Source organism: Aquarana catesbeiana, linkage group LG01 (genome assembly GCF_042186555.1).
Source record: "Aquarana catesbeiana isolate 2022-GZ linkage group LG01, ASM4218655v1, whole genome shotgun sequence".
In the NCBI taxonomy this organism is placed as follows: Eukaryota; Metazoa; Chordata; class Amphibia; order Anura; family Ranidae; genus Aquarana; species Aquarana catesbeiana.
Genome location: NC_133324.1, coordinates 408,859,789 through 409,003,967, shown reverse-complemented (window position 1 = coordinate 409,003,967; position 144,179 = coordinate 408,859,789).

The following is a 144,179-nucleotide window of genomic DNA, read 5'->3' as shown; positions in this document are numbered from 1 at the left end:
TAGCAACCAATCAGTGAGCAATAATGATGTGTGTAGTGGGCAGTGTAGGAATCAGGTAGTGTAGTGGTCAGTATAGGAATCAGGTGGGTCAGTGTAGTGGTCAGGTAGGTTAGTGTAGAGGTCAGTGCATAAATCAGGTAGGTCAGTGTAGGAATCAGGTAGGTTAGTGGTCAGATTAGTCAGTATAGGAATCGGATAGGTTAGTGTAATGGTCAGGTAGGTTGGTGTAGAAATTAGGTTGGTCAGTACTACTGTACTAGTGGAAGGGACTCAGGGAATGTTAAAAGTCTGCGGGTTAGGGGGCGCAAATTTCTTACCTTGCCCCGGGCGCTGACAACCCATGCTACGCCACTGGGCAGCGCTGTCAAATTTAGATCTTATTCTATGTGGGAGCACTTTTACTGACAGCAGCAGCATTTTTGGATGTGTTTATTTACATTTTCTTGGCACTGCATAATAGCATGCAACTACTTTACTTTTAAATTAGTTTACAAGACCGACCGCTTCTGGCTCGTCCTTGCTTCCCAGCATGCTTGTTTGTACTTTGGACTTTTGTCCAACGGACTTGTGTACACATGTTCGGAAAATCCGACAACACACATTTGTTTGCAGAAAATTTGAAAACCTGTTATCCAACATTTGTCCGCGGAAAATCCGACAACAATTGTCCGATGGAGTGTACACACGGTCAGATTTTCCGCCAACAGCCTGTCATCGAAATTTCCCATCGGAAAGTCTGATCGTGTGTACGAAGCTTAAGTTTAGCACAAACGTGTGAGACAATTGGGATGATTTACTAAAAGAGTATGAGCTGTTTGCTTGGCAAAGTGTATTTCACTTAGTTTAGTTTAGTTTAGTGATTTATGTGGATCTTTGCTGACTTCAGTTATTAACAATCCTGTTTTTCTTTAAAAAACAAAGTGACATTTCAGCTTATTCACGAAGCTAAGTGAATGTCTACTATGCAAAGTAAACATGCTCTGCTCCCTTAATAAATCATTCCCACTAAGTGGAATAGAGAGCTGTAAGGCACCAGCATATCTTGTCTATTAAATCATTTCATTGTGTAAAAAAATTGTAAAATAATATTAACAATAAAAGCCTCATACACACGATGGGATTTTCCGATGGGAAATGTGTGATGACAGGCTGTTGGCGGAAAATCGGACCGTGTGTATGCTCCATCAGACAATTGTTGGCCAACTTTCCATGGACAAATGTTGGATGGCAGGTTTATAAATTTTCCGCGGACAAATGTCTGTTGTCGGATTTTCGAAGCGTGTGTACACAAGTCCATCAGACAAAAGTCCACAGTACAAACACTCATGCTCGGAAGCAAGGACGAGCCAGAAGCAGTCGGTCTTGTAAACTAGCGTTTGTAATGGAGAATTAACATTCACGACGTGGCAAATTATGAAATCTTAAAATGCAGCGCATATTCTCTTCTTCTTTAATGGGATAATAATGAAGCTGCTTTGCTGGTGATACTGATGGAGTTATTGCAAACAAATTTTCAAAGGCTTTTTTTTTTCTAGTGATATCAAGAATAATATTATTATGTTTTTTTTTTATTTTGGCAAGTTACCACAACGCCATTATCCCCTAGTTTATAAGATCAAACATACAACTATGTTGGTGTCCCTTGTTAATTTTACATTGTATTTTTTTAAATGTAACTGCCTACTCCCACAATGTCATTTGAAGTAAAACACAAAAATGATTCTACACAATTTTTTTATTGTGCATTAAAAAAAGAAAACAAATAAAATTAGACATGCTATCTGCCAATAGAACTTAACCAAAAAGTGCATTCTATGCATCCAAAAATATAGAAAATATACCAAATCAAATCATTATTCAACCAAAAAAATTAATGTCAAAGCAATAACTCCAACGCCAATAATAAATAACATAAACACGTTATCTCCTCCGATTCTGCAACATGGCTGGTTGATGAACGGCCGTTCAGAAACTAACTGAAAAGCACGAAATGAAAAAAGTGAACTGAAAAGCGCTAAATGAAAAGCGTGAAAAGAAAAGCGCGAATCAACACTCACCAAACTTCTACTAACACGAAATTAGCAGAAGGAGCCCAAAAGGATGGCGCTAAAGAGCTGAACCATGTAGTACATCACTATGGTCATGATTGTTGGCCAACAGTTGTGTGCCATGTGTATGCAAGACAAGTTTGGGCCAACGCCCTTCGGACAAAAGTCCACAGTTTTGTTGGCGGAAAATCTGATTGTGTGTATGAGGCTGGCTTTCCCTGCCAAATTGTTGGTTAGGGCATCAGTATTACTGAGGTAAATTGATCATTCTAATCAATAAATTAGGATATTGGTGATGTGTGACTCAAAAAATGGGTGTTTAAGTACGCTAGTAAACTTGGAGGCTTTATATTTTAGAATGCATTCTTGGCATTAACATGAAATAAGGAATTGGGAACTAATACTGTAGAACAAGTTGAATTAATGTCACTCTAAAAATATACTTTTTTCAAATTCAAACTCTACTAGTATTGAATAATGTTGCTAGAACATGCCACTTTTTGATTTGCAGGCACTTCGGTCTAATAAGCAAACAAATTGACTCCGGACATTAAAGTCAATGGGGAACGAATTCAGATGGGCTGTAAATGCCACAATCCTGCCACTACGTGACAGGTTCCTGGCTGCTGTAATTTTAATTTACCACCAGGAATCCTTGGTAAAGTCATTTGGTCAATGACTTAACATTCTAACCAGATCTTTGTTTAGCCATACAATTACTGTATCTGAGTTACAGTTCTATTTTGCCAAATTCTCCTTTAAAATCAATATTCTTTTTTCTGACTGTAATACTTCCTTAAGGCTGGGTTCACACTATTGCCGTTCAGGTCCGATTTCAGCCCAAATTTTTGGGCTGAATTCGGATCAAATGATGCACAGGACTCCTGTGCAAATTTGTGCAGGAGCCGCAGAGGAGATATGTGAACCGGCTCCACAGTTTGCCGGTCACACTCTCCTACCATGCAAATTGGATGCGGGGAAACCCGCTTCCAATTTGCATAGGTGTGAACCCAGCCTAAATCAAACAAAGGGGAAAAACCTTGCAATGATTAACACTGAAAACTGCATCTACAGTAATTCATCAAAGAGTTTTGCACATAAAAAAGGAACCTTTAATATTACAGCCGCACCTCCAGTGATATGGTGTACATTCAATGCAAAAAGTACAATCAAGGATGTTATATTGGTATTAGAGGTGATAAAAAGAAAAAAAAATACCCAGACACATCACTAGACACAGGACACAAGTAGGATAATTACTGCATGTCCATGGGACATCATTTATCACATGAGTGAATATTTTGGTTCTCAAAGGGAATAGGGGAATTTCAATACCATTCAGAAAAGGAAAACCTTTTAATTATGACCAGTCAATTTGATACAAGAGATAATGAACTTCAATGTTGTCCTTGGTTTTCTAGCTAGTTTTCAGATACTTTTTTGACCACCCCCCTCAAGCCATAGCCTGCTCCTCTATTGCTTGTGTACCCCACATCTTTTATTTGCATTAGGCAGCCCATACACAGTGCATATTTTTTTCCTGCAGCCACGTGTTGCAGGATAGAAATTTGCACCATTCCTCCATCAACACAGACAGTGCTGACAAGGGAATCCCTCCTACCGAGCAATTGTCTGCTCCCAGCGGGGGGTCAAGGGAAGCCCCACCTGTTGTGAGAGGACAGTGATTATTACTAGCAGCTATAGCAGCTGCTAGCGATAATCGTAAGAGAATCCAGCAGGCAGGTCAATCAATCAACTTGGTACATTCAGCCTGCCCATTAATCTTCGAACCGTGTATGGCCAGCCTTACTCTGTGTTAATTCTTTTTTCACACATATCCCTAGATTGTTATCATGATTGCTGATTTGTCTTGGCATTTTGTTTAACCTATTATTCCAGTAGCACTTGGCTGCTGGGGCATAGAACAAGGAGTAGTCCCAGAAAAGCTCGCCCTTATGTATAAAATGGCTGCCTTATAAGAATGTAATATATGCTTATTTCTCTTGGCATGTAGACTTGGCATCTTGGAATTTGATGATTGATGGAATTCATGATTTATGTTTGGACGGCTTGTAACAAGTTCCAGAAAAATGGTCTTTTGTGGTTATTTTTGATGGGCAGCATAAAGCCACAAGAACCCACATCCCATTTTGTAGACATTTTGATCACAAGACATTTAACCCTATGCTTTCTGTAAAACTTGTTATTCTTTAATTGATGAAGTGTATAATTCTGATAAAACCTATCTGACATACATTTGTATACAATTTTGCAAACAAATGACTGACATTTGTGTAGTTAACCTACAAAACACACCAAAATAAATAGAACGGCCTGCTCATCATGCTTAAGTCTGACTGGTCTGTATACAGCTGTAAAATATAAATTGAATTGAGCATTACTGACTAACTGATGTCCAGTATCTGTACCTGAATTAAAAAATCCCACATCACCCAACACAGTTGTAGCTTTTCGTACCCTAATGCAGGGCCCCCACTTTAAAGTGTATTGAAATTCTAACAATAATATTCTCTCATTTGCTCTTATTATGATCGGCTATATATACCTTTGTAAGCATTTGTTATATCTGTTCGACAAGTACATAAAAAAACAGCTGTTAAGCCAGCCAGAAATCTTGTGACCTGATAATTGTCCGCAAAGAAATACACAGGAATTATCAGTTAGTAGTGTTCCCAGCTATCTCCATTAACTATAACATCCCACTTACAGTATGTTATGGAGAAGGGAAGGGTTTATATAGCCGTAACACACTCCCTTCTAAGAGGGACAACCTTGCTTCTGCTAGCTATATTACAGTTTTTTTCCCTCTTCCTCCCTCTCTCTTTTGCACAGATGGGCGGTAGTTAGCCTGATTTTCTATATAACTATAGAGCCAGAGGAGAGAGTGCAGCAAAATATTTTACAGAATGGACTCTCTATATTTTGTTCCTGTGGGAAACATTTGTTTTTTATTTTTTGTGTTTTTTTCTTTTCTTCTTTTTTTGAGTAATATACATATTCAAGTGTTAATTTTTGAAAACTTTTAAAAATTATTTTCAATATTTGTTTCTAATTACTAGAAAAAATGCACTGTGTGTATTTTGTGATGCTCTCATATATAGGACCCTTTGGGGGCTATGTGAGATTTGCAGAAATTTGTTTTGTTTTTTTCCTGTTTCTTTTTTTATTATATTTTTTTTTTAATTCACACACCAGAAAAAGAAGAATGAATATAGAAATCTTCCTTTCACAGAGAACCTTAAAAAAAAAAAATAGATGCGATGCTGTTATTGAAATGGATAATAGACAGGATCTTTTTCCATTCTATATCCTTTATATAGCGATATGTCAATTTTAATGCAGGTTCTTGTATCTTGGAATATTATGGGGCTTAGTGACCCAGTAAAGAGACAAGCAACGTTCACTACATTGAAACAGTTTTCTCCATCTATTATCTGCCTGCAGGAGACTCACTTAAATACATATAAATTCAACTATTTGAAACGTGCACAATATAGTAGACAATATTATTCTATTTATACTACATATTCCAGAGGTGTATATTGATCGCAAATGATGTAGATTTCCTTTGCAGGCAGGTAAAAACAGATATTAAAGGTCGCTATATATTTTTGTATTGTACATTGTATAGAAAATCATATGTGTTAGCTAATATATATATATATATATATATATATATATATATATATATATATATATATATATATATATATATATATATATATATATACCACCTCAGAGGTACTTAAAGAACTTCTGAAGTTCACTTCAAATAAAGTGGATGTTCCTTGGTTAATAGTAGGAGACTTTAATAATTACCTAGACCCCTCTTTAGAAAAATTTAGTTTGACTGCAGTCTCAACGACTACGGTATCTACCTCCTTTGCTGGCTTTGTTGGGGAGATTGGTCTTATGGATGTCTGGAGAATGTTACACCCTAATGATAGTGTGTATTCTTGCTTCTCTAGCACCCATGGGACCTTGTCAAAAATAGACTTGGCACTAGTTACCCCTACGATGCTACCAGTGATATCTGAAGCAACTTATGCTAGAGAATAGATTTCGATGTTGGCTTAAAATTTAACTCAAAATTGTACTTTATGGAAAATCAACCCTTATTGGTTTGATCTTTTTCCTTAAAAACAGAAAGTAATGCTTGACATCTTGGCCTATAGAGATATAAACAAACCCTCCGTATCTTTGCAGATATATTGGGACTCTTTAAAAGCCTATATGAAAGGTTTGTTTATCTCTCAAATTCTAAGGATAAAAAAAAGATCTAGGGCCTGGGAATGTTTAGTGACCGAAGATGTTTTAAAGGCAGAACTTCTTTATATAGCAAATCCTACTATAGAAACACAACAGAAGTGGATAGAAAAACAACAGATATATGTTGATATGTCTCATAAAAAAGCAGAGCAGAAACATTTTTTTCAGCAACCTTATTTTGAGGATGGAGAAAATACAGGTTATCTTTTGGCAAAAATAGCGAATGCTCAGAAACCAATGACTCAGGTAGTAGAATTACAAATCTCTCTAACTGAAACTGCACAAACTACCTTGGAGATTTCATCAGTATTTGTTTTTTTTTAAAGAAATTGTATAGTAGTAAAGTATCCTATAATGAAGATGAACTGCAACTCTTTCTTAAATCTATTAAATTAACAGAATTATAAATAGATAAAAGGGAGATGTTGGATCAACTTTTGACATTAGAGGAACTTCAAACTGCTTCAGATAGCTTGACTAATAATAAAGTCCCAGGGGTAGATGGGTTACCGGGGGAAGTCTACAAAGTTTATGGAACGGATTTGTTGCCAGAATTACTAGAGGTATTTAACATAGCATTGGAAAGTGGTCACCTCCCACCCTCTATGAACAAAGCAATTATCATAGTTTTGTTAAAACCTGATAAAAATCCAAGTAATCCTGAATCATATCGCCCAATATCATTACTTACATCGGATGTGAAGCTATCGGCAAAAGTGTTAGCCATCAGATTAACGAAAGTGATATCTAAGTGCATATGGATCAATCTGGTTTTATCCAAAATAGATCTACTGCAGTGAATATAATACGCTTATTCCTTAATATGCAGGTCCCCTCTGAAAATCTGAGTAATAAAGCTATATTGTCGCTAGACCCGACAAAAGCTTTTGACAGTATAGAATGGAATTTTTTATGGCATTGCTTAGAAGAATTCGGTTTTGGTCCATACTTTATAAGCTGGATACATCACCTTTACGCTGCCCCGGTGGCACGGGTACAGGTAAATGGACATGTATCGGAGCCTTTTTCACTGCAATGTGGAACACGAAAGGAATGTCCACTATCACCTTTACTTTTTGCTTTAGCCCTTGAACCTTTGGCTGCTTCTGTCCGTCAATCATCAAATATTATCGGATTTTGTAGATCTCTGGGAGAGGACAAGATTGCATTATATGCTGACGATACACTTTTATTTTTGGGAGACACTTTGTCAATCTTCCAGGGGCTTCAGCCCCGGAAGATTTAACCCCCTTCCTGACCAGAGCACTTTTTGCGATTCGCCACTGCGTCACTTTAACTGACAATTGCGCAGTCGTGGGACGTTGCACCCAAACAAAATTGACGTCCTTTTTTCCCACAAATAGAGCTTTCTTTTGGTGGTATTTGATCACCTCTGCGTTTTTTATTTTGTGCGCTATAAACAACAACAAAAAAACGACAATTTTGAAAAAAAACACAATATTTTTTACTTTGTGCTATAATAAATATACCCCAAAAATATATAAAAAAAATTTTTTTTCTCCTCAGTTTAGGCTGATATGTATTCTTCTACATATTTTTGGCAAAAAAAAAAATCGCAATAAGCGTATATTGATTGGTTTGCGCAAAAGTTATAGTGTCTACAAAATAGGGGTTAGTTTAATGGCATTTCATGGCGTCACTTTAACTGACAATTGCGTGGTCGTGCGACGTTGCACCCAAACAAAATTGACGTCCTTTTTTCCCACAAATAGAGCTTTCTTTTGGTGGTATTTGATCACCTCTGCGGTTTTTATTTTTTGCGCTATAAACAAAAAAAAACGGCAATTTTGCAAAAAAATTCAATGATTTTTACTTTGTGCTATAATAAATATCCCCCCAAAATATATAAAAAAACTATTTTTTTCCTCAGTTTAGGCTGATATGTATTCTTCTACATATTTTTGGTAAAAAAAAACATCGCAATAAGCGTATATTGATTGGTTTGCGCAAAAGTTATAGTGTCTACAAAATAGGGGATAGTTTAATGGCATTCTTATTACTATTTTTTTTTTACCAGTAATGGCAGCGATCTGCGATTTTTATCAGGACTGCGACATTACGGCAGACACGTTGGACAATTTTGACACATTTTTGGGACCATTGGCATTTTTACAGCGATCAATGCTATAAAAATGCATTGATTACTGTAAAAATGTCACTGGCAGGGAAGGGGTTAACACTAGGGGGCGATCAAGGGGTTAAAGTTTTCCCTAGTTTGTGTTCTAACTGAAGGGAGGAGGGAACTGTGTAGGGGAAGAGATAGATCGCCGTTCATACTCTGTATGAACAGACGATCTCTCACTTCTCCCCTCAGAGAACCGGAAACTGTGTGTTTACACACACAGATGCCAGTTCTCCGTGTGCCTCGAGCAATCGCGGGAGCCCGGCGGTGATCGCTACCCCTGGGCACTCGCATTGGCTCCGTGGGCGAGCAGGGGGCCTAGTGGCCACAGGGCGAAGCAAGGTTACATAACGTTGTTTCTCCCAGCTGAGCCATTCTGCCGCAGTACAACTGCGGCGGCTGGTCGGAAAGTGGTTAAAAGCAGTAATGTCTTTAATAAATACATATGGTTCTTTCTCAGGTTTTATAATAAACTGGAATAAATCAGTTATTTTACCAGTGGACCCCCTAATGACTAACCTGCCAATTTCTGCCTCTCAAATAGCGGTAGTTTCTACAAGTAAGTGCATATGTGGAGAGAAATTTACACCCGTTGCCTTTAACAATAATAGGTAGAGCTAATTTGATAAATATGATATGGATGCCACAATTGTTATATTTGTTACATAATTGTCCCGTGTGGCTTCCTTGGAAATTCTTTAGACAAAAAGATACCTTGTTTAGAGATCTTATTTGGAAGAATAAACATCCCCGGATTAGATTGGAAATTCTGCAGCTGTCTAAGGATGAGGGAGGTCTGGCTGTTCCTAATGCCATTGGCATCCCAACTTCAGCAATTGTATGGTTAAAATATTATAGACTGTGAGGACCCCAAACAACAAATTATATTTTCTCAAGTACCGATAAATCCACCGGTACAGTTATTAGTAGCCCACCATTTTTATAGTATAGTAAACGTAACTATCCCATATTTTATTTATTTCATAAAATCTGGACTACTATTCAACGAGATACTCATTATGAAGGATATACTCACTATATGCCCATATGGAATAATCCACGACTGTCTGAGGTAGCAAAACTTGAAAATTTTGATTTATGGAAAAGAGTTGGTATTCTGCTTCTTTGTCAACTTTTTGATAATGAGGTTTTACAACCATTTGACAATCTGGCAGAGAAATATAATTTGCCTAATAAGACATTTTTTCAATATTTACAGCTGTGACATGCTCTGCAGAGTCAAGCAAAGAATTTTTTTATTAAAATATAACCCTTCATCAATTCTAGCTATGGCGGCAACTGTAAGACGATCTAAACATATATTCTTCTCTTCAAGAGAAAACATATGGATAGAGAAACATAAACATATAGGCATAGAGATCTGGAGACACTCAGTGGTGAGGAGTGGGCGCAAACTCTGAAGAACTTATTTGAGGTATCCATATCCTCCTTACAGTGTTTGACACAGCTGTTTATTTTTCATAGAGCTCATTATACTCCTTTAAAGTTGCACCCTTGGGGCAAAGCAATTACATTAAATTGTCCGAGATGTACTACTGATGTAGGTACACTCATACATATGTTGTGGTGTTGTCCCAAATTGCATTGTTACTGGGAAGGTGTATTTGACACTTTGAATTCCTTGTGTTCCACACAGGTTCATTTTGATCCAAAGATAGCATTGTTAGGGATTGTACCTGAGGATACTCTCCCAGCTTAAATGCACGTGATGTGGCTAAAATCTATGTATATGGCTCGTAAACTCATATTCCGAAAATGGATATCAAAGCACCCGTCAACAATAGATCAATGGATTAAAGCAATTAATCTTAATTTAAGACATGAGGAGCTGACATATAAACATAGGAGTTGCCCCCAAAAATTTCTTGAAAATCTGGTATTGGTGGCTAGTCTCTGATCTGTCTGAGCAGTCAATTGAGTATATTAATGATAATGAGGAAAAGTAATAATTAGATAGAATATCTGTTGAGGATAACTTCAAATGAATAAATACTGTTAAAACGTAATAATTTAAATGGAATATTTAAGTCAGGTTTATAATACTGCTATTTCTGTTAAGATGAAGGGGGATCAACGGTTCTGAAGTGATGGAGGGATTTGACTGATGACTTAAATATCCGATGTGCGTAAATAAATAAATATATATATATATATATATATATATATATATATATATATATATATATATATATACACCATATTTATCGGCGTATAACACACACTTTTTTTAAGCGCCAGCGATATACACATAGCCGAGTGTACTCGGCTATCCTGGGCTCTACTCACAGACAGGGGCGGGACTGTGAGAGGAGCCGAAACTAGCAGAGTACACTCGGCTATGTGTTTGTTGGCGCCGCTCGTTCCTCTCCTCTCGCAATTAGTGGAGATGGGCGGGACTGCGAGAGGAGCTGAAACTAGCCGAGTACACTCGGCTTTGTGTATCTCGCCGGCGCTCATTTCTCTCTGCTCACAGTCAGCGGAGATAGGCACCAATTTTAAATAATCAGCAGCTGGGCAAGGCTGCAGAGGCACTGGGCAAGGCTGCAGAGGCACTGGGCAAGGCTGCAAAGGCACTGGGCAAGGCTGCAGAGGCACTGGGCAATGCTGCAGAGGTACTGGGCAAGGCTGTAAAGGCACTGGGCAAGACTGCAGATGGACACTGGGCAAGGCTGCAATGATGGACAAGGCTGCAGATGGACACTGATAAGGCTACATTGATGGGCATTTAAATGTAAGTTTTTTTCCTTAAACTTCACTCCTAAAAGTTTTTTTCCTTAAAATTCCCTCCTAAACTTGGGGTGCGTGTTATATGCCGGCGCGTGTTATACGCCGATAAATACAGGTATATTTTTTTATTTTTGTTTTTGTTAAACTGGGGTATTTGATGGAAATGTTTTATGTTGCAATGTGTTTTTGTTGTATATGAGAAAAAATTCAATAACAATTATGTGATTAATGCCCCGTACACACGGTCAGATTTTCCGATGGACATTGTCCGATCGGAGCGTGTTGTCGGAAATTCTGACCGTGTGTGGGCTCCATTGGACATTTTCCATCGGATTTTCCGACACACAAAGTTGGACAGCAGGAGATAAAATTTTCCGACAACAAAATCCGATCGCGTCAATTCCGTGTGTGGCCTGTTCCGACGCACAAAGTGCCACGCATGCTCAGAAGAAATTCCGACACGGGACAGCTCGTTCTGGTAAACGTAGCGTTCGGAATGGATACAGCACTTTCGTCACGCTGCAATGTTCAAAATGGTTTAATACAGCGCACTCTCTTCTTCTTTATAATGTGACAAGAATTAAGTAGTTTTGATGCTCATATTCACACACACTTCTCACAAACTTATTTCGTTACTATTTATCGGGATTCCCTCAATATATTTAGATTTCTCACATCTGACAACAAAATTTTTTTTTATTTTTGGACTTTAATGTAGATTCTTTTTTTGTGTTTCTCTTTTTTATTTTTTTTTTTTTGGTGATTTTGATTTGTACTCCCGAAAATGTTTGTGTGTGTTTTTGGTGACAAGTTCCCACAACACCACTAATATGTTGTTCTATTTAATCTGTAGGAGATTGTTTGGTGTTGTTGTCCCTTGTTAATTTCACATTGTACTTTAGAAATGTACCTGAATCGTCACCAACAAACTGTCCTTTTTGGATGAAAACACACACAGGAGAGTAGAATTTCCCTAAAAAAATTTTATTAAGGGCTCACAACTAAACAAAGAGGGAGGCAACGCTGGAGAAACTGCAGAAGTGGGTGAAGCCTTGGACCCCCAGGGCACACATCAATTATTTAAAATCAAAATTGGTGGCCTGAGGAGTCCTTATCTAAGGGAGGGCAGTCTGGTCCAGAAGTCCCAGAGATCCGGAAAGCAGCAGATGACATCTGTGTCCCCAGGCTGTGGTCATACAAGAGACTGCATCTTCTGTCGGACCAGACTGAACCCAGGGTCATCACTCTTTGGTCTTCTTTCCACGCTTCCTTACAGGCTTTGGCTGTGGTGGTGGAGTTGTGGCAGCAGGAGGAGGAGGAGGAGGAGGATCGTCCCTCTCAATGACATCCGTCTTGTGTGTCAGTTCCCCACTCAACCCCTTACGAAAGACTTTATAAATCAGGTCCTCAGAGATCTTGCGTTGGCCCTCCTGCATGCCCTGCAATTTTGTGGCAGCCATGCAGGCAAAGGCCTCTTCAGGACTGGGGAAGGCTCTGAGGGACGCCGAAGCCTCCTGGATCAGCCTGTACGCTGAATCCTGCACGGGACTGGGAGTGGCCTTCCTGGCTCGTTTATATGGCAGGCGGAGGGGAGGGACCTGAGACTCAGTCAGGCTGCGACTTGTCCCAGGCTTCTCTTGGCTGACACTTAGCCCCACCTCCTCCTGGCTGCCACTAATCCCCGCCTCCTCCTGGCTGACACTAATAATCCCCGCCTCCTCCTGGTTGCCACATTCCACAGCCTCCTCCTGGCTGAGGTCTTCCTGTGTATGAAAAAGGGACATAGTTTTAGTTTTTTATTCATCAATCACACACAATTTTCACCTCCTGACTGCTGCAAATTGAATGTTAACAAATATAACAGACTATCCTTCTGAGCCCAGCAGTTTTCATTCTTGTCCCAATTTTGGGTGCCCACTACTTTCTATTGATATGTAAAGCACTTTTTTTAATCAGCAATTAGTGATCAATAATAACATCTAATAAACATCATTTATTTATTGACCAGAAATCTGTAGAAGAATGCTATACCTGACTCCAGCTGGGCTCCTCCACTTCTTCCTGGCTGGAAGGCCCAGGTTGGACATCGGAAGCCTCGGCTGGGGTGGAAGGAAGAGTGGAAGGAAGAGTGGAGAGGGATTCCCTGACTTCAGTGTGGTCTGACAGAAATCGCAGTCTCTCGTAGTACCACAGCCTGGGGACATAAATGTCATCTGCTGCAGCTCCGGACCTCTGGGAATCTGTGACCTTCTTGCGCTCCCTAAGATAAGTGCTCCTCAGGCCACCAATTTTAGCTTTTAAATAAGGGATGGTTGCTGTGGGGACCACCGGCTTCACCAACTCCAGCAGTTTCTCCAGCGCTGCCTGCCTCTTCTGTTTGTGATTATAGTGGGGGTGTCTCACTTGCCACAGACAGGGCAGCTCCCTGTACTTGTCTATGAACAGGGGCAGGAAATTGTGGTCGTTGAACCCATCCATTTTCTCTGCAAGACACAACACAAGACAAACCCTAATGTCAGGCCAAACTCTCCTAATCTTGTTACAATATAGGCTTCCATTTCGAAGCAGTATAGGCCCAAGTTTAGATCCTACCTTCGTTAGCACGATCGGCGTCTCCGATGCTCCTTCCTCCGCTCACAGATCGTACGTAAGACGCGCGCGTTACGATTTATACACACTGCGCATGCGTATAACTCCGCCCACCCCTGGCGTTCTTTCTAGTCTAGTCCCCGCCCCTTTTCGTTCGGCGCAGTGGAGGAAGAGCACATGGCGGAGAGACAGCAGGATAGTGCTAAGTACAGCAACGAGGAGGAGGAGGAGGAGGAAAGGCTGGAGCCTGAAACGTCCCGATCCAGAAGGAGATTAAAGGACTCAAATATGTCCTTTGGGGAGATGTTGGAGATGGTGGACATCCTGAAGAAGGCCGACTATGATGGAAAGTATGGGCCTTACCCCAACCCCAATGTCAGAAAGGCCAAGATCATGGCGAAAGTGGTCAGGAGTCTGCACCGGAAATTCGGGGTACGACGATCGAAAGATCAGCTCAGGAAGCGGTGGTCGGACCTGAAATTACGAGAACATGAGCAGTACAGAAAGATCCGGAGAGTGCTGCAAAAAAGTAAGTAGTTGTCCTGTGTTCCTATTCTTTTTGTGTTTATTACGTTCGTGCTGCTCCATGTGCTTTTAGGAACTGTTGTACAGTTTAAAATGGCAACTTTCATGTTCATGGGCACATTATTCGTTCGGATCACACATTGTTATTTCGGACGATAAAATACCATTGTTTAGGCCATATGCATTTGGCCACCATTTTGACGCCCTATACTTGTCTTCAAAGAATTGGGTTGTGTAGATGGCTTTGTTACTAGAATGAAATGCAAACTAGATTGTGTGTAAGGAGAGGACACTCAGCAGCTGTTTTCACATCTTGACACTGGAGCACTAGTGTGGGACCCCAGAACACCATTTTTATTAGGGGGGCCACACAGGTGCTCCAGTGTATACTATAGGGGGGGCTACATCTGTGAAGCTTTTACCAAACAGGTAAAGTATTGCAGCTTGACAAAGGACACTAAAAAAGCTACATCTTGGAACTCGGCTAAAATAGACAATTGTACCCCACTTCCAAGCAATGTTTACTATTTCTAGTTCTGCCATCAAATATCTGTGTGCTAATTATACCATTTTTGTTTTACATAGGGGAGAAAAGACTCGGAGGACACCCCTCATCCGAGGAGACCAGAGACCCCCCCCCCTCTGGAAGAAGGGGAAATCCACCCAACACAAGCTGAGCAGGAGGAAGAAGACGTGGTGGAACTAGTCACCACAACAGGTGAGTGTCTGCAACCACAGGCTCCGATAAGAGATGGATGGCGGCATTTTTTTGCAAACCTAATTTATTTTGGGTTTCCTCTCTTTTTAGGTGATCGTGATGTTGTGGATCCAGATCCTTTCACATCCGAAAGTGCCCAGATCCTGATCGGGGAGATCATGGGGTGTAATTTACAATTGGAAAACATCAAGCAAAACATCAATGATGTTATTCCAAAATATAAAAACATCATTAATGTTTTGGGGCGAGTTTAAAGCACCTCCAAATCACTTTCTTCTTTTGTCTGCTACAATGTGCGAAATGTTTTTGTGATTTTTCCCAAAGCCAAATTTGGAGGATGCACACAGTGTGTCAACATGTGCTATCTGCCATCACGGGAGATCAATGGACGTGTTTTGGGGGTGCAACCCCTTCCTCAATTATAAAGTAGCGGTGAGGAAGGGCTTTCTCCCCCAAAACACATCCCTTGATCCCCCGTGATGGCAGCTAGCACATGTTGACATTGTGAAATTTGTGTGCATCTTCCAAATTTGGCTTTTCCAGGGGTGATTTCCCCCCATCTGAACGCAATATCAAACACAGTTCCTAAATACTCATGTCTGATATTGCCTTCCAGTTCTACCAAATGTGAACTTTGTAAGATCAAGATTTGTGTCTTTCTTGTGGGTTTTACACAGGCCTGTTTTCTATAAAATGCACATTTTGATTTTGGATAATGACACCACAAAAATTGTTATACAACAAACATGTCGGTTTGTCAGAAAAACCTTTGGTAAATGCACATGTGATTGTGCAGGTATTAAAAAGATTGTTCATCAAGAATGTGTGGATTATTGTCTCAACACTACAACACTTTTGGGGTGATGTAATTGTTGTTTTATGAGAAAATGGGGGTTATTTCCTAAGGGGAAATCCACTTTGCACTACAAGTGCTGTTTCAGTGCAGTTGCAAGTGCACTTGTAGTGAAAAGTGTCTTTGCATTTAGTAAATAACAGCCAACAGTGCTTTGTATAAGGTTACACAATCACGACATTTTCTGCACTCCACACATTTCTGTCAGGGTCAGCTAAAACAAACACAAGCAGTAAATGTCCACAAAGAAGAGCCTGGGGGGAGATGCCTGTCGAGAACTTGAGGTCCTGCAGGCTTCTCCCTGTGGCCAAATACCGCAAGGTAGCGACCAGCCTCTGCTCCGGAGTGATGGCTTGCCTCATGCAGGTATCCTGCCTGCTGATATAGGGGGTCAGCGAAACCAACAAACGGTGAAATACGGGGTCCGTCATCCTGAGAAAGTTCCTGAAATCATCAGGATTATTCTCACGGAGCAAAGGCATATGAGAGAACAGGTCACGCTGAAGCAACCAATTCTTGGTCCATGAACTCCTCCCCACCCTGTTCATGGACTGGACTTGTGTCAAGGTCAGGACCCCAACACCAAGCCCCCGCACAGCACGAACTGTACGAGGAGTACGCATACGAAACATGGCTAGAAAACGGTCGGCTGCTCAGAACGAAGTAACAGAACGCACTGAAGAACAGCAAGGCCTGTGAAGAGCGACCTGAAAAACAGCAACGAGCAGGCAAGATCACACAGAAAACTCCGATACGAACTGACTGCACGCACTGAAGAGCAGATACAAACCCACAAGCACAAACTGAACGTCAGAAAACGATCTGAAAGCCACGAGTCTGAAAAAGCGCGAATCGTCTCTCACCAAACTTTTACTAACACGAGATTAGCAAAAGGAGCCCAAAGGGTGCCGCGCTTGGTTCTGAACCGGCCTTTTCTAGTCTCGTCGTACGTGGTGTACGTCACCGCGTTGTTGGCGATCGGAAATTCCGACAACTTTGTGCGACCGTGTGTAGGTAGGGATGAGCTTCGTGTTCGAGTCGAACCCATGTTCGACTCGAACATCGGCTGTTCGATCGTTCGCCGAATTGCGAACGATATGGGCCGTTCGCGCCAAATTCGTGTGGCGCGTCACGGCCCATAATTCACTGCGGCATTGCAGTGCATTGCTTGCTGATGATTGGCCAAGCATGCACTATGACCCGCATGCTTGGCCAATCACAGCGCCGCCTTAACAGAGAGCCATAATTGGCCAAAGCCAAGGAGGCTTTGGCCAATTATGGCTCAGGGGATTTAGTACACGCCCCACACTATATAAGGCCGCCTGCACGGCGGCCCTGTGCAGTGTGTTCCGGTGTGCTTAGAGAGAGAGAGAGACAGTGTCATTTCATTTGAGTTAGCTAGATTAGGCAGGACAGTCAGTCAGTTAGCTGCACTTAAAGTGTATTGTGTATATATATGCATCCCAGGTGTTGCATATATATATATATATATACACTGTATTCAGTTTAGCTAGATCCGTTCCTGTTATCTTCTAGACTATTTACATTTAGTGCAGTGCGTCCTGCTCACAGTGTTCAGCTAGATCCGTTCCTGTTATATTCCTACTGACAGGCAGGCTTGTCTTGTTACAGTATTTTGAAGAAAATTACTGGTGTTCTTTTGATCCTATTAGTACCACAGTCAGGCAGCTAGACTATTTACATTTAGTGCAGTGCGTCCTGCTCACAGTGTTCAGCTAGATCCGTTCCTGTTATCTTCTTACTGACAGGCAGGCTTGTCTTGTTACAGTAAATACAGCTACCTGAAGAAAATTGCTGGTGTTCTTTTGATCCTATTAGTACCACAGTCAGGCAGCTAAACTATTTACATTTAGTGCAGTGTGTCCTGCTCACAGTGTTCAGCTAGATCCGTTCCTGTTATCTTCTTACTAACAGGCAGGCTTGTCTTGTTACAGTAAATACAGCTACCTGAAGAAAATTGCTGGTGTTCTTTTGATCCTATTAGTACCACAGTCAGGCAGCTAGACTATTTACATTTAGTGCAGTGCGTCCTGCTCACAGTGTTCAGCTAGATCCGTTCCTGTTATCTTCTTACTAACAGGCAGGCTTGTCTTGTTACAGCAAATACAGCTACCTGAAGAAAATTGCTGGTGTTCTTTTGATCCTATTAGTACCACAGTCAGGCAGCTAGACTATTTACATTTAGTGCAGTGCGTCCTGCTCACAGTGTTCAGCTAGATCCGTTCCTGTTATCTTCTTACTAACAGGCAGGCTTGTCTTGTTACAGTAAATACAGCTACCTGAAGAAAATTGCTGGTGTTCTTTTGATCCTATTAGTACCACAGTCAGGCAGCTAGACTATTTACATTTAGTGCAGTGCGTCCTGCTCACAGTGTTCAGCTAGATCCGTTCCTGTTATCTTCTTACTAACAGGCAGGCTTGTCTTGTTACAGTAAATACAGCTACCTGAAGAAAATTGCTGGTGTTCTTTTGATCCTATTAGTACCACAGTCAGGCAGCTAGACTATTTACAGTTAGTGCAGTGCGTCCTGCTCACAGTGTTCTGCTAAACCTACAAGTTAGTGGGGTGCGTCCTGCTCACAGTGTTCAGCTAAACCTACAAGTTAGTGGGGTGCGTCCACCTCACAGTGTTCAGCTAAACCTACAAGCTAGTGGGGTGCATCCTGCTCACAGTGTTCAGCTAGATCCGTTTCTGTTATCTTCTTACTGACAGGCAGGCTTGTCTTGTTACAGTAAATACAGCTGCCTGAAGAAAATTGCTGTTGTTCTTTTGATCCTATTAGTACCACAGTCAGGCAGCTAGACTATTTACAGTTAGTGCAGTGCGTCCTGCTCACAGTGTTCTGCTAAACCTACAAGTTAGTGGGGTGCGTCCTGCTCACAGTGTTCAGCTAAACCTACAAGTTAGTGGGGTGCGTCCACCTCACAGTGTTCAGCTAAACCTACAAGCTAGTGGGGTGCGTCCTGCTCACAGTGTTCAGCTAGATCCGTTTCTGTTATCTTCTTACTGACAGGCAGGCTTGTCTTGTTACAGTAAATACAGCTACCTGAAGAAAATTGCTGGTGTTCTTTTGATCCTATTAGTACCACAGTCAGGCAGCTAGACTATTTACAGTTAGTGCAGTGCGTCCTGCTCACAGTGTTCTGCTAAACCTACAAGTTAGTGGGGTGCGTCCTGCTCACAGTGTTCAGCTAAACCTACAAGTTAGTGGGGTGTGTCCACCTCACAGTGTTCAGCTAAACCTACAAGCTAGTGGGGTGCGTCCTGCTCACAGTGTTCAGCTAGATCCGTTCCTGTTATCTTCTTACTGACAGGCAGGCTTGTCTTGTTACAGTAAATACAGCTACCTGAAGAAAATTGCTGGTGTTCTTTTGATCCTATTAGTACCACAGTCAGGCAGCTAGACTATTTACAGTTAGTGCAGTGCGTCCTGCTCACAGTGTTCTGCTAAACCTACAAGTTAGTGGGGTGCGTCCTGCTCACAGTGTTCAGCTAAACCTACAAGTTAGTGGGGTGCGTCCACCTCACAATGTTCAGCTAAACCTACAAGCTAGTGGGGTGCGTCCTGCTCACAGTGTTCAGCTAGATCCGTTCCTGTTATCTTCTTACTGACAGGCAGGCTTGTCTTGTTACAGTAAATACAGCTACCTGAAGAAAATTGCTGGTGTTCTTTTGATCCTATTAGTACCACAGTCAGGCAGCTAGACTATTTACAGTTAGTGCAGTGCGTCCTGCTCACAGTGTTCTGCTAAACCTACAAGTTAGTGGGGTGCGTCCTGCTCACAGTGTTCAGCTAAACCTACAAGTTAGTGGGGTGCGTCCACCTCACAGTGTTCAGCTAAACCTACAAGCTAGTGGGGTGCGTCCTGCTCACAGTGTTCAGCTAGATCCGTTCCTGTTATCTTCTTACTGACAGGCAGGCTTGTCTTGTTACAGTATTTTAAAGAAAATTGCTGGTGTTCTTTTGATCCTATTAGTACCACAGTCAGGCAGCTAGACTATTTACAGTTAGTGCAGTGCGTCCTGCTCACAGTGTTCTGCTAAACCTACAAGTTAGTGGGGTGCGCCCTGCTCACAGTGTTCAGCTAAACCTACAAGTTAGTGGGGTGCGTCCACCTCACAGTGTTCAGCTAAACCTACAAGCTAATGGGGTGCATCCTGCTCACAGTGTTCAGCTAGATCCGTTTCTGTTATCTTCTTACTGACAGGCAGGCTTGTCTTGTTACAGTAAATACAGCTGCCTGAAGAAAATTGCTGTTGTTCTTTTGATCCTATTAGTACCACAGTCAGGCAGCTAGACTATTTACAGTTAGTGCAGTGCGTCCTGCTCACAGTGTTCTGCTAAACCTACAAGTTAGTGGGGTGCGTCCTGCTCACAGTGTTCAGCTAAACCTACAAGTTAGTGGGGTGCGTCCACCTCACAGTGTTCAGCTAAACCTACAAGCTAGTGGGGTGCGTCCTGCTCACAGTGTTCAGCTAGATCCGTTTCTGTTATCTTCTTACTGACAGGCAGGCTTGTCTTGTTACAGTAAATACAGCTACCTGAAGAAAATTGCTGGTGTTCTTTTGATCCTATTAGTACCACAGTCAGGCAGCTAGACTATTTACAGTTAGTGCAGTGCGTCCTGCTCACAGTGTTCTGCTAAACCTACAAGTTAGTGGGGTGCGTCCTGCTCACAGTGTTCAGCTAAACCTACAAGTTAGTGGGGTGTGTCCACCTCACAGTGTTCAGCTAAACCTACAAGCTAGTGGGGTGCGTCCTGCTCACAGTGTTCAGCTAGATCCGTTCCTGTTATCTTCTTACTGACAGGCAGGCTTGTCTTGTTACAGTAAATACAGCTACCTGAAGAAAATTGCTGGTGTTCTTTTGATCCTATTAGTACCACAGTCAGGCAGCTAGACTATTTACAGTTAGTGCAGTGCGTCCTGCTCACAGTGTTCTGCTAAACCTACAAGTTAGTGGGGTGCGTCCTGCTCACAGTGTTCAGCTAAACCTACAAGTTAGTGGGGTGCGTCCACCTCACAGTGTTCAGCTAAACCTACAAGCTAGTGGGGTGCGTCCTGCTCACAGTGTTCAGCTAGATCCGTTCCTGTTATCTTCTTACTGACAGGCAGGCTTGTCTTGTTACAGTAAATACAGCTACCTGAAGAAAATTGCTGGTGTTCTTTTGATCCTATTAGTACCACAGTCAGGCAGCTAGACTATTTACAGTTAGTGCAGTGCGTCCTGCTCACAGTGTTCTGCTAAACCTACAAGTTAGTGGGGTGCGTCCTGCTCACAGTGTTCAGCTAAACCTACAAGTTAGTGGGGTGCGTCCACCTCACAATGTTCAGCTAAACCTACAAGCTAGTGGGGTGCGTCCTGCTCACAGTGTTCAGCTAGATCCGTTCCTGTTATCTTCTTACTGACAGGCAGGCTTGTCTTGTTACAGTAAATACAGCTACCTGAAGAAAATTGCTGGTGTTCTTTTGATCCTATTAGTACCACAGTCAGGCAGCTAGACTATTTACAGTTAGTGCAGTGCGTCCTGCTCACAGTGTTCTGCTAAACCTACAAGTTAGTGGGGTGCGTCCTGCTCACAGTGTTCAGCTAAACCTACAAGTTAGTGGGGTGCGTCCACCTCACAGTGTTCAGCTAAACCTACAAGCTAGTGGGGTGCGTCCTGCTCACAGTGTTCAGCTAGATCCGTTCCTGTTATCTTCTTACTGACAGGCAGGCTTGTCTTGTTACAGTATTTTAAAGAAAATTGCTGGTGTTCTTTTGATCCTATTAGTACCACAGTCAGGCAGCTAGACTATTTACAGTTAGTGCAGTGCGTCCTGCTCACAGTGTTCTGCTAAACCTACAAGTTAGTGGGGTGCGCCCTGCTCACAGTGTTCAGCTAAACCTACAAGTTAGTGGGGTGCGTCCACCTCACAGTGTTCAGCTAAAGCTACCTGTAGAAGGTTGGTGGTGTTCTCATACTACAGGCAGGCAGTTGATTTTGCTAGCTGCAGTATCAGTACATATATATATATATATATATATATATATATATATATATCCCAGCTTAGTGCAGCTACAGGCCATTAGTATGTCTGGAAGGCCAAGAAGGAGAGGCAGACAGTCACAAGCCAATAAGAGAGGGCAAGCAGGCTCTGTGTCTAGTGCTGGTCGTGGAGACGGTGCATCCTCATCAGCACGTGGCCATGGGACACGCTTGGCCTTTTTTTCGGCAGCTGGCCATGTTGAGCCGCAACATGCGGAAGACTTGGTCGAGTGGATGACCAAGCCGTCCTTCCTCATCCTCCTCATCCTCTCTCACCCATGCCCAGGGTACTTTGTCTGGCAAAGCAGCGACCTCTTCCCTTGGCTCAATGTCATCAGTGACTCCTTCCCTAGCCCCACCATGTCCTCCTGAGGAGTCCCTCGAACTGTTTGACCACAGTGTTGGGTACATGCTCCAGGAGGATGCCCAGCGTTTGGAAGGCTCTGATGATGATACAGAGCTCGATGAAGGCAGTAACACGAGCACGGACAGAGGGGGTGCCCAAGAAGGACAGCAATCTGGCAGTCATGCTCCCCCTGCTGCAGCATACTGCCAGGTTTGCTCCAGTGATGAGGAGGGAGGGGATGATGAGGTCACTGACTCAACGTGGTTGCCTGATAGGAGAGAGGAGGAGGAGGAGGAGGAGGAGGAGGAGGCGGCACATCACCAACGAGGCAGGATGCCCTCCAGGGGCCAGCCTAAGGGCAGCACATTGACTGCATCACACCCCAAAGCTCCACATGTGCAGGGCGCTGCAGTCTCTGTGCGTTATTCAAAAAGTTCTTTGGTGTGGGCCTTTTTTGAGACGAGTGCATCAGATCGCACCGCTGCTATTTGCAACATATGTCTCAAGCGTATCTCGCGTGGCCAAAACATCTCCCGCTTGGGTACCACATGCTTGACCAGACATATGTTGACCTGCCATGCAGTTCGTTGGCAAGCGTATCTAAAAGACCCACACCAAAGAACAAAGAGGACCTCTGCTTGCTCCTCATCAGCTGAGATTTCCAACCCCACTAGACCTTCAGTCCTCTCTGAGACCTGCACTGAGAGGAATGAAGGTGTAGAATTAGGTGTGTCACAGCCACGTACTTGTGGGCAATCTGATTTTGGTACACCGACGTCAGATTGTACCAGGCAAATTTCCCTGCCCCAGCTGCTGCACCGCCGAAAGAAGTTTGCTCCCAGCCATCCACATGCCCAACGGTTGAATGCTAGCTTGGCAAAATTGCTAGCACTTCAACTGCTGCCTTTTCAGTTGGTAGACTCTGCCCCCTTCCGTGAGTTTGTGGAATGTGTGGTTCCTCAGTGGCAGGTACCCAAACGCCACTTTTTCTCACGGAAGGCAATTCCGGCTCTCTACCAGCATGTGGAAGGCAATGTCCATGCCTCGCTGGACAGGGCGGTCAGCGGTAAGGTGCATATTACCGCTGACTCATGGTCCAGCAGGCATGGACAGGGACGTTACCTAAGTTTCACGGCGCATTGGGTGACTCTGCTGGCAGCTGGGAAGGATGCAGGACAAGGTGCAGTAGTGTTGGAGGTTGTTCCGCCACCACGCCTCCAAAATGCTAATGATTGTGACACACCTCTCTCCTCCACCCCCTCCTCTTCTTCTTCCTCCATGGCCTCTTCCTCGGAACCAGCGGTGCTCCGTAGTCGTTCAAGGGGCTACGCAAGTACGCAGGCCAAAAGATGCCATGCGGTGCTTGAGCTGGTGTGCTTGGGGGACAGGAGCCACACTGGGGCAGAGGTTCTGTCAGCTCTGCAGGGGCAGGTTCAGAGGTGGTTGACGCCATGCCAACTTAAGGCAGGAATGGTGGTTTGCGACAATGGCACCAACCTCCTCTCTGCCCTCCGACAGGGACAAATGACCCATGTGCCCTGTTTGGCTCACGTCCTTAACTTGGTGGTGCAGTGGTTCTTGGGCAGGTACCTGGGCTTACAGGATGTCCTGAGGCAGGCCAGGAAAGTCTGTGTGCATTTCCGCCGGTCATATAATGCCAGTGCTCGGCTGACGGACCTCCAAAAGGAGTTTAACCTGCCCAAGAACCGCCTAATCTGTGACATGCCCACCAGGTGGAACTCAACGTTGGCCATGCTGCAGCGGCTGCACACGCAGCAGAGGGCCATCAATGAGTACCTGTGCGACTATGGCACCAGGACAGGGTCAGGGGAGCTTGGTTTTTTTTCCCCACGCCAGTGGGCCATGATCAGGGATGCATGCACTGTCCTGTCACCATTTGAGGAGGCCACGAGGATGGTGAGCAGTGACAGTGCATGCATCAGTGACACTGTCCCCCTTGTCCACCTGTTGGAGCACACGCTGCGTGGAATAATGGACAGGGCACTTGAGGCAGAACAAAGGCAGGAAGAGGAGGACTTCCTTAGCTCTCAAGGCCCCCTTTATCCAGACAGTGTTCCTGCGTGCCCGCCGATCACACAGGAAGAGGACGAGGAGGAAGAGGAGGAGGAGGAGGAGGAAGATTGTGTCAGTATGGAGGTGGAGCCTGGCACTCAGCATCAGCAGCAGTCTTTAAGGGATCAGTCCCAAGAAACACATGGACTTGTACGTGGCTGGGAGGAGGTGGCTGCGGACCATGTCGTCCTTAGTGACCCAGAGGACTCCGGACCGAATGCCTCAGCAAACCTACGCTGCATGGCCTCCCTGATCCTGCAAAGCCTGCGTAAGGATCCTCGTATTCGTGGTATCAAGGAGAAGGACCAATACTGGCTGGCAACCCTCCTTGATCCACGTTACAAGGGTAAGGTTGCGGACCTTATCTTGCCATCGCAGAGGGAGCAGAGGATGAAACATCTTCGGGAGGCCTTGCAGAAAGGTCTGTGCAACGCGTTCCCAGAGACTGGGAGGTTACAAACTCCTGTTTCTGGACAACGTGTTGCTGAGGCTTCGGTCAGTCAAAGAAGGAGCGGTGGAGAAGGTGGCCGTCTGACCGATGCGTTCAGACAATTTTTTGGTCCGCAGCCCCAAGGTATGATCGGTTCCAGCAACCATCGCCAGCGTCTGTTTTACATGGTGCAGGAATACCTAGGGGCAAGATCAGACTTGGACACCTTTCCCACCGAAAATCCTCTGGGTTACTGGGTCTTGAGGATGGATCACTGGCCAGAGCTTGCACAGTATGCAATTGAGCTACTGGCCTGTCCTGCATCCAGCGTTCTTTCGGAACGCACATTCAGTGCTGCTGGAGGCGTGGTAACCGATCACAGGGTGCGTCTGTCCACTGACTCGGTCGATCGACTGACCTTCATAAAAATGAATGAGTCTTGGATCACCACCAGCTGCCAAGCACCTGATGCTGATGTAACCGAATAATTTTTTTTGAAATCTCAGATCCCTTCAAAGACTGCCTATGCTGATGCTGAGTGACTATCCCTGAGTAATTATCCTCTTCCTCCTCAATCATCACGCTGATAGCTTGTAAGAACATTTTTGGTTCTGGGTGCCACCACCAGTGCCTAAGGCACAATTTTTCAGCCCCTGTTTAACAGGGGCGTGTAATTACGATTTTTGATGTAATACTTTGCAGCAGGGCTCGTTCCTGCATTCCAACTAGAGTGTCTGTGAGGGGTTGCAGTGTTGCGGCACCAGCACCAGTGCCTAAGGCCCAATTTTTCAGCCCTTGTTTAACAGGGGCGTGTAATTACAATTTTTGATGCAATACTTTGCAGCAGGGCTCGTTCCTGCATTCCAACTAGAGTGTCTGTGAGGGGTTGCAGTGTTGTGGCACCAGCACCAGTGCCTAAGGCCTAATTTTTCAGCTCCTGTTCAACAGGGGCATGTAATTACAATTCTTGATCTAATATTTCACAGCAGAGCCCTGTGAGGGCTTACAGTGTTGTGGCCACAGCAACACCTAAGGCCCAAATTTCTGCTGAGTATATAGGGCAGGACCCTACTTTCAAACAACTAACTTACAAACGACTCCTACTTGCAAACGGAAGGAGATAACAGGAAGTGAAATCTACCCCTAGGAAGGGAAATTCTCTCCTGTAAGAGTTAATATGGGAAAAACATTTCTCCTTTCCACTGATGCTTTCCAATCCATTGGGACAAAAAGTGAGGTGAAATCTTCTGAAGAGGAGGAAAGACAGCAAAACAAATGTCACAGGGGTGATAACCCTTCCCTATGTTTTCCAAAAAGCTTAAAAAAGATTTTTTGGCTGGAGCTAAACACGTTAAAAATGTACCTGTTCAAAATTACAAAGAGATTCTACTTAACAACAAACCTACAGCCTGTATACTGCTGTTCAGAGTATATAGGGCCTGGTGGCCCCACACCTTTCCTTATTTTAATTTGGGTGCGGGGTTCCCCTTAATATCCATACAAGACCCAAAGGGCCTGGTAATGGACTGGGGGGTACCCATGCCGTTTGTCTCACTGATTTTCATCCATATTACCAGGTTCCAACATTACATTAAACCCGCAAGCAGTTTTAAATGAGATTTTTTCCTTTAAAAATGACATTTGGTGGAGGGACTGTTCTAAACACGGGAAACACGCGTCACTTTACAGGCATACTATAGACACCCCTCAGGTACGATATTTAAAGGAATATTTCACTTTTTTTTTTTTTACTTTAAGCATCATTAAAATCACTGCTCCCGAAAAAACGGCCGTTTTTAAAAGTTTTTTTTGCATTGATACATGTCCCCTGGGGTAGGACCCGGGTCCCCAAACCCTTTTTAGGACAATACCATGCAAATTAGCCTTTAAAATGAGCACTTTTGATTTCGAACGTTCGAGTCCCATAGACGTCAATGGGGTTCTAACATTCGTGCGAACTTTCGGTCCGTTCGCAGGTTCTGGTGCGAACCGAACCGGGGGGTGTTCGGCTCATCCCTATGTGTAGGCAAAACAAGTTTGAGCCAACATCCGTAGGAAAAAATCCTAGGATTTGGTTGTCGGAATGTCCGAACAAAGTCCGACCGTGTGTACGGGGCATAAAAGTTATATTACAGTTGCCACCCTAGGAAAGGGAGTTCAACAGGACAACTTGGTGAAAATAATTAATACACGCTTTAAGCACTGGAGTCTCTAGTTTCATTCTTTGTCTGCTTGAAACAGTAAGGCTGTAGTTAGCCTAAGTTTCTGTAACTTTGTGTGTGTTTTGCCTAGGTTTCTAAACCTAGTTTTTTAATTGCTTCTACAATTCACAGTGCTCTGTGCCTATTATATTACAATCTTCAGATCCCATTATTAGCAGCTGCACAAACTGTCACAGGAGATAAAAACACAGCAGAAAATATATATACAGTACTTACCCACCCTAACTGAATTAAGTAATTACCAGTTAGACAGAATGCTATGAAGTGCTGCATCTTAATACAGAACCCCTTAAAAATAGTTTAAAATTATACAGTCTGTCAGTTTATTATCAGTCTATATCTATATTCGACTTCAAGCCAGTACCATAGCTACGGCTATTATTCACCATAGGGTTATTGTTCCTTCTTCCTGGCTCAGTATTCGCAAAAAGAACACCAAATCAGATGAAGATCATCTGATGAAAACTAAATTGGGAAAATTCAGACGAGACCTTGATGACTTTAATCGCAACAGAATTTTCAATTGGAAGCCCAAACCTGTGTGTTCAACATCAGATCAGAGACCCACACGTCTCCCCCCTCCACATCCTTCCCCTACTTCTGATAATAGACCCTCAGTCCCCTCATCCTCTTGTTCCTTTCCTCCCCCTTCCCTTCCCCCATTGTCCTCACACCTCCATTCCCCTCAACCCCTCCCTTCCCTTATGGACATCATTCTCCCTCCACGCAAGAATTTTCCAGGCACTTTCACTCCCCATTCCAGTCTAGATCATCATAGGAACAAAACCACCAGGACTAAATGTTTGCTCCATGATCTCAACAAATTTTACAATAGACCATTCCATAAAGAAAGGGTCCCAGATCCCAATACTGGGACTAATACTTCCCAGAATAGTTCCACTAAAAATCCCTCGTCCAATCCTTATCTCTAATTAGAGGTCAAACCAATGACCCCAACACACATAAACCCAGTACCTTTAGGTCCATTAATATGAAACCTATAGATACTCAAAGTGTGACCCATAATCCGATTCACACTGCAGAACTACATATCCCCATCCAATCATCTGATTCTACCTCTGCTAACATTGTAGATGTTTCTTCTCTTCCCCCATCTTCTTCTTCCATCACCGCGGACCCTGGGGTTTTTTTAGCCTCAAGTCCTCCTCGAACCAACCGGAGAAAAAGAAAACTCACCGGAGAGGTTGCAGAGGAGGACGTAACAAGTCCAAGACCATACACACCAAAACTCCGCAAACTGTGAAAATTTACAATCTATCTTCCCTTCAGCTCTCCCCTACTGATATCAGCTTACTTAGTAAAGGACTCAATTTTGCTTCCATAAATAAGCCCAACCCTTTTCTTTTATTTAAAGATCTTAATAGGTATATTCGGAATGACATTAAAAAGATTTTTTCTTGCCAAACAGAACAAACCCAATACCAATACTATTGATCTTCCTTCCGTTATTCCTTCCCCAGATCTTTTTGAATATGATGGTGACATCATTGATGCTTTGGAATCTCTCACTGGAGAAGAAGACACACTCAGTCTTCTCACACAACATCTCGCCACCTCCCCACCCATTTCATACTCATCCCTCAAACCTAAATCGGTTTTCTATCCTGCTCAATCCAAAGGGCCTTATCTGGAAAGTTTCTATAGAGTAGTCTATGCCGACTTTGTTAAACTTTGCCAGTCTTCATCTCGTGTACCACCCCATATACACAATCTTTCCCCCTCAGAAATTCAGGCCTTAGATTCTTTAATCCACACGTCAGATGTCATTATCAAATCTGCGGACAAAGGGGGAGGTATAGTTTTGCTTAACAAAGCGGACTACATCAAAGAAGCCAATAGACTCTTTTCTGATAATACTACATATCGGAAGCTCAAAAAAGACCCCACCATAGATTTTACTATTGAGGTTAACGTGATAGTCAAGTCAGCTCTTGAACGCGGAGTGATTAACAAAACTGAAGCCTCTTTTTTCACTAAAAGTTTCTATCAGACCCCATATTTTTATTACTTGCCCAAAGTACATAAAAACCTTACCTCTCCTCCTGGCAGACCCATTGTGGCTGCCATGGACAGTGTCACTACTGGGTTCAGTCAGTATATTGACCAATTTCTTCAACCGATTGTCCAACAGTTACCTTCCTACATCAGAGACGGTACACACCTCCTAGAATTACTTACACCTTATAAGTGGGAGTCTTCCTACATATGGTTGTCATTAGACGTTACCTCACTCTATACCTCCATCCCCCATCAATTTGGCCTATTAGCTTTGGAATTCTACCTTGCAGAAGATCCCTTTATGAACCCCAGACAGGCCGCATTTATCTTGGAGGCTACCAATTTCTGTTTGACTCACAATTATTTCAATTTCGATGGCGAATTCTACCTGCAAATACAAGGGACTGCCATGGGAGCCAACTTCGCTCCCTCATACGCCAACTTAGCTATGGGATATTGGGAAGAACATTACATCTCACATAACAATCCGTATTCATCCTACATTGTATTTACGATTTAGTTGTAATCTGAGATGGTCCTATTGATTCTATTACTTCATTTGTAGACCACTGCAACCACAATCCCTACGGTTTATCTTTCACACACGTCTCTGATCCCAATTGCTTGGCCTTTTTGGACCTCGAATTGAGTCATGTAGATGAAAGTATCATTGCAAAGAATTACATCAAACCCACAGCTGGCAACTCTTTTTTACATTATAAGAGTTGCCACTACCCAAAATGGATCAATAACATACCCAGAGGCCAGTTTTGCCGCCTTAGACAAAATTGTACTCAAGATACTGACTATGACACCCAGAGTCTCCTACTAAAAAAGAAGTTTGCTGATAAAGAATATCCCCAAGAGTTAGTGGACCAAGCTTGTAATTACTATTCAAAAGGAAAACCCACCAAAAAAGCAAGGGAAGTCACATCAGACCACTCGATGAGATTTTTGACTACTTTTAATTTTCAATATAAAAAAATGGAAAATATTTTGCAAAAACATTGGAACATACTTCAACAAGACCCCCTCCTCAAAACTATTCTCCCAAACATACCTAGGATTACTTACCGGAAGGCCCCATCTTTGAAAAATAAAATTGCTCCGAGTAAATTTCCGTCAGATCATATCATTACTAACCCCACCCAGCTTATACCCCTAGTGGGCATGTTTTAGTGTAAAAAGATTCGCTGTAAAACTTGCTCATTTGTCCAGCATGGTAAAAAATCTTTTGTTTCTAAAGGTAAAACATACTTATTGGATCAATTTTACAACTGCTCATCTGAGTTCGTTGTATATGGCCTAAAGTGCCCTTGTGGGTTGATCTATGTTGGACGCACCATCTGCCCTCTGAGGCAACGGTTTGGACAACATCGACGACTCATTGAGGGTGGCAAAGACCTACATAGTGTTCCTCGTCACTTTGCTGAACATCACAAAAAATCCACCGTTGGTCTCGAAGTGTGGGTTATCGAGCAAATCTCTAAATCTATGAGTCAAGCTGAACGTTTTAAAAAACTGTGTGCGAGAGAGACGTTTTGGATATATTGCCTTGACGTCCTCTAGCCCGGTGGCCTCAATGAAGGTATAGAAATAGCCACAGTACTATAGTCTTTCTTGCCTTACATTTCCTTTACTGATTACTCTGATACTGTATTTTGGATATGTTTTATGTCTATATTTATAGGTATATATATTTCTGTCATTTTATCACAGGTTTTATCTTCCCACCTGTTTTATATAATATATTTATTGGGGGTGGCGGGTTCGTTCCAGTAAGTATTGGTAACCCAGGAGGTGAAGTGATGCCTCTTGTGTATGGGTGTGTATGTGCGTACTTGTGTATATGCGTGTGTGTATGTGTATATACATGCTTGCCTCCCTTCAAACCCCCCCTCCTTCCAAAACCCCCCTCCCTCCCCCCTTTTTCTTCTTTTCCCTTTGCCCCCCCCTTTCTCTTCCTCTCCCCCCCTTTCTCTTCCTCTTCTTTTCCTCCCTTTTTTCCCTCTCGCCATCAATCGTATGTATATGTGCACATATACTTCGTCTCTTTTTCTCCAATATGGCATCCAGCTTATATCCTTAATTTCATATATTATATAACTCTTCCGTTACATGATTTTTTATAATTTTTTGTTTTTTCCACATTCTCCAATCATACATTCATTTATATCTATCCATTATATTTACATCCATTTATATCCATTTATTATATTTATACATGTATATTTATTTCTATAGTTTTTTATTTTCTAGCATACTTTTTTTTTTTTCCCCATATTTATCACATAACTCTCTTGTCACATAGTGTCTGTTATTTAATTAATTAATTTTTTTTTTTTTTATTCCCTGACCATATATCTATTTTTATTATTTACATATTTATTTATATTATTTACAATATTCATATATTTATATCTACTTTTAGCTTGTCATTCTTTCATCATCATTTTTTATTTATTTATTTTTCAAAAAATATTTTCTCCATTATTCTTTACCATTTTTAAATTATACACACAGTTTTCTGTCCCATTTTCTGCCCCATTTCCTGTTTTCTGCCCCATTTCCTGTTTTCACAGTTTTCTGTCCCATTTTCTGCCCCATTTCCTGTTTTCTGCCCCATTTCCTGTTTTCACAGTTTTCTGCCCCATTTCCTGTTTTCTGCCCCATTTCCTGTTTTCTGCCCCATTTCCTGTCTTCCTTAGTTCCTCCCCTTCCCCTCTCCATTAGCCTGTGTCTCCATTCATGTTTTTGGTTCCGCCCCTCGGTCCGCCTATATTAAACCCCTCCATGTATTGTGTATCCATGCTTGAAAAAGGAATGCGGCTATTCCATCCATCTATAGCTAGCAATTTCAGAAACGCGTCGCATGTTGATGACGTCACGGCTCGGCGCCGGCCTGTGTCTGCTTTCCAAGCCTCGTTTCCATCTCACATACACGGCCGTGTCTCTTCCCTCACCACACAGGGACAGTACGATCGCTGGAGATACAGCGCAGCCCTGCCATCCAGCCAGACGTCTCTCTCCTCCTTTCCACAGATATTCATGCTATTATTGGACTGATTCCTTCCTTTTCCACTGGACTACTGATGCCATCCTCCAGGGACATTGCATTTCACCTATGTGTGTATGTGCTCAGTCATCTGCACCCCTGCTTGCCTGGATTGGATTGTGCTCCAGCTACACTGATACAGCTTCTACCTGCAGCTCTGTGTTTTTCAACCTTCCAGCCTTCACCACGCTCTTGTACATGCCTTCTCCTACTTTCATGTGAGTGGATATTTTATTTAAAATAAAGTGTTTATGATAATTTCTCAGAGGCGCCCCTATTCCTTGTCTTTTTTTAGCTATTGGAACTCGCTTTTGGTTTCTTGGTGGCTGCCCTGACTGAGACTGCGGTTTTATATTACCAGTGTACACATCTGTACACCCACATTCCTGGACTATTAGGTACTATATTGTAAGGTATCTGCATATTGCGCCTTGTTACTTGTTTAGTCTATATCTACGTGTTTGCTATCTGTGTAAGAAAATGCCGTAATCCAGGTGCCAACCATTTGTGCTCCAAACACATTCTCCAAAAAACTTTTGATTGTATGGGTAGGTCAAATTTGCTTGCTTTCCAACTTTCCAGCCTTTGCGGCTGTCGGCTTGTAGTTTTCAATGAATTACCTTGCCCATGTGAGTGCTGTGGTAGTTCATTGAGTCTTCCTGTCAGAATGTATCGGCTTGCTTGTACAAGGTACTAGCAAGCCGATGCACTGGCAGATCTACAGGAGACCTGCGTGGCATCAACAATCTGCTTTACAGGCTCCCAAAACAATAAATAATAAATACACATTTTTTTAACCTGCAAAAAAATGTGCATTGATTATTTTTCTTGAAAGGTGAACTCATCCTTTAATGCTTATATTGGAAAGTTCAACAGAATAAAGAGAGCAAATAAGAAAAGTTTATTTTAAATCACAATATTGACCATAGTAAAATATGGGAAACATATTGGGGTTTATTTACGAAAACTGGAAAGTGCAAAATTGGGTGCAGCTGTGCAATTAGCTTTGAACCTCAGCTTGTTCAGTTAAGCTTTGACAAAAAACCTGGAAGCTGGTCTTTTTTTATGTAGAGGTGCACCAGATTTTGCACTCTCTAGTTTTAGTAAATCAACGCTATATTGAGTTCAAGAAGACTTCAACTGATCATAAGTAAAGTAATATTTTCTTAAATACTTTAGCAACATTAGGTGCTTTAATTTATTTAAAAAGTATATGTCACTGCATTTATCTACACCTCTCCATAAAAAAGGCAAGCCAGACTATCCATAAATAATATCTCAAATATGTTATCACACTTCTCATCCCTTGCATCATAATTATGCTGTTTGTGGCCACAGGAAACACCATGATAGCCAAAGTCAGCTATAAACAGCCCATGCATATAGCCTGTCCCAAAATAAGGGTTGCATGTTAGCACTGCAATGGTTAACAGCAAAGAGATAAGGTTACCTGAGTGATTGAGAGAGCAAAATTTATCTAGTCTTAAAGCATAACTAAAGGCAATTTTTTTTTTTAAGTTTTGAACAGAGTGGAGATAGATTAGAACACCTGTTTATCAAAAGTAAAAATTGGGGTTGTCCCCAGAACATTAATAGAGGGGAAATCTGAGACCACACTGGTTCTAGTTACCAGGGGGAACCCAATGCAGCCCCTTAAAGCAGAGTTCCAGCCGAAATATGACTTTTAAGATAAAAATACCCCTAGAATGCTCATGCATCATGCAATGTAACAAAGGTATGCTGTAAGCTATGCCCAGTTTTCTATTTGTGTAGCATCATTTTCTTACTTTGTGAAGTTCCTGCACAGCGTGGCCACCTCCAGTGTGGGCATCTAAAGCCACAGTGTCCTTCTTCCTGGATTCTGTGCATGCTGGCTACCCAGCATGCACCTGTCGATCTCGCTCATGTGCAGTGCAGTGCAATCTTGGTCAGCTTGACATGGCACAGCCATGCCAAGCTGACCAAGATTTTTCATAGACGCCAATGTTAAATGTGACGGGAGCAGACCAAAATCTTCCAGGAGCCAACGCAAAGTTGGAAATGACGTACAGCACCTCGGCCCCTAAAGGAGGAAGTGAAATTAGATGTAGTCAGGTAAGTGAACAGAAAAAATGGGCTGTAAGTGAACAGAAAAGAAATAAATAAATTGCCAATTAATTTTAAGGATGCACATTAGTGCTGCATGGTGAGGAGTGAAAAATGTGGGTGGAACTCTGCTTTAATTTGCAGGGATTCTATCACTTCCTGTTTTGGCTATGAGACAAGAAGTGAAGGTTAATCTCTCCAATGGGACACAGATAGTTGACAGGGGTTATAGCCCTCCCTTACTATCTAAAATGAAAAAAAAAAAAGTTTTACTTATTATTGTACTTCATTCAGACTGTTTAGCATGAATAGAAAAATGTATTAGATTTATCTCATTCAGCCTGCATACTGAATGAGGGATATCAAAAATGTGTAAGGCTAGCTTTAGTTATCATTATCTGGTTTATTTATAAAGTACAGCATTTTCCCAGTTTAAAGGGTAATTTCACTTTTCGTAGGAAAAAAATTGCAAACAATAAAAAATATAGCTTATACAATTGCTACATAAACCATATTGTGATCAAATGTTATTAAAAATTGCCTTTCCTTTTAAGTCTGCAGTTTTCTGTAAAATGCAATCTAATATGTCACTCTGGATACATTCTGTACACTAAACTTCCCCAAAAAAATGTTATTTCCTCCTTGTGTAATTGGTTTACTGATTTTATTTTTGGTGAGATACTCCCAAATGGTTAATTACTTCTAAAGGGATGCACATCCTGCAACTTTCCTCATTTAAACACTACAAGTGCATCAACTGATTAATAATGAAAAAGTCACTCCCATTCAGATTTCCTTTGAACATAGATATAATCAAACAACCAGCTCTTTCTTGAGGGCTGGTTTGCACTTCAAAAACACACCCCAAATCCTTTCCAGATGCGTTTCTGCATGCGTGTTTTTAACACGCCTTTGACGCCTTCCAGTGTATTTTTTTATGCGTTTTTCCGGATGCATTCCAGATGCTTTTTTTCTTTTTTCCCCACTGTACTGGGGTCTGGTGCGTTTTTGATGCATTCCAGTGCACTTTTGATGCATTTTACCATGTTTCAGCACAGTCCAGTGCAGGAAAAATGCAGCATGTTTTACTTTTTTTTTCCTGGAACTGACCACATTGGTGTGAACTATGCCATTGGAAACTATATAACCTACTTTCCATGCATTTTTGATGCAGAAAAAAACGCACTGGACTGCATGTGGTGTGAACTGGCCCTCAGAGCAGAAGCAGGTAAAATTTGGCAACTACAATCATTGCAATGTACATTTATCACCCAAAGGGTATTGTTTTTTTTCTAAACAGTGGAGTTAATCTGTAACCTATTGCAATGCTGGGCTTCACGTGGTATAACATAGTATAACTGGAGTAGGAAGAAGCAGACCCAGAAAACAGTATCAACAATCTGTCCCAAAAGATCATCAAGATCAAGCTGGGAAGCAGGCAAATAATCTGAGGAATCGGGTTGGGCAGCAGGTAGAGAATTGCAAAGTCAGGATGTGGGGCAGCTGGTGAATCTGCAGAGTCAGGCTGGGCATCAAGCAAAGGGTCTGTAGAGTCAGGGTGCTGGCCCTCAAAAACATTGATGGGTGCATGATCTGTGTAGTGGGGTCAGCGTGCAAAGTCATTGTAGCAAATATGGACAGAAAATAAGTTGAGTCAAGGTGCAGAAAGGCTTGGAGAAGTGGTTGCGGGTGCTACTTTACCAGAGTAGGTCAGTTCCAGGGGTGGATGGTACTACTTAGGAAGATGTGGGGAGGTGTTATAGGTAAAGAAAGACAAGGGTGCTGAAAGTATCAAATGTGGAGTAGCAGTAGCCAGGGCAGAAGCCTGGGGACAGGCTGAACTGAAGCCATTGGCACAGAGACAGGCAGGACTGCAACAGCTGGCACAGGCTGGACCAGAACAGGTGGCACAGAAACAGGCTGGACCCAAGCGGCTGGCACAAAAGAAAGGCTGGACCAGAGCGGCTGGCATGGAGACAGGCTGGACCAGAACAGCTGGCACAGAAACAGGCTAGATCAGAGCAGTTGGCAGAGAGACAGGCTTGACCAGAGCACCTGACACAGAGACAGGTTGGACCCAAATGGCTGGAATGCAGATAGGCTGGACCCAAATGACTGGCATGGTGACAGGCTGAACCAGAGAAGCTAGCACAGAGAAAGGCTGGACCAAGGAATCTGGCATGAAGACAGGCTGAACTGTCGTAGCAGGTATGGAGACAAACTAAACTAGGACTGCTGGCACAGAGGCAGATTGAGTCCTTAATTTTACTTGCAGGTAATCACTTGCAGGTGCCCGGCCGGTTTCAGTTTCCCTTATTTTTTTGTATAATTTAATGCTTAATACTAATGATAGTATTTGTCAGGTGGATTAATGAGGTTGATTGAACAAGTGTATATCTGGTTACTTAATGCGTCAACGCGCTTGTGCTGCATATATGACATCATTGGAATAAATGTTTGTTACTGGATATCATTCCACTGTTGTGTGCAGCCATCCTTCTTTTTTCTTCTGAACCCCCTGGTAGTTAATGTGGCCCCCCCCCCCAGTGCAGAGTCTAAGTGATGACTGGTTTTCACCAGAGCACCCTGCAAGGAGTGATGGGCCAGAGACCTTAGTGGTTTCTGAGCTATTTTGCTGCAAGTTGAAACCAGGTCAGGGCCCTTGGAATTCCCCTATCAGGGGGTCACAGGCAGGATGGCCAGGGATGGCTGGCACTGTGGCAGACTGGACAAAGACAAATTGACCAGAGGCCATGGTTAACAGGCTAGCAGGATGATCTGTGACTGGAAGGCAAGTGGACTGGTCAGTGGATGGTGATAACACAGGTCTGATGGCAGCTGGTGGCAGCACATGCTTAGTAGCATGTTGGTCTAAAGCGTCAAGGTCAAACTAAATGGTGCCTGGAATTGGTACAGAACCTGGCTGAATGGTGGAGGAGGAGGGAGAGGATAGTGGCCGAGTAGAATAAGTAAAACTTCCACTTCTTTTCTTCAGACACTGGTTTTGTTCTGGTGAGTGCGGGGAAACAATCAAATTGTTTAGCTTGCGGGAAAGCTGGGTTGTAGTTAGGAAGCAGATAGCAGTGGCAGGATAGAGTGTCTGAAGGGTTTGCATGGGTAGCGAGAGTGTAGAAACAGACTTCGGGAAGGTAGTATAATTAGTGGTAAAGGGAACAGAAGGCGAAGAAGAAGGGTACTGATATACTGTATGGTAAGCCCGCAAACAGTTTGCTGAAGACAAGCAGACTAAGGACATGGATTACTGGAGCCATGTCCTGTGGTCTGATGAGACCAAGATAAACTTATTTGGTTCAGATGGTGTGAAGTGTGTGCTGCGGCAACCAGGTGGGGAGCACAAAGACAAGTGTGTCTTGCCTATAGTCAAGAATGGTGATGGGAGTGTCATGGTTTGGGGCTGCATGAGTGCTGCCGGCCCTGGGGCACTACAGTTCATTGAGGGAACCATGAATGCCAACATGTACTGTGACATACTGAAGCAGAACATGATCCCCTCCCTTTGGAGACTGGGCCGCAGTGCAGAATTCCAACATGATAATGAACCAAAACACACCTCCAAGATGACCACTGCCTTGCTAAAGAAGCTCAGGGTAAAGGTGATGGACTGGCCAAGCATGTCTCCAGACCTAAACCCTATTGAGCATCTGTGGGGCATCCTCAAACGGAAGATGGAGGAGTGCAAGGTCTCTAACATCCGACAGCTCCGTTCATGGATGAGTGGAAGAGGTCTCCAGTGGCATCCTGTGAAGCTCTGGTGAACTCCATGCCCAAGAGGGTTAAGGCAGTGCTGGAAAATAATGACACTTTGCACCCAATTTGGACATTTTCACTTAGGGGTGTACTCACTTATGCTGCCAGTAGTTTAGACATTTATGGCTGTGTGTTGAGTTATTTTGAGAGGACAGCAAATTTACACTGTTATACAAGCTGTACACTCACTACTTTACATTGTAGCAAAGTGTCATTTCTTCAGGGTTGTCACATGAAAAGATATAATAAAATATTTACAAAAATGTGAGGGTGTGTACTCACTTTTGTGAGATACTGTATATATGGGGAAACAATTTCAAAGTTTCCCCATACCATCATATCAAAAGGGTAGAACTATTTATAGCAGATTGGCAGATTAATCAAATCTGACTGGTATCGACGTAACATCAATATTACTAGAACTTTTTTAGGTCTCCCTAATAATGGATCTTATCTCTGTTTAAATTGCATCTATATATGTAGTTCTGTGATCAAAGGGAAATTTCTGAATCACCCATATTGTGGGATGAATATAGAAATTAAGGGGTACCATACCTGCCAGTCATCCTTTGTCCTCTACATCATTAAATGTCCTTGTGGTCTCTAATATGTGGGGGAAACCACACAGAAAGTGAAAGATCGTATAGCCAGACACAAATATTCCATACGTGATAAATTAACTCAGCTTCCTTTAGCAAGACACTTTGTACAAATGAAATATACAGTGGCACAGCTCTGCTTTATGGCCATAGAGGCAATTCCCCAGGATAGACAGGGAGGGGGGCAACTGAGAACTGAAACTGCAGAAACAGGAGGTTTATTGGATAAATCGTCTTGACACTTCACAGCCCAGGGGGTTAAATTCCGTTCATGTACAATACCTTTATGAGGATTTTTTTATAGGGTTGTGTTATTAGAAATGTCGTTTTGTACCTATACTTGTTTAATGGTTATTTGGTTTTACTAGATGTACAGTATGTATTTTGATGATAGGTTTGAACCAGGATCTCCTTTTTAACTACGTGGAGAGTGAACTTAGCCTATGCAGTGTGTGTGTGTGTGTATATATATATATATATATATATATATATATATATATATATATACTGTATGCCTGTATTTCTCAGCATTGATCCTGAACAACTCAATTTGCAGAAATGCACAGCCAAAATTGCAAGGAACCTTCAACACGCTTCACTGTTGCCTGCAGACATTCATTATTGTACCGCTCTTCAGCCCTTCGTGAACCAACTGCCTTTTGCTACAAATATTTCAAATTTTGACTCATTAATCCAAAGCGCCTGCTGCCATTTATCAGCACCTAAACCCAAACAGTTCCTGTGTGTTCATGCTTAAGACATGGAAACAAGGCTAAGCAACTATACAAGAAAACATAGGAAATTCATAGGCAGAATATTGGTTTTGACTATACAATATCAGCTATCTGTACCCCTATAGTGATACTAAGTAAAAGACAGTTTGTAAGCTGTCATCAAAAGCGTTGAGTGCAATATTTATTCTAGATGATTCCTGAAAAAAGAAAATATAACTTGCTAACACTGCACCTACTGCCTAAAAGTCAGATAGGTATACACATACTATGTTATGATTTTTATCTTTTGCATGTAATTGTTAAAAGAAGCCTGTACTAGGAATACAGAGGCTGCATTTTGAAAATGCTAGCTGTGATTTTTTTTTTGTACTGATCCACTGACTCAAAATATGCAACTCTGGAACATCAGAGTGATGCTTGAACTTCTGATCAGCAATACTTCTTCTGTGCCAGTGAATCCAAGCACTGAGACAACGATGCATCATAACAGCCAAACAGTCATTATTTTCAGAAGGTCAGCTTAGCAGCCTGCATATACAGGTTTCCTTTAACAACTTCATATACATTACCATTAACAATAGGGCCTATTTTAAACATGTAATTTTACTAACTCTTTTACAGTATGAAATACTCTTTTTGCAAAATGGATATAAAGATTATATGCATCTGTAATTTGCACAAACTATCTAATTAAGCAATTTAGATTGAATATGCTAATGCACAAGAAAAAAATATATAATTATAAAGGGACTTCAAGAGGATAATTACAAATGGGAAATGGTGAATCAAGTTCATTTTCTATTTTCTTTAATTACTATATCCCGCCTTTTCATAGAAAAAGATGAGGACTTCATATAAATGTTACACATTCGTTTTCATTTTCGAAAATGCGAACAAAGAATTGATTTGGTTTATTATTCTAAAGTAATCAGATTTCTAATCACCTGCAACCTGACAGTTACCTTTTGCCTATCATTTATCATAATAGCTGGTACCTAAATTATGCTTCAAAATCGACAGAGTTGCAACTGAGAGCTTGAAGTTAACTTTGTCATAAACCATTCATAGTACATACTGTATATGGACCCCATCATATCGTATACAACAACACTTGGACAATACAAGCTCATACCACAGGTGCTAGATCTGAAAGACGTTCACATCAAAATTAATCAGTAATCTGCCAAAGTTGGAGTGCATCTAGGTGAATTAAAGTGATACTAAAGTATTGTTTTTTTTTTTTTTGGTTAAAAATAACAAACATGTCATACTTACCTCCTCTATGCAGTTAGGCTGGACATTTATCTGTTTACTTTTTCTCTCTGGGTTTCTCATGAGTTTCGAATGCTAGGGTGTTACTTTTTAAATATATCTATAAATGAAATAGGGTCTAGGATTAAAAGTAACATTTCAGTGTTTGCAGATGACGCCAAGCTATGCAGTGGTAAGTCTCCAACTTACCAGTCAACCTGAATGCACTGTTTAATTGAGCAGCTATGTGGCAAATGAAGTTTAATGTTGATAAATGTAAAGTTATGCACTTGGGGGCTAAGAATATGCATGCATATTACATACTAGGGGGAGTACAACTGGGGAATCAGAGAAGGATTTGGGGGTTTTGTTAGATCATAAGCTTAATAATAGCATGCAATGCCAAGCTGCGGTTTCCAAAGCGAGCAAAGTCCTTTCTTGTATAAAGAGAGGTATGGACTCCAGAGAGAGAGATATAATTTTGCCCCTGTACATATCATTAGTAAGATCTCATCTGGAACATGCAGTTCAGTTTTGGGCACCAGTTCACAAAAAAGGATATCGGGGAACTAGAGAGAAGTGCAGAGAAGGGCAACCAAACTGATAAGAGGCATGGAGGAGCTCAGCTATGAGGAAAGATTAGAGGAACTGAATTTATTTTCTCTTGAGAAGAGGAGATTAAGGGGGGATACGAGCAACATGTACAAATACATAAGGGGTCCAAATAGTGAACTTGGTGTTGAGTTATTCACTTTAAGGTCATCACAGAGGACAAGGGGGCACTCTTTACATCTATAGGAAAAGAGATTTAATCTCCAAATACAGAAAGGTTTCTTCACAGTAAGAGCTGTGAAAATGTGGAATAGACTCACTCAAGAGCTGGTTCTGGCCAGCTCAGTAAATTGCTTTTAAAAAGGACTGGATTCTTTCCTAAATATAACTGAATATTAACATTTATAGGTAAAGTTGATCCAGGGAATATCCTATTGCCTCTCAGGGGATCGGGAAGGATTTTTTTTTCCCTGCTGGAGCAAATTGGATCATGCTTTGCTTTTGCCTTCCTCTGGATCAACTGTGGGTATAGGATTGTGCATATGGGATTGTATGATATTTATTATTTAGTTTTCTTCCCTTTTATAGGTTTAACTAGATGGACTTGTATCTTTTTTCAACCTGACTAACCATGTAATTATATTGTTTACTCCAGAAGACAGGGTAATAAGAAATGTTATGAGTTACAAAAAAAAATATTTCACCCTGACCAATCGCTAGGATGTTTGTTTCTGTAATGTAGACTAGGGAAGAAGATACTTATTTGGGTAACCACTATTAAGGACCTTAAGGATCTTAGAAGGGTCATTAGCTTTCCATGCTTGTCCTAGAGAGGCTGTGATGTTAAAAGAACCTCTCACCTGGCAGGCCTGACCTGGGGAGGAAGTGCTGCTAAATGGGTCTTCACCTTCTGGTGCCTGTTCCTAAATCCCTAGGAGTGGAAATGAGCCTATGCTAGGGTCTGGAAGAGAAGGTGACTAACAAAAGGGAGCGCCTTTAATAGGTTTGCTCAAGTGCATTGCTGGTTTCAGCTTAAAGGCACACTATTGAAGATTATTGTTGTTGGCTCAAAGCTGTATTAAACACAAAAATAAACATTTATTATATTGCAGCTTACCAATTTTTAGATGTGGTGGCTGCATTAGTTTCTTTTTAGACTTTCTTTCTTCTATTTTCATCTGGTAATCCAGCCAGCAAGTCTCTTGTTCTTCAGAGCACAAACTCTTCAGCAGAATGTATCAGTTTACACTATTGATGCAAACCACTTAACATTGTCATGGGTGAAAAGGGTTAAAATCAACAGCTTTTATTTATTCATTCAATACCTTTATAATAAAATGAAAAAAATGTTTGCTGTAACTTTTTATAAAGTGTGAGCTGGATTTTGACTTCAAATTGTTAGTGGTTCTAAATCTGCTAATACATTTAACACCTGCCCCCCCCCCCACACACACACTGACAATGATGCTGTGTGCTGTGCCTCCAGTTCTCATTCCTCCAGAGTTGTGTCTCACTAATACAGGAGGTGTGTTACTGGTCAGATCACCAGGTGAAAACAGAGGGGAAAAAAGCCAAAGAAAAGAAAACTGATGCAGCGACCACATGTAATGATTGGTAAACTGCAATATATTACATTTTTTGGTTTTGGGGTTAATACTGCTTTAAAGATACACTATTGACAATTTAGGGTCTCAGCTTAAAGGCACACCCTAGGCCTGTGGGAGGGGCTTAAGTTGCTTCTTTTGAGCAGAGGTACAATTGTGCTGCTATTTTTGAGTTATCCTGTAATCCCTGATCATCTCTCCCCTGGACACTGAGCAAATAATTTCTTCAGGCAAGATTGGTGGAGCATTGACCTTTTTGGCAACAGTAAATAAGCGCACTGGCAGTAAGAGGAACCCAACAATACAGTAGCTCCCTAGAGAGTCCATGCTGTAGTAACTATAGCCAATGTGGCTACCATGGGGCCTGGGGGCAGGATGGGAAACCCACTAGGGAGGTTGTTGAAGCAAATTAAACATAGAAAATATGTATACATGGGAAATAATCACAGATCCAGTGCTGTATCATTTGTTGTGCGTTTGCGTCAGGAATTGCCTGACCGATAATTCTAAGGAGTATTTTTACCAATCAATTTTATTTTTAAAAGTACATATCAAACGATATGAATATAGACTAAATATGGAATATTTATTCACTAGATATGTATTCACAATAAATAGTTAGATTATGAGTGATGTAAATAAAATCTTACATAAAATTATTTGCAACACTCGCTAACATGTTTTGCTAAGCAATGTGAATGAAACGAAAGGATTCATTTCTCCCTGTGGACACAAAAACAATATATACCGTATACAAATAACTATCAGACAAAAGAAGTCCTGTGATTTACACAGCCAACAGTTACTCCTCTGCAGCAAAAGTAATGGGCCGTACACACGATCGGATTTTCCGACGGGAAATGTTCGATGTGAGCATCTTGTCAGAAATTCTGACCATGTGTATGCTCCATTGGACATTTGCTGTAGGAATTTTCTGCAACAACTGTTTGAGAGCAGGTTCTCAAATTTTTCGACAAAAAACGTTGTTGTCGGAAATTCCGAGCATGTGTACACAAGTCCGAGGCACAAAGTTCCACGTATGCTCTGAATCAAGTACTAAACTGAGGCGCTCAGTCTGGTAAAACTAGCGTTCGTAAAGGAGATAGCACATTCGTCAGGCTGCAAATTATTAAATATTTAAATGCAGCGCATTCTCTTCTTCTTTATAATGCTAGAATAATGAAGTTATTTTACTTCTGATATTCACACAGAGTTTTGACAAACTGATTTCTTTATTATTTCTCGTGTTTTCCTGAATAATCTTTTTTTTCGCCAGATCTCCAGAATAACTTTTTTAATTTTTTTTATCTACTTTTTTTTTTTTTTTTTTTTATCAAGATCTCCTAATTTTTTTTTTATCAAGATCTCCATAATATTTTTTTCATTTTGTGTGTCAAGTTACCACAACACCATTATTATCTTGTATTTTTTTACCTCAAAGAGGGTGGTTGGTGTCCCTTGTTAATTTGACATTGTATTTTTGAAATGTACCTGCCTACTCACAAACAAACTGTCTGTCAGGAAAGGTCTCCGCTGGTAATATCGTTCATTTGGCGTGCAGTACTGAGGTCCACCAGCAGGTGTCTCCTGGCAGGTTGGAGCTGTCAGAAGAGCTTTTTCCTGCTGATATTCTGTCACCTTTGGGCCGCAGTACTGGCGTCCACCAGCGGAGGAATCCTGGCAGTATGGAGCAGGTATTCCCCTCTGCAGACAGGTGTCACCTGACCTTAATTAGCAGAGTTGCAGTATAAATACCCGGCAAGTGCACACTCATGTTGCCCTGGTATTGTCTTTGAGCCCTGACCTGCAGCCTGCATCCTGTTACTCTGATCCTGAAACCTGATTCCTGAACCTGAAGCCTGATTCCTGGAACATGTTGATCCTGTTTCCTGTCTGTTACCTGAACCCTGGACCCTAAGCCTTGTACCTGACCCGTCCCTCCTGTGATCCATCCATCCTCTCTTGTCCTGTTTGTTTCCCTTCCCAGCTACTGATCTCCTGTTTATGACCCTGGCCTGGTACTCCCTTTTGCTACATATGCTGGTTGTGTATTATCACTGTTTGGTTGTTTGGTTTGTTCACTCTGTATTGGTGGTGTGTTTGCATGTATATACATTTACCTTAATAAACTTACTTTCACCTATTTATGTCTGGTTCACTCTGTTGCAGTCCACACAGTTCTGGTCTTATCTGGTATATGACACTGTCCTTTTTGAACTAAAACACATAGCCAAGGATTTGTAAAAAAAAAAAAAAAGGAATTTATTAGAGGTCATAACAAAATAAAGAGGAAGGCAACGCTGGATAAACTGTTGAAATTGGCGAAGCCTTTGTACCCCAGGGCAGACATCAATTATTTGACAGGCCAAATTGGTAACCTGAGGAGTCCATTTAATAGGGAGCACAATACAGTCCAGGACTCCAAGAGATCGGGAGCAGCAGCAGATGACATATATGTCTCCAGGCTGTGGTCTTACAACAGCCTGCGTCTTTTGCCAGACCAGACCGAACCCAGGCCATCACTCTCTTGACTTCCTTTCACGCTTCCTTCCAGGCTGTAGCTGTGGTGTTGGAGTTGTGGCAGGAGGTGGAGGAGGAGTATTGTCCAACTCACATACGTGACTTTTTTTGGTGAGTACGCCCCTCACCCCCTTATTTAAGACCTGAAATATGAGCTCCTCACTAATGAGGCGCTGGCATTCCCTGCCTCTTACTGGCCGTCACGCAAAGGCCTCCTGGACATTAGGGGTGTTTGTGAGGACCGCAGTAGCCAGCCTGCCAAATCAAACCAAGTGCTGACTCCTCCACGTTCCTCCCCTTCCTGGGCCTTTTTTTGGAAGGTGGAGGGGAGGAACCTGGGATTCGGTCAGGCTACTGGGCACGGCCACCTCCTGGCTGCCACTTTCCCTGGCCACCTCCTGGCTGCCACTTTCCCCGGCCACCTCCTGGCTGCCACTTTCCCCCTCCACCTTCTGGCTGAGACTTTCCACAGCCTCCTCCTGGCTGAGACTTTCCTGTGTATGAAAATGGGACATAGTTTTAGTTTTTTAGTCATCAATCACACAATTTAGAGCTCATGACTGTTGCAAAATGAATATTAACAAATAGAAAAGATTTTCCTTCTGACCCCAGCATTTTTCATTCTTGTCCCAATCATTTTTGGCTACTACTGTCTATTGATATGTAAATCACTTTGTTAAATCTGAAATTAGTGCTCAATAATAACATCTAGTTAACATCATTAATTTTTGGTCAAGAAATATGTTGAACAATGCTATACCTGGGTCAAGCTGGGCTCCTCCACATCTTCCTGGGTGGAAGGCCCAGGTTGGACTTTGGAAGCCTCAGCTGAGGTGGAAGAAAGAGTGGAAGGAAGGGTTGAGATTGATTGCCTGATTTCAGTCTGGTCTGAAAAAAACGCAGTCTGTCGTAGTACCACAGCCTGGGGAAATAAATGTCATCTGCGCAGCTCCAGATCTCATGGAATCCTGGACCTTCTTGTGCTCCCTATTATATGTGCTCCTCAGGCCACCAATTTTGCACTTCAAATAGTTGATGTCTGCCATGGGAATCACTGGCTTCACCAATTCCAACAGTTGATCAAGTGCTGCCTTCCTCTTTAGTTTGTTATTATAAAATGGGTGTTTCACTTGCCACAGACAGGGCAGCTCCCTGTACTTATCAAGAAAGTCATGATCATTGAATTTATCCATATTCTCTGCAAGACACAACACAAGACAAACCCTAATGTCAGGCTAAACTCTCCTAATCTTGTCCCAATATAGGCCTCAATCTATAAGCAGTATAGGCCACTGATGCCCCAGGTTAAAATGGTACCTTTGTTTGCATGATCGCCGCTTACGCTACTCCGGGGCACCTGGACGATGTAACTATATTATGAAATGCGTAGGGTGGAGCGACGCACTTGCGTCACCTCTCATCGCTGTTGTTGTTACCAGCAGCACGGGCTAGTCTGTGAGCTTACCGGCCGGCGCTCCAGACACACAGGCGTTTTATTTACTAGGATCATGTGAGTGTATCAATGTATTTTTTTTTTTTTCCAAAAAGTTTATTGAAAATTTTCATGAATACAGGGTATAATCAAACATACATATTGCAATTGCATTGTACGGAAATGAAAAAGATAGACATTAATAAGGCAAAGTTGCATAACATCGAAATCAGGAGGTGCCTGTGTTTCCTCATGGGAAGAGCACATACGTATAGGTGTAAGTTTGAGTAGTGTCGTTAGGTAGTCGTCCATATCATACAAGATATATACTGCCGTTGGTTGCCCAAGAACCATCCACCCCTTGTGAGGGAACTTGCTGTGGATGGGAGGGTGACCAGGTGCATTTGAATTTAGGTCAGGCATGGAGCGGTGCTTTGAGGTTGAGTAATCAGTTTCGTTAGGGAGTATCAATAAGGGAATGTTTAAACGACGGAAGAAGGTGGGGGGGGGAGGGGGTGATGGGAGGGAGGGGGGGGTACAGTGACGTAATCGAAGTGTGTCTCTACTGTGCAACCGGAGGGTGCATTGGTACATAGAGTATTAAACTGCAGTGAATGTAGGGAGTGTGTTCTGGGGCCAGTAGGTTTCATGCTAAGAGCGATTGGCCTGGGGGTTCCAGTAGTTGGCAGACTAGAGAGTTATGTTTTTGGGTGTCCAGTTCTTATGGTTGAGGTGTTGAGGTGGTGGGAGGTGTATTCTGAATCGTGGATTGTTTGTAGTGGAGCCAGCATGCCCATGTGTTGTGGAATTTGGACGGGTTGTCCTGGGCCTGGCTAATGAGGTTTTCCATGTCTGCGATTCTGTCTACTCGACTGATCCAGTCTTTTATCGTTGGGGGGGCAGTGGATCTCCAAAGGAGTGGGATGCAGAGGCTGGCAGCGTTGATAAGATGTAGTGTGAGTGATTTTTTATAGGAACCCAGTGGGGCCGTGGTGTGGTGTAAGAGATATTGTGCGGGAGAGAAGGCTGGTGTATAGGTGGGTGGTGATATGCTAAATTAAGTGGTGGATTTCCAGCCAGAAAGGTTGGATGATGGGGCAGTCCCACCAAATGTGGAGAAGGGTGCCGCGCGCTTTGTTGCATCTCCAGCAGGTTGGGGGTACCGTCGGGTGGAAATGGTGCACTTTGTCTGGGGTCCTATAACGTTTTGAAAACAGTTTGTATCTGTTTTCCTGGGTCGTGACGTTGATTGAGCCTTTATGTAGGAGGGTGAAGATATGGTCCCATTCAGTGGGAGTCAGATCTAAAGAAAGGTCCGACTCCCACTGTCAAACCGTGAAGAGAAAAAGTGTCGTAGTTGGAGATATTTGAAAAAAGGGATATTGTAGTCTGGGATGGAGGTTAAGAGTTCGTTGTATGGTAAGAGTAAGCCATTGCGGAAGAATCTTTGTGCTCTGGCGTTGAAAGCACGTGCGTCAAGAGTTGGGTCCTTGAGTGTGAGCCCGGGTGGAAATTCCGGATTGTTGTCCAGGGGCGTCATAGGACCAGTGGAAGGGGTGATTGCGAGTGTTTTGCTAGCTATTTTAAAGACGGTGAGCGTGGCCCCGATGAGGGGGTGTGCTATGTATTCTTTGGGGGTAGATGTAATTCCTATCCATGGTGCGTTCCTAATTGGTAAGCTGGCAAAGGAGTCTTCTACAGAAATCCAGTCCTTCGCGGGGCGGTGTATATGCCAGTTTACTGCCCTGGTTAGGTGGCAAGCCCAGTAGTATTTTTGAATATTTGGGAGCCCTAAGCCTCCCAGAGGTTTAGGTAAGGTCAGCCTATCCCAGCAGAGACGTGGGGTTTTAGAAGCCCATATGTTTATATGATTTGAAGAAGGAGGGCGGTAATTTGATGGGTACGGCCTGAAGGAGGTAGAGGAGTCTGGGTAGGACATTCATCTTGATAATGGCGATTCTACCCATCCAGGAAAAAGATCCCAAATGCCACTTCTGCAGATCACCTTGTATTGATGTGAGCGCTGGTGTAAAATTGCTCGCATAGAGGTCTTTTAAGTTTGCAGGGATCTTAATTCCTAGATAGGATATGGCCTGTTTTTCCCAACCAAAAGGAAAGTTCAGTTTACATTGGGATACCATGGCGTTGGGCAGGGTGATATTGAGGGCTTTGGATTTTTCAAAATTAATTTTTAGATTGGAAATAGCTTGAAAATGTGAGAATTCAGCCAGCAAGTTGGGGATGGTGGTGATGGGTTCGGTCAGGAATAGTAAAATATCATCGGCGTAGGCGGCCATTTTGTATTGCTTGCGATTGATTTCTATGCCTTTAATGGAGGGATTGTCTCTGAGTCTTCGAAGTAGGGGTTCCATGGTCAAGATAAAAACTAAGGGGGATAGGGGACAATCCTGTCGAGTTCCGTTGGTGACAGAGAAGGCGTCTGACAGGGTACCATTAACTCTGATTCTTGCTGTAGGAAGAGAGTATAGGGCCATGATCATCTGTAGCATGCGGGGTGGAAGGCCTATCGCCCGTAACGAGGCTTCCATATAATCCCATGCCACCCTGTCAAACGCCTTCTCTGCATCAAGGGAAAGGAAGAATCCCGGGGTGGAGGTAGTGGAGAGCCAGTGATGAATGTTCAGCGCCTTCGTGGTGTTGTCCCGGGCCTCTCTGCCCGGGACAAAGCCAGCCTGGTCTAGCGATATGAGGTTCGGGATGAGAGGTAAAATGCGATTCACTAAGGTTTTGGTGTATAGTTTTACGTCCACATTGAGCAAGGATATTGGGTGATAGTTTGATACTACGTGGGGTCTTTGCCAGGTTTGGGGATGAGGGTACCGTGTGCTTCTAGAATATCCTTGTGGGTTGGTGAGTCGGGGGTAAGATTGTTGAAGGCTTTGGTGAGGTTCGGGATCAGTAAAGTCGGGAATGTTTTATAGTAACTGACCGATAGTCCGTCCGGACCGGGGCTCTTGCCCGTTTTCATTTGTTTTAGTGCGAAAAGGATTTCATCCGTAGAGAGAGGCTGGTCTAGACTTTGGGAGTCATCTAGGGAGAGGGGAGTGGGGCTGTATTGCGCTAAGAAGTCTGAGATAGCGGTTGAGCGGTTCGTGTGATTTGCAAGGGTGTGTGTTGTTGGGAGGTTATAGAGTTCAGAAAAGTATTGTACAAATTGGTCTGAGATTTCTTTGTTAGAAACCACTGCATCACCTGATGGACGGCGTATTTTATGGATTGTCTGGGCCGCCCTCTTGGATTGGAGAGCTCTCGCTAGGAGTTTGCCTGCTTTGTTGCTAAATTCATAATAAAGTTTTTGCGTTAGTGCAAATTTGCGTTTTAGAGTGCTGTTGAGCATCTCTAGGAGTTCCCCTCTTGCCTTTGTGAGATCAGCCAGAGATGATGTCGCTAGAGATGCCTTATGTGCCTGTTCCAACGTGCGAATGCGTGTAGTCAGTTCAAGGATACGTGCATTTCTGCATTTGTTCCTTTGTGTGGCTATAGCTATCAATTCACCCTGTACAACGCATTTGTGTGCGGCCCAGATGACCGATGGTGCAGTGGTCTCCGAGGAGTTTTCAGTGAAAAAGTTTGAAAGGCAGTTAGTCACCCGTTGTGTGTTGACTGGGTCTGTCAATAGGGAACTATCTAGTCGCCAAATGTGACTCTTGGGACGTGCTGCGGGTATAAGGAGGGTCATTGATATGGGGTTGTGGTCAGAGAGTATGGACGGGTCAATAGAAGCTTTGGTAAGATTGGTCAAATCGTTCTGGGATAGAAAGAAGTGGTCTAGTCTACTGTATTTACCGTGTGGGGCTGAAAAGAAGGTGAAGTTCTTCACTGTGGGATTCAATGTGCGCCATGTGTCGTGAAGCAGTAAAGTGTTTAGTTGAAGTTTAATAGCTTTGAGTGCCCTGTATGTCAAGGATGAGGTACCGCTTGAGGTGTCCATGGAGGGGTTGAGAGCGACATTAAAGTCACCGCCAACAATCAGTGTGCCAGTTTGGAAGCTAGTAAGATGTTGAAGTGTGGAGCGGAAGAAGGATACTTGCTTGGTGTTGGGTGCGTATATGTTGGCGATCGTGAGTTGTTTACTGTAGATGGAACCCTTAAGGAAGAGAAATCTGCCCTGTGGGTCTCTTTGGACTGCGGAAACCGAGAATGGGCATTGTTTAGAGACCAAAATGGATACGCCCTTTGATTTTGCTTCATCGTTGGAAGAATGAAATACTGTGGGGAAGTAGTGGTCCGTTAGTTTGGGGATCGCGTCAGATCGGAAGTGTGTTTCTTGTATTAGTGCTATCTGGGTCTTTGATTGACGTAAGCAGTATAAAAGTTTGGACCTCTTTTCAGGAGTGTTGAGCCCCCTAATGTTGAGAGAGCAGAATTTGATGGAGTTCGTTGAAGGTTGTGCATCTGTGTTCTGGGGATTGATGGTATTTGTGTTAACCATCGTGTAGTTGGGGGGTGAGGATGTGGGTAAATGGGGAGAGGGGAGCCTCCGTCGGGCCGGTGAAGGAGTTGTGACACGTCAGTCACTGGTGGGAAACCGAAGAAGTGTGGAGAGGGGTGTCCACAGACCTCAGAGGAATTGGGTATCGGTCGAGTACAATACAAGGCAGAGTACGTGTACCTTATGAAGGTACTACGCTCTGGCCCGTAGTTGTGTGGGGGTTGGTCTAACACAAGACGGTGAGGAGAGAGCGCAATAAGGCACAATTGAAACTAAAACTATGAATGAGATAAAATTAAAAGTGGATTCTATAATCCGCCGCCACAGGATAGAAATTAGTATGGCAGAAGGTGTGAGTGGATCATGTATGTTGGAGTAGTAGCGACTGAAGCATGGATGCAAAGACTATGTAGGGGAGTGTATGGTTGAACAAATGGGTATGGTCTAATGAGAGCAGCTATCCCTTTCAGCCTGGGTGTGTTAAATTAGTGCTTAGCACGGCAGCCTCCCCAGTGAGTTCGAGGGTGACGGGCGTGCCGAGCATCAATGCTTGGAGGGAGAGCCGGTGTCACGACAAAAATAATAAGCATTACTTTGGTATGGGTGCGAAAAACGTCAGTGGAAGCTAGAGGAGGAGGCCCTGTAAATCAGCAGAGGTGTCTTATCATTGTAAACATTAGTGCTGCCAGTGTCTAGTGATAGCAGAGCTAAACATAGTACCAAACTAGTAAATCAAGGCTATTAAGAATATATAAGAGAGCATCCTGAGATATTAATACTAACATAGTGAGGCAGAGAGGCTGAGGCACCCGGGTGGTATGTAGTGTCACATTCAGGCTACGGGTGTACCTCACTGCGTGTACCTTGTCCGCTGATCCGTGCAGTAAAACAATCTGGGGTAAGAGTGGACCGACTTGTCTAAGGTGCCTCCTTCCCAGATTACAGTCTGATGTCCGGTTGCGGTGTACGCAGTTCAGTCGTAGAAAGCGTAGCTTGTTTTTCTTTGCTGGTCATGGTGTGTCGTTACTGCAGGATTCGTCCATTTGCGGTGTGAAGGGAGGAGGCGGGTCTCGCAGTTGTTGTTGTCTGCTATGTCAGTGAGGATGTCTTGCGGCGTTGTACGGAGTCCGGCGTCGGTTCAGGAGGAGGAGAGCGGCGCCCGTCCTGACGTCATCTCTGCGGGGGGTGTGGTTGTAAGTCCTCTGGAATTCTGGTAGTTGTAGTAGAGGGCTGGGGGGTTGTTGCTGGGCAGATACCAAGGAGAGAGCGAGATGTGCGATCCAAGGGAGAGAGCCTCCGTTAAGAGAGTCACGCTGTGGTGTCGTGGTAGTTCAGGTCATTAATGAGAGAGGGTGCGGTCAGTCAACCTGGGCTGAACTGGGAAGCCATACGGAGAAATATGACCTGAGGGGCCTGGAACTTCCCCTCAAAACTGCTGTTGTAGCAAAAAATCAACTTGGTGTAATGCAAAGTGAAAAATAAAAAGTAAAAGTTCGCTGAATCTTTAGATAACTTCAAAAGTATCGGCCCTACGTTAGAGGGCATTATGCAGTGTGCCTTTCAAAGGGGGCCCAACGGGGCCAACTGAGAGTATAAGAAGGTGCACAGTACGCCCTTTTCAGCAGCCCCGGCGGGCTCTCCTGGACCGAGGGGATTCAGGAGAGACTGGATCCCTGTAGCCGCGGTGATCGGCCCGATATCTATGTGCGGAAGGAGAGCGTCTCCTGCGGAATCTGGAGGTCTGGGTCTCCATGGGAGATTCCTGCTCCGTAACGTTGCTGGAGCTCTGAGGGCGGAAAGGAGCGTACCAGTTTGGAACCGGCGTCAGTGGTATGCCAAGCAGGTCACAAAAGTGTGGCAGGTCCTCGGGTACCTTTAGGAGGGCAGTGCGTCCCTGAGTGGATGCGGACAGGCAGAATGGAAACTTCCATTTATAAGGAATGTTCCTCTCCCTCAGGATGTCCAGTAGGGGCTTGAGGTCTCGTCTGTGCTGCAATGTGATGCCCGACAAATCCTGGTAGATTTGTATGGAAGCGCTGCCATGGAGGATTTGCTGTTGACCTCTTGCTTGTTTGAGTATTTCCTCTTTTATTTTAAAGTCTACCAAGCAGCAAATGATATCGCGTGGGGGATCAGTCTCCCTGCCTTTGGGGCACAGTGCACGGTGGATTCTGTCCATGAGAATGGGGGTCTGAGGAGGCCTGTGGAGGAGGTTGTTAAAGAGAGCTGTGATAGCCGAGGTGATTTGATCGCCTTCTATTGCTTCGGGCATACCGCGGATCCTGAGGTTGTGGCGCCTGCTGCGGTTGTCGAGGTCCTCGATGTGCCTTTGCATGTCCCGCATTTGCAGCGTATGGGAGTCAATGGATGAGGCGGTAGAGCGAAGGGCTGTGTCATGGCGGTCTGTCACTCTCTCCACTTCGGTCACCCTGTCAGTGAGGTCGCGCAGGTCGAGCCTCAGCTCTGAGATGGCTGCGGCCAGGGTTTCCTTGATTTCGTCCGTAATGGAGCGGAGATCCTGTAGGCAAATCGGTGTTTGTAGCCCAGGTTCAAGGCATATCCCTCCTTCATGAGAGGGAATATGAGGGGAGGTTGTTTCAGGCGGGTTGAGTAGTGGTAACGGCTGTGCTTGGGAGCGGGAGGGCCCGTGCTGAGAGGACACCATATTGCCCCTGGTGTTCCGGAACATCTCCGGGATATTATGGCTCTGGGACCCTGAGAGAGCCCGGGGTGAGCGGGAACGGGAGGCAGATGATGTTCGGGAAGCCGTCCCCATAGTCTGGCAAAGTGTGTGGAGTAAATACCTTCGGTATCAATCGGCTTTTCCCTGTGGCGGCAGGAGCTCTGGAATCAAGCGACTTTCCTCATGCCAGGTCAGGCCACGCCCCCGAGTGTATCAATGTATTTTATTATTGAATAAAGTTTTAAAGGTTATACACTATTGGAGCCTTTTATCTTTCATGGTGTAACCATCCATCTGCGAGCTGGAGGGAACACGTTACAGTCTGAAGTATTTTTAATCCGGTGGCTTTGTTTTGGATATGATACCACACCATTAACAAGCTTGGGTTTTGGCTTATTGGATATGGTCCGGAAGATAATTTCCTATTTAGGCTCTCCCTGATCCTCTGTAGTAGGGGGTCATGGGTCTCTGGTAAGAGGCCAATCTACATTCCTTGGTGGTGGATCGAGCACTATTTCTCTATATGATCAAGGATTGCACAGTTTTTTGATGGACTTTATACATTTATTTATTCATTTATTTATTTATCACTTGGGTGATACAGTCATTGTATGCTTTTGGACTCACGTTTATTTTTAATTATTTCAACATCAATTATTTAACATTTTTGGTGTTATGACACTTTTACAATTTGTTCACATTGCATGTGATACTTACTTGGATATTTGTTGATGAGTCACTAATCACATGTATGTACTTAAGTTTTTTTAGCGTGGTTCTATTTTTCTACCATTTGTATTACACTGTGTTCATGTTGCGCAGGAGAATTGTTGCTTTTCAGTTCACACAATTATTCATTATCACTTATTTTTCACCAGAGCGCAGTTTCTTTTTTCCTTTTTCCTAAAGTTGTGAAAAGTCTGCAGAAGAATTTTGGGGTGTGACGATCTAAGGAGCAATTGAAGAAACGCTGGTCAGACCTCAAATTGAGGGAGCAGGATCAGTACAGAAGGATCAAGAGAGTGCTGCAAAAAAGTATTTGTTGTGTGTTCCTATTATTATTATTACTTGTATGCTGCTCCTTGTGCTTTTCTTTACTGTTGTACAGTTTAAAATGGAGTTTAAAATGGCAAGTTTCAGGTTCGTGAGCACAGTAATCGTTCGTAGTAAACATCGTTCGTTCGCCCACTAATACGATGTTTTTGACAGATGCAGGTTAACTACATTTGTTCATGCCTATTTGTATTAAAATAAGTTTATTACATTGTTGTCTAGATGGTTTTGTGACTAGAATGAAATGCAAACTTGATTCAGTGTAAGGAAAGGACACTCAGCAGCTGTTTACACATCTGGAAGCAGGAGCACTAGTGTGGGACACCAGAACACCCTTTTTAGGGTGTCCCATATGGGTGCTCCAGTGGATACTAGGGGTGTCTCTATGTGTGAAACTTTACCAAAAAAGGTAAGTATTCCAGCTTTAAGAAAGAGAAAAAAATCATTTCTTCAGCGTGGAACTCTGCCAAAACAGACAATTGTAGGACACTTCCAAGCAATGTTTCATATTGCTATTTCTTGCCTCAAATATCTATGTGCTAAGTATACCTTTTTTTATATTCACATAGGGGAGAAAAGACTTGGGACATCTGAGGACACGAAGAACACCACACCTCCTAAAGAAGGGGAAATCCCCACACCACAACCTGAGGATGTGGATTCCGAGGTACATGAATTGGGCAAAATGGTGACCACAACCTATGCCTGCATATTTATAATACATGGTGTGTTTTTTTATTTTAGGTGATGTGGATGTTGTGGAAGAGGAAACTCATTTCACCAGTACAAGTGCACACATCCTCATCGGGGAGATCATGGTGTGCAGTCAGGATTTTGAGACGATAAAGGAAAACATCAATGATGTTCAACAAAAAATGAAGAACATCATTGATGTTTTAGGCAGAATCTAAAACACACAAAAACTGTACCGTTTTGCCATGGAATTTGTTCTTTTAAATCAAGTTTTAAAGCAATTTGAAAGCCAAATTTTGAAGATGCACACAGTGTGTCAACATGTGCTATCTGCCATCATAGGATATCAATGTATGCGTTTTGTGGGTGCAACCACTTCCTCGCAACTCAAGTAGGTGAGAGGAAGGGGTTGCACCCCCAAAACACGTCCATTGATCCCCCATGATGGGAGCTAGCACATGTTGATATTAGGCATGGGATCAGGAGTGAAATCCACATTTGACTCCCAATTTGTGTGCATCTTCAAAATTTGACTTTTACAGGGGTGACATCACCCCATCTGATGAAGGCAAGATCAACACAGTTTGGACATACTAATGTCTGATATTGCCTTCACTTTTTCACAGTTGAACTTTGTAAGTTCCTGAGTTGTGTATGTTATTATGGTTTGAAACATGCCTGTTTAACCAAAAAAAGGATATTTCTACTGTCAAACATGTGCACAGAGCAAAATGTTTTATACTCAACAATGTGTGGCTTCTTCTTTCAATGCTCAATACCAGTTTTTGAAGAAAGTTGGTGTTTACAGTGACAATGGGGGGTTATTTATTAAAGGCAAATCCACTTTGCACTACAAGTGCGCTTTCAGTGCACTTTCAGTGCACTTTCAAGTGCACTTGCAGTGCACTTGTAGTGCAAAGTGGATTTTCCTTCAGTAAATAACCCCCACAGTGCTCTAAAATTTTCCCCAATCAGGCCATTTTAGGGACTCAAAACAATTCATGGTGCTATAAAGGATGATTATTTTAATCATTAATGCATTACATACATTAACAACAAAAACAATGTGTGTGTGTAGCAGACCCACAACATAATAGTTAGCTGAAGAAGAGATTGTCACCTCATGTATCAAATAAATTACGTTTGCACTATTGAAGTAAATGGCCAAAAAGAAAAGCCCATTGGAGAACCTAGGAGACAGCTAAAAGAAACACAAGCAGTAAATCAAATGAAATATTAGTTCAGTTTATAATAAAAATGTATTTAAAAAATGTTTCACACATTCGCTGGCAGATTATTGGCCCCCCTACCCGCAAAGTACTCAAGATCATTTTAGACTTGGCTTGGGGGGGCAAGCCAGGACGGCCAGCTTCAAGTGCCATCAAATTACTAGTTGGTAATACGGTCTCAGCCCCAACTGAGGCCATATAGTTTGTAGCATTTTTGTAGAGATAATTGTGTAGAATGCAGCAGGCAAGCACAATATGGTTCAGTTTATATTCCGCCATGTGGATTGGTGTCAGAAATAAGTGGAACCGGCTGGCCATTATTCCGAAAGCATTCTCCACCACTCTTCTGGCTCTGGCCAGCAGGTAGTTAAAAACCCTCTGGTCCAGGGTGAGGGTCCTCATCGGAAATGGCCTCATGAGATGGTCACCTAGCCCAAACGCTTCATCAGCGACGAACACAAACGGAAGACCAGCCATGTTGTCTTCCGCAGGTGGCAAGCCCAAGCCACCATTCTGGAGCCGTCTGTAAAACTCTGTCTGAGAGATGACTCCACCATCCGACATCCGGCCATTCTTCCCCACGTCCACATACAAAAACTCGTATGTCACCAACACCACTGTCAACAACACAATACTATTAATCCCCTTATAATTATAATAGAATGATCCCGAGTTGGGGGGTGGGACAATGCGGACATGTTTTCCATCTATTGCCCTTCCGCAGTTTTGGAAGTCCCACTGCTGAGCAAACTGGGATGCCGCAGTCTGTCATTCCTGTGGGTTTGAAGGAAACTGTGGAGTCAAACAAGCAAAAAAAATTGTACTTTTGCACATAAACATTGCAAGCACATTATAGACAAACATTCTTGGCCAACATAAGTATAACATTTATTGAAATGAGTATTTTAGGACAAAAGTATAAGGTCCACTTATCAGATTCCTCACCCCTTCTGATGGCCCATTGTAAAAAATGTATGGTGTGGGGGGTGGGAGATGATTTGGACAGGTAACCCTCCCCACTTCATTGAGAGCTGAATGCATAAATAATGTATTTTACTTTGGCCAGACCCTCCTTACTTACACTATTGGCAGCCCACTGGACAGGTAAGAAGTGTCATAATCCAAAAATATGAATACACACTGTCCAAATTGAAGCACATTTTTACATTCTGCAATTACCTATCAAGATAATAGGAGAACAAAACTTTCAACAGTACCATTTGAAAGTATTCAGGCACTACATGCTTTGGTGAATTCATCCATAAATATGACCACAAAAGAGGTAGGTATAGTGTGTATGGGTTTGGCAAAGTCAGCAGATAGAGGATTGGTATCAGCTGACTTAGCGGTTGGGGGGGAGGGAGGGTTCCAAATGAGTTTTGGCCCCCCAAAAAGAAGCCTCTTGCACTCTGCCTGAATTTAAGGACAAAGATAACATTTGTACAAATTTTAGGGGGTAATTAGGGTAAGCACTACAATGGAGCTGACAAAATACATTGTTAAGTGACTAGGCTAGGTGTGTATGGGCCCAGGATAGCATGCTGGGGAGGTTAGTGAAGGCAAATATGCATAAAGGACAAAAAAAGCAGTAAAAGCTTCCAGCATGCATGCGGACAAAGAGGACATTCACAGCATATTACAATCATGGTAATTAGGGAATGATGAAATAAATACAATAGCAAACATTAAATACATAGAATGTGATGTTAAAGGTTAAACTTACCCTAACATAGTCCTTGTGCAGGACCTGAATGATGGCAAAACAGGTCTCTGGAATAATGATTCCCAGAGCCTGGGTGAGATGCCTGTCGAGAACTTGATGTCCTGCAGACTTCTCCCCATTGACAAGTATCGCAAGGTGGCGACGAGCCTCTGCTCGGGAGTAATGGCTTGCCGCATGCAGGTGTCCTGCTTGTAATATAAGGGGACAGCAAAGCCAACAGATGGTGAAAAACAGGGTCCGTAATCCGGATATAATTCCTTAAATCATCAGGATTATTCTCTTGGATCTCCCGCAACAAAGGCATGTGCGAGAATTGGTCGCACTGGAGCAACAGATTCTTCGTCCATGAACTCCTCCTTGCTCTGTTCATGGACTGGGCTTGGGTCAAAGTAAGAACCCCAACACCAAGCCCCTGCACAGCACGAACTCTACGACAAATACGTACCCGCAACATGGCTAGAAAACAGTTGGCTGGTCAGAACGAACTAACAGAACGCACTGAAAATCAGAAAGAACCTGATAAAAACAATCTGACAATCAGAAATGAGTGGACAAGAAGCACTGAAAAACAGATATGAACTGACAAAACGCACTGAAAAACAGACACGAACCGACAAGCACAAACTGAAGAGCAATATACATAGGGCCTTGGAAAGTCAGTTGATGTTTACTGTTTTTTTAGGATTTTATCACTGTTGCAAGGATCCTCAGAAAAAATAAATTCTGTTTGGCAACGATAAAATATATTTATCCTTGACTTTTATATACCCAGTTCAGCAAACAACCTGTTTTGCAGACCTCCAACAGAGAGAGAAAAACATCAGATATCTCTTGGTTGAAGCTTGGGTTACGTGTCCTGAATTTGACCTTGCTCTGAGGCTTATTCAATCTTAAACCTCCATATGAAATTTATGAAAATATGCCAATTTCTTCATCATAGTTATGACACATTGCAGCAAGTAAGGATGAGGTTCACTATTACCATGTACAGTATCTCAAAAAAGTGAGTACATCCCTCACATTTTGTAAATATTTTATTTTATCTTTGCATGTGACAACACTGAAGAAATGACACTTTGCTACAATGTAAAGTAGTGAGTGTACAGCTTGTTTAACAGCATAAATTTGCTGTCCCCTCAAAAAAACTCAACCCACAGCCATTAATGTCTAAACCAATGGCAACAAAAGTGAGTACACCCCTAAGTGAAAATGTCCAAATTGGGCCCTAAGTGTCTGCCAGCACTGCCTTAACTTCCTCTATGACGACATCACGGAGCTGGTGGATGTTAGAGATCTTGCGCTCATCCACCTTCCATTTGAGGATGCCCCACAGATGCTCAATAGGGTTTAGGTCTGGAGACATGCTTGGCCAGTCCATCACCTTTACCCTCAGATTCTTTAGCAAGGTTGTGGTCGTCTTGGAGGTGTGTTTGGGGTCATTATCATGCTGGAATACTGCCCTACGGCCCAGTCTCCGAAGGGAGGGGATCATGCTCTGCTTCAGTACGTCACAGTACATGTTGGCACTCATGGTTCCCTCAATAAACTGTAGCTCCCCAGTGCCGGCAGCATTCATGCAGCCCCAGACCATGACACTCCCACCACCATGCTTGACTGTAGGCAAGACACACTTGTCTTTGTACTCCTCACCTGGTTGCTGCCACACACACTTGACACCATCTGAACCAAACAAGTTTATCTTGGTTTCATCAGACCACAGGACAAGTAATCCATGTCCTTAGTCTGTTTGTCTTCAGCAAACTATTTGTGGGCTTTGTGGTGCATCATCTTTAGAAGAAGCTACCTTCTTGGATGGCAGCCATGCAGACCAAATTGATGCAGTGTGCGGCGTATGATCTGAGCGCTGACAGGCTGACTCCCCACCCCTTCAACCTCTGCAGCAATGCTGACAGTACTCATGCATCTATTTCCCAAAGACAACCTCTGGATATGATGCTGAGCACGGTCTTGACCACCGTGCTGAAGCTCAGTTTCAGGGTCTTGACAATCTTCTCATAGCCTAGGCCATCTTTATGTAGAGCAACATACATTAATGGCTGTGTGTTGAGTTATTTTGAAGGGACAGCAAATTTACACTGTTATACAAGCTGTACACTCACTACTTTACATGGTAGCAAAGTGTCATTTCTTCAGCATTGTCGCATGAAAAGATATCATAAAATCTTTACACAAATGTGAGGGGTGTACCCACTTTTGTGAGATACTGTATTTGCCGGTACTATTTGTTGGGGGATGATCACCCAGCTTCCCATGCCATACTATGCCATGTAAAACTGTTTGTGAACCAAACGCAGGCAGATTTACTTACCCCTAGCAGCAAGTCATGTTTGTTTATTTGCTGTAAATAATGCTGGGTGTACAAGCAGTACAGACTATTTTCTTTTTAAATCCAATTCAGATTATCACCATGATTCTCCAGCAGAATCCTCTCCAATAGCACAAGGTATAGGAGTCTGCAGAGTTGCATCACATAGCTACACCCTGCAGAACTAATGGTGTGGGCATTGAGGAGACCGGTCTCCCAGTGCACAGCTAGCCCACTGGGATGACTGTTTTCCTCAATAAGTAATGTTGGCATTAAAACAGTTAAAATGCAGAATTTAAATAATTAATAATAATAACTAATAGAAGAATTCACGTATTCATGGACTGCTTGAAAAAAATGAAGAGACAATAATGTTGGGGCACAGATGAATCAAAATTCAGTTGGTTCAGCGGGGACCAGCTCGGATTTTGATCCATCTATGTCAATCTAAAGATTCTTTTGTCAAATGAGATGTTGAAAAATGATTATTCAGCTTCAGCGCTAATCAGCACATTCTGACAGCGGAGGAGTCCCTGCTGTCAGAATGCAATTGCACAACAGGGGGGATTCCTCCATTTACTCGCTTGTGAGGATGGGGGGATCCATTCTTTTTTTTTTTTTTAATATATTTAAACAATATATTCTAAACCCAAAAGTACAAATTTCATATATTGAGCTCACCAATCCTTACATGTGGTGTCTGCATTACTTTTTTTTTCTTTTAGTTTTTTTAATTTTTACCTAGTGATCCTGCCAGTAAGTATTTTTTTAACTTCCTGTAACAGACTAAGCAGTCCAGAAAAAGTGGCAGTTAGAGGGTTGAGTCAAACCTTTTAACACTTACAGGGGTGCTTACATTAGTTAACTTTTATTCACGTGTTTTAAACTTTTATCCCAAAAGGAAAAGAAATAAAATGGTTGCTGTAACTGCTAAAAAAATGTTCAACTTTAAATTTTAGCCAAGTGCATCTAAATTTGCTAGTGCATTCCTACCCTCCCCTCAGATTGACAATGTTGCTGTCAAAAGGTGGTTCTTTTGGTCCTCCATAGAGTAGCATCTCCATAATACAGAAAGTGTGTCACCGGCTGTTTCACCTGGTGAAAATTAAACAAAAAGCCTTAAAAACAAATGCAAACACATAATTTAAGCATTTGTAAACTGAAAAATATGAAATTATTGTTTTGGGGTTTATCACAATACTCCTGCATACCCTCATTATGTTTGAATGAAACACGTTTGGAGCTACAGGGAGCTACAGCAGTGATCTTATTGCACCTACCTGGGGTGCCTGCATGTGATTGACTGCATGATATGTAATTTTATTTCTGCCTGTTTGCAAGTAGTTTTAACCTTCATTAAAAGCCTTGAACTTCCAATTAGTATACTATGAGTTCCTCCTTGTCTTTCCCTCTCACTGAGCCTATTGATGACCTTCTCAATATGACAATCCAACTTGGAACCTCGGTTCACAATATCTATCCATCCCATGGGGTTATTGGAATAAGGTTAAGCCAGGCTCCCATCTTGGAGTCATAGGGGGTCATTTACTATAGCGCCACGGCACTAATTCGTGGCAATTTAGCGCTAATTAGCGCTAAAATGGTATTCACTATAGTGCTGGTGAGAAAATACTCCCAAAATCGAATTTACTATAGTTCCCTGAAACCAAATAGCGCCCAAACCCCTACTCTGCTAAAACCTGGAGTAGTGCACATGGAAATAATGTTTAGAGCATGATATAATTGCCTTAATGGTACGGAAATATGTGGTATATTATTTAAAGATAATCTGCTTTTAAACTGTGTGAAAAAGTGATTTCTACACTGAAATATCTTTAAACGTCTGAGAAGTGAAAAATTCCCCGTTTTGGACAACTAGGTGCCAACACAACTGAGCAACACAACTGCCAACACAACTGAGCATGCTCAGACCTGAAAATAACTCAAGTGTCTTTTTTAGTCGGCGCTATAGTAAATACCAAAATGAGAGCTAATTAGAGAGCATTTTTTGAAGTGAAAATCTGCTCTATTTTAGTCCAAATCAAGTTTCAGCCATTGATTCTAATGGAACAATTCTAACTTTCACAAAAAAACCTTTTAATGTTGAGATGAAATGTATCTTTCTGTGAAATAAATTTTCCTTTGCAACATTGTTGCTTCTACTTAAAATATTTTGATTTTAAGAATACTAGAATGTGGAATGTTTTGATGTTTTGGTAAAATATATTTTTCTCTGTCACTTTCACTTGTTACTCTCCATCTCACAACAATCTTTACCCCAAACTCTCACAGGTGTCTTTACAAAGCACAAACAATACCATTGCTGATGCAAATTTAAAATGAATCACAATTTTTTGTGCTTTTCATTATTTCCAAATATTCATAATTTGAGCCCAAAAAATGTGATACGTGTACCAACATCAGAAAGCAAAATGTAATTCCCCAAAATTTGAGGGTAATATTCTACTCTCACCCACAAAAAAAACACCAAATATCACAGAATAAATCAAGAAGAATAACTCTTGAATAATGTAATTCCATCACTTGTATGTCCAAAGAAATGCATTTATTTATGTGTTTTTATGTGTATTTATGTGTAGTTATGTGTAGGAGGTTCTCACACGTGGCAGCTCCGTGGCTTAGAGGTTAGAACTTTTGCTTAGTATCCCTGAGGGTCTGGGTTCCAATCCCAAACATGTTGCTTCATGTAGAGAAGGTGTCTCATCTCCCAGGTCCTATAACTATGTTTAAATGTAGTATTTATGTGTAAGAGGGTTCCACCACCATTGTAAGTCTTTTCCAGATACACTATTTAGCCAAAAGTATTGTGATGCCTGCCTTTACACACACATGAACTTTAATGGCAGCCCAGTCTTAGTCCGTAGGGTTTAAATTTGATTTGGCCCATTCTTTGCAGCTAGAACAGCTTCTGGGAAGGCTGTCCACAAGGTTTAGTGTGCCTATCGGAATGTTTGATCATTCTTCCAGAAGCGCATTTGTGAGGCCAGGCACTGATGTTGGATGAGAAGGCCTGGCTTGCAGTCTCTACTCTAATGCCCCGTACACACGGTCGGACTTTGTTCGGACATTCCGACAACAAAATCCTAGGATTTTTTCCAATGGATGTTGGCTCAAACTTGTCTTGCATACACACTGTCACACAAAGTTGTCGGAAAATCCGATCGTTCTAAACGCGGTGACGTAAAACACGTACGTCGGGACTATAAACGGGACAGTGGCCAATAGCTTTCATCTCTTTATTTATTCTGAGCATGCGTGGCACTTTGTCCGTCGGATTTGTGTACACACGATCGGAATTTCCGACAACGGATTTTGTTGTTGGAAAATTTTATATCCTGCTCCCAAACTTTGTGTGTCGGAAAATCCGATGGAAAATGTGTGATGGAGCCTACACACGGTCGGAATTTCCGACAACAAGGTCCTATCACACATTTTCCATCGGAAAATCCGACCGTGTGTACGGGGCATAATTCAACCAAAGGGTGTTCTATCGGGTTGAGGCCAGGACTATGTGCAGGCCAGTCTAGTTTCTCCACCCCAAACTTTCTCATCCATGTCTTTATGAACCTTGCTTTTTGCACTGGTGTGTAGTCATGTTGGAACAGGAAGGGCCTTTCCCCAAAATGTTCCCACAAAGTTGGGAGCATGAAATTGTCCAAAATGTCTTGGTATGCTGACGCCTTAAGAGTTCCCTTAACTGGAACTAGGAGGCCAAGCCCAACCCCTGAAAAACAACCCCACATCATAATCCCCCCTCCAACAAATCATTTGGACCAGTGCACAAAGCAAGGTCTATAAAGACATGGATGAGTGATTTGGGGGTGGAGGAACTTGACTGGCCTGGACAGAGCCCTGACCTCAACACAACAGAACACCTTGGGGATGAATTAGAGAGGAGACTGTAGGTCAGGCCTTCTCATCCAACATCAGTGCCTGACCTCACAAATGCACTTTGAAGAATGGTCAAACATTCCCATAGACACACTCCTAAACCTTGTGGACAAGAAGAGTTGAAGCTGTTATAGCTGCAAAGGGTGGGCCAAATGAGTTTTGAACCCAATACTAATACTGGGATGCCATTACAGTTCATGTGCGTTTAAAGGCAGGCGTCCCAATACTTAGGCCAATATATTGTATATTGCTTGTGACACTGAGCATGGCTATGGACTTAGGGCTGGTTCACACCACAGAGATGCAGAGAACATGTGTGGGGCTGCCTGGTGGCTAAGTGGGTAGCAGTTCTGTCTAGCAGCACTTGGGATGTTGGTTCAATTCCCCAACATGCTAATCCTTGTGTTGAAGTTTATATGTTCTCCCGGTGTGGGTTTCTCACCACAATCCAAAGATATGCTGCCATTCTATTTGTCTCCTGTCGAAATAGGTTCTAATATAAGAAAGTTAATTTTGGACTTTAGATTGGAAGCTCATTGCAGCCAGGGACTGATGTTAATGTTTATTAGCACTAATCATGCTCAGGGACTTGGACATTTCAAATTTTAAGGTTTACACTGCATGGGTACATATGCTTAGAAAACTGTTGCTTTGTTTATGTGGATGCAAATGGACTTTGACCTTTGTCTTGTAGTTGGAGATTTGATGCACATAGCCAAGGGCTAACACAGTTGCGAATATTATTATGTGTTCCTGCTCATCAGGTGCAATCACTTTAGACATACATGAAGAGACAGATTGAAAGATACTGGTGGGCGTGTACTTCTATTGGGTGTGTCAGTGTGCTAACAATACAACCTCTCTTATATAAAGGCCTGCAGTAGGGGGGTTCATTTGGCCTGAGAAGGTCAGGTTTTTTGCTGTGATTTGTGGGGGAGAAGGAATGATATTGCATATTGACAAATGCCCAACTAGGCATATTTGATGAAATTCTTGTTCATTTTTTCAATCAAAAGTGGGTTTATTTGGCCATGCTGTCAATGTTATGCGTGTATTGTTCCTTGCTGCTCCTTGATGTCTGATCACGCAAACATCGTTTGGAAGCATCTGCTGACCTACTCTTTTTGATCTCGTTGTTTAATCGTGTACACCGAAATGCAGCTTCCAGCAGAACATGGTCACCAATATATGTATGTGTGGATTGTGGGCTGGTGGTGGGTGTTTTGAATAAGTCTTTTGTAATATTATGTTGGAATGCTTTGTAAGAATGACTGTTAAGTATGTTTCTATAATCTTGCAGATAACAATGTGATGTGTTGCCCATTATACACTGAAATTAAAGCTGTGTCCACTCTAAGGTTTTGTCAAATTTTAGATTGTAAGCTCCTATGAGCAGGGCCCTTAAAATCCCATTGCTAAATGTAGCACCATATATCCTGTCCAAACTTTTTTGAAGCTAGTAAATGAATGTATTTTTTTTTTTTTTTTCTGCTGGTAAAATAAAAGTACATTATTGAGCTCTGTTGTGGTGGGGTTTTTTTTCTTCTAATTTTCTTTCTCTTTAGTTTTTATGGGTGGTGGTTTTGGGAAAGTGCAATATCTCTTATATTTTATTTCAATATGTATTTGTGCACCAAAAAACTAATCTCTTTGCCCTGGTTCACATTGATGCTACTTTAAAATCGCGCTACTTCACTTGAAGTAGCGCGATTTCAAAGTAGCAAGGTCAGCGTGATTTCAGGTGCGACTTGATAGACATCTGTGTGGCTTCATACACAAATGTCTATTGAAGTCGCACCTGAAATCGGCAAAAGTAGTGCAGAACTACTTTAGCAAATTGGTGCGGCGCCACAAAAAATGTTGCATCGATTGGAACAGTGTCATTGCTGCCAATAGTCTTGCGATTTGAGCTCTCAAATTGCATGACAAATCGCTCCAATGTAAACCTAGGCTTCTGCACACCTGCAAGTTAATGATAAAGGTGGAATCTTTATATATAACAGCTGTGAAGAATTGTAGGTAATGAATTCAGCTGGTGGATAGGCAGTGTTGTATGTGTCAGCTTTAGTTAACATTGGCGTAATTTGACATGTCAAAGCAGTGACAATTGCACTGTTTTAATTGGTGCGACTTTGGGGTGCAAATTGTATTGATATCACTGCAGAAACCTGCACAGATGTCTCTGAAATTCCCCCTGCAGTCGGAATTAAAAAGCGTGTGATTTCAGCTGAACAATTTTCTCCCTCTGTCAGTGTGAACCAGGGCTCAAACTGGGCCTTTTGTTTTTGTCATTCACCTGCTGCTATCCCAGGGACACCATTTCTTATCGAACGCCTTGAAATATCATAAGCAGAAATACAAATTTGCATATCTGCAAATAAACAAAAATAATAAAATTCTAATAGTGGTTGCGATCGGATATTCCCAGCAGCGATCAAAAGAGTGTGGTTTTGCATTCAAATCCCAGAAATAAGTAATTGTAATCACCTGGAAATTCCTGTGCTGGTCAGGATCTCCATCTAGGTGGACATGGTGAGGTGCTGCTCATTTTCCGGATAAGGGTATGATATGTACTTAATCTTGTGGGGGTGGATGTGGTAGTTAGATTTGGTGTGGGTGGGGTTCAATGATTTGTTTGGCATCCCCACACATTTGCTTCTGGCCCATGTGCACACATCACTTCCTACATTTGTTCTGCTGATGTAAATGCAAGTATATATGAGAGCTCCTTTCTATTAAAATATATATGACTTGTTTCACAGTTGGGCGACTTTGGATCTCCGAGTTGCTTGACAAGTTGTACCCATGATTCTCAATGATAACTAGGAATGGGCCGAACATCCCCCCCTGTTCAGTTCGCAGCAGAACATGCGAACAGACAAAAAAATTCTGCGAACACCGTTAAAGTCTATGGGACACGAACATGAATAATCAAAAGTGCTAATTTTAAAGGTTAATATGCAAGTTATTGTCATAAAAAGTGTTTGGGGACCCGGGTCCTGCCCCAGGGGACATGTATCGATGGCAAAAAAGTTTTAAAAATGGCTGTTTTTTTGGGAGCAGTGATTTTAATAATGCTTAAAGTTAAACAATAAAAGTGTAATATTCCTTTAAATTTCATACCTGGGGGGTGTCTATAGTATGCCTGTAAAGTGGTGCATTTGTCCCGTGTTTAGAACAGTCTGACAGCAAAATTACATTTCTAAAGGAAGAAAAAAGTCATTTCTGACATCACGGGGAATGCCACAGGGAAGTCCCCGTGCATCAGAGGGGGGGCGGGGTCACCGGGTGGCCCCGTCCTCCGTTATTTAAGAACTGTCAGAAGACGAGAAGCGTCACACAGCGGGAGCCTCCCATCACGGATGCGGAGTGGCCCGAGGGGAAGAAGACGCCTGCCAGGTTGCGTGCTCAGATAAGGGTCTGGTATGGATTTTGAGGAGGACCCCACGCCATTTTTTTTTTTTTTATTTTGGCCGGGGTTCCCCTTATTATCCATACCAGACCTGAAGGGCCTGGTATGGAATTTAGGGGGACCCCCACGCCATTTTTTTTAAATTTTGGCTCGGGGTTCCCCTGTGGGGAATTCCCATGCCTTTTTTATCAATGAACTTTTATGTGTATTGTCAGATCGCCAATTCATTAATAGCCGTGAGTAGTTTTAAATGACTTTTTTTCCTTGGAAATGTCATTTTGCTGTTAGACTGTTTTAAACACGGGAAACATGTGCCCCTTTACAGGCATACCATAGACACCCCCCAGGTACGAAATTTAAAGGAATATTACATTTTTATTGTTTCACTCAAAGCATTATTAAAATCACTGCTCCCGAAAAAACGGCTGTTTTAACAAATTTTTTTTGCATTGATACATGTCCCCTGGGGCAGGACCCGGGTCTCCAAACACTTTTTATGGCAAAGAACTTGCATATAAGCCTTCAGGGAGAACTTTGGATTTTGCAGGTTCGAGCCCCATTGACTTCCACTATTCAAGCATATGTGATCTGACAGGCATTATTGCCGCAATAGCGCTTCTTTCCATTTGCATTAGCGCTGACTTTCTGAGAGTTGAAGTCTTTCTGGCCTTTTTTGAGAGTTATTTTTTGTTACTGCAGGATAATTTTTTGGCGCTATAGTAAATGACCCCCATAGTAACTGGTAAGCGGCTTGTGAGTGGGGTGTGCACTTTCTGGGTGTGAAGAAATTTTTCACTCACATTGGAGCATGGAATTTTGATAACACATATGTGTATTAAAGGAACTTTCTGCACAAGAACACTTTTCTTCTTGTGATGAACTTTATTGGATTATTTACAAATTTCTCTTAATTTACTAATATTTGCACATATGATTTGTTTTTTTTTCATTGATCCTTCACTTGATTGGATGTTTTGTTATGAATTCATGCACTTTATATAGATAGCGAACACCTTTTAGATTGATTAATTTTGGGTATTGTTTATGTGGACATATTGTGAGTGCAGCTATCACTGAGTTATTTCTTTGATTACTTTTATGGTGAAACTTTCTTGCGCCATTTAATTTTGGTTTTATACACCTCAAAAACTTTTCCTCAAAATGTGGATGTTATTGCAAATAAAAAAGGTATCACGGACAGTACTCAATAGTTTTTGTAGCAAGTGCACTAATACCGCTATAAACACCTCAACTAATTATGTATTAATAAATGCATAGCTGTAATGTGTGCTATTGCACCTGTCTGTAGTTCAGCCTTAAAGTGGTTGTAAAGGCAGCAGTTTTTTTTTACCTTAATGCATTAAAGCATTAGCAATAATGCATTAATATATTTTTATCTTAATCTATTCTATCCAGCGATGTGCACGAGTGCCCTGCCCATCCGGGACTCTCCCTGGCTGAGACACAGCAGCGGCCCCATTGGCTCCCGCTGCTGTCAATCAAAGTCAGGAGAGAGAGGGGCTTGGCTTTGCTTCACTTCTGAATGGACATGCGAAGCGACGGCTCGGCTTCAGCGCCCCCATAGCAAGCTGCTGGCACTCAGCAGGAGGGAGGGGCTAGGAGCACCGACGAGGGACCCGAAAAGAGGAATATCTGGGCTTCTCTGTGCAAAACCAAATGCACAGAGGAGATAAATATAACATGTTTATTATTTTTAAAGAAAAAAACGAGACTTTAGTAACACTAAATTTTATAATAACTTGCAAATAAGTAGTTAAAGAAATCTTTACATTTTATTCACTCATTGATTTCACAAGTATATGTTGATAAGGAAAAGGGATATTCCTTTATAAAACCCAGACTGTTTCTGATTGAACTGAAGCATTCCAGGTCAAAAAAAGAACTCATGTTCCATTACAAGATCAACATTATACTCTGATCAGCTGTTGAATTCCATTTGTTTTAGTGCCCACCTGCTGCCTGAACTAATTTAATAGCTACCAAATCAACAGGATACTAAAAAGCTCCCAATATGGGTAAAGGCTAAAAAAACAAAAAAAAAACAATCATAACTCTAAAACTTGTAGGCCTAGATTAACTGCAGTAAGATACAAATATTGTTTTTACCTTGATATTTCATAGCATGCCTTAAAAATAAAAAAGGTGTTCCTGTCAACAATACATATAAAAATTGCATGGTTAAAAACAGTGAAAATGTGTCTTTTTTCCATAAAAATAGGATGCACAACTACAGCAAATGTTCATTTAACCTGTTTGTATTTATACTCGAAGGATAACTGTATGTTGGATAAAAAATAAAGGACTGGACTGCCAGCAAAAAAATAAATGACTATCTTTTCTTTCCAGGAAATGGCCCAGTATGTTGCCAGGCCTGCACGTGGCTTGGAAGTGTTCATAGATTGTAGAAAGCTTTTTTTATTTTTAAAATCTCACTGCCAATGTAATCAGCAGCTGTGATGCCTCTTTTTTATCTCTAGTCCTGTAGCTAGAAGCTCCATGGAGTTTGGACTACTGAGCTTGGATGCTGTTGGTAAATATTTAAAATGGCCACAGCAAATGTTTTACACCAACACATTCATCTAGTCATCAATATAAAGGTTATTTTTATAATTATGAAGCTGCTTCTTGTCCAAATAATTTGTTGTTGGTAAAGCTTTCCATTAAAGAGACTCTGTTGCTTCATCCTATCAGGGCAAAGTGTCAAGGTCTCCTAATAGTCACCCCCCAGTGAATCACTCAGCTTCACCATGCTCCTTCCATTCACTCTTTGTATAGTTTTTACTGGAACATATATGTGAAGCATACAGTATGTCCAGTATATATCAATTAGAAAAAATGAAGTAACAACTCAAAAGAAATTAATTATACACCCGTAGCAATGAAGGAGACTGTCTGCTTGACGTACTGTATAATTCAACATTTTACAAAACAAACAAAAAAAACATAGAACAGAAAAATTATAGATATAATTATAATCTATAAATCATTTATTGATCATCAAGATAATGGCAAAGGCAAAATCCACCCTGAGGAATATATATATATATATATATATATATATATATATATATATATATATATATATATATATATATATATATATTGTGTGTGGACCATATGGTCACAGTATATTCCAAAAGGGAACTTGTAACAGATAATGTAGATGTAAGCAAAGTCCTAGGGACAATTTTTGAATATTTGGAGTACAAAATGAAGATAAAATCTTCCTTTTGGAGGTATGTCTCATAATACAGTGTTGTGTCCTGGCCTAGAAGAACACAGTGCATTCGAAGGACCTGTTTCAGTTGTAAAGAGGGGTGGTCTCCTCAGAGTGAAATTATCCTTCAGCAAGAAGGATCTTTAAAAGTGAGATCATATAGGTGGACAGACCATACAGGTGAAGAAGACCATACAAGTGGAGAGGAACCAAAGGATACAAAAACCATACTATAATGATTGTAATCTCTTAAAGTTATATTAAAAACTCATTTTTTTAATAACAAACACTGCTCTGTGCAGTGGTTTTGCATGGAGCAGCCTCGATCCTCTTCATCTCGGGTCCCCTGCCGGCGCTCCTGGCTTCTCCCCCCCATTCGCAGAATGCCCCCATAGCCAGTTGCTTGCTATAGAGGCACTCCTGCATGCTCACTCCCAAACCTCACTCTGTGTGTCCATAAGACACACAAATCGGGGCTCTGCCCTGCTCCCACTCCCTCCTCACTGGCTTTGACTGGCTTTGATTGACAGCAGTGGGAGCCAATGTCTGCCGTTGCTGTCTCTGAGACAGTGAAGAGGCAAAGATCCAGGAGAGCAGCTGCTCGTTCTTCAGCCTTTACAACCACTTTAAGGAGTGCAGCAAATAAAAGTCACTTCACTCAAAAATCCACAACCAGTCATTAAAGGATCATTCAGAAGAGTCATACTGCAAAACAAAATGAAACTTCATTGAAATGCATCACATATCACATGATGTATTGCAGCGTACACACGGGCGGACTTTCCGACTGGACTGGTCCGATGGACCAAATCCGGCGGACAACCCGACCATGTGTGGGCTGCATCGGACTTCCGACGGACCGTTTCGGTTGGAAATCCAACGGACTTTAGATTTGAAACTTGCTTCAAATCTTTACGTCGTAACTCTGACAGACTCAGTTCCTGACGGAAAGCCCATTCGTCTGTATGCTGGTCCGATGGGCCAGATACGACGCAAGGGCAGGGTACTGCATCTTGCGCTCGCTGCAATAGGAAAAACAAATTTTCCTTTTGCGGCGAGCGCGGGGCATACCAGGCCCTTAGGTCTGGTATGGATTTTAAGGGGAACCCCCTACGCCGAAAAAACGTTGTGGGGTCCCCCCAAAATCCATACCAGACCCCTATCTGAGCACGCAACCCAGCTGGTCAGAAAAGGGGGTGGGGACGAGCGAGCGCCCTCCCTCCTGATCCCTACCAGGCCGCATGCCCTCAACATGGGGGGTGCCGGGTGATGTTGACCCTTCCCTACTTATGCCATCACAGTCCCAGCATGCCCAGGGACTGTGATGGCATAAGGGGGCAGGGTCACCGCCTATATAAGTCATAGCGGAGTTCCCAGACAGCATTACAGCCGGAGAAAGCGTTGTGTCAACATCGGAAGAAGAGAAGAGGGAAGAAGGCGACGTAGAAGTCCAGGCCACCACTAGCAAAAGAGCGGCAGAAGATAGTGGAGGAGACGGCAGAAGAACCGGACACCGGGAGAAGAGGCCGGAGAGAGCGGAGAAGAACCGGGCGCTGGGAGAAGAGGCCGGAGAGACCCCCGAAGTCGGAAGAAGACCCCTGAAGTCAGAAGAAGACCCCCGGAGCTGTCTAATAAATTACTTTAAAAACCTGTGTAGTGTGTTTTTTATTGACACTTTTTCCCTAGATGAATGGGTAGGGGTACGATGTACCCCATATTCATTCACATAGGGTGGGGGCCGGGATCTGGGGGCCCCCTTATTAAAGGGGGCTCCCGGATTCCGATAAGCCCCCCGCCCGCAGACCCCAACAACCCTCATCAACATGGGGACAAGGTGCTTTGGGGTGGGGGGGCCGCAGGGCGCCCCCTTCCCCCAAAGCACCCACCCCCCATATTGAGGGCATGCGGCCTTGTACAGGTCAGGAGGGGTGGGTGCTTACTCGTCCCCATCCCCTTTCCCTACCGGCCGGGCTGCGTGCACGGATAGGGGTCTGGTATGGATTTTGGGGGGACCCCATGCTGTTTTTTCGGCCTGGTACCTAAGGGCCTGGTATGCCCCGCGATGATAAAAGTGGTGAGATTGACTTCCTTTTCTAGTCCCGTCGTACCCAAGTCATGTTCAAAATGAACGGACTTGTCTGTGTGTGGGCAAGTCCGTTCATTCGGACGGTCCGCCATAACTCCGCCGAAAGTCCGTCGGGAAGACCGGCGGACCTAGTCTGCCGGAAAGTCCGGTCATGTGTAGGCAAGTCCGTCCGTTCAGAAAGTCCATTGGAAGTCCACCGGAAGTCCGTCGGGAAGACCATCGGACCTAGTTTCCCAGAAAGTCCGATCGTGTGTATGCTGCATCAATCTCTAGTATTCCAGCAAAGATCTACAAGTGTGTTTCTTACACCATCCTTGTGTTGGATTTGTAGCCAGCAGGTTATCACCATTCATTTGGAAAATAGAGATGAGCCGAACACCTCCCTGTTCGGTTCACACCAGAACATGCGAACAGGCAAAAAATTTGTTCGAACACGCGAACACCGTTGAAGTCTATGGGACTCGAACATGAATAATCAAAAGTTCCTTATGGGTTTCCCCGTGACATCAGAGGGGGCGGGTCACCCGTTACATAAGTCCCCATCAAGTCCCCGTGCATCAGAGGGGGGCGGGGTCACCGGGTGGCCCCGCCCTCCGTTATTTAAGAAGTGTCAGAAGAAGAGAAGCATTACACAGCGGGAGCCTCCCATGGATGCGGAGCGGCCCGAGAACGAAGCAGGGAAGTAGACGCCACAGAGGAAGATGGCAGACGAGAACACCGGAGCAAGAAGCAGAGGATCGGAGGAAGAACCAGAGGAAGAAGAAGATGGAGGAAGAAATGGAAGGAAGAAGGAAGATAGAAGAAAGAAGACCAGAAGAAGATGGAAAGAAGAAGACTTTAAATAAAGGAATTGTCAAAAACTGTCTCTTGTCATTTTTAACATTTTTGACACTTTTTTTGTGAAATGGTAGGGGTACTATTGTACCCCATTACCATTTCACATGGGGGGGTGGGATCTGGGGGTCCCCTTGTTAAAGGAGGCTTCCAGATTCCAATAAGCCCCCCACCCGCAGACCCCCACAATCACCGGCCAATGTTTGTGGGGATGAGGCCCTTGTTCTTATCAACATGGGGACAAGGTGCTTTGGGGGGCTGCTACCCCAAAGCATCCTCCCAATGTTGAGGGCATGTGGCCTGCTACAGTTCAGGAGGGGGGGCGCTCTCTCATCCCCCCTCTTTTCCTGCGGCCTGCCAGGTTGCGTGCTCGGATAAGGGTCTGATATGGATTTTTGGGGGGACCCCACGCCATTTTTTTTTTAATTTTGGCGCGGGGTTCCCCTTAAAATCCATACCAGACCTGGAGGGTCTGGTATGGATTTTGAGGGGGACCCCCACGCCATTTTTTGTTTTAATTTTGGCTCGGGGTTCCCCTTAATATCCATACCAGACCTGAAGGGCCTGGTATGGAATTTAGGGGGACCCCCACACCATTTTTTTTCTAAATTTTGGTTCAGGGTTCCCTTGTGGGGAAATCCAATGCCGTTTTTAGCAATGAACTTTTTGTGTATTGTCGGACAGACAATTCATTAATAGCCGCGTAGTAGTTTTAATAGTAGTTTTAAATTACTTTTTTTCCTTTGAAATGTCATTTTGCTGTCAGACTGTTCTAAACATGGGAAACATGCGCCCCTTTACAGGCATACTATAGACACCCCCAGGTACAAAATTTAAAGGAATATTACACTTTTATTGTTTCACTTTAAGCATTATTAAAATCACTGCTCTCGAAAAAACATCCATTTTTTAAACTTTTTTTTGCATTGATACATGTCCCCTGGGGCAGGACCCAGGTCCCCAAACACTTTTTATGACAATACCATGCATATAAGCCTTTAAAATTAGCACTTTTGATTTCTCCCATAGACTTTTAAAGGGTGTTCTGCGGCTTTCGAATTTGCCGCAAACACCCCAAATTGTTCACTGTTAAGCAAACTGGTGAACAGCCGATGTTTGAGTCAAACATGAGTTCGACTCAAACTCGAAGCTCATCCCTAATTTGGAATTAGTCCATTCATATGCTAGTAAGTTGATATAGAGAACACATAGTGGTCTATAATAAATGTGTCCTCATGAGAGGGTTAATATAAGAAGCACATAGTAAGGCAATATATATTCTGCCTCGTAAGAGGGCCAAATAGCTCTGATGCTTTCTGATATGGAGTTCAAATATGTGTTGACTCACAAAGCAGGGAGCATATGAAGGGGAATATAAGTCAATTAGGGGATGGGCTAGTAGTAGATTCTGTCATTTTGGCTGAAAAAGCAAAAGTTACAGATTCTCTTTATGTAGAATGTGTCGCACCTATGTTCAGAAAAATCTGAAATATTGGATATGAATATTTTCTTGTCAAAAAAGTTTATTGAACATACAATAATATAAAGATACATGAAGTTCGTTTACAAGAATCTATAAAGTAAGCTCATTGTTATACATCAGAAATTATATAAGTATTTAACTTGAAATTATCAGATAATAAAAATTAGGTACACAAATCCTAAAATAAAGGTGGAAAGTAATACATCAATTTCTTTTAGAGTTATTTAAGAAATCTATATCACCTATAGATATTAACTGTTGGTAATATGTGTCCAGATCAGATGTATTCTGATAAGGAGCTTTGATCATGAGGTGGAGGAAAGGAAAGAAAAGGAAGAAAAAGGATAAAAAGATAAAGCTATAGTCCACAAGGTAGACCAGCCCGTCATTTTATCGTCCATTGGCTTCTTCCTGAAGCATTGAAATGGATGTTTCTATAAGTTACTTAATCTGCTACCATGGCAAAAGGACAGAGTCATTGAAATTTGACAGAAATTGTTGTTTTATCCAAGGATGCCATCATTTTTCAAATTTTGGGATTTGGTTATGATCGATTGCTGCCATCTTGGCATGAGACATTGTGTTATTCATTCTTTGAACCAATGTAGGGGATCTCCATGCCTTGGCCACTGTTTGCTTTGCTGCCGTTAATAATTGGATCATAAGTTTGTATTGAGAAAATGTTAACCATTCCGGTTTCAAGTTGAGCAAAGCTATGAATAGGTCAGGTTGTATTTTCCTTTTGAATATTTTAGAAGCAATCACGAAAACTTCCTTCCAGAAAATTTGGATTAATGGGCACGTCCACCATATATGTAAATGTGTGCCTATGTCTGGACACCCTCGAAAACAAAGAGCTGAGGTATTAGGTGAATATTTAGCCACTCTGGCAGGTACACGATACCATCGGGTAAGAACTTTATAATTTGCTTAAAATGCCAAAACATTGGGTGAGGAAGATTTAGATGTGAGCCATATACTTGACCATTCCGTGTCCTCTAAAGTTCGCCCCAGATCCTCCTCCCATTTCTGAACATAAGTAGGTTTGTTGAAATTTGTGACTCCAAAGAATTGATTATAAATAGATGAAATTATTCCTTTAGCAAATGGGTCTTTTTCACAGGTTGATTCAAAAATGGATAATTGGGACAAGGGTATATTCACATTTAGGAATGGTGTGAAGAAGTTTTTAATTTGGAGGTATCTAAATATTTCAGAGTTTGGTAGATCATAGTTTTCTCTAAGCGTTGGAAATGGAAGGAATGATGTAGATGTAACAAAATTGTGTAGTTTCAGAATACCTGAAGTTGTCCAAGCTTTAAATGATTTTGGATAGATCCATGCCAGATAGAAGGCCGGATTTCTGATAAAAGATAGGGGGGGATTGTGTGGAGATTGTAATTGATAATTAATTTTTAGTTTATCCCAGAGAGATAAAAAGTGCTTAGTTATGGGATTATGTATTTTAGAACGGTCTTTGGGTTCAAGCCATAACAAGTTTGAAATAGATAGAGGATCACATTCTGAAGCCTCTATAAATACCCATAATGGGATTTCCTGTTTTGCGTGATATTTGGAAAGACTGGCCAAGTGAGCTGCTCTGTAATAGTTAGTAAAGTTTGGATATCCCAGGCCTCCTTTAGTTTTGGGAAGATGTAATGTGTGTATTGGTATACGTGGTTTGGAAGAGCCCCATATAAAGGAAGTTGTTCTTTTTTGCACTAGTCTCAAAAAATAGGAAGGAACTGGAATAGGAAGAACTCTGAAGAGGTATAGTAGTTTAGGTAGAATAGTCATTTTAATTGCATTAATCTTTCCTATCCAGGATAGAGGAAGTTGCGACCATTGCTTTAATAAGTTTGTGATCTGCCTTAGTAAAGGAGGATAATTGGTTGAAAATAAGTCTGAATGAGATGCTGTTAATTGAATTCCAAGGTATGGGATTGATTTCTCTGCCCAGGTAAATGGGAGTGCAACCTTCACTGGAATTAGTTCCAGGTTTGATAGTGAAATGTTGAGCACTTGGCATTTCTTAGGGTTTATCATAAGGCCGGAGAAGGCTGCAAATCCATCAAGGACAGGCATTAGGTTGGGACCTGATACCTGTGGTGATGATAATAAAAGCAGTATATCATCTGCAAATATACATATTTTGTGTGTAATGCCTCCTACTTCAATGCCGGTTATAGTATGGTTTATTCTAATGTATTGGGCGATGGGTTCGAGTAAAAGGGCAAATAAGAGGGGAGATAATGGACAACCTTGCCGGGTACCTCTTTCCATATTAAAAGCATCAGATTTGTATCCAGCATATTTTATGTAGGCTTTGGGTTTATTATAAAGTGCTGTGATCCATTTTAGAAAGTGGGGGCCAAAACCCCATTTTTGTAAGGAATAGTGCATATATTGCCAGGATACTGTATCGAATGCCCTCTTAATATCGAGAGATAAAAAACATTTTTCGTTTTTGATTTTTCATTTTTGAGCAATATGTGCCAATAGCACTGCCCTGCGTATATTAGCGCCTGCCTGTCTATTTGGCATAAAGCCTACTTGATCTCTATGTATTAGTTTACCTATGATACTATTAAGGTGTTTTGCTAATATTTTTGCTAATAATTTGATATCAAGATTTAATAGAGAAATAGGCCGATAATTTACGCAGGAATTATCGTCAGAAAGGGGTTTTGGGATCATACATACAATTGCCATTAGTGTTTCCTGCCGAAAGGAATGTCCTTCTAAAAATTTGTTGAAAGTTTCAACTAGAATAGGGGAAAGAATCTCTGAAAATGTTTTGTAATATAGGGCCGAATATCCGTCTGGGCCAGGTCTTTTGTTAAGTTTTAGATCTTTAATGGCATTAGTAACTTCCTCTATAGTTATAGGTTCTTCTAGACTGTTTTTTTGGTTCTGGGACAACTCAGGTAAGGTATTTTTTGAGAAGAAAGATTCAGCTTCTGTAGAGTTAAATTCTTGATTTGACTTATATAAGTCTGCAAGATGTGAATGAAATTTGTGAACTATTTTAACTGGATTACTGGTATAAACGTCTTTTGATCATTTCAAACGTATAGGTTTGAAAGATTTGTTAGTAGAGTTTAATGCCCGTGCAAAATATGTGCCTGGTTTGTTTGTATTCATGTAGAAATTGTGCCTAGAGCGTTTGAGGGATTTATCTACTGATTCTGCAAGGAATAGATCATATTCCAATCTAGTTTTTTCCAAATGAGATTTTGTACTCTGAAATGGATTATCTTGGAATGATATGGAGGCTGCGTTAAAATTTAGTTCTAGATTCTTTGCAAGAAGTTTGCGTTTTCTTTTAAATAATGCCATTTGTCTTTGTAGAGCACCACACAAAACAGGTTTGCGAGCTTCCCATAATGTTATCAGGGAAATGTCTGGATTATTGTTGATTGATATGTATTCCTTTAAAGTTTGTTCAATAGTCATGCGATGTGATGGGTGTTTGAGCATTATGTCCGGTAGGTACCAAGTTGGGTCATGTGCTTTTGGTATTGTTGAGGCTATGGTTGTGTATACCGCGTTAGGGTCTGACCAAGGAATCGGAATTATATCTGACGCAATAATCTCTGGTATCATTCCTATTGTTAGAAAATATGATCTATTCTAGTAAAGGATTGATGAGGATGTGAAAAATAAGTGAATTTCTTTTTTATTGGATTACTTTCTCTCCAAGAATCGACCAGATTGTATTTGGAAAGAAGTTGGGAAAAAGGTCATTTAGAGGTCGTTCTGGATGGGGTAAAAGGTGATTTATCGAGAAATGGGAGGAGGACATGGTTTGAATCACCGCACATAATCACCGTTCCCATTTTGTGCGTATTAATCACTTGTAATATGTGCGAGAGGAAAGGTGTAGGTTGTTTATTAGGAGCGTAGTAGGAAATCACTGTGACTGCTGTATCCATTATATAACCCATGAGTATTAGGTATCGACCTTCTGGGTCTTTAATTTCTGATGATAATGTGAATGGTGTGGACCGGTGAAATGCAATTAGGGTTCCCCTTTGTTTGGTACTGGCTGAAGCTGTGAAAAATTGTGGGTAAAAAGGGGACATATATTTAGGTGTGGAATTATTGGTGAAATGTGTTTCTTGTAGGCACACAACGTGGGCCTTCTTGTTATGGAAAGTACGGAATGCTTTGGTCTTTTTCTGAGGAACATTTATGCCCTGAACATTCAGGGATAGGATATTCAATGAGGCCATGGTAACAGATCAAATAGTTTTGACTTACTTTTTATTAAGCCATGCTGACTGCACGGATCAGCCTGTGTGGACTGAAGAAATGAAAAGGTAGGAAAGAATCCAGTGGAGTCTGGAGTGAAGAATAAACAGAAAACATATAAGATTAGTTGGTACATTGTATGAAGTATTATGTGTAAGTAATCGCAAGTTGCCCGTGAGAGAAAATAAGTATCTCTATCAGGGGAAAAAGTGTCTTCGTCAGACTCCCACATATTATGGGTGGGAGAATGAGGAAGGCTAATGGGGGTACACGGATCTTCCGCTTACAGGAGAGAAGTGCTATAATAGAAGGCATCATAAGGATGCCTCAATAATTAGAGTGCAGGATATTTAATATTTGTAGAATTAGTTGTTCCAAGGTAATTGTATATAGTAAATATCACCTTATGTTAAATAATTCAGTCAAAAAAGTACCATTCATAACTTTAGTATGGATAATTATTAATTTTATAATTTTCGGGAATAAATTATTACATATTTCAATCATATGTATTTGCATAAATATGATAATTCATAAGTTTAAAATTGTATTGATACTGATTAGATCAGCAGAAATCAAAAGTAGAGGAAGTATTTAGGTAATAATATACTTATATTGTGAAAAGAAAAGAAAAAGCTCCTATTACTTCAGGATCAGTCTTTGCACGTTTGCAACTAAAAATAATTTATCTGTTATTATTGTCTAAATTGGATGACTGAATAAAGAGTTTCTTATTACATTTTTAGATTTTGAAGCTATTGAAACCAGTAATAATAAGAAATATAACTTGAATGTAACTTGATCTCACATAGTATGTGAATATCAAGATAAGGTTACACTCAGTTATATTTTCAAATCTCGTAGAGAACAGTCTCTAAGTGAGAATGTTAAAGATATACTAGGATTTAAGTTGTCAGTCCATGGAATCTTCTTGGTTCATGGAAGTGGTTACATAACGGCCTCTTGAGAGAATGATGAATTCCATTTTGTTCTGAGATTTTCTGAGTGTTGCTTGAAGATGAGGTTGACGCCATTCTTCTGCGTGAAAAGGAATTGCTGTTTGTGGGTTCTGTCAGATTCAATTTTAAAAGGGTCTGTTGTAGTTCATCTGCAGATCTACTCCTGTAGGTTGTACCATGGTAAGTAAATCTGACAGAAAAGGGGAATCCCCATTGATACATAATATTGTGACTTTGCAGTTCCATTAATTGGGGTTTCATGGAGCGTCGTTTGGTGATAGTAAGTTGGGATAAATCAGCAGAAATTTGATATTTGTGACCTTGAAAATTCAGTTCCTTTTTTATTCTTGCAGCTGCCAATATTTGTTCTTTTGTCCTGTAGTAATGAAATGTTATAATTATATCACGAGGGGGACCATCCATTTTTTTTGCCTGTAAGGGCTCTGTGAACTCTGTCTAGTTCTAAACGTTCAATTGGGATATCTGGCTGCAGTTCTTGTAATAGAGCCGTAATTGTAGATAGCAAGTCTGTCACTGTTTCAGGAATTCCCCTTATGCGCAGGTTGGAACGTCTGGCTCTATTTTCATAATCTTCAAGCTTAGTTTGAAGTATTAAATTCTCTTCTTTTGGGTTTTCCATTTCTGTTATATTATCTTGAGTAGTATTTTCAATTTCATCCATTTTTATTTATAAGGCTGCGGTGTGGTTTCCCAGCTCTCTTATTTCTTTTGTTAGACTGTTTGTTATTTGCTCTGAAGTTTGTTTTAAAGCCTTATGAAGCATTCTTTCAAATTGTAACAGTAATGCTGGGTTTGCTGAGGAGGTTTGTGGTGAGTTCTGTGAGAGAATTTGTTCATTTTCTGACTCAAATGGAGAGTCTTGCTGTGATTTTCTGTCTGTGAGAGCACACTGAAGCTGTATATGGTGAGGTGACTGGCGCTGCTTTAGTCACGGTGTGCGCCTGTGAGTTCTTTGTGAGGTGATTTTTAGTTTTGCCACGGCTTCCCCCAGTACCGTTTTTTTTGCCCAAACTTTCACAGTTTGTTCCCAGGGTCAAAGAGGTTCAACTGTGTAGCTTTTGAGCCTGCAGTCTCCGCTTTATCTGTTTCTTCTCTCCTCAGCGGTGCGGAGCTCTAGCAATGCATGTCCGCCTCGCTAGACTCCGCGCATGCGCCCCGGATATGAATATTTCATGTGGAAAAAAATGATTTTGTTTAGAGAGCTCAAGCTCTAGTTTACACATACAACCAATGAGGTGTCTAATCTCCCCTCCCTCCTTATGCCTTTTGTAATGGCAGATTAACCCCTTATGCTGCCTCCTGATGACCCCTTAAATGAGATTTAATGCCCAGAAGGCAGAATGGCTGCTCTATTATGTGACCCCCTGTGATTCTTTTTCACTGCAGTCAAATGATCGGGAGCCCATTTTGCTTGTCTGCCTTGCGAGTATTTAGTAACTTTATGCTCCTTTGTCAAATAATAAATTATAGTTATTTTACTGAAAGAGGGCACCATATAGTAGGTGGAGTTAACTTCTTTACTTCACGAGTTGCTGAGTACATTGCCTTTTTTCTCCAGTCTTTGGTTTGTAATGGAACATTATACCTGTATTAAACCTAAAACCAACAATGTAATCTATTGCAGCATACTGATCATTAGATGTGGTGGCTGTATTAGTTTTTCTTTTTTAGGCTTTTTTCGCTTTGTTTTCATCTGGTGATCTGGCCAGTAACACGCCTCCTGTATTAGAGTGCCTCCACTCTGGATGAAGAAGCAACAGAGACACCTTTGGACAGTAGCATTGTCAGTCTGGGAGGAGGGGAGTGTTAGATGGACTAGCAAATTTAGATACACTAACAAATTGAAGTCAAACTTCAGTTAACACTTTATAAGCCGTTACAGCACGTGTTTTTCCATTTGAGATAAAGGTTACACCAGTGGTGACTGGTGCTCTATTTTTTGGAGGGGGGGGGGTGGCGAATGGTTTGTTTCCCCCCGTTCGGTCGGCTGGTCCATCAGTCAAATCCCACCCCCATTGATGGGTAAACCAAGCACCCCCATCGCTCGCCCGTCTGCCCACCTGCCCCACACTTACCCAATCTAGATCACGGGGGCGGCTTCAGCTTTTCCCTGCGTCTCCTCCTCCTCGGCGGCTAATATGGTCATTTCTCCTCCCGGCCAATATGAATTTGCTATTGTCACACAACTGGGTGGGCTCAGGGTGCAGTGCTCTGTCCCCTGAGCCCCCTCCCTTTTTTTAAATTAGAGCCTCAAAACCCCCATTGAAATCCATGTGTTCGGCGCCTGCATGTAGATTAGAGGCCGGATGGATTAGGGGGGTGCCGCCCCAGTGCCCCTAATGGATCAGTAGTCACTTGGTTACACATAAATAAATAAAAGCTGACCATTGTAATCACCGTCATATTCCTCTAACTGCTACATCTGCAAGACAACTTGGTCTACGGAAAACAGCAGACTAATAGGGCGTACACACAGTCGGACTTTGTTCGGACATTCCGACAACAAAATCCTAGGATTTTTTCCGACGGATGTTGGCTCAAACTTATTTTGTCTACACACGGTCGCACAAAGCTGTCGGAATTTCCGATCGCCAACCACGCGGTCACGTACACCACGTACGACGAGACTAGAAAAGGCCGGTTCAGAACCAAGCGCGGCACCCTTTGGGCTCCTTTTGCTAATCTCGTGTTAGTAAAAGTTTGGTGAAAGACGATTCGCGCTTTTTCAGACTCATGGCTTTCAGATCGTTTTCTGCCGTTCAGTTTGTGCTTGTGGGTTTGTATCTGCTCTTCAGTGCGTGCAGTCAGTTCGTATCGGAGTTTTCTGTGTGATCTTGCCAGCTCATTGCTGTTTTTCAGGTCGCTCTTCACAGGCCTTGCTGTTCTTCAGTGCGTTCTGTTACTTCGTTCTGAGCAGCCGACCGTTTTCTAGCCATGTTTCGTATGCGTACTCCTCGTAGAGTTCGTGCTGTGCGGGGGCTTGGTTTTGGGGTCCTGACCTTGACACAAGTCCAGTCCATGAACAGGGTGGGGAGGAGTTCATGGACCAAGAATTGGTTGCTTCAGCGTGACCAGTTCTCTCATATGCCTTTGCTCCGTGAGATCCGTGAGAATAATCCTGATGATTTCAGGAACTTTCTCAGGATGACGGACCCCATGTTTCACCGTCTGTTGGCTTCGCTGACCCCCTATATCAGCAGGCAGGATACCTGCATGAGGCAAGCCATCACTCCGGAGCAGAGGTTGGTCGCTACCCTGCGGTATTTGGCCACAGGGAGAAGTCTGCAGGACTTGAAGTTCTCGACAGGCATCTCCCCCCAGGCTCTGGGGATCATTATCCCAGAGACCTGTTCTGCCATCATCCAGGTCCTACAGAAGGAGTATATGAAGGTAAGATTTTTATCCTTTTATATTACATTTTATTGTATTGAATGTTTGCTAATATATTGTATTTCTTTCCTCATTCCCTAATTACCATGATTGTAATATGCTGTGAATGTCCCCTTTGTTCTCATGCATGCTGGATTTTTATGTAATTATTATTTTATGTCCCTCAACATATTTGCCCTTCACTAACCCCCCCAGCATGGTGTCTCCTGCCCTATATTCACCTCATGTAGTCACTTAACAATGTATTTTATCAGCTCCATAGTAGTGCTTTACCCCAAACACCCCCTAAAATGTTTTGAAATGTTATTTTTGATTTAAAATCAGGCAGAGTGCCAGAGGTTTTTTTTTTTTGTGGTGTCCCCCAAAAATTTTTAGTAACCCTCCCTCCCCCAACTGCTAAGTCAGCTGATCCTAATTCTCTATCCTCAATCATCTATCTGCTGACTTTGCAAAACCCATACACACTATACCCACCTCTTTAGTGCTCAGATTTATGGATGAATTCCCCAAAGCATGTAGTGCAAGGGCCTGCCTGTATACTTTCCAATGGTACTGTTTAAAGTTTTTGTATCCTATTATTATCTTGATAGGTAATAGCAGAATGCCCAAATGTCCTCAAATGTGTACAATGTGTATTTATATCTTTGTATTATGACACTTCTTACCTGTCCAGTGGTCTGCCAATAGTGTAACTAAGGAGGGTCTGTTCAAAGTAATACCCATTATTTAGGCATTCATCTCTCAATGAAGTGAAGAGGGTTACCTGTCCAAGATTTCCACACACCCCCTATAATGTTAGAAATGGGCCATGAGAGGGGGGGGGGGAATATGATAGGTGTACCTTATACTTTGGCCTTGTTAAATTCCCCTTAGTAAATGCTATCTGGAGGTTGCCCCATAATGTTTGTGTATAATCTGCTTGCCATGTTTCTGAGTAAAAATAGTAATGTTTATTGTTTTTTCCTCAACAGTTTCCTTCCACGCCACAGGAATGGCAGACTGTGGCCTCCCACTTTGCCGAGCGGTGGGACTTTCCTAACTGCGGAGGGGCAATTGATGGGAAACACGTCCACATCATCCCACCACCCAACTCGGGGTCGTACTATTATAATTACAAGGGGTTTAATAGTATAGTGATGTTGGCGGTGGTGTCGGCTAATTACGACTTCTTGTATGTGGACGTGGGGAAGAATGGACGGATGTCCGATGGTGGAGTCATCGCCCAGACGGAGTTCTACAGGCATCTCCAGAATGGCAGCTTGGACTTGCCAGCTCCAGAGGACAATGTGGAAGGACTCCAATTTGTGTTCATTGCTGATGAAGCGTTTGCGCTGGGGGACCACCTGATGCGGCCATTCCCAATGAGGACCCTCACCCCGGAACAGAGGGTTTTTGATTACCGGCTGGCCAGAGCCTGAAGAGTGGTGGAGAACACATTTGGAATCCTGGCCAGCCGGTTCCGACTATTTCTGACACCCATCCATATGGCGGAGTATAAACTGAACCATATTATACTGGCGTGCTGTGTTCTCCATAACTTTTTAAGGAAACATTCGGCCAACTATGCTGGTTTAGTTGGGCCTGAGGCCGGAATCCTACATCAAACCACACTGACGGTGCTTGAAAGTGGCCGTCCTGGCTTGCCCTCCCTGAGTGCCCGTGATGTCCGGTTACGCTACCTGGAGTTCTTTGCGGGTAGGGGGGCTATCAATATGCCAGACAATCTGTGAAGCCTTTTTATAATAAAAAAAAAAAGAAATTCTTGGTGGACATTTACTGCTTGTGTTTGTTTTAGCTAACCCTGACAGAAATGTGTTGAGTCCAGAAAATGTCGTGATTGTGTAACCTTATACAAAGCACTGTTGGCTGTTATTTCCTAAATGCAAAAACACATTTCACTACAACTGCACTTGCAACTGCACTGAAACTGCACTTGTAGTGCAAAGAGGATTTGCCCTTAGGAAATAACACCCATTTTTGCAGAAAACAGCAATTACATCACCCCAAAAGTGTTGTATTGTAGTGTTGAGACAATAATCCACACATTTTTGAGTAAGCAACTTTTTTATACCTGCACAATCACATGTGCATTTACCAAAGGTTTTTAAAACAAACCAACATGTTTGTTGTATAACAATTTTTGCAGTAGCATTATCAAAAATCGAAATGTCCATTTCAGATAAAACAGGCCTGTGTAAAACCAACAAGAAAGCCAAAAAACTTGAACTTACAAAGTTCACATTAGGTAAAACCTGAAGGCTATATCAGACATCAGTATTTAGGAACTGGGTTTGATATAGCGTTCAGATGGGGGGAAATCACCCCTGGAAAAGCCAAATTTGGAAGATGCACACCAATTTACGAATGTCAACATGTGCTATCTGCCATCAGGGGGGATCAAGGGACGTGTTTTGGGGGAGCAAGCCCTTCCTCAATGCTACTTTATAATTGAGGAAGGGGTTGCACCCCCAAAACGCATCCATTGATCTCCCGTGATGGCAGATAGCACATGTTGGCACACTGTGTGCATCCTCCAAATTTGGCTTTTCAAAACATTGCAAAAATATTTAAAAGATTGGACCACAATCCAAAAAGTGATTTTGTGGGGTTTTAAATTCGCCCCAAAACATCAATGATGTTATTATTTTTTTTAATAACATCATTGATTTTTTGCTGTATGTTTTGCAGTTCGACATTACACCTCATGATCTCCCCGATCAGGATCTGGGCACTTTCTGATGTGAAACGTTCTGGATCCCTCACATCACGATCACCTAAAAAGAGAGAAAGAAAACAAAAACAGGTATCAAAAATCTACCACCATCCATCTGTTTTACCTGAGTCTGTGGTCGCAGACACTCACCTGTTGTGGTGCCAATCTCCACCACATCTTCTTCTTCCTCCTGCTCTTCTTGTGTTGGTGTTAGTTCCCCTTCTTCCAGAGGTGGGGGGTCTGTGGTCTCCTCGGATGAGGGGTGTCCTCCGAGTCTTTTCTCCCCTATGTAAAACAAAAATGGTATAATTAGCACACAGATATTTGATGGCAGAACTAGAAATAGGAAACATTGCTTGGAAGTGGTGTATAATTGTCTATTTTAGCCGAGTTCCAAGATGTATTTTTTTTATTGGCCTTTGTCAAGCTGCACTACTTTACCTGTTTAGTACAAGCTTCACAGATGGCGACCCCCCTATAGTATACACTGGAGCACCTGTGTGGCCCCCTAATAAAAATGGTGTTCTTGTGTCCCACACTAGTGCTCCAGTGTCCAGATGTGAAAACAGCTGCTCAGTGTCCTCTCCTTACACACAATCTAGTTGGCATTTCATTCTAGTAACAAACCCATCTACACAAACAACTATTTGGCATCCAAGTAGGCCCAAAAAAAATGTGGGAAAATGCATATGGCCTAAACAATGCTGTTTTAGAGGCCGAAAGAAAAATGTTTGATACGAACGAATAATGGGCCCATGAACATTAAAGTTGCCCTTTTAAACGTTACAATTAATAAAAGCATATGGAGCAGCACGAACGCAATAAAGACAGAAAGAATAGGAACACAGCACAACTACTTACTTTTTTACAGCACTCTCCGGATCTTTCGGTACTGCTCTGGCTCTCTCAATTTCAGGTCCGACCACCGCTTCCTGAGCTGATCTTTCGATCGTCGTACCCCGAAATTCTTCTGCAGACTTTTGATCACTTTCGCCATGATCTTGGCCTTTCTGATATTGGGGTTGGGGTAAGGCCCATACTTTCCGTCATAGTCGGACTTCTTCATGATGTCGACCATCTCCAACATCTCCCCAAAGGACATATTTGTGGCCTTAAAACGTCTCCTTCTGAATCGGGACGTGTCCGGATTTCCTCCTCCTCCTCGTTCCTGCAATTAGCACGCACCTGCTGTGACTCCGCCATGTGCTCTTCCCCCACTGTGCCGAACAAAAAGGGGCGGGGAATAGACTAGAAAGAACGTCAGGGGCGGGCGGAGTTACACGCATGCGCAGTGTGTATAAAGCGTAACACGCGTGCGTATTACGTATGATCTGTGAGCGGAGGAAGGAGCATTGGACGCGCCGATCGTAAGAACGAAGGTAAGAGACAAACTTGTGCCTATACTGCTTCTACATTGAAGACTATATTGTAACAAGATTAGGAGAGTTTTGTCTGACATTAGGCTTTGTCTTGTGTTGTGTCTTGCAGTGAACATGGATATCTTAGTGAAAGACAATGACTTCATGTCAGTATTCATAGATATCTTAAGGGAGCTGCCCTGTCTGTGGGAGATTAAACACCCCCATTTCAAGAACCAAGCAAAGAGGAAGGCAGCACTGGAGCAATTGTGTGAAATTGTGAAGCAGGTGATCCCCACAGCAGACATCACCTATTTAAAGATCTTCATTGGTGGCCTGAGGAGCACATATGTAAGGGAGCGCAAGAAGGTCCTGGATTCACAGAGATCCGGAGCAGCAGATGACATCTATGTCCCCAGGATGTTGTACTACGACAGGCTGCATTTTCTGGCAGGCCAGACTGAACCCAGGCCATCCCTCTCCAGTCTTCCTTCCACGCTTCCTTCCCCCCCCGGCTGAGGCTTCTGACGCCCAACCTGGGCCTTCCAGGCCACATGTGGAGGAGCCCAGATTGAGCCAGGTATAGCATTCCTCTAAATATTTCTGCTTGTCCAATCAATGATGTTAACTAGATGTTAGTTTGGAGTACTAATTTAGGATTGTGATTGATGAAGCAACAACTAAAACCATGTCCCTTTTTCATACACAGGGAAGTCTCAGCCAGGAGGTGGCCGGGCCGAGCCGGCTGGCTGATCTGCAGGTCCCTCCACCCCCCCTGAAAAGAGAAAGCGGCAGTAGGAGGAGTGCCCTAGAGGAGACTACCGGAGGACTCTTTTGGAGGACTACAGAGGACCTGGGAGCGCGACAGACCGTGGAGGAGGACATTGCTGCCGTCATTGCATATAAAATGCAGAGGATGGAGGAGGGACAACAAGTCTTGTGTGAGGCGCTCATATTGGAGGCTCTTAACAAAGGTAAGAGGGGCCAAATGACAGCTCAGACACACCTTTGCGATGGTCCTCCTCCTCCTCCTGCAGGTCCTCCTCCTCCCTCTCCTCCAGGTCCTCCCAGTCCTCCTCCAGGTCCTACTCCTCCTCCTGCCACATCTCCAACTGCACAGCCACAGCCCGGAATGAAGCGTGAAAGGAAGACCAGAAAGTGAGGACACTGGATCCAGTCTGGTCAGCCAAAAAATGCAGCCTCTTGTGGTACCACAGCCTGGGGACACACATGTCATCTGCTGCTATCCGGATCTCTGTGAATTCTGGACCAGACTGCCCTCCCTTACATATGGACTCCTCAGGCCACCAATTTTGATGTTCAAGAATTCATGTCTGCCGTGGGGGTCCCAGGCTTTGCTAATTTCTCATGTTGATCCAGTGTTGCCTTCCTCTTTGTTTGGTTCTGATCCCTTAATAAAGGATTTTTGTTTTGAATTATACTCTCCTATGTGTTTTACTTCAAAAAGGACAGTTTGTTTGTGAGGATTCAGGTACATTGCAAATATACAATGTGAAATTAACAAGGGACACCAACAACAAACAATCTCCTGGAGATTAAATAATACAAGATAATAATGGTGTTGGGGTAACTTGACACACAAAACACACACACAAATATTCTGGAGTAAAAATAAAAATAACATTGAACAAAGATCAGCCTTTGAAAAAATACAAACATTAAATTAAAAAAAAAGGCTTAAAATCCCCAAAAAAATTAAATTAAAAAAAAAAAATTCTGTCAGATGTGACAACTAATAACAATATATTCAGGGAATCCAAATAAAAAAACAAAAATAAAACTTTGTGAGAAGTGTGTGTGAATATGAGCAGCAAAATTACTTAATTCTTGTCACATTATAAAGAAGAAGAGAGTGCGCTGTATTAAACCATTTTTAACATTGCAGCGTGACGAAAGTGCTGTATCCATTGCGAACGCTAAGTTTACCAGAACGAGCTGTTCCGTCTTGGAATTTCTTCTGAGCATGCGTGGCACTTTGTGCGTCGGAACAGGCCACACTGTTGTCGGAAAATTTTATCTCCTGCTCTCCAACTTTGTGTGTCGGAAAATCCGATGGAAAATGTCCGATGGAGCCCACACATGGTCGGAATTTCCGACAACACGCTCCGCTCGGACATTTTCCATCGGAAAATCCGACCGTGTGTACGGGGCATTACTGTCTAGATCACCAGGTGAAAATAAAAGAAAGGCCTAAAGAGAAAAAAGAATGCAGCCAGTATGTCCAAAAATTGGTAAGCTGCAATATGATAAATGTTTGCATTTGGGTTTAATGCTGCTTTAACCACTTGCCTGCTAAGTTACTTTGATAAATATTATGGTAGACTAGTTATTAAGTAGCAGCTGTGAGCCTGATACTGGCTTTAAAATCCTGCAAAGGAATTTCCAATAACAGGGAACGTGCAGCTCTAGAGCTATCTGATAATTTTTATGAGGCTCTCAAATGGATACCTCCTGCAGCAGGACAACAAGAAACTGCTCTCCCAGTGAAAGCAGGAGGAACTCAGAGAATGGATGTTCCCTTATGTGACTAATGACCACAGAAATTACGTGTATTACCTCACTTCCGGGGTCACAGCTGTCATTCTTAAGTGAGTGTAGTCACAAATGCAGCTACTTGAACACACTCTGTGTTATATTAGTTGCATTGAAGGGCAGGAGAGACATTGGGGAGCCTCCATAAAGAGGACCTGTCACCTGCAGAGTAGGTCAAGCATGTATACAACATCAATTGTGCCACACATGTGACGCATCAGAGTGAGAACAATAATTCTAGGGCCATAGTGCAACAATTCACAGTTAGTAAACTAATGACCTGTAAAGGTTTTTAAAGTGTTGCCTATGGAGAGTTTTGGGTACTATAGTTTTTTTTACGATTCTACTGTTCAGAAATTAAAATGTTTCATATCAATTCACTCAAAGCTACCCATCGTTTATATTTCACCAAACAAATTGGGTAAAATGTTGTGTTTGCACTAAAAATATCAAATATGCACTTGATGGATAACTGTTCAAATACCATGCAACATAAAAAATTGCAACTAGCGCCATTTTATTCTCCAGGGTCTCTGCTTTCAGAAAATATATACTTTTTTGAGAGGGAGATTTTAACATGTGTGCAAAATTAGAAAAAAATTTGCCCCAGAAGATGTGGTTAAGGATTAAAAATGTTAGGTTAAAAAAAAATGTAATACAGGTTTTTAAAATTTTGATTAAAGTGAGAATTATTTGTTTTGTACAGCTGATGTTTCATTGCTGCACACAATACTTCCCCACACAGGCTATTAAATATTTTTTACCTAAGATTGACAATATACCAGTGAAACAGCAGGATTATATTTGGAAGTGTCTAAACTTTGTCAAAACAAATAATTTTTTTTTTTGTACAAAGGGACATGCTATTGTCAAATCACAGGTGCTGCAATGGGAAGAAAGGTTTTAACTAATTTGTTCATGGCCTGGTGGGACAGAAACACTATTTAGTATTTTTGGGGAAGATACATTCCCTTCTCATCATACTGAACGTTAAGGAGGCAGCATTGAAAATGTTTATTGAGGGGGCAGGAGGCGGAGCCTAGCGGAGCAGACATGCATTGTTAGAGCTCCACATCGCTGAGGAGAGAAGAGAAGGACAAAGCGGAGCCTGCAGGCTCAAAAGGTATCCATTTGAACCTTTTTGCCCCAGGGAACAAACTGTGAAAGTTTGGGCAGGAAATATGGTACTGGGAGAAAACCGTGGCAGAAATAAAAATCACCTCACAAAGAGCTTACAGGCACTCACTGCAGCTGAAGCAGCTCCAGTCACCTCACAAGATACAGCATCAGGGCGCTCTCACAGACAGAAAATGTCACAGCAAGACTCTCCATTTGAGTCAGATACAGAACAAATCCTCTCACAAACTTCTCCACAAGCCTCCTCAGTATCCCCAGTAATATTATTACAATTTGAAAAGATGCTTCATAAGGCTTTAAAACAAACCTCAGACCAAATAACAAAAAGCCTAACCAAAGAAATAAGAGAGCTGGGAAACCGCACCGCAGCCTTAGAAATAAAAATGGATGAAATTGAAATTACAACCCAAGAAAATATAACAGAATTGGAACAATTAAAAAAAGAGAATTTAATACTTCAAACTAAGCTCGAAGATTACGAAAATAGAGCCAGATGTTCAAACTTGCGCATAAGGGGAATACCTGAAACTGTGACAGACCTGCAATCTACTATTACTGCTCTATTACAAGAACTAAAGCCAGATATCCCTATTGAACGTTTAGAACTGGACAGAGTACACAGAGCCCTCACAGCCAAAAAGAAAGATGGAAACAGAATAATAGCTAAAAACCTTGCGAGCCACTTACGGACAAATGCCTATAGAGTAATGAGTGAACGGTGGAGTCCAGCTGCAAACACTCAATCACGTTCCATATTCGTGTATAGTATTAAAATTAAAAAATAATGTGTCTGCGCTAGAAAAAAATCACTACACTCAAAGTGCAGTATTAATAAACATAAGCAACCTGAGTGTTGAAATAAAATATAAAGTGCACAATACTATATAAACAGAGAATGTGAATGATCAAACAAAGTGACATGTCAATTGAAATAACAAATAAATACTGGAGGGTCTAGCAAATGGTGAATAAATAAAGTCCAAAAGCGTGAATATCCAATGATATAAAAGTGCCCGAATAAATTAGTCCCAAAATTGGGTGATTTTCACATATTCTATCTTCCAAAATGTGCCACCAAGAAACATGCTGTAGTGTCTTCCAGCCGCCCCCACAGGTGTATATGCTCACCTTCCTGTGTGTGACACAGCGATTAAACTATGCCAAACAAAGCCTTGGAGCCACTCTTGTGCTCATTAGGAACCAGCTGTACAAACTTCCAATGTTCTCAAATGGAGATGGTTTATGCAAGAGAAAAAAACTCCATAGCGCAATATGTAGGTATAAAGCATTTAATAAAATAATTAGCTCCCCTGTCTGGGGTACTCACATATTGTGGGTGCGTGAGTGCACCAACCATATCAAGCATAAAGCGGATAATCTCCCGGTGTGGCGTGCGGTGTAGCGTGTGTAACGAAAAGACTCCTTCTCTCTCTCTGCTGACAGCTCCGTCCAGGCCCCTCCCCTACGCGTGTTCGGCACCGGGACCACGTGCCTTCTTCAGGGGGAAGAAGGCACGTGGTCCCGGTGCCGAACACGCGTAGGGGAGGGGCCTGGACGGAGCTGTCAGCAGAGAGAGAGAAGGAGTCTTTTCGTTACACACGCTACACCGCACGCCACACCGGGAGATTATCCGCTTTATGCTTGATATGGTTGGTGCACTCACGCACCCACAATATGTGAGTACCCCAGACAGGGGAGCTAATTATTTTATTAAATGCTTTATACCTACATATTGCGCTATGGAGTTTTTTTCTCTTGCATAAACCATCTCCATTTGAGAACATTGGAAGTTTGTACAGCTGGTTCCTAATGAGCACAAGAGTGGCTCCAAGGCTTTGTTTGGCATAGTTTAATCGCTGTGTCACACACAGGAAGGTGAGCATATACACCTGTGGGGGCGGCTGGAAGACACTACAGCATGTTTCTTGGTGGCACATTTTGGAAGATAGAATATGTGAAAATCACCCAATTTTGGGACTAATTTATTCGGGCACTTTTATATCATTGGATATTCACGCTTTTGGACTTTATTTATTCACCATTTGCTAGACCCTCCAGTATTTATTTGTTATTTCAATTGACATGTCACTTTGTTTGATCATTCACATTCTCTGTTTATATTGTATTGTGCACTTTATATTTTATTTCAACACTCAGGTTGCTTATGTTTATTAATACTGCACTTTGAGTGTAGTGATTTTTTTCTAGCGCAGACACATTATTTTTTAATTTAAAAAAGAAAGATGGACCCCCACGTGATATAATCACAAAATTTCATTATTACAGAACGAAAGAACAAATACTAATTGCTGCAAGAGAAAAAAAGGAACTTAATTTTCAAGGACACAATTATCAAATTTTTGCTGACCTATCCCAACTTACTATTACTAAAAGACGATCCATGAAACCCCAACTAATGGAACTGCAACGCCACAACATTATGTATCAATGGGGTTTCCCCTTTTCAGTCAGATTTAACTACCAAGGTACAATTTACAGAAGCAGATCAGCAGATGAACTACAACAAACCCTTTTAAAATTAAATCTGACAGAACCCACAAGCAGCAACACTCCCACATGCAGAAGAATGGCATCTTCACCTTCAGGCAGCACCCAGAAAATTTCAGAACAAAATGGGAATCATCATTCTCACAAAAGAGGCCGTTATGCCACATCATCCATGGACCAAGAAGATTCAATGGACTGACATCCTAATTCCTGATATCTCTTCATTTATTATACTAAGAGATGGTTCTCTATAAAAAGAACCTATATTTATAACTGAATGTAGCTGCATTCTGATAGTCACACACTGTGTGGGATCATGTTACATTCCAGTTATATTTCTTATTACTTCTGATTCATATAGCCTTAGAATATATAAGTGAAATAAGGAAATTCTTGTTCAGTTATATATTATCAGGTAATAACAATAGATTTATTACTTTTTAGGACAAATATGTTTAATAATCCAGAAGTAATGGAAGCTTTTTCTTTCTTTTCTTAAAACAAATATATTATTACCTAACTAGTTCCTAGAATTATGTTTTTGTTTATTCTAATCTGAAGCAATACAACATCAATTTTATGAGTTAACATATCTAAACAGTTACATATGAATAAAATATGTAATTGTTTACTCTAAAAGGGTTAAAATCCCAAAATAATTCAAACTATCTTCATCAATACCAAAGTTATTAACAGTACCTTTCTAACTGAATTATTTAGCCTAGGGCAAGACTAACCATATCCAACCACCCTGGAATAAATAATTTCAACAAAAACTATATTCTGCACTCCAATTAATGAAACATCATTTTGATGTCTTTTGACATAGCACTTCTCTCCTGTAAGCGGAAGATCCGTGTACCCCCATTAGCCCTCCTCATTCTCCCAACCATATTATGTGGGAGTGTGACGAAGGCACTTATTCCCCTGAGAGAGATATTTATTCTCTTTCACGGGTAAATTGTGATTACTTGCAAAAAATAATTTATACGATGTATCATCCAATCTCATATGTTTTTTGTTTACGCTTTACTCCAGAATTCACCGGTTTCTTTTCTATCTATTCATCTCTTCAGTCCACACAGGTTGATCTGCGCAGTCAGCTCTGGATAACAAAAAGTAAGTCAAAACTATTTGATCTATTGCCATGGCACCACTGAATATACTTTCCCTGAATGTTCAGGGAATAAATGTCCCTCAAAAAAGGACCAAAGCCTTCCGTACTTTCCATAACAAGAAGGCTCACATAGTATGCCTCCAAGAAACACACTTCACCAAAGATTCTACTCCAAAATATATTTCTCCTTTTTATCAACAAATTTACATGGCTTCTTCCTGTACCAAGCAAAGGGGAACTCTAATTGCATTTCACCAATCCACACCATTCACCTTATCATCAGAAATTAAAGACCCAGAAGGTAGATACCTGATACTCATGGGTTATATAATGGATACAGCAATCACGGTGATTTCCTACTACGCTCCTAACAAACAACCTACACCATTCCTCTCACATATATTACAAGTGATTAATACACACAAAATAGGAACAATGATAATGTGTGGGGATTAGAACCAGGTCCTCCTCCCATTTCTAGATAAATCACCTTTTACACCATCCAAAATAACCTCTAGATTACCTTTTTCTCAACTTCTTTCCAAATACAATCTGGTAGATTCATGGAGAGAAAGTAACCCAATGAAAAAGAAATTCACTTATTTCTCGCACCCTCATCAAACCTTCACCAGAATAGATCATATTTTTCTAACAATAGGAATGATACCAGAAATTATTGCATCAGATATAATTCCGATTCTGTGGTCTGACCATAATGCAGTATACACTACTATAGCCTCAGCCATACCAAAAGCGCATGACCCAACATGGTACTTACCGGACATAATGCTCAAACACCCACTACATCAGATGGCCATTGAACAAGCTTTAAAGGAATACATATCAATTAATAATACAACAGACATCTCCCCAATAACACTGTGGGAAGCTCATAAGCCTGTCTTGCGTGGTACAATACAAAGACAAATGGCACTATTTAAACGGGAACGCAAAAATCTAGCAAAAAAACTAGAACTCAATTTTAATGCAGCCTACATATCATTTCAAGATAATCCATCTCAGAGTACAAAATCTCATCTGGAAAAATCTAGATTGGAATACGATCTATTTCTCACTGAGTCAGTTGATAAATCCCTCAAATGCTCCAAACACAATTTCTACATGAATACAAACAAACCAGGTACATATTTGGCTCGGGCATTAAATTCAACTAACAAATCTTTCAAACCAATACGTTTGAAATTATCAAAAAATGTTTACACTTGTAATCCAGTTAAAATAGTCCATAAATTTCACTCACATCTCGCAACTTTATACAAGACAAACAATGAATTTAATCCTACAGAGGCTGAATCCTTCTTCTCAAAAATAACCTTACCTGAGTTATCTCAGAATCAAAAAAGCAGTTTGGATGAGCCTATAACTATAGATGAAGTTGCTAACGCCATAAAAGACCTAAAACTTAACAAAAGACCAGGCCCAGACGGCTACTCGGCTTTATACTATAAAAAATTCTCAGAAATACTCTCTCCCATTCTCACTGAAACTTTTAACAAACTTCTAGATGGACATTCTTTTCGGCAAGAAACACTAATGGCAATTGTTTGTATGATCCCAAAACCCCTTTCTGATGATACTTCCTGTGTGAATTATCGACCTATCTCTCTGTTAAACCTCGATATAAAATTATTAGCAAAAATAATAGCAAAACGCCTCAATAGCATTATAGGAAAATTAATACATAGAGATCAAGTAGGCTTCATGCCAAATAGACAGGCAGGCGATAATATACGCAGGGCAGTGTTATTGGCACATATTGCTAAAAAACGGAAAATCCCTTTATGTTTTCTATCTCTCGATATTAAGAGGGCATTTGACACAGTATCCTGGCAATATATGCAATATTCATTACAAAAATGGGGTTTTGGACCCCACTTTTTAACATGGATCAAAGCATTATATAATAAACCCAAAGCCTATATAAAATATGCTGGATACAAATCTGAAACCTTTAATATCGAAAGAGGTACCCGACAGGGTTGCCCATTATCTCCCTTATTATTTGCCCTTATACTCGAACCCATGGCCCAATACATCAGAACAAACCAAACTATAACTGGCATTGAAGTAGGAGGTATTACAAACAAATTATGTATATTTGCAGACGATATATTACTTTTTCTATCATCACCACAGGTCTCTGGTCCTAACTTAATACCAGCTCTTGATGGATTTGCAGCCCTATCCGGCCTTATGATTAATCCTAAGAAATGCCTAGTGCTTAATATTTCACTCACAAACATGGAATTGATCCCGGCTAGGGCTGCACTCCCATTCACATGGGCAGAAAAATCAATCCCATATCTTGGAATTCATTTAACAGCATCTCATTCTGACTTATTCTCAACCAATTATCCTCCTGTATTAAGACAGATCACAAATCTAATAAAACAATGGTCGCAACTTCCTTTATCCTGGATAGGGAAGATTAATGCAATCAAAATGACTATTCTACCCAAATTGCTTTATCTATTCAGAGTCCTCCCTATTCCAATTCCTTCCTATTTTTTGAGAATAGTACAAAAAAGAGCAACTTCGTTTATATGGGGCTCTTCTAAACCACGTATACCTATACACACACTACATCTTCCCAAAAATAAAGGAGGCCTGGGATACCCTAATTTTACTAACTACTACAGAGCAGCACATTTGGCCAGTCTGTCCAAATACCATGCAAAACAGGAAATCCCATTATGGGTACTTATAGAGGCTTCAGAAAATGACCCTCTATTAATATCAAATTTATTATGGCTTGATCCTAAAGACCGCTTTAAAATTCATAATCCCATAACTAAACACTTCTTATCTCTCTGGGATAAACTAAAAACCAAATATCAGTTACAATCTCCACACAATCCTCTCCTTTCTTTTATCAGAAATCCGGCCTTTTATCCGGCATTTATCTACCCAAATTCTTTTAAAGCTTGGACAACAGCAGGCATTCAGACACTAAATGACTTCATAGCATCTAAATCATTTGTTTCATTCCCATCGCTTAGAGAGAAATATGATCTACCAAACTCTGAGATATTTAGATATCTCCAAATCAAAAATTTCTATACACCATTCCTAAAGGGGGATACACCATTATCCCAATTATCCATTTTTGAATCAATCTGTACAAAAGATCCATTTGCTAAAGGTACAATTTCATCACTTTATAATCAATTATATGGAGTAGCAAATCTTAATAGACCCTCTTACGTTCAGAGGTGGGAGGAGGACCTGGGACGAACTTTAGAAGACACGGACTGGTCTAACATATGGCTCACATCTAAGTCATCTTCACCCAACATCTTAGCACTGGAGACAAATTATAAAGTCCTAACTCGCTGGTACCTTGTACCCGCTAGAGTGGCAAAATATTCACCTAATACCTCAGCTCTTTGTTTTCGAGGATGCCCAGAAATAGGCACATATTTACACATATGGTGGACGTGCCCAGTAATCCAAACCTTCTGGAAGGAAGTCTTCGTGATTGCATCTAAAATATTTAAAAAAATAATACAACCAGATCCATATTTAACTTTACTTAATCTAAAACCGGAATGGTTAACACTCTCTCAATTCAAACTTATGATCCAACTAATAATGGCTGCAAAACAAACAGTGGCCAAGGCATGGAAATCTCCTACATTGGTACTAGCAGAAACAATTCACAGAATGAATAATACAATGTCCCATGCTAAGATGGTAGCCATCGATCAAAATCAAATTCCAAAATTTGAAAAACTTTGGCATCCTTGGATAAAACAACAGTTCCTGTCAAACTTCAATGACTCTGTCCTGTTGCCATGGTAACAGATTAAATGACTTACAGAGACACCCATTCTAAGGCTTCAAAGAGAACTAAAAAGAATAATAACCTGACGAGCGGGACAACCTTGTGGACCATACCTCTACCTTTCAACCCTTTTTCTTCTTTCTCTTTCCTTTTCTCCACCTTACGATTAAAGCTCATTATCAGAATTTATTTGACCTATATACACTCTACTTGTAAACAATATGTATAGTAGGTATAAATCATTTAAATACCTACAAAAGTAACTAAGGAAATGATATATATCTTTAATTTAGGTTTACATGAACCCAATGTTTAATATTTGAAATTTCATGATATTTACCTATATAAACCCTACTGTAAAACAATGAGCTTACTTTATAGATCCTTGTATACTTACTTTATGTATCTTTATAACATTGTATACTCAATAAACTTCTTTTGACAAGGAAAATGTTTATTGATTCGCTTAACATTCATGATTTGTGGATTCGACTCACAACTACAGTAATGCCCTGTACACACAGTCGGACATTGATCGGACATTCCGACAACAAAATCCATGGATTTTGTCCGACAGATGTTGGCTCAAACTTGTCTTGCATACGCGGTGACGTAAAACACGTACGTCAGGACTATAAACGGGGCAGTAGCCAATACCTTTCGTCTCTTAATTTATTCTGAGCATACGTGGCACTTTGTGCGTCGGATTTGTGTACACACGATCGGAATTTCCGACATCGGATTTTGTTGTCGGAAAACTTCATAGCAAGCTCTCAAACTTTGTGTGTCGGAAACTCTGATGGAAAATGTGTGATGGAGCCTACACGCGGTCGGAATTTCCGACAACAAGGTCCTATCACACATTTTCCATCAGAAAATCTGACCTTGTGTACAGGGCATAAGTGATACTTTTGTGATTTTTTTAGATTTAGGTATTTCTAATAATAATGCCTCTATCTATACAAAAAACTTTTTTAACCTCTTGCTTACTGGGCACTTAAACCCCCCTCCTGCCCAGACCAATTTTCAGCACTGTCACACTTTGAAGACAATTGCGTGGTCATGCTACACTGTACTCAAATGAAATTTTTATCATTTTTTTCATACAAATGGAGCTTTCTTTTGGTGGTATTTAATCACCATTTGAGTTTTAATTTTTTGCTAAACAAACAAAAAAAGACAAATTTTTGAAAAAAAAAAAAACATGTTTCAGAGTTTGTTATAAAATTTTGCAAACGGGTAATTTTTCTCCTTCATTGATATTCGCTGATGAGGCTGCACTGATGGGCACTGATGGGCTGCACTGATGGGCACTGATGGGCTGCACTGATGGGCACAGATAAGGCGACACTGATAGGCACAGATAAGACGGCACTGATGGGCACTGATAAGACGGCACTGATGGGCACTGATGGATGGCACTGATAGATGTCACTAATGAGCACTGATAGGTGGCACTGATGGGCACTGGTAGGTGGCACTGGTAGGTGGTATTGATGGGCAGCACTGGTAATGACACACAGATTAATTTATAGGCGGCACTGTGGGCACTGCTAGGCAGCACTGTGGGCAGGGCAGGACTTAGGGTGGCGGGGGCCCCTAGGCTTGAGTCACTTTCGGGCCCTACCCTTCTATACGTATGCACAGCTCTATAAAACAGAAATAGAAAAGGACAAGGTGCGCCAGACTCAGTGCAGTATTAAAGAACTTCTGTTTAATTGGACAAGACAAAACAGCCAAATGGCTACTCACAAAAGTAGATAATATTTAAGCGTATAAGTGGGGGATACTGTACTGGTATTCGTCCTAGGTCCACGATTACTAAAAGCAATACAAATGGATAAAATTATAATTACCATATTTATCGGTGTATAACACGTGCCGGGGTATAACACGCACCCCAAGTTTAGGAGGGAATTTTAAAGGAAAGAACTTTTAGGAGGGAAGTTTAAGGAAAAAAACTTACATTTAAATGCCCATCAATGCAGCCTTATCAGTGTCCATATGCAGCCTTGTCAGTGTCATTGCAGCCTTGCCCAGTGTCAGTGTAGCCTTGCCCCAGTGTCATTTGCAGACTTGTCAGTGTAGCCTTGATCCAGTGTCATTGCTGCCTTGTCATTGCAGCCTTTCAGTTTAAAAATGGCGCCGCCGAGATACAGAGCCTGCTTTCGGCGGCTCTCTGCAGCTTTCGGTGGCTTTCAGCCGCTCTCAGCTGCTCTTGGTGGCTTTTGACAGCTTTGGGCCACTCTCTGTGACTTTCGGCGGCTTTCGGGCGCTCTCGACAGCTTTCGAAATGGGCAAGGCCGGCGGGGCCCCCTATTGGCCAGGGCCCATGGGCTTGAGCCCCGTCAAGCCCAATGGAAAGTCCGGCCCTGACTGTGGGCATTGATAGGTGGCACCAATAGGTGACACTGTGGGCACTGATGGGTGGTACTGTGGGCACTGGTAGGTGGTGCTGGTGTGCACTGGTAGGTGGCTCTGGTGGGCACTGGTAGGTACCTCCACGATCGGGACCGATGTCCCTCTTGCAGCCGCCGGTGATCTGCTTTTGTTTTCCTCCTCACACAATCAGCGTGAGGAGGAAAAATAGCCGATTACTGGCTCTGTGTACATCACATAATCAGCTGTCATTGGCTGACAGTTGATCACATGATAAGGGGTCGGGATCGACCCCTTACTACGATCTGTGATCAGGCGAGTCTCATAGACTCGCTGATCACAGAGCGTGCCACACGTGCCCTGCAGGAGGCACGCAGGCTGCTCAAGCACGGGAGGACATCAAGGGACGCCCTCCCAGAAAATTAAGTCCGCGCTATAGCCGTCTTTCGGCTATAGCGCGGACGACAAGTGGTTAAAGACTACAGTTCATAACTGTTTTATTCCAGTATCTATTTGTCACCATCCTGGGGGGATAAAAAAATAACCCTGCAGATCCACGCTATAGCCAAATGATGGCTACATCATGGATCTGCTTTGCCGGGAGGCCGTCAATAGATGGCCTCCTCTTTGCAGGCTCCCCTGAAGGGCGCACATGGCAATGAGACTCGGGTGATCACAGATCAGAGTAAGGGGCCAATCCTGGCCCCTTACCATGTGATCAGCTGTCAGTCAATGACAGCTGATCACGTGATGTAAACAGAAGATTGGTAATCGTTTTTTTTCTCTTCTCACACTGACAGCGTGAGGAGAAAAAAAATCCAATCACCGGCTTCTGTTGAAGGGACATCAGTCCCGAAGAGGAAGAGGTGAAGCCATCTCATATGTGCCCACCATTACCACCTGCCAGTGCCACCTGCCAGTGCCATGAATCAGTGCCCACCAGTACATAAGTGCCACCCATAAATGCCCATGAGTGCCACCTATCAATGCCCACCAGTGGTGCCAATCAGTGCCTCATCAGTGTCACCTACCAGTGCCGATCAGTGCCCATCACTGCCACCAATCAGTGCCCATCACTGCCACCCATCAGTGCCAGCTATCAGTACCACCTATTAGTGCCCTTCAGAGCCACCTATCAATGCCCTTCCGTGCCGCCCATCAGTGTCACCTCTCAGTGCCCACCAATGCCACTTATCAGTGCCCACCAGTGCCACCTAATCAGTGCTGCCTTATCAATGCCCATCAGTGCCGCCTTATCAGTGCCCATCAATGCAGCCTATCGGTGCCCATCAGTGCAGCCTATCAGTTCCCATCAGTGTAGCCTCATCAGCGTACATCAATGAAGGAGAAAAATGACCTGATTGCAAAATTTATTAACACAATATAAAACGGTTTTGTATTTTTCTTTTATTCCGGTCTTTTTAAATTTTTTTAACAAAAAATAAAAACACAGAGGTGATCAAATACCACCAAAAGAAAGCTCTATTTGTGGGAAAAAATGATAAAAATTTCAATTGGGTACAGTGTTGTATGACTGCGCAATTGTCATTCAAAAAGTGGCAGCGCTAAAAGCTGAAAATTGGTCTGGGCAGGAGGGGGGCTTAGGTGCCCAGTAAGCATGTGGTTAGGGACCAATTTATGAGGTTATGGGCAATTGTGAACATTTAGTAGATTAAAATAAATCACTGATCCATTACTTCCAGGGAGATCAAAAATTATATGCAAGAATGAGAAGGAGGGCACAAGCATATGGGCACGACAACATGGGCATGCATTTGCCCCTTCCTTTCTTAATACAAAAAAAAAAAAAAAAAAAAATGTTACGTTTACATATTATAGGATAATACCACTTTAAATATGCAAAATAGAAACATGTGGAAAACGGGAACTAGGAGACTGGGATATGCATCAAGTGACCTCTGGGAAATTCCCAGAAGGTCACGTGATGCAATTGGAGAATTCTAGAAGTGGGGCTTATTATAAATAGGACCCCGCTCTGAGGTAAACCGCCATTGGGTCTGTCACAGATGAAGGAGCTCCACCTCACCGCTATCATGTCCACTAAATCACTAGTGAGGCAGGTGCTAGAGCGGGCAGGTAGCAGTGGGGGAGAAGAATGGCTACAGCGGTGCCTTCATTTGGCTGACGAAGAAGAGACACGGTGGGGACAGAGAACAGAAGAAACAGCTGAGAGAATTTAACCACCTGAGGAGAAGGAGACCGCCATTAAGGATCTCTGAACAGAGCAGTCAGAGCTGCAGGGGTCTGCCATCCCGGCCGCCCCCACCTCTTGGTATTACAGAACAGCAGCAGACACCGCTGGAAAATGCGGCCGCAGTGGCTGGACATATCAGAACATGTCAGAGGAATAAGAAAAAACAGAGGATTCTATCCCCATCACCACCTAGAAGAGGCAGAGGTAGACCCATTCAAGTTATTCAGAGTAGGGAACATGAGGAGATTTCAGTCATAGGAGCGGTTGCTGGGCAACAGGCTAGTCACAGCTCCAGGCAAGTAAACCGTGAAAGCAGCCTAATGTCAGAGCATGGGCAGCCAATACCCTTGCTGACCAGCAGAGGAAACAGCGAGCAGCATATAGCTGCTCCCATTCACAACAATGCACCAACACCACCTAGTGTTCACGGTGAGTTATACAACATACTAAGTAATATTAATTAATCTATTGCAAAATGATCTGCCAAAATAACTGAAAATGTGAATGTGAGTCCTAATTATGCAGCAGTAGGGTCTAGTAATACAAGTAATATGAATACAGTGGAAGGTGGAATTAGCACTAATTATGTGGCAAATTCTAATGGTTTAAATTCTGTAGTAAATATTCCTATTTCCTCCAGCATTTCTCGGGCTATTTCAGCAGTTCCTGAAACATGTTTGAAAGAAGCGCTACCATGTGAGATCTCGCCACTGGGATATCATCTTTCCAATCATACAAAAGAAAAAATCTGGAACGGTGAGTTTATAGACATATTGTCACTATTGCCAAAGATTTTATAACAAAATCAGAGAGAAAACCTTGAAGGAAAAAGATGATAGGTGGAGACCAGTGGCAAGATCTTTTCATAACTGGCTTCAGTCATTCACAATTTTTGCAAGCGTTCTGGGTGAAAAACACCCAGAAGTCTGTTGTGGACTTTTTCAGCACCTGGAACAAGAATTTCAGAGGATTAGGATGGTATAATTACGACGAATCATTCAGACAAAAACTGTCCATTTATGCATCTTTAAAGTGGGGTATGAAAGACGTGGGGCTATGGCTTAATCTAATATTGCCACAAAAATGTATTTTTATTTATTTCAGGTACTTACTGTATATAGCACCATCAATTTATGCAGCGCTTTGCATATATACTGTACATTCACATTAGTCTCTACCCTCAAGGAGCTTACAATCTAAGGTCCCTAACTCACATTCATACATACTAGGAACAATTTAGACAGGATCCAATTAACCTACCAGCATGTCTTTGGAGTGTGGGAGGAAACCGGAGTACCCGGAGGAAACCCACGCAGGCACAGGGAGAACATGCAAACTCCAGGCATGTAATGTCGTGCTTGGGATTCAAACCAGCGACCCTTCTTACTGCTAGGCGAAAGTGCTATCTACTACACCACTGTGCCGCCCATTACACCACTGTGCCACCCATTAAATCTTCATTTTCAAAGCCAATTCCCACATCTTATCTCCCCATACAAAAAAAGTTTCTGCTATACATTTAATGAAACACAATGCAGATGGGGTAATGCCTGTAAATATAGGCATGAATGTTCACAATGTTCAGGTACACGACCATTAGTTAAGTGTTTCAAAAGGGGTTAATTTCAAGGACAGAGAGAACATACTGCAAAAAGCACGCACACCAGTGAGATTAGCAAGAATGCTTCACTGGTTGGAAATTTATCCAGACCAGGAGAAAACCAAACTTTTAGTTAATGGATTTTCACATGGTTTCCCATTGCCCATACTCAGTGGTAATTGCTGTAATATGGTTGAAAATCTAAAGTTTGTTAATCTATTCCCTCATATTGTAAAAGAAAAGTTAAATAAAGAGGTATCGGAACGCCGTATGGCTGGTCCTTTTAAAAATCCTCCATTTATCAACTTTAGGTTCTCTCCATTAGGTATTATCCCAAAAAAGGAACACAACTCGGACAGGCTTAACATACCCAAAGGGGGCATCTTTAAATGATGAGATTGAGGAAAGTTTGTCTTCAGTCTCATACTGCATATTTGAACAGGCAGTCTTTAAAATCAGAAAATTCGGTAGGGCAGCTTTGTTAGCCAATAGTTCCGGAGGCATATAATTTGTTAGGTATTCATTTTAACTAGTTGCCGACCATGTCACGGCGATATACGTCAGCAGAATGGCACGGGTAGGCAAAATCACGTACCTGTACGTGATCTGCCTCCCGCGGGCAGGGGGTCCCCCCGGTGCCCGAGGCGGTCGGCTTCTGTCCAGGAGCAATCAGAGGTGAGGGGGAGGCCATCTATTCGTGGCACCCACCCTCGCGATCGCTCCCAGCTAATAAAATCCTTCCTCTGCTGCTGTATAGTAAACAGCGGCAGAGGAAGTGATGTCATCTCTCCTCGGCTCGGTTTTTTCCGTTCCGGCGCCGAGGAGAGAAGACATCGATGTGTGCACAAACACACATACACAGTAGAACACGCCAGGCATACTTTTCACCCCCCAATCACCCCCCAATCACCCCCTCCCCCCCGTCACAGTGACACCAAGCAGTTCTTTTTTCTGATTACTGCATTGGTGTCAGTTTGTGACAGTTAGTGTGGTAGGGCAGTTAGTGTTAGCCCCTTTAGGTCTAGGATACCCCCCTAACCCCCCTAATAAAGTTTTAACCCCTTGATCACCCCCCGTTGCCAGTGTCACTAAGCGATCATTTTCACTGGTGACGCTAGTTAGGGAGGTATTTAGGTTTTCCGTCAGCATTTTATAGCGTCGGGGACCCCCATATACTACCTAATAAAGGTTTTAACCCCTTGATTGCCCACTAGTTAACCCTTTCACCAGTGATCACCGTATAAGTGTTACGGGTGACGCTGGTTAGTTCGTTTATTTTTATAGTGTCAGGGCACCCGCCGCTTATTACCTAATAAAGGTTTAGGCCCCTGATCACCCGGCGGTGATATAAGTTAGGTTTTAGGGTCAGAAAGGGTCTGCGTCGCCCCAGGCAGCGTCAGGTTAGCGCCAGTACCGTTAACACCCACGCACGCAGCATACACCTCCCTTAGTGGTATAGTATCTGAACAGATCAATATCTGATCTGATCAGATCTATATTAGCGTCCCCAGCAGTTTAGGGTTCCCAAAAACGCAGTCTTAGAGGGATCAGCCCAGATACCTGCTAGCACCTGCGTTTTGCCCCTCCTCCCGGCCCAGCCCAGCCCACCCAAGTGCAGTATCGATCAATCACTGTCACCTACAAAACACTAAACGCATAACTGCAGCGTTCGCAGTCAGGCCTGATCCCTGCGATTTCTAACAGTTTTTTTGGTAGCGTTTTGGTGAACTGGCAAGCACCAGCCCCAGGCAGCGTCAGGTTAGTAATAAAAAATAAAAAAGTGCGCTTACAGTCTGTGCAAACGTGTGATATTACAAATTATTAAATATGCAAAACACAATATATTGAGAAAAAGCAAGCAGTAAAATAAATTACATGAATGGAAACGTATGTGAGGTGGAAAAATCTAATAATATGAGATGCGACCTGTGAAATTAGTGCAAACCTAATTTAAATAATTAAAAAATGAATCTAAACAATTGTGTGAGAATTAAAACTCCCAGTCCATGAAGTGAAACAAACAAAGTTCATCAGTGAAAAGAACCTTCATCCACCCTACAGGAACCCATCATCCTTATGGATAGACCAAAAGAAAGGGATATACAAGATGATATGACTCCACTTGCGGTGACTCCAAGCAGTGAAAATAAGGTAAAAGATGGACCCTTACCCTCCGTGTTGGACCCCCCACTGGCGAGGTCAATCTAGCGTGCAGACTTTGCCCTCTGCGGGGACCGTGTAAAGATGATATCTGTAACAGCTGACGAGAAAGGTATCTCCGGTCCGGGCTGGTCCAAGCCGTGAGCCTGGAGGGGGGAAGAGGGCTCTCTTGCTCTCAGAGTAGTAGAAAGGGGAAAACAAAAAAACAGGGCTCCAATAGTGTAAAAGAGTTTCAAATTTAATAATAAAAAAGTGCAACAAAAACAGAGAGTGCACACTCCGTAAACGTAATAAAACGGTAAAATATGCATTAAAACAAACAGCAACCCGTGCAGTACATGGGGCAATCGACGTGACGGCTTACAACACGTAGCCACGCCCTACATGTTTCGTCATAAGCTGACGTCTTCCAAGGGGCACGGGCGACGTGTTACGCCATCACCTATGTAGTCTCAGACGTGCACCAAGTCTCGTTTCAACCTCCACTCCAGTGCGGCAAAAGCCTAATTAGAATACAGATCAGAGTGGGGAAAAAAGTTCTAAAAAGTTCAATAGAAAGGTGAAAAAAGAGGACTTTATTTATTGCTAAAAACATTATATTCAGTATAGTTAAAAAAAAAAAAAAATGAAAAAATGATAAAATAATATGCAATATAATAATGAAACTAAATTCATCCAGTAGGAATTCTATGCTGCTTGTTATCAAGCTTGCCCCTTGATAATAAGATACTCTTGTCAACATGTTTCTGTTAAGAAGATTCTGAATAAACATTGGCACATTATTAAAAATGATCCTCTGCTGGGACCGTCTCTTCCTGATAGACCGCAGCTGGTCTTTAGAGGTGCCCCCTCAATCAGCTCACGGGTGGTGTCTGCTGTATGTGACCCTCCAGTCCATAAACCTATGTTTTTCCAACATTTATCAGGTTATTTTAAATGTAGAAATTGTGAGGTCTGTTCCATCAATGCTTTGACTGAGAGGAAGGTGTGTCAATTTCGCTCTAATAATTCCCCTTATAATTTTCATATTAAATCGTTCATTACGTGTTCTACAACACATGTGGTGTACCTACTCACTTGCCCCTGCGGGCTCCACTACGTGGGCCGCACGGTTCGCTTATTAAAGGTAAGATTGGGGGAACATATTGGAAATATTAGAAGGGGTTTTTTGGGTCATCCAGTCTCCAAACATTACCTTGACAAACACAAAAAAGACCCTAGGGGTACTCTATTCATGGGGATTGATAAACTCAAACTCCCATGGAGGGGGGGATCCAAAAGACGTGCCATCTCTAGGCTTAAGATGGAGTGGATCTATAAGATCCGCTCTCTCAGGCCTACAGGTTTAAACGTGGATATTGAGTTGAATGCATTTATTGATAACTCTTAGTTTTTGTTTGGCCTTTTTATTCCCCTTTTCATCCATTCACTTTTTCTTTAGGTACCACTGAGTATAAGGGACTATGAGTTTTTTTGGGTGTATTATTATTATTTTCATTTATATTTTGTCCCTACATATTTTTTTACTCATTTTTTACTCATACTCATTTTTATTTACTTTATAGCTTTCTCAGACATGTGGATGACCTATAAATTTGGCTCATTGTTTGAGAGAGTAGTTACACCATTGAAATGTATGGTTCAATTCTAACATGTATTATACATTATGGAATATGGTCGCACTTTGTAATACTGGGTGCTCTTCATGCCAGTGGATGGGCCTTCATGTCTATACGGTGATTATACAGTGTATGTGACTATATATAATTTTTGTTATTTATTTTCTTTGGTCGTATTAAAAATATATTTTATATATTTTTCTGCAGCATAGAATTCCTACTGGATTAATTTCGTTTTATTATTATATTGCATATTATTTTATCATTTTTTCATTTTTTTTTTTTTTTAACTATACTGAATATAATGTTTTTAGCAATAAATAAAGTCCTCTTTTTTCGCCTTTCTATTGAACTTTTTAGATTGCCATTCGGAGGATTTAATAATAGCCTAGTAGTACTAGGATTTTCCTAGTTGCGGCGTGACTGTCTGAGGAGTTAAAGTTTTTTTCAGTTCACTCTGTTTCCCAGTGTGTCACTATGGCAACATCCATTCAGTGAAGAGCACCAGGTAGAGGCTTGGTTTCCCCACTCTGATCTGTATTCTAATTAGGCTTTTGCCGCACTGGAGTGGAGGTTGAAACGAGACTTGGTGCACGTCTGAGACTACATAGGTGATGGCTTAACACGTCGCCCGTGCCCCTTGGAAGACGTCAGCTTATGACGAAACATGTAGGGCGTGGCTACGTGTTGTAAGCCATCACGTCGATTGCCCCATGTACTGCACGGGTTGCTGTTTGTTTTAATGCCGGCATATTTTACCATTTTATTACGTTTACGGAGTGTGCACTCTCCGTTTTTGTTGCACTTTTTTATTATTAAATTTGAAACTCTTTTACACTATTGGAGCCCTGTTTTTTTGTTTTCCCCTTTCTACTACTCTGAGAGCAAGAGAGCCCTCTTCCCCCCTCCAGGCTCATGGCTTGGACCAGCCCGGACCGGAGATACCTTTCTCGTCAGCTGTTACAGATATCATCTTTACACGGTCCCCGCAGAGGGCAAAGTCTGCACGCTAGATTGACCTCGCCAGTGGGGGGTCCAACTCGGAGGGTAAGGGTCCATCTTTTACCTTATTTTCACTGCTTGGAGTCACCGCAAGTGGAGTCATATCATCTTGTATATCCCTTTCTTTTGGTCTATCCATAAGGATGACGGGTTCCTGTAGGGTGGATGAAGGTTCCTTTCACTGATGAACTTTGTTTGTTTCACTTCATGGACTGGGAGTTTTAATTCTCACACAATTGTTTAGATTCATTTTTTAAATATTTAAATTAAGTTTGCACTAATTTCACAGGTCGCATCTCATATTATTAGATTTTTCCACCTCACATACGTTTTCATTCATGTAATTTATTTTACTGCTTGCTTTTTCTCAATATATTGTGTTTTGCATATTTAATAATTTGTAATATCACACGTTTGCACAGACTGTAAGCGCACTTTTTTATTTCTGAGCTTTGTACACAGATATTGGTGTGTTTTAGGTGCAGCTATCAGTCTGCTCTCCTATATTTGGCTCTGCAGCGCGGTTTTTCCCTTATATTTTTAATTAGCGTCAGGTTAGTGCCAGTAGCGATAACACCCACGCACGCACTGTACACCTCCCTTAGTGGTATAGTATCTGAACGGATCAATATCTGATCCGATCTATACTAGCGTCCCCAGCAGTTTAGGGTTCCCAAAAGCGCAGTGTTAGCGGGCTCAGCCCAGATACCTGCTAGCACCTGCGTTTTGCCCCTCCACCCAGCCCAGCCCACCCAAGTGCAGTATCGATCGATCACTGTCACTTACAAAACACTAAACGCATAACTGCAGCATTTGCAGAGTCAGGCCTGATCCCTGCGATCGCTAACAGTTTTTTTGGTAGCATTTTGGTGAACTGGCAAGCACCAGCGGCCTAGTACACTTCGGTCGTAGTCAAACCAGCACTGCAGTAACACTTGGTGACGTGGCGAGTCCCATAAGTGCAGTTCAAGCTGGTGAGGTAGCAAGCACAAGTAGTGTCCCGCTGCCACCAAGAAGAAGACAAACACATGCCCTTCGTGCCCATAATGCCCTTCCTGCTGCATTCGCCAATCCTAATTGGGAACCCACCACTTCTGCAGCACCCGTACTTCCCCCATTCACATCCCCAACCAAATGCAGTCAGCTGCATGAGAGGCATTTTCATTATGTCCTCCCGAGTACCCCTACCCAACGAACCCCCCCAAAAAAGATGTTGTGTCTGCAGCAAGCGCGGATATAGGTGTGACACCCCCTATTATTGTCCCTCCTGTCCTGACAATCCTGGTCTTTGCATTGGTGAACGTTTTGAACGCTACCATACACTAGTTGAGTATTAGCGTACAGCATTGCACAGACTAGGCATACTTTCACAGGGTCTCCCAAGATGCCATCGCATTTTGAGAGACCCGAACCTGGAACCGGTTACAGTTACAAAAGTGACAGTTACAAAAAAAAGTGTAAAAAAAAAAAAATACATAGAATAAAAAAAAATAGTTGTCGTTTTATTGTTCTCTCTCTCTCTCTCTATTCTCTCTCTATTGTTCTGCTCTTTTTTTACTGTATTCTATTCTGCAATGTTTTATTGTTATTATGTTTTATCATGTTTGCTTTTCAGGTATGCAATTTTTTATACTTTACTGTTTACTGTGTTTTATTGTTAACCATTTTTTTGTCTTCAGGTACGCCATTCAGCTGCAGCGCGGATTTATTTATCCTGACAGCAACAGCGTTTGCTCCCACGATATATAAAACCGTGACTCCAGCGGAGGTGATATATGCCGAAGCATGGGGGCAGCAGGGGCGGAGGAGCGATTTGCTCCTACCTTTTGCGGGAGGATGCCCCCATGCTTCGGCATATATAAATGGTTCATGTATGCCCATCATTAGAAGTGGGTGGATGAAGGGAGGTATTCTAATGGTGGGCATACCCACCGATCAATCTCTTTTTTTCGTTCAGCCCACAGGCTGCATGAAAAAAAAGATTACAATATATGCCCAAAAAGGACCAGCAACGTACTGGTATGTTGCTGGACTTTGAGTGGTTATACCAGAATGATGCCTGCAGGTTTAGGTATCATCTTGGTATCATTCTTTTCAGCCAGCGGTCGACTTTCATGTAAAAGCAATCCTAGTGGCTAATTAGCCTCTAGACTGCTTTTACAAGCAGTGAGAGGGAATGACACCCCCACCGTCTTCCATGTTTTTCTCTGGCTCTCCTGTCCCAACAGGGAACCTGAGAATGCAGCTGGTGATTCAGCCAGCTGACCATAGAGCTGATCAGAGACCAGAGTGACTCCAATCATCTCTATGGCCTAAGAAACCGGAAGCTACGAGCATTTCATGACTTAGATTTCGCCTGATGTAAACAGCGCCACTGGGAAATTGGGAAGGCATTTTATCACACCGATCTTGGTGTGGTCAGATGCTTTGAGGGCAGAGGAGAGATCTAGGGTCTAATAGACCCCAATTTTTTCAAAAAAGAGTACCTGTCACTACCTATTGCTATCATAGGGGATATTTACATTCCCTGAGATAACAATAAAAATGATTAAAAAAAAAATGAAAGAAACAGTTTAAAAATAAGATAAAAAAGCAAAAAAATAATTAAAAAAAAAAAGTACCCCTGTCCCCCCCTGCTCTCGCGCAAAGGCGAGCGCAAGCCTCGGTCTGGCGTCAAATATAAACAGCAATTGCACCATGCATGTGAGGTATCACCGTGAAGGTCAGATCGAGGGCAGTAATTATAGCAGTAGACCTCCTCTGTAAATCTAAAGTGGTTACCTGTAAGGGCTTTTAAAGGCTTTTAAAAATGTATTTAGTTTGTCGCCACTGCACGTTTGTGCGCAATTTTAAAGCATGTCATGTTTGGTATCCATGTACTCGGCCTAAGATCATCTTTTTTATTTCATCAAACATTTGGGCAATATAGTGTGTTTTAGTGCATTAAAATTTAAAAAGTGTGTTTTTTCCCAAAAAAATGCATTTGAAAAATCGCTGCGCAAATACTGTGTGAAAAAAAAATGAAACACCCACCATTTTAATCTGTAGGGCATTTGCTTTAAAAAAATATATAATGTTTGGGGGTTCAAAGTAATTTTCTTGCAAAAAAAATAATTTTTTCATGTAAACAAAAAGTGTCAGAAAGGGCTCTGTCTTCAAGTGGTTAGAAGAGTGGGTGATGTGTGACATAAGCTTCTAAATCTTGTGCATAAAATGCCAGGACAGTTCAAAACACCCCAAATGACCCCATTTTGGAAAGTAGACACCCCAAGCTATTTGCTGAGAGGCATGTGGTGCAGTGGTTAGCACTCTCGCCTAGCAGTAAAAAGGGTCGCTGGTTCAAATCCCAACCACGACACTACCTGCCTGGAGTTTGCATGTTCTCCCTGTGCCTGTGTGGGTTTCCTCCGGGTACTCCGGTTTCCTCCCACACTCCAAAGACATGCTGGTAGGTTAATTGGCTTCTGTCCAAAATTGGCCCTAGTATATGAATGGGGACCTTTGATTGAGGGTAGGGACTGATGTGAGTGTGCGATGTACAGGGTTAGGAACAAGGGTCAGGGTTGTAGACACACACTCACTTAGGTTGAACTGGATGGACTGGTGTCTTTATTCAACCTTACTAACTATGTAACTATGTAACTATGTCAAGTCCATGGAATATTTTATATTGTGACACAAGTTGCGGGAAATAGACAATTTTTTTTTTTTTTTTGCACAAAGTTGTCACTAAATGATATTTTGTTCAAACATGCCATGGGAATATGTGAAATTACACCCCAAAATACATTCTGTTGCTTCTCCTGAGTATTGCTGATACCACATGTGTGAGACTTTTTGGGAGCCTAGCCGCGTACGGGACCCCGAAAACCAAGCACCGCCTTCAGGCTTTCTAATGGCGTAATTTTTTAATTTCACTCTTCACTGCCTATCACAGTTTCGGAGGCCATTTAATGCCCAGGGGGCAAACCCCCCCCCCCAAAATGACCCTATTTTGGAAAGTAGACACCCCAAGCTATTTGCTGAGAGGTATAGTGAGTATTTTGCAGACCTCACTTTTTGTCACAAAGTTTTGAAAATTGAAAAAAGAAAAAACAATTTTTTTTTCTTGTCTTTCTTCATTTTCAAAAACAAATGAGAGCTGCAAAATACTCACCATGCCTCTCAGCAAATAGCATGGGGTGTCTACTTTCCAAAATGGGGTCATTTGGGGGGGTTTGTGCCACCGGGGCATTCCATGGCCTCCGAGACTGTGATAGGCAGTGAAGAGTGAAATCATAAATTTACGCCCTTAGAAATCCTGAAGGTGGTGATTGGTTTTCGGGGCCCCGTACGCGGCTAGGCTCCCAAAAAGTCCCACACATGTGGTATCCCCGTACTCAGGAGAAGCAGCTAAATGTATTTTGGGGTGCAATTCCACATATGCCCATGGCCTGTGTGCGCAATATATCATTTAGTGACAATTTTGTGCAAAAAAAAAAAAATGTGTCACTTTCCCGCAACTTGTGTCAAAATATAAAATATTCCATGGACTCAACACGCCTGTCAGCAAATAGCTTGGGGTGTCTACTTTCCAAAATGGGGTCATTTGGGGGGTTTTTGTGCCATCTGGGCATTTTATGGCATTCAAAACTGTGATAAGTAGTGAGGAGTGAAATTAAAAATTTACGCCCTTAGAAATCCTGAAGGCGGTGATTGGTTTTCGGGGCCCCGTACGCGGCTAGGCTCCCAAAAGTCCCACACATGTGGTATCCCCGTACTCAGGAGAAGCAGCTGAATGTATTTTGGGGTGCAATTCCACATATGCCAATGGCCTGTGTGAGCAATATATCATTTAGTGACAACTTTTTGTAAATTTTTTTTTTGTCATTATTCAATCACTTAGGACAAAAAAATTAATATTCAATGGGCTCAACATGCCTCTCAGCAATTTCCTTGGGGTGTCTACTTTCCAAAATGGGGTCATTTGGGGGGGGGGGGTTGTACTGCCCTGCCATTTTAGCACCTCAAGAAATGACATAGGCAGTCATAAACTAAAAGCTGTGTAAATTCCAGAAAATGTACCCTAGTTTGTAGACGCTATAACTTTTGCGCAAACCAATAAATATACGCTTATTGACATTTTTTTACCAAAGACATGTGGCCGAATACATTTTGGCCTAAATGTATGACTAAAATTGAGTTTATTGGATTTTTTTTAATAACAAAAAGTAGAAAATATCATTTTTTTTCAAAATTTTCGGTCTTTTTCCGTTTATAGTGCAAAAAATAAAAATGGCAGAGGTGATCAAATACCATCAAAAGAAAGCTCTCTTTGTGGGAAGAAAAGGACGCAAATTTCGTTTGGGTACAGCATTGCATGACTGCGCAATTAGTAGTTAAAGCGACGCAGTGCCAAATTGTAAAAAGTGCTCTGGTCAGGAAGGGGGTAAATCCTTCTGGGGCTGAAATGGTTAAACATAACTTTTATTATGTTATGTGCCTACCTATGGGCTGCTCAATATCTTGCGCCTATTTAGAAAAAATTGCCACGTTTTTGGAATGGGTGGTAACATTTCAGTCTGGATATGAAGGAATCCTACATTATCTGAATGACTTCCTATTCAAAGGGCCTGCAGACTCCCCTATCTGTTATTTCATGCTTCAGCTTTTTGGTAAGATTGCTGAATACTTTGGTATTCCTTTAGCAGCGGAAAAAACAGTGCTTCCCACATCCTCAATAAATTTTTAGGCATTAATATTGACACAGTAAATTTAGAATTTCGATTACCTTTGGACAAAATAGATAAATTAAAATTTATAATATCTGGGTTTTTAAAAAAAAAAAAAAAAAAGTTTTATTGAAAGAACTACAGTCGTTATTAGGTTTATTAGCCTTTGCGTCTTACATAATGCCAGTAGGTAGGGCCTTTTCGCATCGACTGTATCTGGTCATCTCAGGCATCAAATCCCCGTTTTCACATGTTAGGCTAACTTCTGAGCTAAAAGATCTAGATCTAGATCTAGTAGTGTGGTTAAAGTTTTTTGGCAGCTATAATGGTCGCTCTTTTTTCCAAGATAATTTCATATTTTCTGCAGATTTTGACAGTAGTCAAATGAATGAAGACGCATTGGTGCTGCGGTAAATGGCCTTCTAGATGGGTAAAATTAAATGCTACAAAGAACATAGTTCTTTTAGAGTTATATCCATTAGTAGTGGCCCTTGAAATTTGGGGTAAGCAATTTGCCAATAAAAGGATTCTAATACAAACTGATAATAAAGGTGTATTATATGCAGTGAATTGCTTATCATCAAAATCTCTATTGGTGATCAAATTACTTAGATATTTGGTATTCCTATGTTAACATCACAACATATGGTTAAAAGCTAAACATCTGCCGGGAAAGGAGAATCAAATAGCGGACGCTTTCGATTTTCATATTTCAAGATTCCGTCAGTTACTACCCAATGCCGAGGGGATAACATGTCAGGAGTACCTTTGGGATTTAATCTAGAAACCATTACAGACTATATAAAAAAGTCAGTCGCAAATAGCACATGGGCAGAATACTCTGCTGCATGGAACAAATGGGTCAATTTTGCTAGAGATTGTAATTTGCATTTTGATTCTCCTTCAGAACAGTTAATATTAGCATTCTTATGTTCCTTAATGCATAAAGAAGTGTCTTACAGCCATATTGCTAAAACTGGCAGGAGTATCATTTTTTCTAAAACTGCAAGGTCTGCCTAGTGGTACATCTTTTTTCTCTGTACAACAAGCTCTGAAAGGCTAAAGGAAGAGCCATTATACTGCTGAAAATCGGAGACCTATTTCAAATGAGTTATTGAGAAAGATTTGTATGATTACTTCAGAAGTTTGTTTCTCAGAATTCAATCTGAGCTATTTAAGGTAGCATTTGTTTTAGCGTTTTTTGGAGCATTACAAATCTCAGAACTGCTTCCAAATAATAAATTAGCTCATGCTGGTCTTTTGCTACAGCATGTGGAAGTCTTGGATGCAGGGATTAAATTGTTTATCCCATTGTCTAAGACAGATAGGATCGGTAGAGGTAAGTGGATTAATCTACATACATGTGGCAATAAAATGATATGGCCATTAGTCCTGGTAAGGAATTACATTCGTATTAGGCCTCAGGCGGGTGTTCAATTTCTTATTTATGCAGATAGTTCTCCTATGACCAGGTACCAGTTTAATCTTGTTTTGAAAGGTTGCATGAAAAGGTTAGGATTACAACTACTGAGAGTTACGTCCCATTCTTTTCGTATCGGGGCAGATACGGAGGCTGCGAGGAAGGGACTTGACCACTCCATCATACAAAGGCTGGACAGATGGGAATCTCAGTGTTTCAAAATTTATGTGAGACCTGACCTTTCTTTTCAAATTCCTGGTGATAGAGGAATTGTTTGGATTCTAGCACACTTATTTATTTACTGGACGTTTAAAAGAGCTGCACTACATTGCTATACATCTAATCTGTCCATGGATTGTGCTAATTTTCAAGTATTCTGGAAAGGCATCTGGGGTCTCTGCTAGGCTAATTTGTCTTTTCATATTTGCAGGTTGTTTGAAGTTTGGCCAACTCCTGATATTGTAATCATCCACCTTAGGGGGAATGATGTGGGTAAAGTCAACACCCTGGATCTCATGTATAAAATTAAGAGGGATTTACACAGACTCACCATGTCGTCCCCAAATACTAGAGTATTTTTTTCAGAAATTATTCCCAGACTTTTGTGGTTAAGCAATCCTAACTTAAAAAATTTGGAAAAGATTAGACGTAGAATAAATAAAACAATGGAAAAATGTTATGCCTATTATAGGCGGATTTTCATACAGACACCTAGATCTTGAAGGAGGATTTAGTGACTTATATAGGTCAGATGGCGTGCACTTATCTGAGGTAGGGCTGGATATATTTAATTTAGGGGTACAGTCTAGTATTGAGTCCGCCGCGGTCTTGGAGTGGGGCTGGACTTGAAGATGCAAGTCCGGCAGTTGGGGACTGGTATTTATGATTCATGAGATTTGTGCTCGAGTCGTTTTATGGCTGAGCAAAGTTATATTTTGCAGATTAATAAAGTTCAAGGAAATGTATTAATAAATAATATTGTATATGAAGTTGTTATTCATCGAAAATTTTATTTAAAACCAATAAATGTGTCGCATCCATAATTTTGACACTCAATGGTGTCTGTGTTATTTATTTGGTAAATTTAAGTTAGACTATAAATAAGAGAGAAAGTGCAATCTGCATTCCCAAGTACTATCATTAAGACATAAATAGCTCCACCACAGGCTTTTTGTTTTACTTTTTTAAGGGGTAGACTTATAAGTGTTGAAGGTGCTTAGTTTGTAATATAAGCAAACTGGAGAAATAACTAACTTCCAATAGACAGTTGTTAGAAAGTGTTTAATATTGATACATTTATCTCATGTATTATTACTCATGTAACATATGTAGTGGATTATCCTTGTAAATTTGAATTTGCGATATTTTAGGAAAACTACCAGAACACTGGAGGCTCATATAAGCAAACACATCCACGATAAAGATATCAGCTTACAAACATAATTTATCCTTATATTATTATAAATATTACAATAGAGATCCAGCAGGGATAACATTTTGTGGGATTAGTGTGTGTATCTGATTACAATGTCATAGATGAGGATTTTGTAAATAAAATTTAGCAGAAAAAAAGCCTGTGAGCATGTAAGACCAATAGGTTTCATTTTTGATTTGCTCAGAAAATAAGACAATGACGTTTATTGAATGATATCGGAAACAGATTCACTTTTTATAGCAGAGCCCATTGGTATTCATCTTTCAGCTAAGCTGTCTAGTGAAATAAGCCTCTTAGATAGTTATCCTTCAGTGACAAAACAATGGGTTTATGAAAGTAGATTGCCAGATCTGTCTTCTACACACAATTAAGTCACATGCCACCTTGTCTACCAATGTTTTATGAAGGTAAGAACCATACCTACACCAAAAAAGAGCATGCAAACTTCATATAGATAGGGTCATGGTGTTTTCCGAATTCAGTGGGCCTTTGTGGAAGCTCTCCTTTCTAAAAAAAAAAAAAAAAAAGGGGGGGGGGGGTTTGGGCATGGCTTAAAGTGGAACTTTAGTCAAAAAATGATGCTCTGATAGATCACTTCAGGCTAGCTCATTTTGCAGGTATAGTAAAACAAGTGTCTATACTGTTTAAAATCCAGCAATATACTGTCTCACCCTGCTCTGCACATGCTCAGTTGCTCTCTATTTTTAGGCACGTTTAGGCATTGTTGAAATTGTATCAATTTGAATTAAACCCTCCTATCCTTTACAGCCACTGAAGCTTCTTCTGTTTGATCTGATACTGCCATGGTGCTGTACATGAATTAATTATGACACCAGCCATTTGATGGTTTGACAGTTTGGTTGAGGACACAAGCAAGTGTGACAGTTAGCAATCCTGGCATTCCAGGAATGTAACTGTTTTTTGAAACCATTAAATCATTGTGTTTAGTTCCGCTTTATGATTTACTGCTGTTCAGTGGCTCTGGCCTTCAGCAAAATGGCAGCCCTCGGTGAGAAGAAGCAGGAGCAAAGCTAGAGGCAATTTGCAGTAAACGTAATTTTGGTAGCATATTTATTCATGTGGAATGTACAGTGCCTTGCAAAAGTATTCACCCCCTTAGCTTTTTACCTATTTTGTTACATTACAGCCTTTAGTTCAATGATTTTTTTATCTCAGATATATGTGATGGATCAGAATACAATAGTCTAAGACCAAGGAACTCTTCAAACAAGTAAGGACAGGCCCGGATTTACTCCCTCTGGTGACCCAAGGCCGAGTCCTTCAATGCCGCACACACACACACACACACACACACACACACACACACACACACACACACCACCATTCACGTCCTTTATCGATGACTGCTACAATAGATCAATTAAAAACATATCTCCACACATGAGAACACTGAAAATAACTGGCTTTAATTGTACAGACTGAAAATACTTCAGGGTAAACGCCCGAGGGGTAAGGATTTTTCGTGGGCAATTTTTCAGGGCAATCGCTGGTGTTAGTGCTTCAATCATCCCCAGCACCATGGTTGGTATGGTATCAGGATGATTGAAAAACATTATTTCTATCATTACATTGTAATATAAAATGAAATAGTTCAACTCACCATAATGCAGAATCATTGGGAGCCCTGAGCGTGTCACTTGCCGCCATCTCTTGTCACTTGACACACTGCCTGCCACCAGATGGAGATGTCACTTGCCACGCTGCCTGCCACCAGATGGGGATGTCACCTGCCACAATGCCTGCCACCAGATGGGGATGTCACTTGCCACTATGCCTGCCACCAGATGGAGATGTCACTTGCCACGCTGCCTGCCACCAGATGGGGATGTCACTTGTCACGCTGCCTGCTACCAGATAGGGAAGTCACTTGCCATGCTGCCTGCCACCAGATGGGGATGTCACTTGCCACTATGCCTGCCACCAGATAGGGATGTCACTTGCTACGCTGCCTGCCACCAGATGAGGATGGGGATGTCACTTGCCACGCTGCCTGCCACCAGATGGGGATGTCACTTGCCACTATGCCTGCAACCAGATGGGGATGTCACTTGCGACTATGCCTGCCACCAGATGAGGATGTCACTTGCCACGCTGCCTGCCACCAGCTGGGGATGTCACTTGCCACGCTGCCTGCCACCAGCTGGGGATGTCATTTGCCATGCTACCTGCCATCAGATGGAGGAACAGCGGTGTGGGCAATGAGAGATGTCATCTCTCTCCCCCGCCGCTGCACCAAACTGGTGATCCAAAATGTAAACAATGATCCAAATTATTTCAGTTTATTATAATCTTTAGCCTAAAGCTGCAATTTAGTTTACCTGTATCACATAAAGGTGGCATCATAAAGGGGAGTATAATGTCATGTTTAAACTGTCATAGTTTCTCTGACCTGACTGAGGGCTGATTCTGGCATGCATTATTGCAGCCCCCCTTTTACTAGAGGTGGGAATTGTGTGCTCCCCTTCAATCTCAGTAGTGGTCAAACAAATATTGGCAGTATGATGATCATATGAAGGGGGAGTAGTTACAAACAGGCAGATGGGTGGGCCAGTGACACACCTGTAGGGTGTAACTACAGCTCTTTTTTGTAATTTAAAGATGCAAAAGATGCAATTGTCTCACAATAAAAGCAGAAGTTCACCTCCCTAATTGATACATCATTGGTACTAATGAATGCCAATACTGAAAAATTGTCCAATCAATTAATCCTCTTCTCTAGTTATATACTATATAACCTCCATCATTATTGAGAACTTTACTCTTAAAAGCTGTTAGAAGCATCTTTTCAGGTTTGTGCTACTATTTACTACCATAACATATATAATTTAGCTCTGCTTGTTTTCATGACATGATGGGTAAACCTACGTTAACTTTGTCAATACAATGTTACTGATGGACTATAGAAATTCAGCAGAAAGCCATTACGCCATGATGGGTTACATTTCAGCATAAATTTCCTTTTCCATTGCTGTTATTTTCCTGAAAAAAATCCTCTAAAAATGAATTTGATTTTTTAAACACTTCTTTTGATCTATCATCATTGATTTTCAAGGTAATCCTCTGTACCAATTTTCCATCTTAAGAATATGGTTCTTGTAGCTCTTTATGTGAATACTAAAGAATTGTACCAGGGTTCAAGAGGACAGGAGGGCCATCTTCAAAGCATAGCAATGAAAAAGAATTATTTTCTGACTGCTTTGTTCTGCCTGACAATGGATCGTGTATGGTTTGTTTGCCCTAATGTCTCAAATATTTTTAGAAACATCGTAGCTTTAAATTTAACAGAAAGTACAAGTTCAGTATGTATTAAAGAAATATTTGCTAGATTCAGAAGACTGATAAACCAATATGTTGTTTGATCTGAACATGTTAGGAAGAAAGGTATTCAAACTTTTGCTGAAACATCATAACACAGAAGTTGTATATATACGTAATATAAAAATGAACATAAAAGTAAGCTAAAGAACTTACACATAGTAATACAGAGGATTACAGCCTTTTATCCATGCCTGTTTTTTAATTGTGTCTTGTAAGTACTGATCCTTATGTGCATTAAATCTACTTTTATAACAGTACTTCACTATCAGTCCATCCTCTTTTTATTTCTGGGTGCCTGCATATCCTTTTGAGAGCCTCTTATTGGAAATCCATCATCTGATGTTTACACCGATCCATCATCTGGTTAACACCAATCTACGTGTGTGGGATAACATTAACAAGCCTGAAGTGACCCCAGGACTGCAAAGCTGGGGGTCGTCCTGTTCTGGTGAGTGGGGATACAAAAGGGGGTGTCACTGTACTCCCGCAAGTTTGTGAAGCATTTTTTGCACCTACCTCATTGTGAACGAACACAACTACATTTATTTGGACTTTTCTGTTTATTTCATTTATATTGTGTGTTGTGAGCGCTTTACTTTTTTATCCACATTATTCAAGTGATTAGCACCTTGTTTACAGCAGCTGCATCTTACTACCACCGAGTTGTTTCCATCGGCGTGAGTTTATTATTTAGTAATATATTTTCACAATACTGTAAATGTCTTCAGCCAAACACTAACCATGAGTGAAAGAAATGTTTTTATGTTATCATTCATATTCTCTGAAAAATGGCCAAGAAATCATAAATTCTGCCAGGATATGTAAACTTATGAGCACAACTGTATATGGGTAAGGAGCAGAGCCACCTGGCGACATCACCTGGTGGCATGCCCCCTTGTGATGTCACCGACTGGTGCATGCTGGGTCGGTGATGTTACAAGGGGGCAGTGCCACCAGGTGCATTTCTTTTTCGGATCTAATGGTGGCATTGTGATTGATGAGGGATTTACATCGAGGGGACACTGTTTTTTTATTTTTAATAAATTGTCAAAATCTGGGGGCGTGGCCAAGGCAGGCATGTGAGAGGACGCATCTCCCACAGCTCCCAGCAGTGATCCGGTAACCGATCCTCCCCCAGCCCACTTACCGAATTTATTTTGCCCTATGCAGCACGGGCACGATCCTGAGACCCTAGGGGATCATCCGCCGGCACTCTGCACTAGAGGAAAGTTCCGAAAAGGACAGATTGAGATGACGGGCCTGGAGATCCAAGATGGCGCCGCGGCGTCTTCAGCGAAACACACACCACGCGGACAGGACAGGCAGAAGGACTCTTGGCCTAAAGCAAGTAAGACACCTAAAACCACTGGTAAAGACGCCCCCAGAGATATGGTTTATTATGCTCAGAAAATGGCTGGGGCATTGGGAACAGAGCAATCATCTAGCCAGGCTGGGACACATGCTATGCAGGCAGACATCACACAGGCTCCCTGGGGAGAGGAGGAGGGGGAGCAGTCGGCCCTTGAATCTGGGGAACCACAAAGCTCAGCGGACCCGGACGCAACGCAGCCTACTCTAGCTGACATACTCAGAGCTGTGAACAACTGCACAGCTTCAGTTAACACTTTGAAGGAGCAGTTTGGGGGTCTGAGAGAAGATGTGTCATTACTAAGGCAAGACATGCAAAAGATACGTGAACGCGCCACGGCTGTGGAAAGCAGAGTCAGTGACATGGAAGACCAGCTACCACCCTTGACACAGGATACCAGAACAGCACTGCAATTAGCCAGGGATGCATGCGATCATGCAGAGGATTTGGAAAATCGCTTAAGGCGAAACAATGTCCGCATAGTGGGGTTGCCTGAGAAAGTAGAGGGCAGGGACCCCACCACCTATGTTGAAAACTGGCTAATGGAACTTTTTGGGAAAAATGCATTCTCCCCATTGTTTGCGGTGGAACGTGCCCATAGAGTGCCCTCACGTCCTCCTCCGCCGGGGGGCCCTCCAAGATCCATTCTTGCAAGAATTTTACATTACAAGGATAGAGAAGCAGTGTTGAGACATGCTCGTGAGAAGGCAAATGTCCTCCACAATGGTGTTCGGGTGTCTTTCTATCCGGACTTTTCGGCAGAGGTCCAGAGGCGCAGAGCTAAATTCACAGATGTGAAACGCAGACTGCGACTTCTGCAACTCCCATACGCCATGTTATATCCGGCGAAGCTTCGGATTGTGGTGAGAGGCCAAGCACAATTCTTTGAATCTGCTGGGGATGCCTCAGTCTGGTTGGATAGAAATGAGCAGGCACTGAAACGGCAAGCTCTACAAGAAGAAGATTGACAAGACTAAATCGGACACTTGCAGAAGACTGGGATAATAGAAACAGTCGTTTTGTTTCCCCTTTTTTCTAGATGGGTAACCAGAGCATACCTCATTCTCTAATTTCCAGTGTTGTCAGATGTTCCTTGGCTGGGGGACTGAATATTCCTAAGCAGTGCAATGAGAGCGAATTGGATTAAAAGTCGAACCTACAAATGATTGTTTCCAGTAAAAAAGAGCGATGTACTGTCGCATGCGTTGCTAAAGTTGCCATGTTGGCAGAATGTGCAGTTTATAACACAAGAAAGTTTTCCTTTTCACCACCCCCAATTGAAGTGGGGAAAGTTTTAGCAATAAGAGTTACAAGCAGAGAGAAGAATATCTCAACAGGACACGAATACATCAACCTTACGTCAAACCTAGCAGAACCTCGCTACAGAAGTGGACACCCAAAGTACCGGTCAACACTACCTACCTACCAGCGGACATGGCGGACATCCCATTAGTATCCTGGAACGTTAGGGGATTACATTCCCCGCTGAAGCGCACCATGATTCGCATGTGCCTGAAGAAGTACATTCCCGGAATTCTTTGCTACCAAGAAACCCACTTGACTGCGGACACTGTGAGCTTCCTGAGATACTCCTGGGTGGGAAAGGCCTATCACTCCACGCACACCTCCTATTCCAGGGGGGTGAGCGTGTTGATCCATGGTAACCTGGACTTTGAAGAAATTGCACATGAAATTGATAGTGAAGGTCGATATGTTTTTCTTCATTGCAGGTTGGGCACATTGATTTGTGTGCTGGCGGTAGTATATATTCCCCCCCCCTTCACGACGGCGGTGCTTAGGTCCCTGCTGACATTTATAGATGGCAGGCCTGACGCACCGCTGTTGGTAACGGGGGACTTTAACTGCTGTTTAAATCCAGTGGAAGATAGACACCCAGGACCCGGAGCCTCTGCCCTCTCCAGGGTTACCCCCCCTGGCGCGGTTGTTGCAAGAGGTGGGCTGGGTGGATGTCTGGAGACATAGGAACCCAGGAGTGAGACAATTTACATGCTTTTCCAAAACCCATGGTTGTTTATCTAGAATTGACCTGGGTGTGTGCAGCTTAAACATGCTCCCGTTTGTTTCTGATATGATACATAGGCCCCGCAGTGTATCCGACCATTCACCAGTGGTTATACGGCTTATAATTGCCCCAATAGCTACACTACCTAAAGCCCCTTGGAAGTTCAATGCTTTTTGGTTGAAACTGTTCCGCTCACATGAGGGGATAGTTGGGAGCATGTGTGAGTTTTTCCGCACCCAGGATCCAAATGAATCGATAATTGGGCAATGGGATGCCTTCAAGGCATATTTGAGGGGTGTGTTAATAGCTGAAATGAATAAGGTTAAACAGGAATCTTCCGCACTTAAAAATGAACTTGAAACCAAAGTACAGGAGATGGAACAGTTATATGTCACGGATCCGTCTGATTCGACCAGGGAGGCATGGCAGGCGGCTCTCTCTGCATACAGGCAGCTGCTATCCTCCTCGGCCGATAAGAAGAGATTCTTTGCTAAGCAGGCGTTTTTTGAGGAGGGCGAGAAAACAGGTCGCATACTAGCGAGAATCGCAAATTCGTACCAGAAGTCCCCAACTATAGGTGCTATCAGGACTAAAGCGGGTAACATAGTTAACACACCTGAGAAAGTGATGCAGGAACTAAACACTTTTTATGAAGATTTGTATAAGCAGGATACATCTTATACATCTGAGGAGTTAGAACAATACTTAGAACAGATAGATTTCCCTAGATTAAACAAAGATCAGAGAGGGCTCCTGGAGAATCCTCTTACAGTAGAAGAACTACAGGATGCGGTTGGATCTTTTCCTAACTGCAAAGCGCCCGGGGAAGACGGAATCCCCATAGAAATATACAAACAGTATACTACTGAATTATTGCCCCAGTTGCTTAAAGTCTTTAATAGAGCCCGGGAGGAAGGCCGTCTACCAGCATCAATGTCAAAGGCCAACATTGTTTTGTTGCTCAAGCCTGGTAAGGATCCAGTAGATCCCGGAGCGTATCGCCCGATTTCTCTGCTACAGAGTGACGTGAAAATATTAGCGAAAGCTCTGGCCATTAGACTAAATGGAGTTATTACTTCAATTGTCCATGGAGACCAAGCTGGTTTTATGCCCAACAAGTCGACGGCAGTCAATTTGAGAAGGCTATTCCTTAACATGCAATCCAGGGCAGACAATATGGGTTCCAGGGCCTTGCTGTCATTGGATGCCACTAAGGCATTTGACAGCATAGACTGGAACTATCTGTGGTCGGTCTTGCGGAGTTTCGGATTCGGCCCCCGGTATGTCTCTTGGGTTAGGCTCCTTTATAGCCAGCCGGAGGCCGCTGTGAGGGTTGCAGGCTACCTATCCCCAAGTTTTGTGTTGAGGAGGGGTACAAGGCAGGGATGCCCCCTGTCTCCCCTCCTCTTTGCACTGGCTATTGAGCCTTTGGCGATCGGGATCAGGGCAAATCTGGGCATTACGGGCTTCTGCTACGGTGACATGCAGGAAAAAATTATGTTGTATGCTGATGATACCATGCTCCTACTCGGTGACACTGGCCCCTCCCTTCAGGAGGCCATGTCGACCATATCTAAATTTGGGAGGTTCTCTGGCCTTCACATAAATTGGTCGAAGTCTGCCCTTCTCTTATTGGATGGAGATGATTCACAGGAGGTTTGCGCCACTTGCCCCATCCCGATTGCCACTACTTTCAAATATTTGGGGATTCAAATTACGTCCCAACCCCGAGACTTTATACATCTAAATATATTTCCACTCCTACAGCGTTTTAGAGACAAAATTAAGACATGGAACTCTCTTTTAATGTCAGTAGCAGGTAGAGTAAATTTAGTGAAAATGATTCTTATGCCCCAGTTACTTTATTTTCTGCACAATACCCCTATGGTTATTCCCTTAAAAATATTTCACATAGTCAATGCCATTTTCCGAACCCTTATTTGGAAAAATGGTCCCGCCCGGATCAAATTGGAACACCTACAGAGACCCAGGGACTGCGGTGGATTGGCATTGCCCAATCCATGGCTGTACTACCTGGCCTCCCAACTGCAGCATCTGATTGGTACATTTGTCCCGTCACACAACTCATCCCACAGGCTAATGATCCATACAGTAGGTAAGGGACCGATACACATGGCTTTAGAGGCATTGGCCTTCACTAAACCACATAAAAAATACCCAACGTTTAGCCTAATTCAAAAGGTGTGGAATAAGTCCAAATATCTCCAAAACGTAGATGGATATACGGAATATAGTCCCATTTGGCACAATGACACATATGGGGAACTAGCTAAACTACAATGCGGAACTCGTTGGAAGCAGTTTGGAATTACTCATATCAAGCATATATTTAGGGAAGGTGTGTTGCGAACATTTGCTGATTTAAAAGAAGCGTATAACCTGCCAGCATCAATGTTATTCTATTATATGCAACTTAGACACGCAGTACAGACACAGGGCCGCTCCTCGGAGTGGCACCTGTCCCCGACCCCGGTCTTCAAACTTTTGGAGGATGCTGGCTCATCTAAAGGATTTATCTCTCAATGCTATGCCATCCTGTTGCAATCCGTGATGAGACGGCATCCCTTGAGGGTGAGAGAGAGGTGGGAGGCAGAGGTGGGGCAGTTAGACGAGGATCAGTGGGAGGAGATCTTTCAGGCAGTGAACCAATGTTCACTTAATGTGTCACAAAAACTCACCCAATTATATATTCTATTGAGAACATATTATACTCCGCACAGATTACATCTAATGAACAGGCTGACGGAACCAACATGTACTAGGTGTAAACGGGAACATGGAGATCTGATTCATATGCTGTGGAGATGCCCCAAGTTGCATAAGTACTGGGCAGGAGTGGTTCAAGCTATTAACTCAATCTTTGATGTGGGTCTTCCACAGGACCCTAGAGCGTGTCTCTTGGGTGCTCTGGAGGAATACGAATGGGAAGGTCACAACAGAGAAGCTGTGCATAGAGTACTTTTTCAAGCCAGAAGACTGATTATGACTCACTGGAAGTCCGATAGGTCACCGACTGTTAAAGAGTGGACTGAAAGTATTAACACAACTCTAAAAATGGAAAAGTTGATTTACCAACATAGAGGTAGCATGCAAAAATTTGAAAAAATATGGGGTCCATGGTTAGATGTACCGGGATTGGCACCTATGGAACTGGTATATGACAGGTTGTTAGGTATTAATGCCGGGTGAGACCTGGATAGAGGTTGACTGTGATCAGAATAACCGTTTAGCAATGTTATATGGAGATTGTTACTCTACTATTGGATTATGTGTAGCACAAGAGGTGATGTGTAAACCTGGCTACAATGCTTGTAATGCTTTCCCTGCAAACTTAATAAAATCTTGTTGGATTAAAAAAAAAAAAAATTGTCAAAATCTGCCTCCTGTTTTTATTTATTTTTACACTATTTTTACACTATTTTTAGTGAATGTGTAGGGGTACTATGTACCCCATACTCATTAACATAGGGGGGCAGATCTGGGGGACCTCTTGTTAAAGGGGCTTCCAGATTCCGATAAGCCCCTTGCTCGCAGACCGCCACAACCACCGGCCAGGGTTGTGGGGATGAGGCCCTTGTCCCCATCAACATGAGCCCCCCCACCCCAAAGCACCCACCCCCCATGTTGATGGCATGTGGCTTGGTATGGTTCAGGAGGGGGAGCTCTGGGCTGCATGCTTGGATAAGGGTCTGGTATGGATTTTGGGGGGGGGACCCCACACCATTTTTTTTAACATTTTTCTGTTGCCGGCAATGGTATTTATTAAATACCATTTATTAAATGTGAATTGACTGTATTTTTTATTTAGAATTATCAGTTTTGCTGCAGTAGGTTCTATCCATGGTACAGATACACCACTTTACAGGCAAACTAAGGGGACCCCCAAGCATTATATTTAAATAAATTTTTCATTTTATAGTTGCACTTTAAAGTGGTTGTACACTCTGGTGCATAGTAGCCCATTATGCTTTACCTTTGCAGGGAAATAAAGAGGAAGTAAAACCCATCAGGGTTTACTTCCTCTTTAAGCATCATTAAAATCACTGCTCCTGTAAAAACGATTAAAAAAAAGAAAAAATTTCATTGATATCCCCCAGGGCAGTACCCGGACCCCTATACTTTAATGGCCAATAACTTACATATAACCTTTCAAAATGGGGACTTTTGATTTTTCGAAGTGCGGGTCCCATTGACTTCCAAAGAGTTTGCCATTCGGGTCAGAAATTTCTCTCTGTTCTGGAGTTCTGGTGCAAACCGAACAGGGGGTGTTCAGCCCATCTCTACTGGAAACAGGGCCTGGTGCAGCAACATTATAATCTGGGGGCTCTCAGAATCCATCAATGACTTGCAAGGCTCTACACTAGCCTTCTTACAGGAACTTGTTCCTTCAATCCCGGCTGACAGACTGGAGATGGATAGGGTCCTTTGGGCCCTAATGCAAAGGCAGCCGGATGGCCTATCAAGAAAAATCATCTTAAAGTTTCACTATTATCGTACCAAAAACATGTCCCAGACCTGATGGCTTTACGGTCTTTTTTACAAAAAGCTTCCTGATATTGTGGCCCCTCAATTAATGACCCCTTTTAAAAGGCTGAAGAAGGATGAACATTTGGCCCCTGATATACTACGAGCGTCGATAGCTATGCTGCCTAAGCCAGATAAGGATTCAATCAAGTTTGCCCAATTTCCCTGCTAGTGCTCGCTAGCAGCTTGAACTGGATCTTACACCACCTGGTTTCCAAGGAGCAAGCTGTCTTCATTCCTCTTTGACAGGCTACTGACAATATTTGCCGAATACTGCTCCTTACCCACATGGTCCACCGATATGCTCTACCACTAATGTTGCTTTCCCTAGACATTTGGAAGGCTTTCGATACGTTATCATGGCCTTATCTCAAAGCTGCTCTCCACCACAGGGGAAATCCCCTACCTTTTCAATATCACTTGGCACATGCCAAGGCTGTCCACTATCTCCTTTGTTGTTTATCATAGCCCTTGAACTCTTGGTGGCACACGTTCGTCTGAATTCTGATATTCGTGGTATAGAGCTTGCCGATGTACATCATAAATTGTCAATGTTTGCCGACAACGTTCTACTGTATGTCACGTCTCCCCCTATCACTTATCCCAACTTACTTTCCCTCCTACACTGTTTTGCATCTCTCTTTAGGGCTACAGGTGAAAAAGGCTAAATCATACGCTTTAAACGTGTCCCTCCCAGATAGTACCCTATGATCTTTGCAATCTCATTCTTCGTTTCAGTGGTCTGATAGCATGGGTTACAGTTACTCCTAACCATTACACTTGGTACTACTAACAGGATCGACCATGTCAGACAATGGTAATGAAAGTAGTGTGATGGCAGTGCTGGGCAGGGATACTCCAGGAGAAAGCAGGCAATCTACTGCCCCTGCAATATTGGCTCACTTATTCCTGTTGGGATTTTCGCCTGAACTGCTACTGAAGTAAACAGGGTTAGGTTTAGGATTTAGATAAGGAAGGAGAAAATGGGCACTAATTCACCAGGAGGGAAAGCAAGAAAGTTGATCATGCACTTCCCAGCAGAAGACCAAGATTCCTTTGACAAGATAGTCAATCACTTAGAAGCAGTGTAAAGCCAAGCAATTGCATTAGGTAATCTTAGGGAACACTTTGTCGGCAGAAAGCAGAGAGTGGATGAATCCATCCCGCATTATGTACTGGAATTATATTGCAATTTACATAGAAAGATAGAGCAGTCAAAATCCAGCTGGCGGTAGCATGAACATGGAGGATGGTTCAGCTGGGGTGATGTGAACAAAAGAACAATTCATGGATGGTCTGCTGTCTGACAAGTCCAGAGAAACTTTACAATAGAAAAACACAGGATTGGACACACCCTTGGCTATTGTAGGTAGGAAAACCTTTGGACCCATCAGAAAGGGAACAGACAACCCCATGGGGGGGCACCAAGATTTGATAGAGTATTGAACATGTGGTGGTTGACTTTTTTTTATTGTGCATGGTCATTTTTACAAGAAAAAAGATAGGTGTTTGATACTGGTTTGCATGGCCCTACCCTTCCATAAATGCTATGCCAGCAACACTTTTCTAAGAGAAAAAAATAGCCTGAAAGTAAAGCCCCCACCTGAATATTAAAAAAAAAAAAAAAAAAAAACTTAATTAGACAACAATTCGATCGATCTATACCTCACTGTTTGGGCTGAAAAACGGATCCACTGGTCTAAATCCAATTTACTTCAAAGGGGACAAACCAGGCACCATGGTGGTCACTCACCTTGTCATGTTATGTTTGGCTGTACTCTCATGGGGTCCACTGGCCTTTGTTTCAGAGTCTCCACAGAAAAACTGAAGCACACCCATACTTCCTGGATTCATGATTGTAAATAACATTTCTGAAATTTAAAGAAATCCCCAATATTTTATATTCCAGGTATGTGTCTGCTGTACCAGGTATTTAAAATTAGCCTGTTCTCATTGTCTTGCTTCCTTTGCATGAAATACCTGGTGATCCTGCCAGTCCCCCTGCATTCCTATTTCAAACTAGGCACAAGAGCACATTCATTACAGCATGGTCAATTTTCTGGCTGTACTGGGAGATCAGTCTGTCTGTCCTCTAATGGTCAGATTTTACATCACTTTGGTTGCCCCTACAATGGTAATATAGCCCTTTCTCCCTTGGGGTTAGACCTTTATAATATGTTCACCCTGGCTAATATTTATCCTCAGTCTAAGCCCTATTTTTGAAAAATCATGCATGCACACCTTCATAGATTCATCCAACAATATACAGTAGGTTTTTTCTGAAGTAGTTAAATAATACAAATGAACAATTCACAGCAACACATTTCTGTACAAAGCCCTGTAAATGCCCTTTTAGTGTGTCCCCAGTGCTCCTTTGTTCCACATGAGGTGATCATACTGTACCTTAAAATAGGCGAGAAAATCCATAAGTCCATAAGCCCATTTAGCAGTAAAGTCCATATTCCTTGGAACCCCAACTGGGCCCCCACAAGAGGTGGTAAAGTAACTAAGTAGTGACTACATCCTCAGCAGCACTCTCCTTCTCTTTGCATCAAAGAGCAAAGACAAAACCCTGACCTAGATAGAGTTCTCCTTGTTATATGCTTTTTCCAGCAGAGGGTGGTACTCTTCAGAAAAACTACCTCTGCTGGACAAATGAACTTAACAGTGCAACTTACGCGGCATAACATACAGTTAAACAAGGAATTAATTAACCTGAGAACATATCAGTAAGCACCTGCATGAATAAGAAGGAATATTTATTTTTTCCTGCTCCAGCAGGCTCCCTTGATCTGAGTGACCGGTCCAACACTGCCACCTCTCTAAGCTCTGCATTGCAACTGATGATACTGTCGGAAACCATGAATCAGACTGAGACGGAAGTACAGTTAAATCTCACTTGTTTAATAATAATAAAAAAATTTAAACAGAATAAACGTAGTCAAAACATAGCCAGAGTTCAGGAACGGATAGTCAGACAAGCCAAAACGCCAGGGAGCCAGAGATGAGCGTAGTAGAACAGCAAGCAGATTCTGGAGCCAGAAGGAATGTCAGCCAAGCAAGTCTTTAACAGGAACATAGGAGAGCGTCTCTAGAGATGTGACCAAGGCGAAGGCAGAGATCATCTGGGCTGGACGGCTTAAGTAGGCAGGACTGACAAGCAGGATATCATCAAGGTGAGTCACTGTAGAGAGATAGGAGCTGGCAATTAGCCAACAGCTGAGTGGCCAGCTCAGAGAAAAAGTAAGGGCTGAGCCCAGCCCTGACAGATATAGAGAAACTGCCCACAGCCTGGGACTTCAAGGAGAAAAAGGAGAGAGCTGGGTGGAGCAGGGGGTAAGGTAAGAAATTCATCTTCTTCATCTCCCCACTAGATTTAACAAGCATTTATCCCTTTGCAGTTCAAGGGCCCACTACAAGGGTACATTGTGGCTGATCAGCTTTATTATAACAAGTAAGTTTTCGATAGAAAGTGAAAACACAGATGCTATTATACTAATGTAATAGACTTGGTTTTTACATAGTTAAAGTCATTATATAGGAAAGCTACAGAGAGGTAAAATAAAGACAAATCTTAACGCACTCGGGTTTCTATAACCTTTGTTTATATAATGGAAAAAAGTTATCTTGCTATCATATGCAGTGGTACGTTCTGAGATCGCGTTGAAGACAATAATTACATTGCAAACTGAAAAAGAAAAGCGCTGAAATTACACAGGCTGCTTTTATAATGCTTTTGCTTTTTTACACTTCCACAATGAGGTTTTAGGATAATTGCACCTCCCTTTGCTGCAAATGATGACTGTAGTTATACATTATCCTGTAGAAAGTGAAACAGCATGCCTCAATGAGTTCCATCATCATTTCACCACCTAATGAGAGAGATTGTTTGCAGGCAGATGAAATTAAATTGTAAGCTCTATCGGGTTTGACAACAGGTGCCGCTTGTGAAAATCCACTGGGAGCCCTAGAATTGTCAGAAACCTTTGATTTTTTGTGTACATTGATGAAGTATTGCCATACATGACAATGAAATTAAAAAGGAAAACAGTGCAATTAAAGAGAAAAATGCAGTTAAAGGGAAAACTGTTTTTTGGGGTGTGCACCTTTTTCATAAATTCTATTTATTAAAAAATGTCAGGAGTGTGAATGTTATCAGCAATGGTGCCCTGTTTCCATCAAGTATCCTTCAATGTTTACTTGCTTGCTCATTTGTAGATACTTCTGTGTATATTTTTTACTAATAATAAAAGGTTAAATATACTACACTGTGGGCATCCTTTTATACATATTCCTTTTGGGCTTTAACCTTTGAAGCCTTTGAAGGACAGGAGTGAAGCAGGCTACTGATGCTGTGGATGGGAACCAGGGTTTTGACCTAGTATAACAATGGCGGTTCATCAATGAAGGTGAGGGCACACCTATACTATTTACACAGAGTGGAATATATTCTAATGATCAGAGGGAACTTGGTGCACTTGCTATGGTTTGAGCTACACTTACACCTTGGGTGAATGTTGAAAGAAAGTGTAAAGTTTGGATTTGCACAGGGGACTTTTCATTGTGTTTCATATTTGAATTAAAAAAAATCTCTTTGGACTGGTACACAAAATCTTTATATGATTCATACATGGGCTGAATTTTAAGCACTTTTTTATTGTTGGGCATAATACTTGTATTATTCATTATATTTCGATTTATGGGTTCTTATGCGATTTATATATAGTTTGCATTTATTCACTTTATTGTTGTTGCAGACAACATTTGTATGATTCACTATTTTTTTTTTCAGTACAGATATATGAGAAAGCAACACTAAAAAATATTTTCCTTTTTTTACTAGAAAACGACGCTACACCATTTAGTAAACAATTTTAAAGTGGTTCTAAAGCCTAAACATGTTTTACCTTAATGCATTTCTTGCATTAAGGTTAAAAAATGTTTATGCATCATTTTTGCCCCCCCCCCTTTTACTTACCTGAGCCCTCATTCAATCCAGCGCTGTGCACTTCTGCAGCTCTATTCTCCTCTTACTCCCGTGTCTCACTGGCTTTGCTGGGGCACCGGGAGCCATTGGCTCCTGCTGCTGTCAATCACAGCCAGTGACATAGGAGCAGGGGATGGGGCCGAGTCTCTCTGTCTGTGGAGCGAGCATGCACAAACGCCCCCATGGGAAGCAGTTTCCCATGGGAGCGCTGGAAAGAGAGGTGGAGCTAGGAGCGCCGGCGGGAGACCTGAGAAAAGGAGGTTCAGGGACGCTCTGTGCAATGTAAGTATAGAGATGTTTGTTTGTTTGTTTTGTTTTTTTTTTTTATATTTCCTTTATCACTATAAAGGTAGACAACTTAATTTTTTTCTATTCAGAAACTTTTATTAAGAAAAAAAGCAATAGCCAGTGGTTCATGAAATTGTACATACAATACAATATAGTTACTCATTAGCAAGCACTAATCATCATTAATGGATTAAGGCTACCTACCCTCCTAGACCAAATGTATTGCCCTGCCCACTTTCCTACCCCAGGTGATGGGCCAGCTTTATGAATCATAGCCAGACAAAGCAAATCAAGCCTGGAGATGGGCAAGTTTGCCCACTATGCATCTAAATACCTAAATTGATGACTAGCAAAGTAAAGCAAACTAATGCAATATTGTAAACTAAGATTGAGAGTTAACTGTAATACCAAAAATTAATACACAATCTTTGCAAAAACAGCAACAATGAAGACCCAGACATACTGCTCAGGCAGCAATGTGTGTGGCTGACTGTGTGCTTCCCCTGGCCCCGCTGCTACGCTGAGCCATGACCTATATTGGCTATGCAGAACTCCAACGCCCTGCAAGTCAGTCAAACATCTAGGTCAAATGTACTCCTCTGTTATATATCAGCATTGATTTTCTGTTCCTAAAGTGTATGTCCTGCCAAAACCATTTAGTCTTGAACAGAGTAGGGAAGACTAGAATATCTTTTGACTGTTATTGCTATCCAAGGCTCTATTAGAGAGATTTCCTTTCACATCCTGTTTTGGTGCCAACTTTTTTTTCCAAAAGAGTAGCAGAAGGCTAAAACCCTGGAAAGCTTTTTATTGCTGTCTGTGCCCTGGTTTTAAATTTACCCTCACTTCTTGTATGGTAAAAATGTTGTAACTGAGACAAAGTAGGGGATAGCAGTAAAGAACATGACAAAAGTTCTAATCCTTCTCTATTCTGTCTAAATGAAAAATATTTTTTTGTGTGACTTAAGTCAGGGGTATTTGAACTTTTAAAACAATGGGCTAGTTTACTGTCCACCAGACTGATGGTGAGCCGGACTATGGTCAGTAGGAGAAAAAATGGCCTGGATCAGAGATTAATATGGGATAAAAAATGAGCCAACATTAAAGGTCAGTAGCAGTAAAAAAAATGCTCTGGCATCAGTGATTATTAGAAGTTAGCACGCTCCATAATCAGTGTCAGTAGAAGTGCAAATTGCCCCTGCATCAAAGGTCAGTGGGAGTAAATAAAAGCCTCCAGCAGTCATTGGGAGGAGTGGTGGCCTATCAATGTCAGTAGGAGGAATAGCGGTCCATCTTTTGTGTCAGTGGCAGGAATAGTGCTCCATCATTGATGTTAGTGGAAGGAATAATGCCACATGGTTGGTGTCACTGGGAGGAATAATGTTCCTTTATTGGTGTCATCATACAAATCTTTAAATACAGTGCATGCCCCGTGTTGCTTCTCTCCTGGCCAAATGACATCAGGGTCAGAACTTTGTAGGCATAGGTGAACAGAATGTTTTTGAAATTTGTACTATAATCTGATAAGCTTGTTGTGTCATGTTTCAGAGTTGAGAGTAGCAGAGCAGCAGTACACTTAAGGGTGTATGTAGAACCATAACTTTTTTTTTATTTTAAAATGTGGCTTTTATTGCTAACTGTGCCCCCAACAGGGAGATTTCTCTTTATTATTGGTCCTGGTGACCACATCTCTTGTACAGAAAACAATGGCAAATCCAAAATGCTTAAGGTGTCCTGGGAACAGAAGGTGAGGAGAAATCTTGCAATTGACCAATTTGTTTTGGAAACCCCTGTCAAAGTGGAGATGTCTTCTCACATTGGAGATATCTCCTCTTACTTCCTGTTGTATCTTTGGTACAGAAAGTGAAAAGAAATCTCCCCAAAAGGAAACAGACATAAAAAAATCTTTATCTACTGTATCCAAAACTAAAAAGAAAATTTTTGATGTTACATACATTTTGAAGGAAACCCGTGGAGCTTTTTTTAAAAATACTTTTGGTCTGTATATGTCAGTTGTGTATTAAAGTGGTTCTAAAGGTAAAAGGTTTTTTACCATGATGCATTCTCCGTGTTCAGCTACCATCCCAGCACCCCTAAATTTTACCTGAGCTTGATTTATTTCCAGCGCTGTGCCCAAGAGCAGAGGCTCCCTCCTCTCTCTCTCTCGCTCTCTCTCCTCATTGGACATGGAGGCAGCAGTAGGAGCCATTGGCTGTAAGGAGAGGGGGTGGGGCCGAGATGCGGTGTGTGTGTCAATGGTTCCGGATCAAGCCCACACGAGTGTCCCTCATAAGAAGCAGCTTACTATGGGGGCATTCAGAAAGGGAGAGAAGCCAGGAGAATCAACAGGGGATCCCAGAAGAGGAGCATCAGGGGTGCTCTGTGCAAAACGAATGCACACAGCAGGTAAGTCTGATATGTTTGTTACTTAAGAAAATAACCTTACAATCAATTTAACCTTAAAATGTTATAATATATGCATGTGAACTGTCATGTTTCCCCATTTCATACAAAGGATGTCAATGCACATTACTATTCCTGTTACTTTATACAAGTTTGGCAATGTGGCTACCTCCTCAGCAGCACATTCTTCACATTCTTTCACTCCTTCAAGAGAAAGAGAAGCATGTAACTCTCTCCACTGGACAGCATGTAGTTAGTCACCAAGCATCAGAGTTGTCTTATGTGCTGCTTGTGAGTTAAGATTAAAATTAACCCTTGCTTTGTATTTTGATTAAAGCCAATAATATTATAAAAAGTCTACATTTTACATTCACCCTGCTGATTTTCATTTACTGCATTTTTCATATGTTTTTACATTCATAACAGCTAAGCAGCACAAAGAGCAACGATAAGGGGTTAATCTGCAGTAACATATAGCAACCATCCAAGAAGATATTAGTTTATTCATTAAGATCAAATATGGTGAAATCTGGTTGGTATATTGAAGGCGTATGAAGAATAAATAAGAGAATGTATTACTAAAATCTGTTGTATAATAGTTTTATCCTTCAAAGCATAATTGTTATAAATTATATGAATGTAATATCTAACCCTTAAGAAAATTGATTAACAAAACCTTTTACAGCTCATTATAAAATTCAGGACCAAATACAAATGCAAGCTTCCCCTGTAGATGCTAATGCTTACTGGTAAAAGTGCTGGATTTTTTTTCCTGCATTGCATTTATTATGGCAACTTTGTAATCTTTAAAGATTGTACAGTAAATTGGAATTCCTGGCAAACAGCTAAATACTCAGTTGAAACACATTTGTGAAGTGTTTTCCCTGTAAAATGATTTGCAAAGCTGTTCAGCTAGTCTTGTTATTCAAATACTTGACACACCGCATAGTTAAGCAGATGACAATCATTGTTTCTGATTCAACTCCAGCTTGCTCAGTTGAAGATTAATCATCGCCTTTAGTAATGAGCGAATCTGCTTGAGATTGATCCACAGGCAGATTCGGCGAACATGTCAAATAATATGCAAATTGTGAACTTTAATGCAAACCCCACTTGAAGTCAATGAGAGAAAAATCTTGAAAATCAATTTTCTCTATTTTCAAGGTTAATAGGCAAGGGATTGTCAAACAAAGGGCATGGGAAGCTGGGCACTGCCAGGGGGAATATGTATCAATGCAAGAAAAATGTAAGCAAAATATTGTTCGTGGGGAGAATTTCTTTTAATAAGGCTTAAACTGAAACATTAAAATTCAATTTCTTTTAACTGCTTGGGGGATGCCCTAACCCCGCATGTGAAGTGGTACATCTGCAGGATGTACTATAGCAAGAGTGACATTTAGAAAAATAATATGTGGATGATACCCTAGTGTTTTTGGGGGATACAGGCTCATCCCTCCCTGCAGTTATGTCCTTAATAGACGTGTATGGATCCTTTTCAGGATTTAATACCAAAAATACTAATTGGGCGGCACAGTGGTGCAGTGGTAGCACTCTCGCCTAGCAGTAAGAAGGGTCACTGGTTCGAATCCCAACCACGACACTACCTGCTTGGAGTTTGCATGTTCTCCCTGTGCCTGCGTGGGTTTCCTCTGGGTACTCCGGTTTCCTCCCACACTCCAAAGACATGCTGGTAGGTTAATTGGATCCTGTCTAAATTGTCCCTAGTATGTATGAATGTGAGTTAGGGACCTTAGATTGTAAGCCCCTTGAGGGTAGGGACTGATGTGAATGTACAATGTATATGTAAAAGCGCTGCGTAAATTGACGGCGCTATATAAGTACCTGAAATAAATAAATAAAATAAAAAAATAAATAATTGGGAAAAGTCCGTAATGCTGCCTCTGGACCCTGTGTGTTGGGAGCTTCCACACCAGGCCCATCAGATGGCCCTGGTCACATCATTTAAATATCTGGGAGTGGTAATTACACCGAATATTACAGAATATGTGGATAAGAACATAGTTAAAGGAAGTGGTAAGCAGTTGTGGACATACACAGGCACTGAGACGAGTCTCCCAATCCCTATATATATTCAAAATGCAGCGAAAATAGAGATTCTTTCGAGAAACTTAGGATTTTTTGGGGGAGATAATACGTCTATTTCCAGTAGGTATCAACAAAAGAAATTAGTTAAAATATTGTTTTTATTAAATTGCAGTAAAAAAGAAAGGAACATACAAAACAGATATCAAAATATCAAAATATCTGTGCAAGACCAGTATGACCATCCGGTATTATAAGAACATACTCCCTCTTATTGTTACATTTAGACAATTGAGCAAAACCTGGAGTAAATTCCCGTTGTCCATGGTAGGGAGAGCGAATTTGTTGAAGATGGTGTGGATACCCCAATTCTATATGTACTACATAACTGTACCATATGGTTGACGTTACGATTATTTAGGACTATTGACTCGGTTTTTAGGGATTTCGTATGGAAGGGTGGAAAACCTAGAATTAGATTTGAAACATTACAACAGGCCAAAAATAAGTGGGGAATTGCGATACCTAACGCAAGACTATACTTTATTGCATCACAATTGCAACATTGGCATGGCTGGGAGGTAGTGGACATTTAGGACCCCACACAGAAGATAATAATCTCCTAATTCAAAAAGTACCCTCTAGTTCAATTAATAGTAGCTTTTTATAATAAAAGAAAATTCCCTACTTTTTATTTAATTCATAGGGTATGGGAAGCAGTGCAAACTATTACTCAGCATAAGGGCTATACGAAACATATGCCTATATTGTATAACTACTATCTCTATGAATTGAATAGACTTCCGGAATTTTTAGATTGGAAAAAAGTAGGTATAATATTTTTGTATCAGTTAGATGAAGGGCATGATTTACTTCCTTTCAATATATTAAAAGACTGCTATCAGTTAACGAACAATAACTTCTATCAATATCTACAACTTTGCCATGCATTACAAATCCAAACCTCAAAACTCCAATTACAGTATAAATATGCTAAAATATTATCAAAGGCAATTTCGGCAAACTGAACAAAACGGGGACTAATAGAAGACCTTTATTCTAATTTACAAACAATAGAGAATACTGGAAAACAAATAAATAGTTTTGTTCATTGGCAAAAAGACATAGAGGATCTAGATGAGGAGGACTGGACACTGGCCCTGGAAACATCACCCAAGACATTCCTTTCTCAGCTCTTTATTTTACATGGAATTCATTATACCCCACAAAAACTCTATGCTTTGGCAAAATACATAACACCACTATGTCCTCGATGCTCCCTATTTAATGGATCTCTTATCCACATGCTTTGGCGTTGTCCAAAGCTTTATCGTTACTGGGAAAAATATTTATAACCCTAAATTCATTGTGCTCCACTGAGATAACAGGGATACCCAAACTTGCAATATTGGGAATAATCCCTGTTGGAGCGATACCAGTGGAGATGCATACTATGTGGATAAGATCCTTATATTTAGCACAGAAAGTTATTCTACAAAAATTGTCATCTGTTGATCCTCCAACCCATAAACAATGGGGTGAGAAACTTAACTATATATGTAAAAGACAAAAGTTAACCCCTTCCCGCCGACCGTACGCAGATATGCGTACTTGGCTTTCCGGGGTTATACCGGGATGATGCCCGCAGCTGCAGGCATCATCCCGATACCGTTGTTTACAGCGGGCGATCGGCTACCCGTGTATAACAACCGAAGCGGCTAAAAGCCGCTCAGTTGTTATACCGGAGGAGCGGGAGGGGACATCCCCCCCTCCCGCCGTCTCCCGCCGCTGTTGCCGGGCCTCCCGTGCGATCGGGAGGCCCGGTGTCCAATCGGGTACCTTCAGCGGCTGGGGGTGGGCTGGAACGAAGCTGTGAGCGGCTTCGTTCCAGCCTTCTCGTTGTAAACGCGGAAGCGACGTCATGACGTCACTTCCCGTTTACTCGGCTGCCAATGGCGCCGAATTTAAAAAAGTACACAGTATTCAGAATCACTGTTTTCAGCGATCTGAATACTTTGAAGTGTAAAGGAGGGATGGGGTGTCTTTTAGATCCCCCATCCCTCCATAAAGAGTACCTGTCACCACCTATTACTGTCACAAGGGATGTTTACATTCCTTGTGACAGCAATAAAAGTAAAAAAAAAAAAAAAATTTTTTTAAACACAATTTATAAAGTAAAAAAATAAATAAAATAAATAAAAAAAATTTTTTTTTAAAGTGCCCCTGTCCCCGCGAGCTCGCGCAGCGAAGAAAACGCATACGGAAGTCGCGCCCGCATATGTAAACGGTGTTCAAACCACACATGTGAGGTATTGCCGCGATCATCAGAGCGAGAGCAATAATTCTAGCCCTAGACCTCCTCTGTAACTCAAACCTGGTAACCGTAAAAAAATTTTAAAGCATCGCCTATGGAAATTCATAGGTACCGTAGTTTGTCGCCATTCCACGAGTGCATGCAATTATAAAGGGTGACATGTTTGGTATCTATTTACTCGGTGTAACATCATCTTTCACATTATATAAAAAAATTGGGGTAACTTTACTGTTTGGATTTTTTAAAATTCATGAAAGTGTCCCTTTTCCAAAAATTTGCGTTTAAAACACCGCTGCACAAATACCGTGTGATAAAAAATATTGCAACAATCGCCATTTTATTCTCTAGATTCTCTGCTAAAAAAAATATATATAATGTTTGGGAACTCTAAGTAATTTTCTAGCAAAAAATACGGATTTTAACTTGTAAACACCAAATTTCAAAAATAGGCTTAGTCATGAAATACAAGCATAGAGGTACACCCCAAAAGTTTGAAAAAATATGGTCATTTTGGATAGAACCTAGTACTCAACTATATGGTCTACTCAGTGGAGAGGAGTGAAAACAGAGGAGATAGATGGGAGTAAAGAGCAGAGGTGTAAAATGTATCCTATGTAATATTATGCTTTGTTTACTATGCTAAGCTATTTTAGTCCGAGAGGTGCAAGGTTTGTTTGTTTTGTGTGTTTTTTCTATTTTTGATACTTATATATATATATATATATTATATATTTTGATACTTACATATAATTTATGTAATTGAATGTATTTTTTTTCCTTTTTTTTCCTTTTTTATGGGGATTATTTATCCCTATAATGATTTTAATGTGTTTTTTGGTTTATTTGTAATGTTTAATAAAAAATAAAAAAAATTTTGATTAAAAAATAAAATAAAAATATCACTTGCCTCTTGTCCTCATCAACACAGCAGCACAAGCTTTCCCCTTCTACTAGTTTCCCCTTCCTCCATTTCCTCTTCTGTAAGTTCCTGCATAGTTTACACACTATGTATTACACAGCAGCAACCTTGTTCACATTTTAGGCAAGCTCTTCTGCTGTCAAAGTAATATTAAATCAAAACAGCACAACCTCAAGCATATGCCGTCTACATGTATTATTTAATAGTGTGTTCCCTCCATTCATTTTGTCCTGTATAAAAATGATGCCTTGTTAAAATTATCCTACTGGCCTGCTTGTACTCATACTGTGCTATGTTGATTGTAATGGTACTTTGCTCCCCAGCCTTGGCCCACTAGCCACTAGCAGGCACTAAAGTGAACTACCACCTGTTCCCTTTAGCCTCAAAGTCATACACCTGCCTGGGCCCTGCAGGAGCCAGCATACACTGTAACCAATTGCCACTATCCTACCACTAGGCAAGTTGCTCTGTTCCTCAGAAAAAGTCTCTTTATCACTGTGTCTGTCTCAAAAAGTGAATTCACAAAAATATCATCATCATCCGCAGTTTTGCCACTGAGTCTGTTAGAGTTTGTGACAGATTGCAATGCACCCACAATCTGGGCAGTTTGTTTACAGCAGGCCTGCCTGTCATGTACCTCATAGTAGAGCCTGACATGTAGGGGGAGAGCTCTCGTACAGCCCCTGCTCAAGGGCCACTGGTGTTGCGAGAGCGCGGTGAGGTGAGTGCCTGCAGAATCTTCCGTTGGTTGCAGAGGTGTGTGGCAGGTACGTCACCTGAGCTGGGCTGAATGGCTGAAGCAGTGGATGGCAA